This window comes from Passer domesticus, chromosome 1, assembly GCF_036417665.1.
Source record: "Passer domesticus isolate bPasDom1 chromosome 1, bPasDom1.hap1, whole genome shotgun sequence".
Lineage (NCBI taxonomy): Eukaryota > Metazoa > Chordata > Aves > Passeriformes > Passeridae > Passer > Passer domesticus.
Window position 1 is genome coordinate 122,800,776 of NC_087474.1, and position 114,840 is coordinate 122,915,615.

The window sequence follows — 114,840 nt, forward strand, 5'->3', positions numbered from 1 at the left end:
GTGAGCTTGACTTACCTCTGAGTACCAGGAAACTAAAGTTTAAGCCTTTACGGGCAAGAGAGCTGCCTCAGCAGCAGCAGTGCATACACATGCTGGAACCTAATTTCAGGTTGCACTAATGACCTTGTGTTAGTAGTATGAATGGTTCAACTTGTTAATGGAAGCTGTTTAATAAAATTTAAGGTTACAGCATGCACCACAGAAAAAAATATTGCCAACATGCTTGTCAATTTATTTCATATGGATGAAAATTAATTTAAATAATCTGACATCTCTTAAGAGGCATGCCATCTACAACAGTAGCCTAATCACTCCACAGCTCAGTTTGAAGTTGCTTTTGAACTTTGAGTTGTGTTTATAGTGCCACCTGTGCCTCCAAAGCTGTGGTCCAACACAACAGTAAACCTCACTTTAAATACTACTGGACCAACATTGCAGCAGCTGTCTAATAGAAAACACTGCTCTGATACGTACAGTGTAATGTTTTGATGGTTTAAATTTGTATCAATGAACTTTAAGCTGACTTTAAATTAAGAAGGTAATAAGTATAAATTCAGTGGCTCTTTCACAGCTAGCACCATTCCAAGAGTCTCCCCAAATGCCTTTTGTCTCTACCCTGTTCTAGGATAACCATCCTTTGACATCAGCTGCAAGCTTGCAGTTTTACTTGTGTTGGTCATCTCTAAGGGACACTCACCAGTCAGATTTCTTTGTCAAGGATCTCACCCTAGATTTCTGCCTTGCCTCACATCTTCTCACCAAATCTTTTCCTTAACCCTTTGCTTTGCCTTGGCATTCTCACAGTCTGCTAATACAGCACCATCCATCACTGACCCACAGCCAAGCCACAAACTTTTGCAAGCCTCAAATACTGCTGGTGTTCCTCAGAAACCACCCCTTAGGCTGCGCCGCACGGAAACCACCAGCAGCTGAGCTGAAACAGTCAGGGCAGAAGCAAGTCAGAGCAAACAACCTTCGTAAAGTTTCATGACTTGTTTAGATAAGGAAAGAACAAGGATTACTTGTATTTACCTGCTAAACCAATTCAGATGACTGTGGCCAAAACCAGAACAGCAAGAACAGGGTGTGCACGGTAGCCAGTAAGCTCAACAATCCCATGGCAGCAAATGGGTGGACACACCGAAGAGGTGGTTGTGATACTAAATAGAGTATCCTAGGACATCCAAAGAGTGGATCCAGGGGACAAAGCTCACATTTACTAGCATAGACTCAGAATAGGTTGATAGCAACCATAGAGAGTATCAGCAACTCCTACTGCCTTAGAATTTCCTGCTACCTCAGACTTAGCCTTCCTGACTGCTTCATATCTTATCCTAAACACTTCCACACCAGATAACTTACCGGCAGCTGCTGAGGAGCAACTCCTAGCAGGGCAGGCACTGCCAGCAGGAGACACTGTATGAGCTACTTGCTACAACCTGGTCCAGGACAAGAACTCTGTTAGTTCCCATCCTCCCTACTCTGTGTGTGTGGAAATAAAGCCTGTGTCCAGTTTTGTTCAAGATATGATTTCCTTTTTGCCTTTGCTTTTCAATTACATTCTACTTTTTTTTTCCAGCCGAGACAATTTTTTGGGGGCTCTCACAGAAGGGCTGGATGACATCAGAGATGTCCAGGGTTGAAATTCCAAATATTCCAAAATCTGGGGCAAAGAGCAGCAGAGCTGAAATGGATGGGATGGCACAGCTGGGATTCCAAATCCACTAGGGCCTGTCTCCAAGAGCAGGATACAAAGAGCTTCGTGGGGAAACAAGAACTGGGAACAGGAAAGTCAGAGAAAAGATGATTTACTGCTCATGTCCGACATATGCGTGATTTCAATTTACAGCAAACAGCTGTCAACCACTCAACAGAAAACAATTAGTCAGGTTGTCCCTGACAACGTGACCCTCACAAATTTCACAGGAAATGATCAAGCTGCAGCTGGTGGAGGGACTGGCTGTAGTTCCACTTGTTACACTCCTGCCCTGCCACCATCTGCTCTTTTGGCTCTCTGAGTTTTTGTGAAGGAGAGCCTGCAGACAGGAGCCTGGTTTGGAAGGGCACTTCAGAAGCTCTCCAACAGCCTTTTAGACATGCTGCACAGCCATGTGGAAACCCCACCCTGAGGTGGTAAAGCCAGAGGTCCCAGCAACAGCTAAGCTGCTGCTAAGTGCAAGAACAGGTAAGCAGGCTCATTCAAGAGTTATTCAGCAACTGCAGTACTCCAAATGGACCCAGCATCAGGTTTGTACATGGCATGGCTGCACAACATCAGACAGGCAGGAGATATGAAACATGTGAGTGCTGTATGTCCTGCTAGACCAGCCAGCCCCAGCTGACAGCAGTAAAGGATCTGTGAAATGATCCACACTAGCTCCTCTCGACGTTCCTGATGATGGAAAATTGTACGAGGTCAGGAGACAGGGAATAAAGAGATTACCCCTATGAGGTTGCCCTTACAGGCAGCACAGCCTTCCAAGACATTCTCCATGTCCACCGAGAGTGCAGGCTGAGAACTTTATGGATTACAGGTGTCACCTCCTCATTTACATAGGTAGCTGTCACCTTCCCAAGCCCAAGTTGATAGGTAATGCACCAGAAAAAAAATAGGTTTCTAGGTTTCATATAACTAAGGCAACCTTCTTCTTGATGCTCAGAGCTGCTCCAGTGACTACTTGCTGTCCCAGACAAGAGCTGCTTCTCACAAAACCTGTGCAGGAAGGGGTGGGGTTTGATAAATTGGTACCAATTTTTTACTCAGTGGTACCAGCTGTGACTTCATTAACTCAGCTTCCAGAGGTTACATGATGCTCTGTGCTGTCCCAGAGGAAAATGTGGTCCGTGGATGCTTCATACAGCTGTGTGGATGTGATCAGCAATGGGATTACCTGTCCACTGCAGCTGTTCAAGGGCAACCTGAGCACTGCGCTGCCCTTGCACGGCAGCAGTGCTAACAATAATCCAGTGCCTTGTGTCCTGGCTTGTAAAATAAGCATGTATTCTATTTTTGCCATCTGTTGGGGGTTAGGCAGTTTTTCTTATCTCTTTCAAGAACAATGACACTGCCAGGAAGATAATCTCCTGCTAATGGGCTATTGAATCACTCACTGTGGCTGGTAAGATTAGTTACATCATCCCATTGAGAGATGCTCCACCCAGAGGGAGGAGCCAAGCATCCCTGCCACCATAAAACAAGCACTTCTGAGACCACAGACAGCCTTCTTTGCTGGATTTCCCAGAGGAATCAGGAACCAAGGCCCAGCTGCTCCTTCGCCGCGTTTTCAGAAAGGATCTACACCCTTCTGCAGATCGCCGCTCCAGGAGGAGCAGCCACCATCTGGCTGGACTACTATCAACACCCTGACTTCTCAGGGTGTCAGGTTTTTCTCACTCTGCCAGTGGTTTTTTGCTTGTGCTAAATTACATTGTTATTTAGTTTTTTTCTTCCTAGTAAAAAACTGTTATTTCCATTCCCATATCTTTGCCTGAGAGCCCTTTTAATTCTGAAATTGTGATAATTCGGAAGGAGGGGGTTTACCTTTTCCATTTCACAGGAGGCTTTTGCCTTCCTTCACAGACTCCTGTCTTTTCAAACCAAGACACTTTGCCACAGGGAAATCTTCTGCAGCAAGATTTCCAGTTGATCCTGGAAAAGGAAAGCTACTCTTCAACAACAGTCCACTGTGGAAAATGCCTCCGGAAACACCAAGTTGCTTCTGAGTTAGCAATCTCTGTGGTGCAGGACCTGCAAGACACAGGCTGAACGCCCGTCCAGGCTGGCAATAGGAGGTGCAATGCCCAGAATACAAGGCAGAAAAGAAACAAGCAAACAAAAATATCACCACTGTGTGATCTTGATAATTTGAAATGATCACACACAACTACTCCTGGATTACCTCAAATCCCTTCTTTCAGGTAATTCAATATTAGTGATCACAGAACTGTGTACTAAATTAAGCATAAATTTAACTCATTCTTTATTAGTGTAGGCAGTCTCTTCAGATCAATTAGAAAATCTGAAAATGGTCACAAATGTTTAAAAAGAGGAAGATTCCTGGAATCACTAGTTGTCAGCTCAACCTTCTCATTGCCTACCTGAATGAACTGTGAAGAATCCATCAGTCCAGCTGCTTTTCTTGGCTCTGTAAGATGATATTCAAAAGAACCATAACAACTCTTTATGTGAGCTGTCATTTCTACAGAAAGGCAATTGGGATATTCTGTAGAGTGCACATAGGCCATTTTCAGTCTCCATCAGGATACTCAGGATGCTGTCCCACCAACACAATCTGGTTCAATGCAGATGGTTCTCAAATTGCCTTCCAGTGTTGGACCTGCTTTGATTCACTGAATAGCAATTTTTCCACTCACAGCCATGGAACAAGTGGAAACAAAATGGGAAAGATTTCTATGTATAAAAACACTTAATGGCAAGTGAATAAAATATTTAAAATCGGCAAAGATGCAGAAGAAGCAGCTTTTACTAACTTTCAATATTAGAGGATCTCAAGCTGAGTATTTTTTCTATCTGCTATATTATTATGAGTTGTTCACAGAAACTGGAAGTAACAAGATGAAATAAAAAGTGCTGAATTGAGGATTTATGGCCAGAAAATATCAGTGTAATAAAACGCAAGTGGCTATGCTTTAGGCAGACCACTGCCTACAGGAAAGATGCCAACTTTCCCAGCTTTAGCCTAGTTAGTATGTGAATTGTTAATCTGAACAACAGGTCAAATGCATGTTGAGTCAATACACAAAGTTTGCAAGGATCTGTGCATTATTCCCCAAAGTGTTTTTAATATTTTCCAAAATTTTAATCACAAAATTAGTCAAAATTGTAAACTATTGTGTGATACATTTAAAATAATCATAATGGAACGACCTTTAAAAACAAAGATTTTTTTTGTTTGTTTGAATTTCTCTTTACTGTCACAAAACTTAATTTTCCCAGGCTCCAAACTGGAAATGAGAGCAGGAACTGATAAATATCCACATATAAGGTGCATTAACTTGTTGTCTCATACTTGAAAGTAAAATTTATTTTCTATTTTATTTTTCTTTAAACAAACAAAAGCATCCCATCTTTACCACATGAAGAGCATTTTTAGAATAAAATTTATAAATATTCTACTTATAGGTCAACATGACTTTCTTTAAAATAGTAGGTTATAATAAGAAAGGAAATTATGAAAAAAAAATCCTAAAAATTTACAGCTCTAATTTTCTCCAGAAACTCTGAGCGAAGAATGACTGCGTGACTTGTATCTCATTTTTTTAAATCCACTCTTTACCACTTGCTTCAAAAAATTGCTACCTTTTTATAACGCATGTTGACAATATGCAATTTACTTAATGATAATGTCTTGAGATAAAATTATGAGAAAAACAACACAAGTAGTGACTGTGTAAGTGCTGGAATTTCTAAAGAAAAAGCATTTTACTGTGTCTACTGTGGTTGCAAAACTCTGGCTCTAACAAAACAGCCAGATGTCTAAATGTTTCAGCTTTACATGTGTCTGTGCTCTATCTTTCCTCATTCTTTTATAAAGAACTTAAATCCTTGCAAATCTATTTTTGAACAAAATTATCTTTTCCCTGCTTTTTCCTTAATTGAATTATCTGAGGTATTCCTTGGGATCTCTCCCAAATTATTTCCCTGGTTATGCCATTTATGCTTTACTGACTGTTTTTTTTAGTGTTCCATTAATGCTCTGCTTTTGTATTCAAACATACTTCAGAAACAGCTCAGCAACGAGATTAAGGAATATATAAAATGTAGGGAGAAGTTGGTTGCCTGTTTTCATTGTCCATGACAAAGTTGGATTTACCATCCAGAGTCACTGTTCCCTGCAGTTTGTGCCTCTTCTTGCCCCCAGACACAATCCAAACAGGGATCAGCAGCAGCTACCTACACAGGTATGCTGAGGGATTGGTGTGGACCCTACAAGGTTCATTAAGTCAGTAATTAACAGTGCCCAACCAAATATCACTGGACATTCCTCTGAGTCTCAAATAATTTGAGACTCAAATTGCTCAACTCATCCCTTGCCCAGGCCACTTTCCACTCTCAAAAAATACTCCAGAGCTGAACTGAAAGTTAACAAGGTGTTGTGGTTTAACCCCAGCTGGCAACTAAGTACCAGGCAGCTGCTCACTCACTGCCCTCTTCCCAATGGGATAGGAAGGAGATGTGGAAAAAGGTAAAAACTCAGGGGTTGAGATAAGAACAGTTTAATAATCTAAACAAAGTAAAAAAGAATACTAGTAGCAGCAGCAGTAGTAGTAGTAGTAGTAGTAGTAGTAGAAGTAGAAGTAGTAGTAGTAGTAGTTCAGGTCATGGAGATTTCGGATTTCACCTGAATAATAGTAGTAGTAATAATAATAATAATAGTAGTAGTAATGAAAAGGAGAAAGAGAGAGCGAGGAATAAAACCCAAGAGAAAACAAGTGTTGTCCAAAAGAGTTGCTCACCACCCACTAATCAGTGCCCAGCCCACCCCCAAGATATGATCAGCCCCCTTCCTGGCCAACTTCCTCAGTATATAACAATATATAAAATATATTTAAATACTGGGTATGACACGTATGGAACATTCCTTTGGCCAGTTGAGGTCAGCTCCCTCCTGGCTTCTTGTGCATCTGCTCACTGTCAGAGCACGGAAAGCTGAAAAGGCTTTACTTAGGGAAAGCATAAACAACTAAACTACAGTGTGTTACCAATATTGTTCTCATACTAAACCCAAAGAACTGCATCAGCTAATAAGGAGAAAATGAGCTCTATCCCAGCAGAAACCAGGACACATGGGCCCGTTTGGGGTTGTCCCCATGTTCTGGGTGCCAAGAGCATGGACGTGGATCCCTACATTGCCAGCTGGCCTTCGTATTGGAGCCCTGCCTTGCAGCCATGCTTAAATCAGTAGCAGAGACATTGTCTGGGAGTCAAATCTTCCCAAAGCGGGAAATCAATTGCTGGGCATGAACGCTGGCTGGCTAATGTGACTCACAGTCCTTCCTGCAAGGACTTCCCCTTCAGTGACAGACTTGAAGTTTCATTTGCCCCATTTTACACATCCCCCAACTCTCTTGATCTATGCACAAGGACATTTAAAACGTGATGAACAGCTGATCTACAGATGTAGTGAGGCTGGAATCAGCTTTTTCCCCCCTTTTGATGAATATATAATGAGAGAGAGTTCCTTTCCTGCTTACACTTTCTAAACTAGTTTTTGAATATATTCTTAGCAGTGAGAACAAGAATACATAAACTCATGACATTTCAAAGGATACTAACCTGTCTTTTTAAATTTTTTTTTATAAAGCACAGTGTATTTATTCTACTCTAACCCTTCTTCATATTAGTTCTTTTAGGGCAGACCTGATGAGTTTGTTATATGTCTCCTCAATTTACTATTGCACAGCAATCTATTAAGGGTAATTCAACACCTCTTTTTATTTTTCCAGATTATTCACATTATAGATAGGATTGTATTTTACTAGACTGCTGGAATCTATTATGCATTTATGAAACTAAATTTTATTTTCACCAGTGCTTTGTTAGATGAAGGTGAATATTAAACTCAGCAGAATACTTGATAATTAAATGAAGATATAAAGAGGAGAGGAGGGAGAGCAAGACAGATGTGGGATATGTGCAGCACTTCTCCAAGAAGAAACTTACAAGATCAAGGTGCTTGCTCTGTAGAGGAAAATGGAAACAAGAGGTACTAACAGTGCACTTCCAAACAGAAAAAGCTCATTTTACATAAACTTTTGGAACCCAAATTTTCTACCGAAATAAACCCCCAAACCCAAGACAATGTATATTTAATCAGATCTTCCCTTTTTGTATAAACTTTTCACTGGGAAAAAGGTTGTTGTCTGGTTTGCTCCTTTTATTGTTGGTTTCTTATTATTGTTATTGTTATTATGAAATATCTTTACCTAAGTTGGGGGAGGGGAGAAAACATTTACCAACTTTTTATTGATAGATCTTGAGGAATTCCTTACTGTCTCACCCTACAATACTTTTAGAGGCTGCTCTAATACTGAGTATTTACACATTATTTTAATCATTGATGATACAATTCAAAGAAGACCAGAAACCATTGCCCACTACTTTTCAGAGCTCCACAGATGCCCAGGGACATCTGGAACTGATTAAGAAATGTGGCAGATTACGGTCTCACTGCTTCTATGGACTGAGAGGATGAAGGCTGTGTGCTGGAGCCAGGGCATGGGGAGGGGACTGCAGCAACCAGAGTGAAGTGATTGTGCCAGCTGCACTTCACCAGGAGTGCCAGGCCCTTACATCAGCACCACAGATCTGTAAGTCCACATTAATCAGGTTCTCCTCATAAACCCAGCGGGGTGTGAACCGCACTGAGCTAATTTCAGCTATTTGGGTGTCCTGTTAGAAGTCCTCACCAGCTCCCGAGTCCACTCCAACCCACAGTTCGGCTGTACTGGTGGACTTTGGGAAAGTGTACAGAGGTGCCTTTGAGTGTCTTGCATCTTTGTGACACTTTGTTTCTCAAACTTGATCCATTATCTAAACACTTTTATATGGAAAGCTTAAATGCTTTTCATTTGAAATTCTGCCTTAGAAATCCACATGACCTGAACTCGGCAATGTGGTCTGGCAGTACACACATGACACCTTGACTCTAGCAAAGCTTTCCACCTGCATCCTCTGGCTGTTATGTCCACGCATTCATATTTCCTGTTTTGCTGACCTGTGAGATTTTTATTTCACTTTTCACCAGGCTGGTAAATCATTCCTGAAAGAAAAGAATCATTGAAAGATAAGCTTAAAAGAAAGCGGCGTTCTTTGTTTCTCTCAACCAAGCCTCCAACGAACCTTAGAAGCTGCTTACAGTGGATTTTTGGGGCTCAAGATGGTTTTTTGGCTGTTGATGGAACAAGACAGCCTCTTCTCGTTTCTCAGACTAACAGGGTTTTATCTAGCTGTAACTTTTAGAGGCTCATGATGGCTCGCTCCCCTCTGAGGCAGCTCGGCGGGGCTGACCCCCGCCACCCCGGCACAGCCTCCGGCCGGAGGAGCTGCAGCCGCCGGGCCGGGCCGGGCCGGGCCGCCCCCGGCTCAGCCGCTCGCCCCGCTGTCCACCACATGCAAATGTTCGCCGGCAGCAGGAAGTACCCGGGCAGCGAGCCTCCCGCGGGCCGCGCCCCGCCCGCGCAGCGAGAGCAGCGCCGCGGCCCCGCCGCCCGGGACTCCGCTCCGCGCCCGGCGCGCTCCCTGCGCTCCGCCCGCTGCCGCTCCGCGCCCCGCGCACCCGGCAGGGCGAGTGCCTTCCCCGGCAGGGTAAGTGCCTTCCCCGGCAGCGGCGGGGCCGCGGCCCCGGCTCGCCCCGCTCCTCCGCGGGGCTGCCCGGCCGCGCTGCCTCCGCGCCCCCGCCCCGCCCCGGCGCGGTGCCGGCGGCTCTCCCTCGCTTGTGCCCCCGCGAGGAGGTGCCGCCGCCGCCCGACCTGCCCGGTAGGACTGGATGGGGTCTTAAGGGAAATAGCCGCGTTTGGGATGGGATGATCGTTCTCAAAAGCGTGATTTTTCTCGTACCCCTTTGCCTGGCTTCTGCTGTGATCGGAGGGCTCGGGTGCCTTCTGGCTGTTTCGTGCCGGGGAGCGCGTGAAATTAGCTGGTTTAAGTCCGCAGTCGGCGTTTCGAGCCAAAACGATAGCCTTGACTGAGGTGAGGTGATGTGATCCCTGGGTATCCCTTCTTACACTGCTTTTTTCTAGGAGCGAATTTTCTGGTGCGTTCTGCACGTTAAAGCTTCTTCCTCTTTAAGCGTATGTTCAAATTTGCTTGGAATTAAAAGAAAGAAGAGAAAATTATCTTGGTGATGTTTGGCGCACGGTGTTTCTTGTAGACTGCTGTTATAGATGCTGTATTCCCGAGGAACGGTCTTGAAGGGTTTTCTCCTTAAAATTTTAGTTTAGAAGATGATGCTGTACCTTCAGTAAAGCAGTTAAGAGTTTCTGTTGAAATTGCATCTTTCAAGTGTTTGCAGTGAATGGGTCGGCACAAACTCATCTTGCTGCCTTGCTCCCCTCTGTTGGCACTGAAGACCAAAGGAATTAACACTTAAAGCTTGTTTAGCAAGGTTATATTCCTGTGGATATACATTGGGAGCACAAAGCTGGTTTCATCTGGAACCCCTGGTCAATATCCCACCTGAAACCCCTGGTCAATACCTCATCTCCTGCCTTTCATTCCCACCTTTGAGAAAAGATAAACACTCTGACCAATCTTAATGTATTGCAGGACCTCGTAGTACAAATTGAAAATTAAAATTTTTAAGCTTGATCCCATCAAGTACCTGTATGACTTTTGCAATTTAGCAATAGTAATGTTAATTGAAAGTATCTGTGAAATACAAGTGCCACGTAGATAAGTCTGCACTCAACACAGTATCACTATAGAGTTAAAACAAAAAGCAGAAGATATGTGTTGAGAAATTGCAAAGCTATGTTGGGAAAACATAGCTCAGTTTTACCAAAAGGAGAGTCAAATTGTGTTTGTGTGGATTGTTTCCAACCCAACACTGAGGACAGAATAGCCGTTATCTTTTTAATACGTACTATCGACAGCACTGAAAGTATGGATGAGGAAAAAAATCAAGTAGTTTTCTTTGAAAAAGTAGCAACAGGCTAGAAATCAGTTAGACACTGTTAATAGGATGTTATGAGACCTTGGAGAAGGATTGAAATTAATGAACTAAGATCAAAAGATGTCTCGTTTTATGGATCTCTTCGGAGATTTTAAAGATTTTCTTTCTCTGTTTCAACTTTGTGAGCTACAGACTACTTAGGAAAGAATTCTTTGTTTAATAACATAGAAATCTCTTAATTGTGTGCTGTTGACATAGATTTTTTTAAACCATGATGACATAGAATGATCATCTTTGTACAGTAGCTGGCTGACTTCAAGTTATTCTGCTTTTCTCTAATTTTTAGTAAATGAGAGGTTTTCCCTACAGAAATATGCAGAAGACATGGTAAGGTTTAGGCCTTCCTTTTTAAGCCCCTTGACCAGTTGAGTTGTGCAATGACTCTTTCTGACAAAGCAATCAATTGTGAAACTTTACAACACAAAGTTAAACCCTGTTGCCTTTAAGTTGTTTAATACTATGGGGTTTAATGTTACCCTTTTCAAGAGAATTTCCATACATGTGAAACTATTCCTTGCAGGTATTTATGAATAGATAAGTATTTATGAATGTATAAGTAACTATTTCACAGTATTTCCCTCCCCAGTTTATCTGTGTATTGAAGTAACCTCTCTTCCTATGGCCTTTTTGACTCCTAAGCTAAATGGCATCACAGAATAGCGAGTGTTGAGGGGAACAATTCCTGTGACAGGCAATGAAAACAAGTCCAAGGTCACCTGACTCAGCTTAGTTCTGCTCTTCAGTGGGATAAAAACTGTCTCACCAAGTGAGAGATGCTACACCTGACCCTTCTTGTGGGGCACATCAGGGAGCAACACTGACTTCTCTGTAGTTATTTGGGAAAGTTTAAGTGCTGCCTGTATTTAATCTCAGATGTTTTTCCATTGCTGTCACAAAAAGGAGATGTTTGCCTACCTCTACTCTGCATGTTATTTTGAATCTTAATAGGAATCTTTGAGATTTTGGGATGAACACATGTTGGTCAGGAGACAATTTTTGTTTTTGTCAAAGGTCTAGGTGATCTGGGAAGGGGATGAGATCTTTCCTTCTTTCCATGTGTGCACATCCTGAGTAACTGAGTGACATTTTTTTCTTCTGTCCAGGGAGTTGCAAAGCCATTTTTACTCTTAGGGTTCAGAGAGCCCTTTTCAAACTGAGTGAGCACCAAAGACAAGTACGTGGGGACTAACTAACTAACTTAGCTAATCAATTAATGGGGAGGGCGTTAGGTATAACCTAGGATTCCTAGCAATCTGCTGTGGTAGCATGGCTGTACACAGAGGTGATGCCTGCTACCGCAGAGATCTCAGAAGGATATGAGCCTTATTAATGCAAGGGATGGGAGGAGAATCCGTGGGCCGGGGATCCTGAGGGTTGTGTGAGCTTTATATGCTGGGAATGATACTTCCTTTTGAAGCTATGTAGCCAAGTGTGTAAGTAATTACACCAAACCATGTGACTCTGTTAAGCAGCATTTGTTATAATATTGCCTCTGTAGGATTTCCATCTCTAAGCAAAAAGGCATCATTCTATACAAAAAAACAGTTGCCCAGCTGAGAATTAGGATTTTTGTCCTGTTGCTCATATTCCTACTTCATATTTCTCCCATTTATTTGTCTCCCCTCTTTAATGACAGAAATTCTAGAGATGGTGTAATAAAAAAGGCTTCCAGACTTGCTAAGCCATGCCACAGGAAACTGCAGATAAAAATGTAAAATTGCATTTGTATGAAAACAGTCTTTAATGACGCATGCAGGGTGAAGGAGTCCACCACCCTGTAAACAGTAATGGTGCCTTCTCCAAGAAATCAGCCTGTACTAATAAAAGACAAATGCAATGTAACTGTCCTCAGTGTGACTGTTCCTAGTTTAAACTTCATTGTCCTTCAGGGAAGGATGGAAAGGTCTGTGCTTTCATATTTATTTTTGCCTGATTCAGATACATTTCCTGTTGACATTGTCATTAAATGCTGTAATTTCCGAGACTGAATTATTCACGTTTGAGTTCAGCATCTTTCCTGAAAAATGTGGGTTCGTGGAACAAAACGTGAAGGCAGAACTCATCATGTGCTGGAAGCATTTCCTCCAAATATTTATGGGATACTTGTATTTGTTCTGTGCCCTAAAGAACTACTCGCAGAGGTAAATAGATTAGTTGCTTTTGTCAGGCAAATGTCAGAAGAAAAATGGTATTTTGACAGTAACACTTTGCTGGGGAAAAAAGAAAGGAGGACACTAGGGAAAAGTGGAGGGAATAATGGGTAGATCTCATTTCTCTGGTAGGTTAAAAGGTTGGACTAGTTCTGTCCAGGCCCACCTTTGGTCTCCCTTAGGTCAGCATTACCTATTTTTTTCAAACTGCTGGCATCTTAAGTATCTACAATTGGTTCCTGTGTTTGCGCAGCACACTTGTCTTACCTCTTCAGTTCAAAGGACTCCAATGATAAACAGTCTGAACAAAGTGTCCTTCTTCCTCTATGGTCCCTGCTGCATGTGGCAGAAGACTTCTTCTTCCTGTGGTTGACATACTGTAGAATTTCTTACTTTAATTTGCAAAGTCCAGCTGTGATGGGAAATAGTGCAATCTTAAACTGCAACATGTGATAGTTCACCAAAGGTGTTGAAGTATGTGATGCAGCCACTCTTCTGCAATGGCACTTTTTGCAGTTTTCTCTATTTTAGAGGGTTTCTCTAAGTATGGAAATGATAAAATTTTGAATGGAAAGGACTCCCTCTGGGATATGCTTTTAACTTCTTGTTTGTTGGTTTAAAAAAAGCAGTTTCAGGAAGTTCGTCAAAAAAAGCATAATCTGTTAAGTGGGCTTTCTGATGTGGTATCTACAATCTATTGCATTTTTTTATGTTTCCTTCGTTATTTTGTACAGATAGGTGTATACAAACCTGTTTAATTTTTTTTAATGAAATCTTACTTGGCTTTTGCCTGAGGTTTAAACTGAAGCAATATGGTATCACAGGAATTAGTACAGAAGCAGATTTGGCTGCTAAGATTTTCTCTTTCCATGTATATGTACTAGGGGCTTAGAACAAAATTAATACCAAAATTTAAAGACCATGGTTTGAGTGAATTGCTATATAGTGGTAAAACATTTATAAATCAGTAGGTCTGACCTATGGCTAAGTTCTACTGTATTCAGACAAAAAGAATATTTCATGGTAGTATCAACTGAGTAGGGAAAGATCTGAACAGTAGCACATCTATTGCATATATTGAAATTGCCTGCTCAAGTGTCCCTTGCCAGAATAATGAAGTTTATATTCATTAAATCCAGTGGACAGAAAATTGTTTTCTCCAGGGCAGCCCCAGCTTTATTGTGTGTTTTGATGGATCTTTAAAACCCTTCAGTGAGTACTAAATGCCCTGGGGAGCTGTGATTCAGGTGTGAGTGGACAAGGACTGGAGAACAGGGTTAAGTGATCACCAGAGCTGGTGTCAGTGGCACTGAGGAAGTGAAAGTTTTTGGTAAACAAACAGGAAGGGGATGGGCAGGAGAAAGAGGAAATCCTCTATTGGATGTTCTGTGTTCGACTTGTTCAAAATACATTGCAAGAGTCATTTGAATGTGCCATTGTGATGTAGCAGAATGTGCAAATGGGATTCAAAGTACATTTTTGTAACTTCGGACTTACCATTGCAAAAGATATGCTGAACTGTGCAAAGGCTGGGGGGAAGCATTGCAGCCCGTGAGGGGTGTTGGAAAACCTGCCTTTTAAGCAACTCTTCTGCTGGATTGCTGGTGTGGCAATTTGTCCTCCTTTCTCTGTCCAGCTATACTTGCACTGGCTTCAAGACAGATTGCAGCAGCTGTCATGGCACCAGTGGAGAACCACCAAGTCATCCTGAGGTTAATTCTAAGTCCATTTCTCTTGGGATGTAGGTGGCCTGATTGATGGCAGGCAGTAGACAGCAGTGCTCCCACTATGCCTGACCAGGAGAGCTTGCCTCTTCTCAAAATCTCCTGCTAAATTTCCTTGGGAGCAGTTCCCCTCCCTCTGCCATAATGCGTACCAGTGTTTCCAAAAAAGTCCTTGACCCACACTGCTTCAAATGTCTTCATTAGTAATGATGTGCTGTTTGTTTGAGGCTTTTGCTCCCCAATTTCCTGGAAATTGTTTCATTTGAATGAACATGTTTCAGTCTTTACCCTGATATAGGAGTACTCCCTACCATGATTTCCTTTTTTTCTTCTCCCATCATTCTTTTTTTTTGCCAACATCAATCTGCTGTTTCGTTGTCTCCAGTCTTCAGGACTGTCAGTGTTATAAACTGTTTATTTCATCTCTTGATTTAGATGTCTGCAGCAAATTTTCTTTTCCCTTTCTGGACGAGTAAGCCTTATCACCTTTGATAATCCAATTGTCATTTGTAAACTACTTGCCAGGGAATACTCATCCAGAAATACATACCCCCAGCCTGTTGAAGAGATATGAAGTCCAGTGGAGTACCAACCTGGCAGGACTGACATGGTCTTCAAAGTATTTTAAGGTTGTGCCTTGTTTAAGGGCAACTTCGTATTTCTGTAGATTTCTGTAGGCGGTCAGCAAGGACTCTTCTGTGTAGAGTACATTTTATGTGTATTTTATTGATCTTTAGAGATGGCTAACTGCTGTTTGACTCATCTGATTTAAAGCTGTGACCTCAAACTGACTTAAAATAGGTTTCTGTTTTGAAAATGGTCGGTGTGGATTGTTCCCTGCCACTTTGTCTGCCCTTCTTGTGATGCTGCTTTAACTTGCTCTGGTTAAGTTTCTTTTCTGTTGCATGCAGGTTTTTGTGTGCTGTGTAATGGCATATATAAAATGTTTTAGAGCCAGCATTGACCCTCCTTGTAAACACTTCTGGTTCAGGGAGGTAGAGCATAGTTTTATCAGCATGCGTGCTGGCCTGTGGAGAAGAAATCAAGTCTTGGTATTGTGGAGATGTAGTGCTGAGACAAGAGCTCTTTCTCCAGGATTGATGTTCTGTGCTCATTGGTGTTGGTGTGCCCCATACACTGACCCCACAGAAAGTGAAACTTAAGAAATTTAGCTTTGAGAAGGCAGTGCAAGTTTAGAAGAACCTAGTTCAATGGAGCTGGCAGCATCAGAAAAGAGTTTTGGTGGAGTGAGCAAGTGGGAGAAGAGTGCTTCAGGTAAAATACTTCTGCTCTTAATAGAGCATTTAAGCAAGGCTACAAGTGTCAAAAATGCATCTGAGTAGCTTATTCAAATAATATGTATTGGACTAAGTGTGGATGAGGGAAAGGTCCTTTTCCCTACTCCTGCAATAAAAGTAGGTGGCTTGTATGGAATGACACAGGGAAGTAATTTCTCTTTGGAGCACAGAATACATAAGTTTGTTACATGTTCTGTATCTTGTCATACTGATTGAGAGTTTATGCTTTCCTAGGGACTATAATTGTCTCTAGTCAATTAGTTATTGTCCTTTGAATTCTTATTTGATTGTTTTTTCTCTTTTTGTCTTTTTGCTTCTGCAGCCTTCCTGCTTAATTTTGTTTCTCAGTATCAACCCCAGTTCTGATTTCTTAAGGTTTTTGGCCTCCCTCCTACACCTTTTTTCATATGGTTTGTGTTGTCCTGAGGTCTTCCCATACATGGCCAAACAATGAAGAAGTCTCACCATTGTTAAAGCATCTTCTTTGCATGACACTTAATACTTTGGAATGAAAATGAAAGCTGTGGACTCATTACTGTTCTCCTGAAACAAACTTGGATACCCATTGTGGACACTGATTTGGTTTTAGTTCTTGCTTTGAAAGTTAGCTGCATGGGCTGGGAATGCTGAAGTCACATTTAAACTCTGGGGCTTGTGCACAATCTAAGGCAGTTTTTCAAAGGATGGCATAATCACATGTCCTGCCTGTGAGCTGTATACTCTTGAGTTATGTGGAGTTACAAAGGGTATAAACTTTAATGAGCAGCCAGTATGGCTGCAATAATAGTGCTGTGAAATTCTTGCAGTCTGCCGTATGAATGTGAAAATAATCATTGTCATGGTCCTCCAGTTGACCATCAGTATAAATCTGCCAGAGTTATTGTGAGTGCTGGCCTATTTTTTGAGGTCTGTGTGCTGTCCTTTGTGCAGAAGTCCTGGTGTGAGTCTCCTGAAGTCTGTCAAGCTCCTGCAGTCTGTGTGCTGTCACTTGCAGGATCAGAGCCTGGTTCAGTGAAACTTGCTATGGTTGTAACTGCTGGGTCTTCATCTGCTATCAACTGACCATTAAGCAGGACTAGAAACAACAGAAAATACTAAGTGCTGCACAGTCCAGTGGTGGTATATTGTGAATACCAAAATGTTAGTTGTTTTTAGAGTGAGAAAACAAGAAATTTCAAGGCAAAGTTAAAATAGTAGCAGGGGTCAAATTATTAATCAGTTTTGAAAATAAAATAAATTAGCATATTGAGCAAATTCAACATGCTTCTTTAAATCAGTCTCCAAGTCAGATCTTCTGTTTAGTATAGAATAATTTCTCTCAAATAGAAAAGAACTTTAACCAAGTTAATATCTTGCATAGCTGCTGCCCTGGTAATGTGGGAAACTGTTCATTCTTGCCCTTGAGAAAGATCATCTGCAAAGACACACCTGTGTATAAAATTGAAGCACTCCAGTTCTTCCTTAGAACTTTTGAAACAGGAACAGCCAAGTGAACTGTCACACCAGGTATTTACAATCTTTCCTTCAAAGACAGCTTTCCAAATTGTCTTTCTGACTCCTTTATGAAAATAGAAAGCAAATAAAATATTCTAATTTTGGTTAACTTTAGAGAAACTTCTTATTCGTGCTCATGTGTGTATTAAATGTGAAAAATATGCTTAGAAACTTGGGTGTGAATTCTTATTGATGTTCATTCAGTGACATATTTTCTTCTGTGAGGTATTTCCTTTTACACTCTTACTGCCACCCCAGCTTGAGCATGTAGTTTCACAAGACTTCAGTTAGAGAGTGCTTCCCTCTTTACTTGACAAGCTTTCAGACCCAAATTGGTGAAATCTTGCAGCCCCTCAGGATATGTTTGGTAGACTTAAGAGAAATTGTATCTATTAAATAATCTTAAGAGACTTGTGTCTATTAAAAAAACTCTTCTGATTTCAAGGACTTGATCTAAAAACCTCCCCAAATTGCCAGTCATAGCTCTTTTAATAGAGCTCATTTGATTCTATTTATCATGTTTGCAGCAAACTGTTAGTTCAGATGATACCCTTTGGTGCTACACCACCAATTGTGATAAATTACAACAGTTACTTAACAGTTTACTAGCTGGACGAAAAACCAACTGATGCATTCCTGGTTTAGATTCATGCCCTTGAAGGAATATAATAACACAGAGTTTAAAGTTAAGTAAAATAATTGAGATATAAACAGGCTTCTGCGAAGTGCCAGAACCTGGAGGATGTTTGTATACCCTTGGAGTTAAGGGAGATTCTGCTACTTAACATCAGTGAGAACAAAACAAGGTGGTTCCTCCTGTGGATACTGTAACAGTTGGCGCTGAATGCTGGTCTAGTATCCCTGCAAAGATTAAACAGCAAAAAATTTCATTTCTGCCATGTAATTTAGTGGCAGCACATTTGACGCGGTTTTGTTTTTTTGTTTTTCTTTTTTTTGAGAGCTCTTGCAGTTTCCTCTTGCAACTTGAGCAAACTTGTCCAATGTTTGCAAACTTTCAGGAGGAACTGTACTTTGAGTGTTAGCTCATGTCAGCATAAATGATTTAACCCCAAATCTTTATATGAGCATAAAATTAATTCTTGAATCCATATTACATATCCCAGTAAAATGTCCTCTGTTTCAGGAGAGTTCTGTGTTTATCTAGTGCTGTACAGCTAATGAAACACAATACAGTCTGCAGGAAGAGTAACTTTTTTTTTACAATTTAAATGTGTGCTGGTGTTTGAAGATAGCGAAAAAAATCTGTTTCTCTTTTGTGAAATTCAGTGCTCAAGACATAATATGATGCTATTTTACAAGACTGCTATGTTTTAGTTGCAAGCTTAGTCATGAGTACATATCAGCATTCAAACATGGAGGTGACAGCAGATAAAAAGCCTTCTGATCAATGAAGCAGAATTGTAAATTCAGCATGGGGCAAAGTAATATTAGTTACACAGTAGGAAGGCTGTTACAGTTAGGATCCATTGACACAGAAGTCATTCTGCCCTGATTTAGCCATAACTGTCATAATGCACATTGAAAGAGGATTGTAGAATGCATGAAACCAGGTAAGGTTTATAAAAATTTATTTATACCCTGTGGATATAGAATTTGAAAGAAAAAAAGCTAATATGCACTTATGTTCTGTTCCCCATTTCTCTTTTATTAAACACACTGAAAACAGAAGATAAACCCAAAGTATACTTTCTATGAGACCACCCTCAAAACCTTCATCAGGTCTTGCTGGCTGTGAATTTGCTGTCCTCCAGCATGTTTATTGATGTGATGGGGGACTTGGACAGACTGGATTGATGGCTTGAGGTCAGTTGCATGAGGTTCAACAAGACCAAACAGTGGGTGCTGCCTTGGGTTTCAACAACCCCACACAGCACTACAGGCTGGGGGCAGAGTGGCTGGAAAGTGGCTTGGCAGAAAAGGACCTCAGAGTGCTGGTCAGCAGCCAGCTGAACATGAGCCAGCCAGGTGGCCAAGAAGGACAGTGGCATCCTGGGCTGTAGCAGCAGGAGCAGGGCAGGGATTGACCCCTGTACTCAGTGCTGGTGAGGCCACACCTCAAATCCTGCGTTCAGTTTTAGGACCATCTTTACAAGAAGGAGATTGAGGTTCTGGAATGAGTCCAGAGAAGGGCAGTGGAGCTGGTGAAGGGTCTGGAGCACAAAGTCCTATGAGGAGTGGCTGAGGGAGCTGTGGCTGTTTAGCCTGGAGAAAAGGTCTCAGAGGAGACCTTATCACTCTCTGCAATGCCCTGAAAGGTGGTTGTGTGCAGGCAGGCTTTGATCTCTTCTTCCAAACAGCAAGCGACAGGACATGAGGAAATTGCTTCAAGTTGTGCCAGGGGAAATTTAGATTGGATATTAGGAAAAATCTCTTAACTGACAGTGTGGCCAGGCTGCCCAGGGCAGTGATAGGATCCCCATCCCTTGAAAGCATTCAAAATGTCTCTCTAAATGTGGCAGTTGAAGACATAAGTTTGGATGTGATGATCTTAGAAGTCTTTTCCTGCCTTAACAAGTCTATAATTTTATGTTGTGGTGATTTCATGATGTTCATGATCTTTGCATTCTGTTTACAATGCAACAATGGGTTTGAATTACAGGCACACTTCAAAGCAAGAGATCACATCTGCAAAATGATCTTTATTGCCAACAACATATTAACTACTTGAAGGCCACCTTCATAAATAGCTATCCTCTCCCCTTAGTCATAGTAGCTATTAATAATTTGAGTGTTAGCTCACGTCACTGCTTCAACAAGAGTCTCATCAATCCATTTGTCCAAGCATGTGGAGGTTGAGCATTAAGCTGCCTTGAAGGTGACAAAGGTTTCAAGTATCAGCTGCCACCTGCAAATATACCTTCCTTTGCACCTTCTGGAGAGGTCAGAGTAACAAATTCCAGCTGAGGAGCTAATTAGAGTGCAGCCTGGTGATGATTCCCCAAACTCATTGTAAGTTAGCAAGTTGCTCACTTCGTTCCTTGCTGTCTTCTGAGGCTCAGTGAAAACAGGGAGAAGCTCTCATTTCTCTTCCATGTGTCACATTGTAAATGCAGGCATGGGGCACTGCACAGTAATATGCAGATGATTTGTCTGGCTGTGCCTTTGCTTTCCAATGCATCAAACTGTGTCTCGAAATCAACGCCTGAGTAAAGCCACTGTGGGCATGAACCAGGCCTTTTGGACTCACAGAGAAGCTGTGGTTGCACATCTATCAACTGCACCTTGTTTTGGGAGGCAAAGTGTTTGTCTGTGAAAGAGAAGGGCAGGATAAATAGCTGGGTAAGTACTGTTGGGAGTGAAGAAGGATAGTTCCCAGATGTGTGTTCTCCAAAGAAACTGTGTGAAACTTGTCCTATCCTTCCATCATGTCACTTGTAAGGAGGATGAAGACCTTTGGGCTACTCCTGGACCTCACTCCAACACCTTTTTTTTATGGGTAGTTTCTCATTTTCCTATACCACAATTATTGCTCTGATCACTGAAAAGGAGTGGAGAAGGATCCTTATCCTAGTGGCAGGTGTAGACATACATAGTAACATACATACATAAAGTGCAGAGCAAAGACAGACTACTGAAAATTCAGCACACTGCCATTGTTGGCCAAAATCATCAATTTAAAGCTGAAAAAAACAGTATGTGAGTCATAGATACACTCAACTTGGAAAGTAGATGTTGACCTTGGGGTTTGCTAGCTGGATTGGGACACTTCCTAATAGTTAGGAAGAATGTTGATCCTTTTCAGTGTAGTGGTTTGGCAAGTTTTCATTTGGAAATGGAGATTTGGTTATAGGAAGCTGCTGTTTGTCATTACTTTGAGTTTTTACCAGTCAAGAAAATGACATTTTTACTTATAGCTTGCATTACACTTTAAAGTCTTTAAAGTATTTTGGGAAACTTTGCTTTAAGTTGGTTAACATGTTGGCACAGCTTTTCTGTTCCATGTCATATGATCCTTTTGAAGAATTTGATAGAAGTATTTATTCTGTTATGTCAAATTAAGATGTTATTTGACCTTTTCCCCTATCTTCAAAAGATATAGTACAGTGGAAAAAAGTTGAGGAAATGGAAGATGTGGTTGCCTGAGGGCTGGCAAAGTGAATTAATTCATTGTTGATATTGATTCAAAATTCTGGAGGATGCAGTTGAGGCAAATGATTGTAATAAAATGAAGCAAGTATTATAAGGTCAGAAAACAGATGTTATTTTAATGTTTAAAATGGTTTAAAATTAGTGCCAAAAATACTGACTAAATGAATCTGGAATATTTTCATAATATATAAAGTCTATTATGCAATGTTAGCAAAATTACAATCTTCTGTGGATTAACTTTCTTGTGTTTTGGTTGGGTTTTTTTTTTCTTCAAGTCAATAAACTAGGATCAGTAGTTTGTGCAAATTCCACTTCAGTATGATGTTTTGTTTCAGGATTTTATTTTTCATCCTTCTGAAAGCATTATAACATCTTTATACTACGACAGTGACATTATTTTCAGTGTTTCTTGCTGATTTTTATTTACTTTAATGTGTTTTGTTTGGTTTTTTCAATGACTGCCAAAATTCCTGCTTGAAAGCAAGATTTTAACTAATCTAGACAAAACCGTAGTGAATTTTCAGAAAAATGGAAGATGTTTTTTCCTGGCCAAAGCTTCCCACCCCTGTTAGAGCTACTTTTCATGTCATCAGCTATGATGATATTTATTTTATGTGTCATTTATGAGCTCCAGCAAAGAGTGTGTATTTTAGCCGAGCACTGAATAAAGTTACTCTCTCCCTGGACACTTAAAGGGAAGACAGGCAAAGGCTGGAAAGTGCCATTTGAATATAGAAAAGTGTTTACTTTGATAGAATTAGTTTTACCAAAGCACTCCTTCCTATCGGAAGTTTGAGGTGTGATAACTTAAGTCACTTATTTGCCATTTAGCATAGCAATATGTTAGTTCATATTGGTTAATGAATCACTAAAAAGCCTCATCTAGTAAGAAAAAAAAAATTAAATGGGGAGTATAGGGAAAAAAGATTGATGATGATATATTATATTATATTATATTATATTATATTATATTATATTATATTATATTATATTATATTATATTATATTATATTATATTATATTATATTATATTATATTATATTATATTATATTATATTATATTATATTATATTATATTATATTATATTATATTATATTATATTGCTGCTCAGAACAGGTCTGCCTTTTCCAGAAGCACATCAATACAGCATCGGTATGGCAACTTCAGATATTTTATCTCACCTAAAGTTTTCATTCTTATGTCATCTGTTGGGGGATTTTTGCTGTATGACTCCTCTGTCTTATGAAGACTGAGAAGTCTGAAGGCTGAGAGAGTTGGGGTTGTCCAGCCTGGAGAAGAGAAGGCTACAAGGAGCAGCTTTCCAGTACCTACAGGGCACCTACAAGAGAGCTGGAGAGGGACTTTTTATATGGGCATGGAGTGTCTGGACATGGGGGAATGGCTTTAAACTGACAGAGAGCAAGTTTACATTAGATATTTGGAAGGAATTCTGTACTGTGAGGGCAGTGAGGCCCTAGCACAGGTATCCCAGAGAAGCTGTGGCTGCCCCATCCCTGGAAAAGTTTAAGGCCAGGTTGGATTGGGCTCTGAGTAACTTGGTCTAGTGGAGGGTGTCCTTGCCCACAGCAGGGGTCTTGGAACTTGCAGGTCTCTTCCAACCCAAACCATTTAATTGATTCTAATCCACAGTCCACTTCCAATATAGTTGTATGGCAGAACACCTTTTGGCCCTGTTGTAACTTGAATTTCCATTTTAAGGAAATGGACTTGAGGTATAAATATTGGAGAGTCCTTACCCTTCATTTCAATATGAAGGCAAATGTGGGAAAGAAAAACAGGACACCAAACAATAGAGGAATGTGTGGTGAGAATTTTATTGAGGACAGTACTTAGCTTGGTAGAGGGTTCAGGGAAGGTGTCTGCCAACCCAGACTGGTTTAGTTGGACTGAGATATTTGTGCATGTATGTTGGGAATCAGGGCTCGGAAAAGGAGAGACAGAAATACTCGTATAGGGCTCAAAACTGAAAATTGCAGAGGAAGTAGAAATATGATAGATGTATGAGTGCAGTAGGAATGCAGGTGTTTGGGACCATGAAGGGTGGTACTTTCTGTAACTGATGTAGGAAAGCATAAAAACAATAAGCTAGAATGGACAAAGTAGAAATTGTCTTGGTCTCAATTGCTAAGGAAGGAATTGTGAAAGAAGCAGAAGAGGGGGAAGTGCAGCAGACAGGAACCACTGCCAGTCTCTTAGCAGCACCACTTTCTGTTTCTTGGTGTTACATTAGCATTACACTGAGAGTTTAAAAAAGTACTTTCATTTGCAATGAAAAAATATGAGGTCCCTTGTGATATTAAGAGGCATTAGAAACACACAGGTGGCTGAGAATATTGTGCACAACAAATAGCCTGGGAAAAATAATGGGGAGAAATTTAATATCAGTATGTAAAATAATGCCACAGAAGATAGGAAAGTCTGCTGTGACAGTAGTTTGTAATTTTGAAAAGTGATGCAAACCTGGATGTCTTATTGAATGGCCATATGATGATGAAAAGCCAATGTGATGAAAGTGTGAAAATCATAAATTAATTTCTTGGATTTATTGCGTGATGTGTTTCAGTAGATGGAAGAAATAGTAATATTATTTTCTTCAAGGCATTGCTGAAAATCATCTTGAAACATCTGGGCAGCTCCAACCTCCTGTACTTAAGGGGGATGGGTTCAAAGTGAAACAAATGTGGAGAAGGGCTGCTAGGATAACCAGTGGAAGTGGAAAAAACTGAGAGCATTTGGTCTTTAAAGTCTAGAAAACAGGCTGAAAAAGATGTGACTTCTTCCTAATCTCCCAAGAGGATGAAGGGCTAAATGCCATTATTGTCTCCAAAACATTTTTAAGACTGGGACTTACGTGACAGCTTCTAAGCCAAGCGGAGTGAGATTCTGAAAAATTTCAGCAATAATATTTTGTTCTTCCCCACCATCACCCATTAATCTCTCTAAAAATGAAGCATGGAAAACTTGCTTCTGAGCTTGTGCCACATAATTGTGCTGCCTAGAACAGATTTGCCTTTCCCAGGGAGTATTTTGTAGTTCTTTGCTCTAATCATGGTTGATAAACTAGATAGCAGTGTTGTCTTGCTGTGACAGACACGCACCCCTGGAAAATTTGAGGGATTGACTTAAGTGAGACCAGGTATGAGGAAATTTTAAAGTAACATGCTTGTTGCATACTTTTTCACCACAGTAATGTTGGTTACACTGGGGATTAACTTCTCTTCTTGACCTGTTTATATAGACATTTATGTCAAAATATTATTTTAACTTTGTCTCACCTTTTTCCACAAATAAGATTGAAGCAGTTAAAAGAATTCCCCCATTGTTTTTTCATTTTCTTTTAAATGCTGGCAGCTGGGCTATGGCTTCTCACAACTGAAGAGCAGTGGGAGTCTACAGAGGGCAAGTCTGTCATAGCCAAGCACTGAGTAGATTCAGGTTATCCATTCTCCTTTCCAAAAGCATTGCAGGGAGTACATGGTGATTTGTGCCCCTGTGTGTCTGCCCATGCGTATCATATAAGGCATAAATTCCATTTGGGAGACACAGAGATGGGGCGATCCAGACCTACAGAAATAAGCTAAATTTAACGAGATGTTAAAATACATGCAACAAGGATTGACTGAGGCAAACAGAACCATTTTAGCAGAAAGGCAGTGGAGGAAGAAACTGCCTAAGTTCCCCTAGTTAGCTGCCAGTGCAAAAACAAGATGTAGGAAGTGAAACAAGCTCAAAATGAAAGCTGAAAGATTTCTGCATTTGCATGAGTCTAATTTGATGAAAGTTAACAGACAGTCAGGATTTACAGTAAAATTGAAATGTGTATCTATAGATAATATTATATCTCATTAAATTAATATATAAGCTATAGGTATATATGTGGTGAATTGCAGGTATAAGAATAAGGCTGAACAAGCTTAAATCTAACAACTTCTGAGACTGGCGAGGAACAGAAAATTACTTCTCTTCAGTTGCTCTCCAGTTGATTTTTTCATATTGCTCCTAACCACAGATAATTATTTTTGTCACTTTTATTCTCACTGTGGTCTAGTGGCAAATCTTCACTGGCACAAATATGTGTAGACCAGTACTCATAAGCCATTGCTGAGCTTTACCACCTCTAGTTAAATTCCTGCTCTGTATTCCTTGGAAGTTGCTTTGCCATGTAATGATGGATCAGAAATGAACCCAGGTTTCCCAGAAATAGTCCTCCTCATAGTTCCAATAACAGAGATAAAGGAGATCCTTGCAACGCTTGGGTAGCACAGATGATGTGGAAGCAGATCAACATAAAGTGAAAGAAAGCACTGAAGATTAAGGTAAATGAAGTTCTTACATTTAAGATTTTAAATTTTTTTCCCCATAGAATTATAAATTTGAGCAGTTGATTGAAGTGACATAGAATGTTGGGTGAGCTCTGAGACAGCAGGTTTTTGTGTCTTTGAGCAGAGCAGGCTTACAATTCTTCCTCCCCAGCAGTTTTAATCTAAGTTGATCACTCTGAGTTTTGAGGCACTTCTGCCTTGACCTTGAGGGAAATGCACAGGAGTTCAGGAGATCTGATGAAGGCATTGCTGTGTTACCTCTGACTATAACTTGTGAAGTAGCAGCAAACCAACTGGCTTTCAAGGCCAGAATGAAGCACCTAAAACAGAAGAGGGCAATGGTATTGTTTTCAAATTTTGGAAGAGGTATTAAAAATAAAACTATTTACTCCTCTGCTCTCTAAACCCCCTTTAAAGCTCCAGGTGTGAAACCAGTTGGGATTTTATATACAGATGTAAACAGTTGCTTCTTGCTCTTTGATTCAGAAGTTTAAATGTAAAGCAATGTCCAAGACTCAGAGTAAGTTGGGGGTTTTTATTTTTTTCCCATATTCTTACGCATGAGAAATTTGTGATTTAAAGGAAGAGTTTACTCTTCGTGCTCAATTGAATACAAATTTATTTTATGCACCTCTTAAAATGCATTTTTATATATCTTTTAAAACCCTGAGCCACGTAGGTGTTTTGATACATGATTACTGACCTTTTCAACAGGTATTTATTGAATAAAATACATACTTTGATAAAGGAGAGCTTGTATGCTTAGTATTGTAGTTCTAATTATTTTTAAAGTTACTTTATTATTGGAAAAGATGAAGTATAATCTATGGAGATTTGAGAATCATTTCCATGAAGACATGACTTTGATCAAGAAAAGACCAGGCATGTCAAGTGGGTTTTTTAGGAAATAACTTCTAATATGCACCAGATATGCTGTATGTAACAAAATCACAAGGAAGAGAATGATTATAAACACAAAATGAAAAATGACACCCCCTTTGTAGATTATACAAGGGGTAAGCACTGGGATGAAATGAAACCCCAAATGCTGCTGATGGGGCTTGGATAGGTGATGGTCACATGAAACTTGGCTGCTTGCAGTAGGAAGTATTGTGTCTTTAGACACATTGCTGGAAGTAGAAAAGGCATATAAAGCAGTTCTATTTTGGGGACAGACAGCAGATATTAACCCTGGCAGTATGCTGCGTTTGTTTCTGACTTCCACTCTTCCCAAACCATTTTGGAATGAAGACCCAAGTGCTGTAGTAACAAGATGAGATAGGGGATTCAGAGAGAAAATTCAAGGCAAAAGTAGACATCAAAATCAGTATCTTGGAAAAACCCTCTGCAGAGGCTCTGTGTGATAGCTCTTATGGATACCCCTGTGGCTTTTTGAAGGGTGCCTGAACCTAGATTGTTGTCACCTTGCTGCAGCTGTTAACCTAAGTACCTTGTGTTTACCTTTTAGCCATGAACTGCAGTATGCTCTTCATTAAAAGAGAAGCTGTTACTTTTTTAGATATCTATTTATAAAGATTAACAGCTATGTAAAATAGAATTTCTTTTAATTCAGTGTTTGTCTTTCATGTCTAGAAGTGTGGACAGAACAATAAATGAAAAGCATGAATAGGAAGTAGTGTCTCCTGTATTGCAGAACTGTTGGAATGGGAAACATCTGTGTAGGGACTGGCAGCATTTTCTCTGATGTATGGATTATTTTTATCTCTGATAAAGAATAATGGAGTTTGGTTTGTAAGGATGCAGGGCTCTATGTATTGCTCTTTGCTTACTGTTTTCTCTTTCTCTGTGCACAAAACACTTCCTTGTGACACAGCAACAGAGTGCTGGGGAAATAAACATTTACAGCAAGTAAAATGTTTTATTTATTTATACACTTCTCCCTGCACTGGTGCTTTAGTTAGGTCAGGATGCCACTCCTGAAGCAGTTGCCCACATGCTGAGCTGTAATCTGTGTCCTGGAGCAGAACTGGAGTGCAAGAAGGGGGCTGCTTTGGGAGAATGCAGTGTGAGGCTCAGCTTTAGGTAAACCCCTGTTGTACTAGATGCTCAATCCTTGGGGCTGTACTGGAGTGAAAGGGGCAAGAACCCCCTTGAACCAGCTGTGGGCTTCAGCAACCACTGTTGGGACTTTTTGCTCATGTAGAACCAACTGAGTCCTGTGGGGACTGTGGACTTTCACCTCTGTGAGGAAAAGAACCCAGAAAAAACAGTGCCTCATGATGAGGCTCAGGATCTTCTCTTTGTTTGAAGCCATCACAAGGGTCGTCTCACAAACTGATTTCACTCATCTCACATGACATCAAGTAAACTTCTGTGTGATTTCAAAGCACTTCTACATAGTTATTACTGATGAGATCTTACTGTCATGAACAAATGCCAACCTTGAGCTTAACACAGCCTCACAGCAGATTTAACTGACAGCTGTTCATGTGCTTGCAGATGCAGAAGAAAATCTGAGTAAAAAATTCTTTTCTCTGAGTTTACAGTGACACTGGGCATGCTGCAGTCTCTAAAGATGTGCTCAGCTTTCTTACAGGAATACAGAAAGGGAGTTTTGGCTGGCAACTTAGATCAAATTACTTCATGCCCTCCACTTCAGCTGTTTGTTCTGTACAAGCAGAACTATTCAAGAGCAGAAAGGTTAGCACTTAAGTGGATAAATACCTGATCTTGCAGATACAGCAAGTAATTAAACACTGGCCTTCCTGATGTCTAGGGTGAGTTTGCAAACACCAGTCTGCCTGTGGGTGTACAGAAATTTCCTATGAACCATTAATGACAGAACAAGAGTCATCTACATCCCCACAGTTATAAATAAATAAAATAAACTTTAAAATCCTTCTCAGTATTGCAAAGCAACTAGTATGCAACCCACATGTAGCTGAGCATTACAAAAATTAAAGCATTAAAATTAAGCATTAAAGATGTTTGCTTCTGAGGAAAGCTCCTGCATGAAGATGTGCTCCAGTGCTTTCAAATAAGGGTGGGAACGCTGAAAGGTTGACAGTCAAGAAGAGGAAACTTTTATTTTCTGCCTGGACAAGGCCAATTGATTTTCTGTAGGATTCTTTTTATTTTTATTTCCAGAGACTAGAAGAAGGGGAGCAGTGGATTCTAATGCTGCTTTAAAACAGGATCACAGATCACTGCTGAATCTTAAGGACGTCCAAGACGTGTTGGGAATAAGTGACAGATAATTTGCAGAAATGGTAGGAGAGGAAGTATCCTTCTGTCATATTTAGAAGAAAACACTTTGCCTGTGGGTAGGACAGTGCATTGTGTCATTATGTAGTGCTTCCTCAATGGCAGGATGGGACATTAAATAAAGGTGAAGATGGGAGTTGAGACTTTCCATGTGAGACTGCTTGTTGCCTTGGTTTATTTTTGTAATCAGTTAGGATTGTGATTATCATAGGTATTGTTACAGAAGTAACAAATGAACCGAGTCCAGTCTGGTTAATTTTTGCAGTTGCTGTCCCATTGATACAGTTGTGTCTGCCAGTGGACACTTCTGCTATTACTCTACCTGTTCACTACCATGAACCTTTTCTATCCTAGAGATGAAGGTAAAAGTGGGATGAGAGTCTTACAATGTGCTTTAGCTTCTCCAGCTGTGTTTGTTTACTTGAGCCTGTATTTGCACCAAGCTCTTATTTTAGGTTTTGCATTGTTCTTCAAAGAACTGGCTTTAAAGATTAATTAGTGCGGGGGGGAGTGAGACTGTGTGCCTGCAAGGGAAAATGTGACTGTGAACCTAGCATTAGAGCACTGACCTGAAAGGAGGGAAAGAGGAAGGAAGGAGAGGGTTGAAAAGCATTCATAGTGGATTCTTTGAAGAGTAAGTATAATTACTCTCCTCGGAGGGAGGATTGTAGAGATACTGTTATATATATATTTGCTGGAGTACTACATAATTGTATCACGGGATTAGCAGTCAGGTTCCAGTCATGCAGATGCCAACAGCTGTATCTCATCTGATTTAGCATGGATGCACATCCTGAGAGAAGAATTAGCCTTCTAAATTATACTGAAAAAGAAATCCTTGTGTGGTGATTTGCCATCGCTGGCACACACATTGGCTATTTTAGGCTGCTGTAACGTGCCTGTGTGAACAAGGAGATGCATTGCTCAAGGTCACAGTAGCAGCACGTCTGCCATGGAGCTGGGACTGCACAAGTCATCAGCCTCATGTGAGACAGGGATTTGAATCAAACACAGCTCCCTGCTAGACTGGCATCTGCAAAATGAAGTGGGGAGATACAGGCATTGCTGCTTCCAATTGCACTTCTCAGGATTTGCACAGGAATTTTTTTCCTATATCTTCCAAAAGTCTCTTCTTTAAAATATACAGATAAAAGTTATCCCTGAAATAATTGCATTTTTGTTATATCTATTCCAAAGCTCAGAGAAGTATCAGAAAGATATAAGGGGTTTGGGCAGGGAAAAGTAGACTGGGAATCCTACCAATAATCTGAAGAAATGGTAAATAATTATTTATTTCATCTGTGGCTTGAGATGAGGTAATTTCTTTCCTTTGCAACAGAAAAGTGCTATCAGTGTGTGGGCCTAACCTTCGGTTGTTTTTCCCTTGAACTATTTTGTATGACAAAGAAGCACATTTTTACTATGTAGCTCAGATGATTTCATGGGAAAGGGCTTGGTTTATGGCACAATGATTTTGTTTAACATCTTTTTTATTTCAACAGGAAATATGGGGTGTATAAAATCAAAAAGGAAAGAGAATCAGCATGGAGATGGGCTAGATTTCAAGAATCAACCAGTACGTAAAACTGAACGAACTATTTATGTGAGGGATCCAACGTCCAATAAACAGCAAAGGCCAGTAAGTAGATAGTCTCAGGAGAGAATTCCTGTAGCAAGAACAAAGCATGACTGGCGTAACTTAAATTTCAATCCAAAGCATATGCATGGAAAAATTCAAATTGTGTGCAGTTCACCCTCAATGAATAAGAACCTAGAGGAATAAAAATTAAAACATGGTGGTTTGCGACTTTGTTTGTCATAGTTTTCTGTGTAAAAAAAGTAACTTAGCAATTCTTGAGTAGATATAACTATGTAGAAGAATGCTAGATGACATTAGAATACCTGAAGTAGTTTAGATCCATTTTTTAAAGCATTGGTATTGGATTTTTAATAGCTATGGGATCTAGGTGTTTGTTATTACATTTATTACATTTAAAGGCTGAAGTAATCATGGGTGATTCTTTACCAGCTCTAGTCAGCTTTACTCCCTGAAGGCCACTGCTTGGCCTTGCCTGAGGTGTGTGGGTGGGGTTGGGAGGGTGCAGTGGTGCAGGGAGCAGCACTGTGCAGGAGGAACAGGTCAACGTGTTCCATGTGTGCTGCCTGGCAGTGGAAGGAGGAGTGCTGGGATGGGGAATTCTGCTGGGTACCAAGTGGGTTTGCTAATTTGCAGCACGACTGGTACCTTTTTTTTCCCCCACCTTCTCTGCTGTGCTGAGGAAACTGTGTCCTGACTGCCCGTATTCAGGGACCTGCTCTCTGCAGGTGTGAAGGGCTCCCTGCTCTCCTCTCTCCCCAGCTGACACAGTGAACTCTGTGTGCTCTCAGCTGATGGACACACATCACAAACTACCTTTTTTAAAATTACTCTTTTTTTTCCCTTGCACAGTCTTAGTGGCATAACCATGCTTGTAGTTCTTTAGCATGACAGCTACACAGTAATAATTGTCCTGCTTAAGTGCCCTACCTAAAGCCTCTTCAGGAGAAGTCCCAAAGCTGTGAACTTCTTCCCCACAGCTTGTGCCACACCTTCACAAGGTCTGAGCTGCTCAGTTTAAAATCTAGGGGGACTTACTATATTTTTATATTGTCATATAAATAATATATGTTTTTATAGATAATACATATTTTGAAGAATGGTGGGAAAAAATCTGAGCAATTCCTTTTAAGACATATGAGATGATACCAAAGCAACTGTATAATATGTAATGATAATTTAAGATCATCACAAAGATCTAAAACTGCTTAATTAAGGACATATTTTATTGTAGGCAAATCCAGAGGCACAGCTCTTACCAGGACAGAGGTTTGTCAGTCAAGGTATGTTTCTATGGAAATCTCACAGCTGTGTGCTGTGCCCATGTCAGCCTGCAAAGTGATGTGAACTTGCCTTTGTCTTTCTGCTTTTGTAGATGCAGAAGAGCAGGGAGTCATTGTGGTAGCTTTGTATCCCTATGATGGCATTCATGAAGAGGACTTGTCCTTCAAAAAAGGAGAAAAACTGAAAGTTATTGAAGAGTAAGTATGGCAATATTGGTTGTATTGCAGATTTTCTTTGGACTCATCTAATTCCCTCTACAATGTGTTAATATCCTGCTTGTACCACGGGTGTATGAATGATAAGTGAGCTCTCTTACATGTGGTAGTACAAATGCTTTATGGAGTTATTCGAGGTTGGATGGGACTCGGACAAACCTGCTGCAGTGGAAGGTGTTCCTGCCCATGACAGGGATGATCTTTTAGGTCCTTCTAACCCAACCCATTTTTGAGTCTACAGCTACTTGGCAGCTGGCCTCAGTAAGTGACCACACATTGATCCAGGGGAGCCAGTGGCTTCTCAGGGCACTTGACCTCAGAGGAAAGGTTGTGCTTCTCTCTCCAGACTGGGCAAAGCTCTCAGCAGACTAGAACCTAAATAACAATTTATCATTTTCCTTTCCTGTGAGTACTACTGGGTTTGTTTTTCAGATCTGGAGAATGGTGGAGGGCAAAATCTCTCACGACAAGAAAAGAAGGTTTCATTCCCAGCAACTATGTAGCAAAAGTAAACACCCTGGAAACAGAAGAGTAAGTTCTCCCAGTCTCCAAATTCTGGCAAACTTCTTCACCTTAATGGTGTATCCTTTGTGGGTGGTTCTAATTCTTTGAAATACTTTTCAGATGGTTCTTCAAAGACATAACCCGAAAAGATGCTGAAAGACAACTCCTGGCTCCTGGAAATGGTCCTGGAGCTTTCCTTATCAGAGAAAGTGAAACATTAAAAGGTAGGTTTTGGGGTGGTACTTAGGAATTGATATAGAGAGAAAAAACGTGCAGTCAGTCTACACAAAAATTGGCATTGGGTGTGGAGTAGTTTCAGTGCATCCTATTGTGTGAATTTTCTGGAGTTCTCTAGGAGTGAGAAGAATAAGAAAATTACCAGAAAAGGTGAGAAGAGAGTTGTAGGCTAACACCCAAAGCTGAGATAAGGGGGAAAAAAAAAAAGTGTTAGTGTGTGCTTACACTGACAAGATGCAGGAATGAATGAAGTGACATCTTTTCTCTTCTTAATGTTTCTGACTCCTTTATTGAAAGACATGTTACTGTAATAGTAAAATAGTAACTGCTTCATTCTATAGTCTTCCATTATTGGGTCTGTATCCATTGGTACAAGTTTAAAATTGTAATTAGTGCATTATGAGGGTTTTCACTTCTACAGTGTAGAGGGATTGTTTTCAGAAAGCTTTTTAGTAAAATTTTGGCTATAAACAGAGTGCTTTGTGCTGAAAAGCTTAGTGAAGTCTCCAGGCTCTTCAGCTTTGAGAAGAGTAGGGGAAGTTCTGGCCCAGCCTGTGGACTCTGACTGTAAGTGTGGATGGATATTCGACCTGGATGCTATAACACTGCATCCTCCAGAGGAAGACATGTGAAGCCTTTTAGCAGGCCATGCCTCTGTACTCCACAGGGTAGCTTTTTTGGCTCTAATACTGCAGATTCTTGACTAGGTATCATCTGTAATGGGCCCATATCATTGTGCTCTCAGATGAAGACTCCTAAATGAAGTTCTCAAAAGAAGTCTCCTAAATTCTACATAGGGTACTGAGAGTATGGGAAAGTACCCCCAGAATCACTGGATAAGTGTCTGAGGAGAGATAAGGGGGTGAGATCTTTTATCCTTTGAAAATGGGCAAGAATTGTACAAGTAGAAGAAACAAAGAGTGCTGTAGCTAAAGGCAGATGCTCTCCTACCCCAATTTAAATCCCAGATGATGTTAGGTTCCTAGGGCTCCCTAGGGATCAACAGATCTGCTCTCCCTCCCCTATGCCTGAAGCCATCTCCAAACTATCCTTTTGCTAGTTGACAACCAGCATGTTCCTTTTTCAAAATGCTGATCTCCAGATTTCAGCTTCTGCCTGAGCAGGGTGACAGCCCTGGTCTTGCTCTCCCAGCCACTTCTACTCAAGCTGGGGGACTTTCTGCAAAACTGGGCACAGAATGTGGAGCTGCCTGGAATATGGAACCAGTGAGTTTGTTGAATAAGATTGAAAAAGAAAGTGTGACCGTAAGCATTTTGGTGACCAGTTCAGGGTTGGTTTTTTGTCAAGTTCCTCCTGTGGATTGCAAAATGCTTTTTGAGGAAATAAGGGAGCAAAAAGAAAAGCAGACAAGTTGGTGATTTTCTTAGGCTCAACTGTGCATGTGTGGACTGTAGATTTTTGCTGTCTGTTAATGAGTGTTCCTTCTTTATCCACAGGCAGCTATTCTCTCTCCATACGAGACTACGATCCGGAGCATGGCGATGTTATTAAGCACTACAAAATCAGGAGCCTAGACAATGGAGGATTTTACATCTCTCCAAGAATAACTTTCCCTAACATCAATGATATGATCAAACATTATCAAAGTAAGTTAAATCATTTAGTGAATTACTTATTAGCATGCAGCAGTTATTTCCTATGAAGGAAAAAGAAATAGTTTCTTCTTTTGTTTCAAAGCTTTTTCTTTTTCTCTTTTTTTTAGCCCTAAATATGTTGGGCATGCATGATATCAAAGATAAAGTAAAACTAATTAGAACCCAAGTATTGTTGTTACCATAACCAGATCTTGTTCTGTGGCATACCATTGTGAGATGAAGACTAGCTTTATAACACAATTCATCAAACTTAGGGTGATGTGAAGCTATAATGAGAATTACCTGCATTGTGAATAATATTTTATTTGAGAGTAAATTGTTATTCATAATTATCAGAAATACATATAGACTGGTGAATGTTGTCTTGTACCTAATGCTGAGTGTGAAATTTGTTTTATTTTTCCTGTAAATGTGTTTGTTTAGTTATTTATTTTTAAAGGAAGAAATATTCCATATACTTCAAAGAAATAAAATTGCACCCACATAGAATGTGTACATTTATTTAAAAAAAGAAAATGTGAGGAGAGGAAGGGACAAGTCTATCCATGTTTTAACTGCAAAACTGACTTCTCATTCTGCATAACCTACTACTGAATAGCTCCAAAATTCAGGGGTTTTTTAATCTTGTACCTGGAAATAAAGACAGGACACTAAAATATAGTAAAATCACATAGTAGTTTTTCAAAGCCGTTCTGAGGACTTGGCCATGAAATTTTTCTGAGTAGTTAGATATGTTTGCTAGCTGTTCAGCACAGCTGGAAAACCTGAGAATTATTCAACATTCATATAAAAGTTATAGCTGGTCAGAGTCTGGAGAAAAAATAATGTTGACCTACTTATGCTTGCATGCACATCTGTCTGAAAATATGTTGCAAGAAAATTTAATGACAAATTCAGAATACAGATCCCAACCCTGACTGCAATGCGCATCTTAACCAACATAGTGTCAGGAATAAGATCTGATACTGTATTTACTTGGTGCAAATTGTACTAAAACCCCTTAATAATCTGACAGTAACCAGATGCATGTGGTACTTTTTTATTAAATTTGTCTCTGAATGCAAAATTTCAGATCAGAGGCGCTTAAACTTCTGTGAAAGCACCAGAAAGGCTACATTTTCATCATAGCATCTGGTTATTTTGAACATTATTGTGGGCTGGCTAGTGCAAGTAAGCAATGTTTGTCTCAAGTCACGCGGCACAGGAGTGTAATGTATTTTATATTTGCTTTTTTCTTTGAAAACCAGGGCAATCAGATGGCTTGTGCAGAAAGTTGGAAAAAGCTTGTATTAGTCCCAAACCTCAAAAGCCATGGGATAAAGATGCATGGGAAATTCCACGGGAATCGATTAAATTAGTGAAGAAACTTGGGGCTGGTCAGTTTGGAGAAGTCTGGATGGGTAAGTTTATTCTTTTGAAACAAGTATTTAATTCTGAAAGAAGTGTCTTTTCAGAGTCATTCAAAAAACATAGTGGACATAAAGCTGATCCTGTTTACTTGTAAAACAGCAGAATCAGGCCCAGAATATACCTTCTTGTGAGGAGAGAGGGCTTGTAAAAGGGGGTAGATAACCTGACAAGGAAGTGGAACAAATCCTTTTGGTGTCTTTTAAAGGAAAAAATATAGTGAGTAAGCACTGTAATTTAGAAGGTCAAAGACAATAGGGTCTTTTGTTATGTTTTGAGGCAGAAATACAAGATCATAAGTAACATGTGGCTCCTGAATCTCAAAACCAATGAGCCTCTCAGAATTTTGTTTCAAATCAGAAAGTGCTAAAGAACATGAAAGAGAAAGAAACAATTTCTTTTAGTGAATTGTGGATAGAGATATCATAGTCCATTTGTGAAGAAGATGCCTCCTGCATGGTACTGCCATACTGGATGAAAAAAGGGAACAGACTTAACCCAAGAGTGTTGTCTGCCAGTGTGCTGTTCAGAAAGTAGGTGATTTTATGTAGTAAGAAGACTAGAGATTGAACAGCCCATACCTTGACTCATCAGGCAAGACCCCAATAATAAAACTGTCATAAGACTTACAAGTTGTAAGCATTAATATATACCTAGCAGAAAATGATAGCATTAATTATTATAACCCAAATAACCTGCTTTGTTGGCTTACAAGCAGTATTTCCTCAGCCTTAGTGACTTCTATTTATAAGGGGCTATGCCCAGTGTCACATTCTGTGAAAATGGTTTAATCATCTTGCTTTGGAAGTGCTGCCTATTCTGACATCAGAATATTCTTTTGGCTTCCTCATTGTGTGTTCTGTGTACTATTCGTTGCTTACACACTTTTTGCCAATTAGCATCTGATTTGAGGTAAACTATATCTTCTTCCCAAAGTCTTCATTAAGATGCTTTTTCAGGCCAAGTCATTCACTTTGCCTTTCCCCAAATCTGTTTTTTGGGGTGTTATGTTGAAATAGGAATATATTAGTTTTAGTTATAATAAAAAATCAGAATATGGTGATGATGATCATTATTAATTTTAAGACCTAAAGGTTCTCTAGGCAGAGCATTTTTGAGCAACTTAAAAGTGTATCCCAAAGCTGGCTAGAATTCACAAAGCTATGAAGGGGTCTGTGATAATCCATGGGAGTGTGTCACTTTGATGGGAATGTCATTGCTTTGAAGAGATTCTCTCATTTAGAAAAGCAAAGCACTCAAACAGTGCTGTTTGAGTGGCAGATTAAACACACCCAACTACAGTGTCAATCAAAAAACTCTAATTGAGTCTCAGGTGCAATCTTTTGGTATAAATCACGTAAAAAGTGCAAGCAACACGTCTCTAATGTAATATAGCCAAATTCAGCCTTTTATCTGCCTTCACAGGAAGAGGCTTTAAGAAACCCTCTAGCTATGATATACATGAATGACAATTTAGATACTAGTCAGGACAAGTGTCAACCATTGTGCAGTTATTTCTGCCTAATAAACCAGGGCAACAAATGTTTAACTTACAATGAAACACTGTGGAAGACTTTCTGGTAGGAGCTAGTCACCTACTTGTAAATGCAGATCATTTTGGGAAGTGACTACTTCTGCACATACAGAAAAGAATAAAACTTTAAAAGGGTGTTTCTGCTTCAAGATGCTTCCTCTTGTCTTTGTCATTTTTTTTTAACATCTAAACTGGGCCTGAACCCTATGTCTGAATTGCTGCACTGTGAGAAAAACTAATGTACTGTGAAAGCAATTGCTGCATTTCCTCTTCTTTGCTTTCTTTCTGAAGCGAAAGAAGATGATTTGCATGGCACAGATCCTCTCAAATCAGGAGCATGGTTAATCTTAGAACCAAGGAAGTTCAAGATGGAAAAGTATATTAGGTCAGCTGTGTGGTGCAGGATGTCAGCAAACACTGTGCATTGTAATGATCGCCCAGGGAGCATGTAGAGGTACTGAGCAATAATCTGGTTGCTGTGCTCTCCTGATTTGAGAGCTGATTCTTACACTGCCTCCTCACAGAGAACAAACATTTTTTCAGCCATTGTATGAATTAGAAATATTGTTCCATGGTTTAATTACTAAATACATTTCTTCTTGATAAAGGATGCTTAGAATTGTGGTTTTAGAGGAAACAGTATCCAACTCAGAGAAATTGTGCTTTTGAATAAAGAAAGATGTAGAGCTACTGGACAAAATCCCATAAGGAGCCACAAAGATGATGAGGAGACGGGAGCACCTCTCTTTTGAGGGAAGGCTTAGGGGGACCCTGTCATGTATGTAAATATCTGAAAGAGGCATGCAAGGTGGATGGAGCCAGGCTGTTCTCGGTGGTGCCCAGTGACAGGGCCAGGGACAACGGGCACAAACTGGAACACAGGAGGTTCCTGCCAAACACTCACTGTGTGAGTGACCAAGCACTGGCACAGGCTGCCCACAGAGGTTGTGGTGTCTCCATTCTTGGAGAGAATCAAAAGCCAACTGGAGACAATTCCTGGACAGCCAGCTCTAGGTGTCCCTGGGGATGTTGAACTCAGGTGCTTTCCACAGGTCCCTTCTGTGTTTCTGAGAGATATGGGAATATAGAGATAATGCTGATACTGCAGTGTGAAGATATGCAATTATAGCTTTTATGGTCTTTTCTTTTTAGTATAACTACTTTCTGGGCATCCATGTGGACATCTTGAACAGTTTGTAGGAAATTAACTTATATTATGGAAGGAGTAAGAAAATCCTAGGAACAAAAAGCAGGCCTCCATATGTCCCCAGCACTTGGCTGTGTTCCTGGATGACCTGTGCAGAAAATCTGTTTTATGGAATGGGCAGGTGAATGTCCTCCAGCTCTGAAGAGTTACTTTTACACAGAGAAAAGTTGCTATCAGTTTTCCAGTTTTTTTCTATCAATACAAGTGCAATTTTATGCATTTTATAGAGATTTTCTGGGTTTAGGCTACCAAGTTAGTGTTTACGTGTGCATTTTGGTCATCAGTTGTGCAGCCTGGGCTTTCTGCCTTCACATTTAATGGGCTGTGTGGAGGTGAGCGAGAGATGGAACCACTGCTGCTTTGTTCTGCTCTGCAGCTGAGTGATGGCTGTAGGAGGTAAGTGCTGATGTGCAGCTGCATGCAGAGAAGCTGCTGTTCCTCAGATTCCTTCCCAGTACCTCCTGCAATAGTAACTGCTCCAGCCATTATCTGCCCTCTAGCAGTGTCATATCTCCATAGCTCCAGCAAGTTGTTCCCAGTATACCCTGCAGGGAATTACTGGAAAAGTAGAGGAAGGAGAAAGCTGCATATTAGAAGCTTATTCACAAAGCTCTGCATCTTCAGAAATGGTTCAGAAATGGTAGGCTCAACCTCCCTTGTCTTTCATAAGTTTATATCACACCTTGGCCTGATTAAGCCCTTGCAAGAATCTGGGGACAACCTGGCTATGCAAGGCACTACTCTGTCAAAATAATAGTAATCAACTGCAAAATAAATACCTGAAACACTTAATTTTTTTGAGAATTCAATTCTGACATGTAGGGGAGAATGTGGCTTGTTGTGTGAGACATCATCACACGATCCTCAGGCTTTCATGCTGTGTCTTGCTTCACATTTGCTATTTTACAGTAGCTAAAGCTGCCAAGAGACTGACTTCCTGCCATGGTATGAAAGGTTTTTAGACCATGGAGTTCAGAGCACCTGGGCAGCTACTTTGGTGATGTGATGAACCAGAGCAGTACTGCAAGAGCAGGGTCTATGTTTTATGCATTTTTGTTCCTAGTGAGAACTGATATGATGTGAATCATGATGCTCTGTGGTATTAATAATCCATGAAGAGAATTCTCAAGCAGGGCTAAGAGGAAAGTTAACAAGGCAAATGCAGTGATTATAGTGTAGTTTATTAATGAGTCACATCTTGCTTGCATCTCAGGTGTAAAAGATTTTCTTATTCAATAAGCTCTGAATTAAAATATAAGTAACTTGTTCTTTGGAAGTGTATTTTCTTCTGCAGTTGTTAGAAATACCAGAGTGTGCTCATAGAGCTCATGGCCATCTTGTTTTGGTGTCCCATCCCTCCCAATACATGATGAAATAAATGAACAAGAGAGAAATCCAAGATCAGGTATTTCTAGTGCTCTCACCAGCTATTTGTTTTTTACAATACCACCAGAGGTTCAAGATAGATTTCTTTACAGCAGAAAACCTCAGTATCACAGAGATGTAAAGCAAACTATCTTTTTTTAAAACAAAATACCTGAGTTTGATGGATATCTTTAGTGAATATAAAATACTGTTACATAGTTAATGTTAAGTGTGTTGGTTATAATTGCTTCAGTGAAATAGTTATATTAAGTAGTATGTTCAGTAGAGAATTCAACAAATTGAGAGTGGAGGTCATGCTTTGTTTTAGGGCATGGAATGGAATAGTAGAAATTCTACAAATAATCTTTCTGCATCTTTAACAGAGAGAAATATATTTGTTTTCTGTTTTTCTGATAGTTATAAATCATATACCTGATCTTTAACAGTGGATTTGACCTGTAACTGTAATTTCTGACTATTAGGTAACTTAGAGAAATGTCTTTGTTATGTTTTGACCTGACCATCTTTGAAAAAATAGATTTAATAATCATGCAGGTGAATATTTTGTGCTTGTGGCATAGTGGCTCTTCTCAGGTGATGATCCTTCTTCAAAAAAGATGCAGTGCTCAGAGCAATCACTTAAGATCTGGAAGCTAGGTCCTTGCTTTGCCTCTGATTTCTTTTGTTGGACAATAGATAGCATAAGGTGGATTCCAGTTTAGAAGTGTATCCAATGGTCTGGATTGTTGCTGAATAAGGAAATGAGGCTATTTTGTTGAGTCATGAAGGTTTTACCTCTTCTGAGAAATATTTCTACAATGTTGCAATGGGTATGGTGAGGGATAAAAGTTGCATTTATATCCCTCCTTCTCTCCCTTTTATTTCTTCAAATTTCGAATTATATGACTTCACAAGATAAACCTTAGAATCAGTCCTTGCTACTCTATATTTTAATGCTATTTTAACATTTATTTATTGTTTGGCAAACATTAAATCTGAAAATAATTCACTGTTTTTCACTTTACTGATAGTTGCTTTTCATATAATTAGAATGTTACGTTAGAAGCTTTGCTAAACCTTCAGAGAAATGAACCACAGCCACAGTCTCTTCCACTCCTGGCACGGGCTGTGTGATAAGAAGTTATCACCTTTTAAATCTTGTGCTGAGCACTGCAGGATTGCAGTCCTGGCAGCATGTCCTTGTTGGTCACGAGAACCATTTGGCTGCACTTTCCCGTAATGCTCCATTTTGGGCACTAAGGGTTACAGGAAGGATTATAAGCATGAGACTGGCATGCATGAAATAAGTGTAATTATGGGATTTAAGATACTTCAGAAACTTCCAGCCAGTCCTTGGACTCTATTGTTCTGAGGCAGGTCAAGTGGACATTCACTGAAACATGCCTTGCCAAGTATTTCAGGGGCTACTTGTGAATGGAAACTTGGTATGAAGTAAGATCATTTGCTTGCTTTATTTTTTTTTCAGATAACTGATTTCCAAAAATAGGGAATGGATCATTTTTCTCTGCAGTGCTGTATTAGTTGCAAAATAAAAAGGAATTCTAGCATAAATATTTGTGCTACGTCTGGCACTTGTTTTCAGGCTCTTAGCTATTCCTGGAATCCAACCTCACCTGCTTCACAAATTCCAGCTTGTTCGGGACACTGTGGGATGCAGAGTGACTTCAGTGCACTGATCCTATTCCCTCTTTGTAGGTTATTATCATAACAGTACCAAAGTGGCTGTGAAGACTCTGAAGCCTGGAACAATGTCTGTGCAAGCCTTCCTGGAGGAAGCCAACCTCATGAAAACACTTCAGCATGATAAGCTCGTTAGGCTTTATGCTGTAGTGACCAAAGAAGAGCCTATTTATATTATAACAGAGTTCATGGCAAAAGGTGAGAAAAACATTGGATCTGCATGCTGGTTTGATCTGAGGTGGAGTTAATTTTATTCCCAGTGGGTGTATGGGGCTGTGTTTTGGAATTGTGCTGAACAGAGAGTTGATAATACAGAGATGTTTTTGTTATCACTGAGCAGGGCATGCACAGAGCCAAGGCCTTTCCTGCTTTTTGTGCTGCCACACTGGTGAGGGGGCTGGGGGTGCATGGGAGGGTGGGAGGAGACACAGCCAGGACAGGTGACCCCAGCTGACCAAAGGGATATTCCAGACCATGTGGCATCATGTTCAGTACAGAAAGTGAGGAAAGGAGGAGGAAGGAGGGACATTTGGAGTGACAGTGTTTGTTTTCCTGAGTAACCATTACATATGATGGGGTCCTGCTCTCCTGGAAATGGCTGGGAGTGCCAGCCATTGAATGAGAATGCCCTTGGGAAGCACTGAATTACTTCCTTGTTTTGCTTTGCTGGTGTGCACAGCTTTTGCTTTTCCTCTTCCTATTAATCTGTTATTATCTCAGCCCATGAGTTCTCTACCTTTTACCCTTCTGATTCTCTCCCTGGTCCACGAGTGAGTGAGTGAGTGAGTGAGTGAGTGAGTGAGTGAGTGAGTGAGTGAGTGGCTGCCTGGTTGATGGCTGGGGTTAAACCACAACAGTCTGCAAGCAATAGTTTAGTGAACTCTTCTGCTTCTCCTAAACCAGTTCCTTTTCTTCTTAAAGAAAGGAGTTATTTTTGAATGTTCAAATATTAAGGGAAGGAGCACCTATCCTTAAGATGGGCTGAGGCTTTAATTTTATGACTCATTACTGCATTTGTGAGAGAAACCATTTTTACAGTCTTCTTAAATGTAGCATTTTCTATTGTTTCTGAATTGGAGGATAATCCCCAGAATAGTTCTGGTTCTTCTGGACTCCCTACCTAACTTTTGTTTCTGGTATCATAGCAAGGCAATGAAAGCAAACCTTAGGAATTGCCTTATGTGGGACTAGAATTGAGAAAGGTGTGTGTAATAAGGTGAGTGAGGAATGGGTGCAAGTAGTACAAGAGGGGCTGCACTACTAGGAAAGGACTCTATAGAGCATTACTACACAAAATATGTAAAATTTCCCTCTCAGATTATCTTGGGTAGTAGTTTTTCTTGTTTTGTTCTGTTTTCAAGCAATTTTGCTGATAACTTAATTAACAAATACTAAGGCACTTAGTCTGTATGAATTGGAAAGGATTGATGTATGTGATTCTCCTAGACAGCTTTCCTGATAGACCAGAGAGTAGGGTGCTTATCAAACTCAACCCCATTGAAATGAGGTATGGTCTCATGGGAGTTTTCCACAGCCAGGGAAATAGCAAAACTTGTATGTCTGACACGTTGATTTGGGTGTTCCTGTTGTTAAATCATGCAAAGAGACTGTCTTATTTTAGTCAACTTGAAAATACATCAAAATACTTCACTGCATCAGTTTTGTTATCCAGATGTGACGTTTATTCTTGTAATAAGATGCACTGATCTAATCCTTCTCTGTTTTAACAGGAAGTTTGCTGGATTTTCTGAAGAGTGACGAAGGAAGTAAACTGTTGCTTCCAAAGCTAATTGATTTCTCTGCTCAGGTAAACTTGAAAAATGTGCTCAAAATTAATTTTTTGAGGTTACTTCTCTTGGAGTCTGAAACTCATACTAGGCCATTTTATCCTAAGGATTTTTACACTTAAAAATGCAATTCACAGATCAATTTGAGTAAATACAGTTAATTGAAAAGAGGAAGTAGATGGAAGAGTTTTCAAAGGGAATATGTGGTTAGGCTTAACTCTTAGATACCACTAATGACATGTTCAGATGGCAGCAGTACCCAGCTGCCTTCTTTTGAGCAGCTACAATTTGAAAGTGTAAGGACAAGTTTGTGAGTTTTTGCTTAGCAGATCCCTTCAGAGTTAATAAATGTGTCATTTTTACTTCTTAAGTTAGGTTAACTGGTCAAACTCCTCTTAACCTCAGGGTACTCTTCATGGTTTCAAATTCTTAGGTAAATTATTGTGAAATGCTGTTTCAGGTACTAGTGTATGATTTATGAACCAGGATGATTGTTTCAAAATATACAAGTTATCTCTGTCTTAAATGAAATCTGAAGAGAGACTCCAGAGTGATTTGTGTGTCAAAGCCTCAATCAAAGCTCACAGAGCCCGGTGTTTTGTCTTGGACAGTGCAGGGAGGAATGTAACAAAAACAGAGTAATAATTCTCCTTTTGCAGCTTGTACTTTATGTTAGTAGTGATAATGATGGCATTTCTGGTAGGTTATTGTTAACCTACCTTTTTTGGGTTTTTTTTAATGTGCATTAGTGTTTACAGATTGTTGTACCCTGTTATGTTAACTTGTTATAACTCATGAGGAAAGATGGGAAAACAAGAATAAGTATAATAAAGCACTAGGAATTTATACCAAAAATTCACAAAAATAATATGATATAAACTTTTATGTAAATAATTATAGGATTAGGTATTAGGAAGTATTTCATTACCAAAAAAGTTGTCAAACACAGGAACAGGCTTCCTAGAGAGGTGATCAATGCCCCAAACCTGTCATATTTTAAAAGTAATTTGGTTAATTTCCTTAATATATGCTTTAATTTCTGGTTAAAGTGGCCTGAAGTGGTAAAGCAGTTGGACTAGGTGATCATGAAGGTATTTTCCAACTGGAACTATCATATTCTATTGTATATTGTATATCGACTATTATTATATAGATGTTCAATATATCAAACGTAGCTTTTTATTTCACATAGACTCAATGGAAGAGATATTTTTCCTGTAATTGTTGGCTAAGTGTGGCTGTAGGCTCTTTAAATTTTCTGAACTCTTTGGGCAATTTGTCCTTGAGAATTTATTTTTAGTGGGATAAAAGCTTTGTAGATGTGGAAAATCTGCTGGATCCCAGGTCATGGTCTGAAGAAATGAGTGACAGTGGGCAGAAAAGAGGTAGCTTTGAAAATAATGTCTAGAATTCAAGAGAGAGAAGAATATCTGTGAGTGCTGATGTGAAAGAAGACCTGGGATGAGGAGAGAAAAGCACATGTGGTTTCACAGCAGACCTTTTCATAGGAGTTAGGGACGTTGTGTTCATTTTAAATTAATGCTGCGTTTTTAGAAATTTAAGGCTTGAAAAGGGTAATGAACTAAAGAGCAGCTCTGTGTACAACTTGGGTAAATCACTTCAAGATAACAAGGGTCAGAGATTGTCATTCAGAGAGCTTTGAAGGTCACTTCAAATGGACATCACTTGTCACCCTGATCTGACAGCAACCTCTCACAGCCAGCTCCTGCACTGGGCCCCAGGGACCAGGACCTTGTGCTGCACAGGTGATGTGAGAAGTCCCTCTTGTCATAGAAGATGTAGAACATCAAGAGAAATTGCTGAGACTGGCTTAGAGTCATCCTAAAGGGATGTTCAGGAATGCCTCTCTGAGGATTTCTGGCTGAGGCCCAAACAAAACTTTGGAACAGAGATACTGGGATTTTTCTTACGGAAAGAATTTGTAAGGTTTTTGAGCTCATTTGTGAAGAGCTCTTAATGCCGCTGTGTGATAACAGGAGTGTGTGGAATAGACTTGCAGGCTGCATGTGTGTGGTTCCAGAGCAGAGATTTCCCTCTGACCAAGACAGACGTTCCACTGGTCTTCTCTATCTCTGGCAGTCTGAATTAATTGATAGGTCTTTAGGGCAAAAGATGGACAAAAAACCTTTTCAGACCTCTGCTAAGGTAACCTGTGGATCACACTTTTCCTGAATGTAGGCTGTGTGTAAAGGAGAACACAAGATGTGTATAGTTTTTTGGCAGGACTCTGGTTTGTACAAATGGAACACTAATTTATTCTTACAGAAGTGATGTTAACCTCTCTGCAGAGCAAAGGGGAAAGAAATTTGGAGAGGTATGTTTCAGGAGAGTTTAAAATTAATAGAAGGAAGCTTGTGGTGAAGATTCTTATTCTTAGATAAGATCAGGCTTTTTTTTTTCCTTCGTGGACACATACTTGAGCTCTTCATTACTCTCTGATCATACCATTCTGGTAAACTACTTTGCTTTATCCATGCTTCTCAGGAACACTGAAAATGCAAGCAATGGTAGCTGTGCATTAGCTTTTTTTTTGCCCTCATCCATCTGTGATGTTACAAGACACAGGAGGGACTGGGAATGGGAGAAAGGGAGAGGAGGGTGTGGTCTCTGTGACCATTAGCTGGGTAAAGAAGGCAGTTGTACAGGAAACCCCAAATGAATCTGATTTTCCAAGTCAAGAGCACTGTGGGCTGTTGTTTGCATTGCCAGGCTGTTGTTTAGTCCTCTACTCCCTGAGCTCATTATGCCTTTGCCTTGAAGAGTCTTGAAAAAAAAATGTGTTTGCAAGAGGAGAAACATTCTGGCATTGCAAAATGAGGACTGCTCCTCTAAGTGAAATAAACAACTTCTTTAAAGTTAGCATTTTTCAAGCAAGTAATGAAATACACTGCTGCTCTGCTACACTGACTTAGCTGTCTGGTTAGTTGAGCACACCTGCTGATGGACATTTTTGGCAGAGATAGCTGTTACTGGGTTACACTTACATCTAGTGCCTACCTTAACTTACAGCTGTGGTTCTGGACTTTGGTGCTTTGCTTTCTGTACTAATGGTCACATTAGTGCAGAATGGAAATTAGTATTAGTACACATGGAAATTAGGTTTGTGGAAAAGATGGCAAGAAAATGCTTGCTGGGAAGGTGGTCCAGTTCAGTTTCTAAAGCAACCTGCTCTCTGACAGAGCTGAAGGTATCTCTCATGTTTTAATCAGTGCATGTGAATAGGGGCTGGGGGAATTTAACGTTAGCTATGCCCTGGCAAAGACAAGTTTATCCATTGGAGGTGAATGTTAGAAGTCTCTGAAATGAGAATGTTTTAAGGGAAATGAGTTTTGCAAGCATATCTTCAAGCACATTCTATCTGCGTTAGTACAGAGAAGAGCTGTGGCATTTCCCGTAGGAGTCAGCACCAGCCTGGCTCCTTCAGTTCCTACAGCAACTGGAAGACTCAGAGTTTTGCTAGCTGGTTTCTGTCTTGCCTCAGAGGCAATTTACCAGAAGAGCCTCCAATTCTTTGTTTCACATTTCCTGAATTCATAGTTGTTCCTGGTTGATTAGATCTGCTGAAAACATATGACACGAATTCAGCAAACCTTTTGTATGTGTAAACTCTTCCTGCTTCTTATGCAAATCCATTACCTTCTACGTAGGATGCACATGTGCTGTGGCTGTGCTTAGGAAAACTGTACCTGTTTTTACTAAACAAACTCATAACTTTTGAAAGGGTCAAAGCTTTGTCCTAAAAACAGTAATTTCTTTTTCCTCATGCAGTGCTGATACTTTCATTAAATCTTCCATGATCTACAGCTTGACTGGCAACTTCTTGCTGTCTTCCAAGGCTACAGTGCCATTGAAATAATAGTAAGCTTAGAATAAAATTAATGGAGATTTTTGATGCAGTGTTTTAATTCCTCTCTACCCTCATTTTTAAAGTCATAGTAGAAAGTCATCCCTAGATTACAATTAATTTTAAGTCTTATTTGGCATTGTAACATTTCCACTGTGTATTCCTTCTCACGCTTCTTTGAATTTTAATGATACATTCTAATGTTCCAGTGCATAATTATATATATTACTTTTATAATATTTTTTTCCCTGTGAATCTGCTTTAACTACATAGCTGCTTGACTGGGACAAGAGGAATATGATTTTGCAGCCTTTCCTGATTTCACCCTTAGGATAAGCACTGCTGCAAACTGAAAATTTATTACACTGTTGTATCATTTGAAGATATGTGTCTTTTGCAAAGTTTTCAATGGCCAGATACAAAGGGTCTACACCCTCTTCATAGACAAAGAGTCATGGGAAGATGAACTGACCTTTTGAAAACTCTGTGATCAAGAAGTGTATTTTATTTTATTATGCATCTGGACATTATTGAAAGGTGCAGCTATTGAAAGGCTGATCTCAGACCAAAGACAGCCCTGTCCAGATCAATAACACCTCCACAGTCTCCTGGAGGACTTTTCTTTCATTCTTACCCTGGGTACGTAGTCCCTAATATGTAAAGATTTGTTTGAGGTTTTTTTGAAAGGATTTAATTTGGGTATTTCTAAAAGTGTGTGTCAGTACTTCATTAAAGGTGACTGGGAACTACTTCCTTCTTGGCAGTAACACTTGAGCAGTGTAGGCAGAATTCTCTTTTAAAGGCCACAAAACATATTCCTGAAGCCCAAATTAGCTTTCCCATTCTGCTCCCAAATAGATGTTCCATGCAGCTGAGCAGTCTTGACAGGTACCAATGATCATTAAGAGAGAGGGAAAAAGGCTTTAATTTTCTTTTGTTCATATGAATTTCTCTAGCATTAACATTTCATTTAGCAATGAAAACCCAACAATAATCATTAGAAGTTAATCACGTGGGCTCTGGCACCCATCTCAATCAAAAAATCTCGAAATAGTTGTTCTTTTTAGAAGCAAAGGTTTAACATGACCAGATGTGTGAATTCAGTTGTTTGGTCACTGTGTTTCCCCTCCTTTGCTGATTCAAAATTCCTTGCTGTTAATTTTTTCCTACTTTGGAATTTTCTACATTTTTCAGTGAATCTAGTACAAATAAGAGGAAATAAAATCATCTTTTCAATGGCTTTTCTTTGTAGGACTTGGAAACTAAATATCATGATCACAAATGTTTCTTTTGTGAAGTGATCCTTCATTCCCTATCTAGCAGTTCACCCAAATGTTATATCTGTGCAGGGAAGAAGGAGGGAAGCTGATTCCTCTGTGGTGTTTGATGTATTTTTGGGGGCATTACTAGACCTGTGTGCATTTTGGGTGTATCTGCCCTGCCGGCCAGTCCAAACTCAGCATCAATCTTACAGCAAAACCTTCCTGTTCATCGCTGCTTCCTCCCCAAACCCATGTAATGGCATGGGGAGCAGAGAGAGGCAGAACAGACCAAATTAAATACTGCTCTTCTGTTGTGCCTGTAGGACCCTCTGTGGCAATTATTCACTAGCAGCTACTTCCTTCATTAGTAAATGTTTGACTTGTTTCTTGAAAATGTGAAATGCAGGTGTTGCTCATTCTCTTCATAGGAGTTTCTTCTTGGTTTAGTGTGAGAACCCCCCTGCACTGTACAAGGGCAATGTCACACTTCTCTGAAGAATGTATCTGACTGTAACAAGAGGTTTGCAGTGGAGGAAGTGGGAGGGCAAGTGGCTCTATTTTTCCATTGCTTAAACTGAAAAAGAGGAACAAAGACTGCGTAGTTTTGTGTTGTAAGTGGTGGCAGTGTGTGCCTTGGCAGTACCCCTTGGGGACTTTTTGAAAACGAATAAGCAGAAGTGATGTTCATGTTCTCTTCAGGTTCGGTCAGCTGCTCTGCCTGCTTTACTGCACAGCTGAAAGAGGCACCTCTGGTGCTGGGGAGGGATCCCTGCACTCTCTGCTCCTCGGGGGGAGAGGAAAGAGCCTGTGGTGAAGGTGCCAGCGACAGGCACTGGTCCCTCTCTGCTTTACTGCTGCTCCACTGGCAGATCTGAGGGTGTGGGTGCTCCCCAAATCATGTGGCCAAGAGGGGTCTATCACCCACAGGCATCCCAGAGAGGTGCCTGTGGAACCTTGACTGGGAATGTCCCATCACCAGTCTCACAAGAAAGATGAAAACTGATGGTTCCCAAAGTTTTTTTCTTAACTCTGCTTAAACTTTTGGACAGAATACAGTCTACACATCAGTTTTATTACTCTGAGTTTAGGAGCTATCATTTCAGGGGTTTTTTTTGTTGTTGGTTTTTTTTTAGGGTTTTTATTTTTTGGGGGGGGGGGGGGGGTTGGTTTGTTTGTTTGTTTTCCTGTAAAGGAAGATGTTCTTCTTCAGGGGAAAAAAAAAAAAAAAAAAAAGTAGTCTGGAAAAAATCACCCCCTCTGCATATTTTTGAGGTTATTAATCCTCTTTAATTTGGTTTGGAAATCAATTTGGGCTGCTGAAATGCAGATTATATTTACTTACGATACTATCTGAGAGCTGGCTGTTGCCAAAAATTCCTCATGTATGAACAGGTACGTGTTGCAGAAGAAAATAAAGTTGTTTTCCCTGTCTTAGTAATTGCTTCCTAATTTTCCAAGCTTATACTGGGCAGAGAGAAAGTTATTTGGTTTCTTTAACTATCTCTGCATTGTTGCTTTATCAGCACGTACTTCATAAGAACACCTGTACCCTAAGTCATTAATTCTTTCTATTTTCTTAGTATTTAGAAAATAAACTGGTTAATAATTTAGAAAAGATGATATTTTAATAGAAATCTTAGGAACATTTTATTCAAGATTCTGTTTCAGGAAATGTCTTCCATACGTCTCTAATCCTGCCAGCTGTTATTCACCCAAATAATTCTTTCAGAGCTGCTACCGTAAGCAGAGTTTTGCAGGACTGGATCTGTGCATAGGTTTTCCACAGCAATCCCCCCTTTCCTGACTTCCATCTAAAAAATTCTCCAAAGACACCAGTAATGAATAAATGGATGTGGCTTTGCTGATACCTTCGAAGAAAGAAGGATCAGACCTGCTAATGGAGCTCTGCAGTACTGAAATATCAAAATAGTTGTTCTTTTGGTTACAGATTGCAGAAGGGATGGCATACATAGAAAGAAAAAATTATATCCATCGAGATTTGAGAGCAGCGAATGTTCTGGTTTCAGACCTGCTGATGTGCAAAATTGCTGATTTTGGACTAGCAAGAGTGATTGAAGACAATGAATACACAGCAAGGGAAGGTATGTATTTTTATTTTTGTTCTTAAAGCTTCTGCCTCTGGGAGGCAGTGAGGCTGTATCTAACAGAAACATGGTCACCAAGGATAGGAAGTGCTGTAACAGCTTCCTAGGGGCTGCATTCTAATGCCAACAACTTCTAAAATGAATAAAAGAAACAAATAACTTTTCTGTGCTGCCCAAGCTTTTTGATGAGTTTATTTTAAGTAAATTTGAAAGACAAGGACAACCTAGAGTATTTAACTGCACACAATTTTTTCCTAAATTGAACAAAGTGATTGCATAGTCTCAGCTTCCCTCTCACAGAATTAAAGGCCAAGAAACTGTGACCTTATATTCTCTTAACATCCTTAAGTGCCTTATGGACCTCCTTTCAAAGGAAGAAACCCTAGCAGGTTTAGTTGCTGGTGACAAGAAAAGCTTTAGCAGAACTGGTTACCTTTGGAAGCTGTTTGAGGAGCTGCAGCATTAACTTGCATGTTCAGCAGCATTGTGGGGACACTGGAAGTCTGAGTCATGTCCCTGTTCAGGACATGGATGGGAGGTAGCAAGGTCGGGACTGGCCAGAGGAAAAACATGCTGTGAAGGGTGTGTGTCTGGGTTTTGCCATGAGTGTTTTGCTAATGTTGTCAAGGATCCTTTCAAGAAGTGCATTGTTGGCTGTAGTGAAACGTTTTTATTTTTGCTTCCATGCTTAAGGGTAACTCTAAAGAGTGGTTTGTTAGCTGGCTTTGCCCTTCTCCTTTTAAAGACACTGCCTCAGGTTTTCACAGTCTGGATGGATGCTCTGGTAACATGGGCAAGAGGGGAAGCATTAAAATATGAATAAAGATAACAACGCACTACAGCTGAGATTAAAGGAAGATTAGCTATTCAGCAGGCACTGAGTTATAGTAATTCAGTAGATCAGAGGGAAACTGATTAAGCAGTTTTCAGAGGTACAGACCCATATCTGTGAGTTTTAGCTAGCTCTGGACATTGTGTATTGATTAAATTAACTTCTCAGGTTATAAATTTTTATGTCAAGTTTCTTTGATGTGTTTTCTGCTATCAGAAAAGATTCCTAGCTCACCTGGTATTTTGTGCCAGAATGTTAGAGCAGGCTAAAAAGGGCTCAGAGAGACTCTGCTTGTATTACTCCTCGTTGTCAAATGAATTAATGTAGTATTCCCAACAATGGCTGCCTGAATGTTTTTTATTTAACTGTCAGGAGTTTGCTTTTATATGGCAATTTCTGGAATCAATTAATTAGATATGAAAGACAGTAATTTAAGATATTTAGACTTTTTAAGGTATGTCTTGCTACTGCTTTTGCATCTATGGCTGAATGTGAAATGGATTAAAGTGACTATTTGAGACTGTACTTTTTTTTAGGTGCAAAATTCCCTATTAAATGGACGGCACCAGAGGCAATTAACTATGGATCTTTCACTATTAAATCTGATGTGTGGTCATTTGGGATTCTCCTCTATGAAATTGTTACATATGGAAAGATTCCTTATCCAGGTATGGGCCTGTGGTTTTACTCTGTATTTATACTTTGGTGCTAAAAGGCAAAGAAAATATTCAGGAAGAGAGCTGGCATCTGACAGTAGTGACACTGATGGTTGGAAAAATGTCTTAGAAGTAATCTTACTGCTTTGAAAATTTAGGCACTGTGTGTGTAAGGCACATGCCTCTCCAGGATAAATTTTAGCAAACAGACTAATGGCACCACGGGTTGTAGTCACTTTTTATATGTTCTAAACATGTTGCAACTGCAGGAAACTCAGATCCTGCATTTATGACACCCTGTTTTGTGGAGAGAAGCACAGTCCCATGTCAAGGATGCAGTGCTGCAAGTTCTAACAGTGCTCTGTAAGCTGCTGGGGACTTGAATAACATCATATGTGAATACACTAAGAAAGCAAGTTTTCACAAGCAAATAGGCTGTAATAATTTGTCAGTGCTAGATAGTCTAAACAAATATGAAAGCAGACCCTAAAGCAGTGTTGATGTACCACTAGGAATGTTTACTGTTTATTGTTCCTTACAGTCAGGTACAAGGCCACAGAGGTGTGCACATCAGATGTACTGCATTGGGTAGCTGTGAGATGGTCGTGTTCTTCATGTTTCATTTTTTATTCTTCAACAAAATATATATTAATGTTTCTAGCATGCAGAGACACCTTGTATAAAGGGTTTTTTTGTGCACATAAAATTGTTACATCTCAGGCATAGATGATTAATTCTGGGCGACAGACTGCATTCATTTAAGCTTACTGATTCCCATAGCTTAAATTCCCTTATCTTGTGGGCAAATGGGGAAAGTACAGTCATGTTCACCTGTACTGCACATCTGATAGGCAGAATAACTTCTAAGAGCCTTGGGATCTGACAGGAAAGGGAGACCAGATATTTCATCCAAGCAAAGTTTTCCCAGTGCTTCCGGTACAGGAGCTCTTGCTTTTAAACAGTGAAAACATTTTCACCACTTTATGAGCAGCTGGAATTCTGCATCCTGAACTGCCAGAGATGGTCAAGAGGCAGACCCAAATCCCTGAAGTGACAGTAGGCTGAACACCTCTGGATGCAGGGAGATGGGAAATCCCACAAGACTCGGGCAGTGGGAAGGGGGTGATGGCACAACTTTACACTGCTGTGGAAGAACATGGTGACTTTCCATACAGAGGTGGAGCCAAACCAGACATTCTCATGGCACAGTTCTAGGCCAGGAAAACACTTAAGCTCAAGACTAGCCCCCTAAACTTCGTGAGGTGGTAAGGCTGCTTGCACAGCTAGGTGCTCTGGGTCACTTTGTAGGTGAGGGCCATGAAAACTTGACAGCACAGCAGGTCCTCCCAAAGCTCTCCCTAAACAGTGCTCATGGAAGCACTGCTTAAGGAGGGTGGATGAAGGATCAAGGAAGGGAGATGGGAAGGATCAGAAGGGAGATGTGTGCAGCCAAGTAATGCATGGCTCTTCCCACAGTCAAGATACCTTTTTCCCGTTAGCACTTGGCTGTGTGTACACACAGCTCCTGCACTGAGCTGGGCTCACAAGATTCTTTCTGAAGAATTTCTGCTTAAAACATGGTCCTTCTCTGAGCAAACCTACAAGGTCACTTGGAAACCAACACTACAAAAATACAAAATCCAATCCAGTACTTAATTCTGCAGCTAAATCTGCTCTCTCTTTACCTTCATAAGCCATATCAAGGTTTTATTCTAAGAAAAAAGTCCATCTGTACAGCAGACATGGTACTGCTGCACTGCTGTGGGAAAATCTCTCTTCTAGGGGAAGTCTGGGCAATATTTTTTTTAAATGTGGGAGCATTTTTATGAGCACCATAAATGTTCCATGCACCATGGATTCATTTATCAACCAGCAGTTGCATATGGAAGGCTCTTGACTGCATATTAGAAGATTTTAATATTGCAGGTATTTTTTTTAATATTTGCAAGTATTACTTGCATTAAAATAGATGAGAGATCTACATCTATTTTAAACAGAAGAATAAATTGAAATAGCCTATTAGACTGAAAGTCAATTCTGAGCACCAGAATCACAGCAAAATACGTGGGTGACCAATCTACTTTACATGAAGAGATGTGACAGATTTGGGCAAATTACCCAGCATGGCAATAGTAACCTGGTGATAGGTTGTAACCAGCAGCAACTGGACAGAAACAGTAAATTGATTTTTCACTTCCAGTGGGAATGCTTCAAAATAATATTTTCAATTATTAACCAGCTATAGCAACCAGAGTATTTAGCATGTAGTTGCATATGAAACAGTTGGAGATGAAATTGGCAAGTAGCTAATACCTGTGCTCAGCTTGGTAGGAAGCATTTCTAGCCAAGAAATTTAGAGCTTTTGTGATCTTTGTTCTTAAATTCCAACAGCTGTTTCTCCTCCTGAGAAACTCAAAGCCATTAGAGGAACTAGAGTTTCAGGAACTACCTCTGAAATATAAAACAAGTATCTGATTCTCTGGGCACATAAGTTGAATTGGTAGTTAAAACCTAATTTCTGGGTGATTACATAGTATGTCAATACTGGCAGCTCCATAATTGCATTCCAGTTATACATGCTACTCTTCACAAGGTGTGACCCTTTCTGTACAGTGGCATTCTTCCTCCATACCACTCTGTTCACATCATTTCCCAGGCCCTAGCATAAAGAAATATGTCTTTGTGAAACCTAACAGGTACCACAGCATAAATTAACAGACGTGTACCAAAACTTCAGCATTCAAGAGGGTGTGAGTGTGATAAATACATATGTGGGATATATTTCTGTTACTGATTAGGATGTAGATATGGTAAGGCAAGTGATTCTTTAGCTACTAAAAGAAAAAAAATTGAAACAATTAAAAAAAAGTAAAGTTAAACAAGTAGATATTTTGAGAATACTGTTTGGACTGTGGATAACCCTTTTTGTTTTAAATAAGACCCCAAACCTATGGAAGTATGTATATGACATATTTACTATAAAAAGGTTTTCATTTTTTGCTTCTGAACTCAAATGGATATTAAACAGATAGTTTTCCTGCAGGGTTACTAAAACATAGGCTTTGTCCTTAGCATTCACAATGTAACAATCAGTCCTGCAGACAGCAGATCTAAGCACAATCCTATGAAGTACTGAAACCCAAAAAATCATCCCAAATCTGCAAAAAAGCCCAGTAGCAGCAGTCTTTATGTAGCAGCACAGTTAACTAAGATTTTGTAGGGTAGGAATAACTGTTTTACTCCATATATTATATGCAATCCATTTATTGAGGTTCAGGCAGTGCAATCACTGTTCTCTATAAAATGCTTTATTGACTTTCTTCCTGTATTTAATTTGTCTCTATATAGCAGTAATTCCTTTTTCTGTGACAACATTCCCTTCCCCTACTTTGAAATACTTATTTTCTGCATATGGGCAGTGTTAGTTCAGGAAAACTTCCCTTCTCCTTCCAAAGAGGAACTGAAAATACAAAAGATGTGCCCAAAGCAAGCACTTTGATCCAGACTCAGATTACATGGCTGAGGGTATTTTTGGAAAAGCTTAAAGCCAACAAGCTTGAGCTGAAGTCAACTATATGAACTATGGTCATCTTGAATAATCCAAGTAGTTATACTGGATAAAGCTGTCATTTGGTTGTAATTCAGATGTGTCCTCACCTGCCAAGTGGCTCAACCCACAGCCACAGCAGTCAGATAATACAGGCAAAGGCCTGCAGAGTCTGCAGCAAGGATTCAGGAGAACACCACATCTGCATCTCTACTCTCGACCGTGCTCAGAGCAGGACCCATCCTCCCTCCTGTCAGCTGAGCAGAGCTGCTCTCCCTGCACCTCTGGGGAGCTGGTGTGTGCAGGGGACTGTCCTGCATGGACCTGACCAGGGGCTGAATGGGCTGAGAAAACCTGGAGGAACTGTAGTCTTGGGCAGAACTGCACTACATGGAGCATTGAGGAGGAGTGGCTGGTGGCTGAGAGGTCTGGGACACCCTTCTCAAAAGGAAAAGCCTTCTCTGGTGAGCAGGAATCTCTAGGCTGAAGCACAGGTGCTTCCTGCATGCCCAGCCATCAGAACAAACAGCAGTCACTGAGTACAGAAAAGAGTCTGTGCCAGAGAAGGTAATGCAACCACTGGGATGATCAGATTTGCAGAGGAAGGGACAAGCCCAAAGGCAGGTTTCTGGGTAGGAAGTGGTGAGCCTAAAATAGCAAAAGGTGGCCCTAGCATAGCTGACCTATCTGTTGAAAGTGTTCTGTGAACCAGTTTCTCAAGAGTTTGATAAGGGGGGGGAGGGTGACAGGAAATTTAAAACCGGGGGAGAAGGATGGAGTCTGGGGCAGGACTCTCTCATGTGACATTAGCTGGCATGTGAGGCACAGGATGCACCACTGGTACTTACAGTTCTTGTCCTCTGGAAGAAAACCATAGCAGGGAAAAAAGCAAAGCTCAGCATCGCTGGCAAGATGGTTTTGCATGACAGGAGTAGGACAGGAGGGGAAATTGCCTACTGCAATTAATGATTTCATGAGTGACTGTCCAGTATCTTGCAATCAGCAGCTTTTACACAAAAACTGATGTAGAAGAAATTCTGAAAGTTTTGGGCAGGCTGACTGGCAGTGTGGTTAAACAGGGAGGCTGCTCTCCATCTCAGGATGGATGGGTCTCCAGCAAGCAGAGCAGCAGCTCTGCAGCTAGAGATGAAGGCTGGTGCCAGGGCAGGCTTTTGCTGGGAATCACAACACCATGGGAAGCAGAGTAAATGAGGACAGGACTGGTCAGAAGAAAGGAACAGAAATGGTTCTGGAGACAAGAATTATGATTTTTCCCACAGTCTTGTTAGACTTGGCACTAAGGAGGTTGTGGTGCTCAGCTGCTGAAATGGAAATGTTCCCACCAGGATTTTCAGAGCAAGTCCCTCATTGCTGGTGCATACCTCGACCTTGTTTATCGAACTCATGCTAGGAGCTGCCTTTATAAAATAAGTAGAAAAGGTATTACACTAGTGGTTGGAGATCTTTGAAGTAAAAAAAAAGAAAAAAAACTTCTCTAAACTTCTCTAGAAATGGAGATAATTTCATCAAATCTTTTTTTTTTTTAAGGTATGAGCAATTCTGATGTGATGGTTGCTCTTCAGCGTGGGTACCGAATGCCACGCATGGAAACCTGCCCAGCTGAGCTTTATGATATCATGAAAACATGCTGGAAAGACAAAGCAGAAGAGAGGCCAACCTTTGATTACCTACAGAGTGTGCTTGATGACTTCTACACAGCAACAGAAGGGCAGTATCAACAACAGCCATAGAGCAAAGAACACTTTTTCTGTTGCCACAGATCATTGGCACAGACTGTCTTTAGAAGAGACTGCTCAAACCAGTTACTTCATGCATTCAGATGTCTTAACTGAGTGTGGAAACTGAAATGCTGAAGAATAATTCTGCAGAGAAATAATGGTTTTATTTAGTTAAAACGGTTCCTCTAAAGCTTCAAGTTCTCCTTAAAGGCTATGTGGTTTGCATCTGTAGAAACACCCCAAAGCAAGCAGGCTTTTTGGGGTGGAGAGGGAGAAGGAAGGAAAGCAATCATGCCCTGGTACAGTTTGACAAGACCTTCTTAGGATCTAAGTCCTACAATATGTTACAAGGAGACCTTGGTGAAAGGGTTGAGAGGATGCATGAACAGCGGTTTTCAAAGCAAAAGTCACAAAGGAGAACTTACAGATTTAAGACATGGTGATGTTCTTAAATCATCTTTTTTGGAATACAGAATATTGCAAAAATTATTTTTGTATCCTTGTTGTTTCACATTAGTATCAGCCATACTATCACCTCTTGTAAGACTTTCTAAACAGTGTCAAGGTTTTCTTGGAGGAAGAGTTATGTAATGTATGTAATTCTTTACATTGAAAAAAGTTCTCTAAATTTAAAATAATTTTCAAAGCATTATGGAACCATCAGATGCAGAAGTGCAAGACAAACACACGTGACTGCAGACGTGGCAGCACACCTTACTCTCTGTTCAAGCTTCAGCTTCCCACAAGGCCAAAGTCATCATCTGAAGTCCATGGAAAAGCACAGGATATTGAAGGAAGTTAATACCTTCGTTTTAGTAGCTGAAAATGTTACCAGTGAAAATATTTTAATCTTCATTTTTAATCCTCTGTGGTTATTCAAAAATATTCCTTATATTTTTGCTGCTTTAATCAACTAACCTCAAACCTGTTTGAAAGCTAAAACTAGCTCTAGCACTATCAAAAAAATTTGTGGAAACATGCAATAAGATATCAAGTTATATTGCAGTGACATTGTCATTTGTTGCTTAGTATTACAAATCTAATTCTTAAAAGGCAAGTTGCTGTGCTCTCTACATTGAATTGTTCTATCAAATTACTTACCCAAACAGATGAGCTGGTGCACTTGCAATGTAACCACAGCACAGCATAGATTACTTCTTTTTCAAAGTGACACTGGTTCTTAAAACTGAAACCCAGTACACATCTTTGCCATCCTTCAGCCCAATTATTTAGGCAAATGGTACTTTGCAGAAGCTTAAAACTTTTCTGAGAAAGCTTCAGTGTGCCTGCAGTTGAAGCTCAGCAGCAGAAGTATTCATGGCTTTTCTTTTCCAGGGGCTTCCTTCAGTCAAACTGTGCAGTTTAAACAGACTATCAGTTAAATATGTAAATAGTTTTTATTGTATGGTGATTTTTAATTTTAATAAACACTTAATCTGAAGCTAGTAGTATGGTAGTAATTTGAGATAAAACAAATGGTTGATGTTCTAACCAGTGGTAGCTTCATATGGAACAGGGGAATCTCTGATTGTCACCACTACCAAGATTAATGGACTCTGCTGTCCTTACACCTTTGAGAAACTGAAAAGGACCAAACCCACCATTGCTGTATCCTTCTTGTGGTTTCTTATTATCCTGGAGGGCATGAAGAGAAGAACCAACCCTCAGCTATTCTTGAAAACAGCTTCTCAAAAGCCTTTAACATAATAGCTACACTGTGCTTTAGCAACTTTTGGGAAAACATTAACAGTTCAGCACTGGCCAGTAGTTCACTACAGGCTTCATTTTATTTTAAGACTGAAAAAAAGCAAAAAAGAAAGCTCAAGATAATGTAACTTTGTCTTTCAAACCATTTGCTGTAGCCAACCAAAGAGCTCTGGGAAGTAAGGAACAGTTGCTCAGGGAGTAGGAGGTTATAGTTAGTGTTACATAATATTGCTAGACAGGGTGCCAAGGTGTAGCATGTTTGAAATGGTATTATGGAAATTTTCCAGTATTAGCCTTTCCTGATGATTTTTTTAACTTCCGTTTTAACTGCTTTTCCTAAAGCAATTTGTACATAACAGCTTTCTTATTCAAGAGATCAACAGTGAGCGTCTCATAACTACACCAAAATATTTTTTAATAGCTGAAATAGTTTATGTGGGAGTAGACAAATATTTTAGAAATTCTACCTTGCAGGGATTATAGGCCTTCAGAACTACTAAAACCAGATAACCCTGTGTTTAACAGAAACAGTTCAAAACATGAGAAAAGCAGCGGCTGAAGTACAACCTCTACAGCCTCGTTAAATAGATGTCAGAGTGATTACTGATCACAGACCAGCCCAAAACTCTCAACAAGCTGGCAAGAGGAGTCACAGCAGAGCAGGGCTGTCCTCCTGTCACACGGGAAGGCTGCACCACCTACTGTCTCCCCTGGGAGGGTGAGGTTCTTGCTTTGAACTCTGTCCCCTTCCAGTGTGAGAAACTCCCTTCCAGGGACTGATCCATCCAGTTTACTTAGAGATTCCACAGCAAGCCTCCAGCAATTACAGGCATTCTACTTCCACAGTAGTTAAAAATCCCCTCACCTTCACTGACTGGAAATGGCTCTAGGAAAACTGCTTCAAATTTTATCATGCTCCAGTCTTCCATCCTTAAGCTACTAGATAAAAGCTAAGTAATATAATCAAAGATATGATTCTTTCAAATCAAGATCATCCTATATCAATCACTGATGTTATTTAGGCTCTAATTTCATGATCTTTTCTTATCTTGGTTTTGCCGATTTATAAAATGAAGAGTCAGAGCTGAATTTAGCAATGGAAAACTTTATTAAATACATGTTTCAAAACTTAATACATATTCCTAGTGGAAATTAAAATTTTATTAAAACAAATTTCTTCACAAAGCCAAGTTAGCTGAAAAATAGCAAGGAGCCAGATCAGATTTAATTTCATCACCTTCTTTAGCAGTTTGCTTAGTTTGGTCCCAAGAAGGGAGTCTCCAGGGTAAAACCAGAATATTAACTGAAGAACCATGCTATTTTAACTACTTAGGATTAAGTTTACAAGCCATGTGATTTCTAGGAATCAACAATGATATAAGTTATGAACATAACGAACAGCAGATGAGGGACATTCCACTTTGCATGAACCACACATTTATCAGTACAGAAGAACACTATAGCAGTTACTCCAGAATTAAAATATACATACATTTCTCAAATCACATCCCTATATCAACAGTAAAAGCACATGTCTAGACTCAAATTTTTATAGCTCTAAATTCAACCCTGATTCAATTAAAAAAGTACTGTATTAAACATTCTTCTCAGTCAACATGAAGATGACAGTGAAGATGGCTTCCAAGAGTGAGAAAGGGCTATCAACAGTTTGGTAGCTAATAAAGAAGCCTAGTAATTGCACATTTTGGTTTCTCAAATATTATTTTGCTTTATGAGGCAACAGTTCTTGTTTTCTTGAATAGGGTGAAGCCTCCTCGTACTTCCCCCAGCCTTTACCAAGAGGTGTACTTGCAGGGGATGCTACTGTGGATTTAAGGTTAGCCAGCAAACCTCTCCTGGATTTCTGCTGTTTTGACTCCTCTGCAAAGAAATTCTTTTTCTGTTCTTCAAGCTCTTTTTGCAGGGAAGACACTGTTTCTTCAAGCTCAAGAACACGTTTAGCCCAGTTCTGAAGACTATTCATTTCTTGATCCTATGAGGATAAGGCTGTGTTAAGTATGTGACCACTGCATGGTCTCTCATGCAGTTAATTTTCTGGTTCACATTATTTTATTAAACCCATAAACACCCTTGTTATTACTATGCCATATGGCCATTCACTACCCATTTCCTCTAAATTACATCAAAGTAATTAAAAACCCAGCAAACTACAGGGCCATCCAATCTAGTTAGAGACCAAGTCTCTAAAAAGCTGATGCTAAAATGCTCTGCCACACTATGCAAAGAATTGATGATGTTCTAGGAACCAGATAAAGGTGGCTTTCCTGCCTTGCAATTTCTGAAAGCACAACTGGCCAAATCAAAACTCTCGTAGCATGAGTGTGCTAACCAGGATGAGTAAATGCTTTGAGTGGGCAGAATACAGTCTTAAATACACTCTGTGGTTAACAAAATCACCTTCCTATTAATAAGGATAGGAAGGTAACTTCCAGTTAAAAAGTTTAAGTCAAATAATTTTTAGTCTCAGATTTAAACTAAAAAGTATGCAGAAAGTAATCTAATGTTCAAAGAATGACATCACTAAGCAGTTATTATACCTGCAGATTTGTAGATTACAAGTGAGGTATAGATTCAAAATGCCAAGAGTTGAAAAGTTTAATTATTTTTTTTTAGGAATCTAGTTGATATCTGAGGGTAGATGCAGTAAACTTTAGGAAGTCTCTGATTTTGCAGGAAAGATGTCTATTTCTGTGTTAAACAGTTTATCTGCCCATATCTCTCGTTCAGTTTGGCTACTTCTGGCAGGACCATCAGTATAGCTGTAAAGCCAAAGATCCTTAGGCCTTATTGCAGTAGCATTTGTGCACTGACACCTTGCTTGCTTCAGCAACATGGCTCATGATGAGTTCTAAGCAGTATTTTCTTTGCTTGACAAGAATTCATGACATCTTTAGATTAGCAGGCTTTGTCAGCAGAGTTACCCTATTGACAGAGTCTATCCCTTAAGCTGAAAAATGAGTTTTGTCTTACAAAATTCAGAGTCAAGTAGTGAAACACAAGGCCTCTGAGCTCATAATTCAGGAAGTTAGGCACAGAAAAACTGCTAACATCAAAACAAATGCTAATTTAACAGTGGTTTTACATGTAAAAAGATGCAGAAGCAGCCAGTACAAGCCATATTTAAGTTGTTTTTAAATCACTGACTAACCTTGAGCATGATTGTGTGCTTCAGCTGACTGTTTTCTTCTGCCATTTTTCTGTGGCCTTCATTAGCTTCTAGCAGGGCTTCATTTAGTTTCTGTATTTTAAACTTCAGAGATTTTATAAGCTGAAAATAAAGCCCATACACATGGAAGTTCAGAAGAGCATGTTTTACATTAATTTTGTTTATCACTAGAACAGTGCAAACTGCTAGATCAAAACAAGAAAGTCTGCTTCTCCCAGCCTCCTCTGTCCCAGCTCATCATTTTAGGTGATAAAATGCAGCTGGAGCATTCAAAGGCTGTTGTGTTGAAGCTACTGTGATTTACAGACCTGCCAATCAAACAGTAGCACAGACCAAGCTACATCTGGAACAGCCTGCTCCATTTCAGAAAGAGTAGTTCAAAGAACACTTTTGTCTCATTAATACTATTCACAGTTACCACAGAAGACCTCACCTTTCAGATGGGAAAATTAATGGATTAAGCCTAAGCCCCAAGAGGCAAAAAATTCTGAAGCAGAAAAATAGATGTGACTGTTAATTTACTTCTACTTGCTAAAAAAACCTCACACCCTTAGCCCATGTTTAATGGCTGAATGGGAAGAAAAAAGTGGTGAATTACAAGTCACACATGCACTGATCTTTGGTTTAAACCAGTTCATTCCATCAGTGCCTTTCTGCTGCTTTGCCTTTCTTCCTTCAGTTATTGCCAGGAATCAATCTCATCATTCTAACACTGTCTAGCCACACAAACCAACCAATAACTTTATCCTCTTAACAAGCATGAAAGCCAAACTTTCACCAAAATATGAAAGTGACATGGGAAAATGTAGAGCTCTCAAAAACAGTGAGAAAACAAATCCTAAGGCCATAGCTTGAGACATTAAACTTGGTAAGGGAACAGTTATTTTTGGAGTACTTTCTTAATAGAAAGATATTTAAGTTCTCTTTCCATTTACATGGTTTATTAGAACCAGCTGGAACTGTTTCTCCAATCCCTAGTCATATGTAATATTAGAGAAAGAATCAAGACTTATGTCTTCTCCCCACACCCTCTTTAAACATGGGAAACAAACTATCTGTACAAGAAGATCACTCAAGGAAGAGAATAAAAATGCATATTTAAAAATTATTATTTTCCATAATTCCCACCTCTATATGGTACTTGGAGCACAGAGATCTTGTTGGAAGAACAGAGATACTTACTTTACTTAAGTTTAGAGTGATAGTGGAGTTGAGTACTTCCAGAAAGGACTGTTTTAAGGCACTATTTTGATTTTAGCTCTAAAATCTAAAATATTACCAGGTTCTGTAACTGTTCCCCTATGCAGAAGCAGGCAGCATTTCAGGAAGGAAAGCTCTGAGGTCATGGCAGCAATGTTTACAATAAATTCCAGCCCAAAGCTAAACATACTTCCTTACTTCCAACTCGCACCACATTCACCATGAATTGTTACAGCAACAAATAGTTTTACAGACCAGAATAATGACAGAACAGTCTCTGGCAAAAGTCATCCACAATTGAGCAAGGGCTTTATTTTTTTAATAAGCTCAATGCCCATTTGCAGGAATTTTCATGCATGTCTACAATGCACATCTTTAGGCATCAAACCATGACAGATTTTACAACCATTATCCCCAGACAAATACTAAGCAAGAGCTACCTCTTCCTTCTCTTCACATTGTTTCTGCAATCCTTCATTGGCTCTCTTCAACGTGCTGTCCATAAGATCTATAGGCAAAAGAAAAGTTTGTTTATACACATTACCAGGAGTAAACTGAACTTTGAATACCCAGATTCATTCCTACCTCGTTCCATGTTATTTTCAGTAGTCGGAACAGCCGAGCTCAGATTTCCCAGAGCCAACAGTCTCCCTGACTGTTCATCAAGCTGCCTTTCCAATTGCAGTATTTTCTTCTCTCTATCCTGAAAAAAATAAGGGCATATGGTAGAATTTGCCTGCACTTCTGCTTGATCTGGTGCATTAGTACACATCCTTCAAGTACACCATGCACACATGTAACTTTAAATTATTTCACAGGTTATGCTTAGGAAATCACACTCAGGTCACAAAAACATCTAGGAAGAAGTTACAAATGAGTCAACTCTTCCAGCCTGAGCATTTCTAAACTCTATTAAAAGTAACCATATGGCAGAAAGGAAACTTCAGCATGTATGTGCTAAACATTGTTGCAAGTTACCTTGCTGACTAAGAAAAAAACTTACTTCATAGAGCTACATTTTAATCTCAAACTCTTTCCAGAGTATCTGTCAGATTGCTGGCGTGGTGTTTCAGAGTGAGAAATCAAACAAGTGGCATCATCAAGAAAAGTTATTCATCTATTCTGGTCTCTGAAGCTGCCCACCCGGATTCATGCTGTTCTCTCCCTTTGTCAACTAACCCTTCTACATCTCAGGAATTTCAATAGTTTCTTCTCTGACTTGCTACCCAAAGTATCTTGCTCTTTGAATCCTCCCTTATGCAGCCTCTTGGCCAGTAAAAGAGCACTATCAAAACTCTTTTTGTCCACTTTAGTATAGTGTATAGCTAGCATTTAATTGAACACAGAAACAGAGTCCAAGTGAGGAAAAGAGACAAATTTAAAGGAGATGGAAAAACAAAGGCCATTACATAATATGGTGTTGCCTGTCAGCACCTGAATGGAGAGCTGTAAAAGCAGAAATATTTATATATCACAATCTACAAGAGAAACCCACTTCTCAAGTCTTGAAAGGAACCTGCCTATCCATAGAGTGTGATGGCTTATCAGTTCCAGAACAGGAGAGTGCAGTGAGAAAGCTCCTCTGGTGGATACCACAGCTGGTCTATTCTTCCACTAAAAACCTTCTGAAAACAACAAGACCCACAGGACTCATCTGCTGCCTGGATGCACTTAACCATCTATGCAGAGCTTAGAAAATTGAGTTGCTCATAGCTAACCTGGCTGCATTGCAAAAGGAGTAGCAACTTACTAATGCCAAGTCTGAGCAATTCTATGTTTAAGTACATTCAGGAGATTCAGTTCTCTCCTGCATGAAGTTGAATTTCTCATCAGTTTCTTATCCCACAATCCTCCCACTACCTCCAGACCACAGATTAGATATAATTAAAATAGCTATCCTGTAACAAATTCCCCATCACCCTTTCAGAGTGGCATTTTAATCTACTTCCAAAGATCTCTAGAAAGCCAGACTCCTGTATACATCATTTCCCTGGGTGTTCCAGTCATTGCACCGCAAAGCTAAAGATGACTTGGATTTAACTGAACTGTGCCCTCAAAAATCAAAAGGTTTAGGTGTGCACTACAGGTGGTGCCAGAGAAAAGACATCTGTATGCTTATGGTGAGCATTAAACACAGAACAGCAAGGCTGAACTGCTAGTTATTTTTCTTGTTTAGTGTTATATCCAAAATCCCAGAGTGATTCTGATAAAGAAAAGCAAAATTTACAATTAAGAGGCTAGAGCATACTTTAATGGCAGTCAAGCCATACCTCAACTTTCTCTTGTTCAGCTAGAAATTCTTCTATGGGAACATAATGCTCTTCAATTTGTTCCATTGCACACATATATGCATGTTTCTTAATGGCCTCTTTATACATTTCAAATTTGCTCTCGAGTTTTTCTTCATAGCTGTCTTTCATATCTTCCAAGCGGTTGCTGAAGAGAACATGTTAGTTATGTACAATGTGTTTGCATTCCAGCCAGTACATGGGACTACATGTATTTAACTGAGCATATTCAAGTTATTTCTCTAATCAGAAATAGTGAAACAAAAAGACAAAGAAGCACTTTTTTCCTTTTAATCTCAATGATCCTACAGACTTGCACCAAAATGTAACTTCTACTTGGCATATACCAAAGAAATGCTATAGAAGAACATATACTTAACACCCATCAGAAAAATGTTATAGAAATTAAGAAAATCAACCAACATACAGCAAAAGAAGTGACCACACCCATTTAGATGTTGTATTTGAAACATGCATCCTGGGGCCATCTTTCACTTTGGGTTTTAGTTGTTGTTTCCATTCAAGATAAACGCCAAATTTATTTTCATAGAATTATAAAATGGCCTGGGTTGGGAGGGACCTTAAAGTTCATCTAATTCTCTCATCCCTATCATGGGGAGAGACACTTTTCACTAGACCTTTCCAACATGTCCTTCAAACACTTCCAGGAATGGGCATCCACAACTTCTCTAGACAACCTGTTCCAGTGCCTCATCACAATCACAGTAAAGAAATTTTTCCTAACAAACAAGCTTAACCAGCTCTCGGAGTTTGAATCCACTCCCCCTTGTCCTGTCACTACATACTCTTGTGAGAAGTTCCTCCCCATCTATTATTTCAATACTTTCCACATTTCTGACAAAATTTAAAAACATGCCCCATCAATGATGCAGAAAATCACCTCAACTGAGAAAAAGCATCAGTGCTAATTCATGTGTTTGGCCAAAGGCAACCAAACAATTTTAAAGCTAGTGCTAGAGGTTAAATCATAGTGTGCTCAGCTGGCTCCTTAGTATTAATTTTTTAACAATTCAAACAGCAGGAAACTGATTTAAAGAAGAGTTAAGAGGAAGTGAACTCAATTTGAGGACTCTGGACTTGAGAAAAAAACCTCCTAAATTAACAACAGTGCAGGGTTCATAATTCATAAGGGCACAGTAATTCATAAGATAGTAAACTAACAGTGGCTCATAAGTCATGCAGAGGAGCTCAAAAGAGATGTGATTGAAACTACCTTAAGCACATGCATGCATATTAACGTGACAGAGTCACGTTTTTGGAAAAATAGCCTCAGTGGAGTACCTGTAACAATCTTCCACATCTGCTAAATAGTAATAACAAGCCAGGACAAGCTTCAGTAATTACAAATTCAACAGAGGAAAGTTGAACAGAAAGCAGCATTACTTTTTCACTTAAATGGGAAGAGGCTGATCTGAACAAGTTTAATGTTCTTTCTTCCCTTTCCTTCGGAGGTTTTGAAATTGTCCAACCCTGTCTTCTCTAAATAACATGAGTAGATCTGTCCTGAATATACACATGTATGCACATACATGTGTAAATGCATACACGTGGAACCCTTTGAGTCCCAAAGCAGACTGCAATGTGACTTGCCTCCAGGCTTCCTCGGTTTCCAGCAGCTGTTGGAACATTGCTTCTGCCATCTCTTTGCGTATCTTCACCTCCAGAAGGAGCTTACTTCGCCTTTCTGCAGCTACCTTCTCCTTTAAGTCCTCTGCAGCTTTCAAGAGGTCCTAAATTTAAAGTATTTTAGTTCAAAAACCAAGACTGAAACACATATCAACATGCATCTCAAACAAAATATTCATACAGGCAGACATCCACAGAGGGTAATTTTTACAAACTTATGGTTTTTTGGGGGTCTGCACCAAAGTTTAAATATTTTCAAATATAAATTTCTACTGCAAATACATCCTGTGTTCATCTTGATGGTGTCCACTATGACAAAATTCACTTCCATTATGGCATTTAAATGTTCATTTGTACAGCATAACAACATAAGACCTACTTGATTTTTACAGTTTATTGCTATTAGGTTGTATAGCTTTGTTTTTAAAATGCTGTGTCTTAACTCGTTACTGCTGTTACCAAAAAAACAAAGGCACAAAAAACTAAATTATCTTAAAGATATGTACTGCTTCCTTAGTCTTCTTGTTGGGCAATCAGCTGAATTCCAAATTTAGCACTTGACCTAACTAGAAAGCCACAGGGCATCCTTCCACAGCTACACTGAACTAGGCCACTCTAAGTCTAGTCAGTCTGACACTGAACAGAAACTGAAACTTCCCATTTGATGCAGCTTTCAGTACATCTCTTATGCTAAAACAATATAAGAACTAACAGAATGGCTTCCTTGGGTGCAGTTCTGAGTAGACACGTATTTACCTCGTGACTCAGAATGGTGATGTCCACTTCCTCTTCTGCAGAGGTTTCAGCACTGTCAGCGAAGTCATCTACAGATGTGTTAGCATCAAAGTGCATCATAGGTTTGCCATCGCCTCCAACTAGCTTTGGTGGAAAATAGCCAAAATTTTTGGGCAGGATTGTCTGGATAACCTGAAAAATCCAGAGGTGATTTACCAATGCTGTCGATATTGTAGGTATCAGGATACCAGGAAGAAGTGGCATAAATGCATTGTTGTATTTACACAATCATTTAATGATTACATGAATGTCAACAAAAGCTTACATGCTTTTTAGCAGAAAAAAAAGAATCCATCAATGTAACATAATTCTTACATGAACATAAGACTTAAGTACTCTAAAAAGATTGAAAATGAAATTATCTGCTAGCAAACTTAGCATACTTGTCTAGACAGGTGGTTTCTCTTCCCCTAAAATATAAGGGTTTTGGTGTAGTTTCCTGCAAAGTTAATGAAAAGCAGAAAATCCCTACAACATTTGCTCCTTCCTGAAACAATATGATGAGGATTCAGAAATTCATGCTATTTACATAAAGATTTTAAGTAACTATGTCATAGAACAGCATGTCAGAGAAGTTTGTCTCCATAGAACACACTTATAACAAAAGTCACACCTGAAAAGAATTAGAAAAATCTTCCTCTCTGAGATCATATTAGACATGTTATTACAGATTTGTAATAACATGACAGAAATAATCTGTGGCTCCAGACTAAAAAATTACTGTGTTTCTGCCATGAAACACAGCACAGCCCACCATCCCACTCCCTGCAAGAAGCAGCTTCAGGGAACTTGGATGAGGTTAAGGCCAAACATCAACCCCAAGTCCTGAATTTAATGGGAGATTGAGACAGGGAGCAGAATGAGGCCACCATAATCCAGGAGGAATTGGTCATTGACCTGCTACAGCACATAGACACACACAGGTCTGTGGGGCTGGATGGGATCCACCCAAGGGTACTGAAGGAGATGGAGGAAAAGCTTGCCAAGACATTTCTTCATTGTTAATTACTTGCATTTAACCAAATAGGAGCAATGCAGTTGCAAAATATCTCATTTAGGCTACAGAAGAAGATGATACTCCTTTTACCACCACCACCAACTGTCCAAGAAGGTGTGAACAACTCATCTTGTGCAACAGATGTTCAACTGCACCCAGGTTAAGTAATTCATCAAGAGTTTGAATTGAAATCCTGCATTTCCTCAGATACATGGTATAAATCAGTCATATCTGAAAGTGCCCTATGTTTTACACAGAACATCAGTGGTGTAGAACTGAACAAACAGACACCTGCAGTTTTCTTAACTTCTTACCACAAATAGATTTGAAGATGGGAAAGACTACTAGAAGCCTTTTAGAGAGAGGCCACATACAGAAGAACTAATATGAAGAATCAATAATCCAAATCACACTGGAATTCATACAACCTGATAATTTCAAAAATCACTACTAACAAAAAAAAAACCAATCAAAAAAAACAAACCAACAAAAAAAACCCAAAAAAAACCCCCACAAAAATAAAAAACCAACCAAACAAAAAAACCCACAACAACAAAAAAAAAAGCAGAATAGCAGAGAAAGTAGATATACTCTTACCTGTCGGGCTATAGCTGAAAATTTCATTACATGCAGTGTTTCATCATATGTGGAAGTATGCTGATTGATGTTTACAATCATACAAGCTTTGCCTTTCCCACAAAAAAATGGCTGAAACAGACGAGTCAACTTACTTTCTCTGAATGGAATGTAGCTTGGCTTCATCCTCAGGGAGGGAAAAAAATAAAATTGTGAAACAAAATAAAAATTGTAAAATTGTGGGCTATTGTAGCTCACCTTAATTCTGTGTCTCTCTTTCAGCAAAGAGATCCAGTAGGATGCTCATATTTTAAGCCTAAGTGATTTTACATCAAAGAGCAAGATCTTTCCTGGATTTCCAATAAACTCCAATAAACTGAACTATTTAAAAGTAGCACATTGTCTGCATCACAGTTTCCTAGTGTTCCAAAGCAGATAGTGGAACAAGGCAAAAAAGTGGAACAATCCAAAAGCTAAGTACAGGTCATCTATCAGCTGCCTGATGAATCTACCTGTATAATTTGCAGGTGGAAGTGAAGATGACAAAACTGAAGCTTTGTACACAAAGTGTATTGTTCATATACGTACACTAAAAAAATGTTGTTAGTTTGCTGCAAATTGCCTTTTTTTTGCTCTACACAAAAACCAGTTATGGAGAACTCTGCAGGTATTACAGTGACATCTATAATAAAGAAGACTTAAAAGATTTTGTAGATTTCCATTTTTCTCTGTGCAAACTACTTGCAGAAATATAAAGGGATCCTTAGTGTTTCCACATGAAACTTGGCATATAAATAACTTGTCACTTACTTTGGGTTTTGATTTTGCTTCAGTGCTGCAATGCACTTTCCAAGGATGTGAAGAGAATTATTAATACTTCCTGCTTCTTTTAGTCTGTCTCCAAAGACATGTGTTTTATTGCACCTCTCTGAACCAGCCAAGTCACAGAACGACAACCTGCATGGAAGAGTTATCCAGAACACACACATGAAGTCCTTCCCAGCTCAACTCAGAGCTCTTTGCTTGGCTATAGCAATTTTTTGCTGCTAAACTTGGGCCACTGAATTGTCCCTTATGGCACAATAAGTTACAATCAGAAAATCATCCTGGATAATCAAGGAATTCCATAGATTTTACTTTATATTAGGAAAGCTGCTGAAATACAGGAAACTCTGGAAGTGAGCTAATTTACGTGACTATACCATTACTGACTAATACATAAATTTATTTAACTAAAATTATTTGTAAGACCATAAACTTTCATACAACTAAAGCATGAAATCCTATACAAATTAAGGCACATATTTCAAGTGTATGAAAGCCTTATGTTCTTTATCCTTTCCAGCACAAGATGAACAGCTTTTTTCTTACTTAAGATACCAACTCTGTCATTCACCTAACAGCTGCTGCAAGTTTTGCCAGGGGGATATACTATGATAGAGAACAGCAAAAAAATACAGATGCAGTCATTTTCTCAAGTTATCTTTTCTTGAGAGTATTTATCACTGTAGCATCTGACACTTAAAGGTGTTATCTCACAGTGAGGTATATTTATTACCATCCCTGCTCAGCAGAGACGAGAGAAATCAGTAGAAGCTAGGACTGAACTAAAATGTTCTGTTACATGCTGTCCTCATTTTTCTGTATCAAACTTAATTAATTAGAAGAAAAAAAGACACTTCCCCAAAAAAAGCTACCTAAATGACATCAGGCCAGAAGATTAGGCTGCTTCCTTTAAACCATAAAAGAGTAGAGACTGAAATATAAGGACTTAACACTGCTCTTTCAGGGTGCATTAAATGCATAAAATGCATTAGCATTTTATATTAATGGAGAACAGTTTTTAAGTAAATCATTTGATGGTCCCCCCTTACTGTACATTGGACCATGGAACAGTCTGAGATCATGTCAGCAGAATTCTTTTGGGATGATAGATTTTAATTTGCATTCTAGGAGCACACCAAATGTCTTACCACAAACTTTTGACCCATGAAGACTGCTCTGGTCCCAGAGCAGAAAGATAGATTGGCATAGGCAATGCCAGCCCTGGGGCCTTCAGCACCAACTGCTGCCCTCCAGCTGCAGCGATCACCCTGCACCAGCCAGACACTTGAATCCTGCTTACCAGGACATATAGTCTGGTGCTACATGGTCTTACTCTGCCACCGCCTCCCCATTATGTGAGACAATAACATTTTCCTCAATTTGGACAATACTGACAGAGCTGCTCCAGCTAAACCTTAGAGTAAGAGACGGGAAAACACTTCTGTGCTTGTCCCTTATGAGCTTCCAGTCAGTTTATGTGCTCAGTAGAGTTCTGATTTCCCTCCCAGCTCTCAGAGAATTTGTTTATTATTAGAAAGTTCAGCAGTTTGGCATGCTTACACCTTAATAATTTTTCCAAAATATTTACATTCTTGGTAATCACATGAAGCATTCACTTACTCTGATACTCCAAGAACACGTGGCTGATGCTCATCAGTTAGCTTGAGTAGCCTGATGGAAAATATACTGTGACTGGAATGGAAAGAAGTTCTTTTTAATAATCAGTTATGAAAATTAAGCAGTCACTGAAGCAAAGTAAAATTTGTATGCTACAGAAAGCTCAGTGGTAAAGAGGAGACAAAAATTAATTATAGAATTAATAACTAGTTATCTTGGTATATTACTTCTGCAATGCATTCATTCAGCAGCAAAAAAAGCTGCATTTTATGACTTTCTTTTCACACAGGAAAAGGAAAAATACCACGTGAAGCCTACAACCTGTCTTGGAGAAAAACACCAAGCCAGTTCACTGAAGTCTGCTGATCAAAAGAAGAGTAGTCATGTAGCCACTTAATATAGAAAACCTTTGACAGTATCTAACTCAGCAAATCTGAAGGATTAACTTAGAAACAAATGATGAGAAGAGAATAAGTTCTAGTTTTACAGTCCTGTAGTTTTGCCCACCTCAATATGCACAGTTACTTGTTTGGTTTTAAAATAATTGGTTTAAAATAATTGTTTTCCAGAAAGGTTGAGTTTGTAATACTTGAAAATCCAGTAACTCTGGTTTAGACAACAATCTACACAGACAGTAGGCATGTCTCAAACCAAAGAGAAAATTCACAAAACCAGAAGTGCCCAGTTTCTCTGATTCATCAGGAAGCACAGCACACAAACTTCTTTAGTATATTCCTTAAGCAGTGGGCATTCTAGGCATAAAACTCTGTAAGAAGAACATGCAATTTAACAGCAGCTGTCTATAGCTAATACAGAACATAACTCTTGCTTTTTACAGAAAAAAAACAGGCTTAGTAACAATATGATTGTATTAGCTAAAAATAAAACATGGCCCTTTCACACTTAAAGGACAAATTATTAAGAGGTCATTAAAATCAAGAAAAGAGGCACTTTCAATAGACATCATATAAACTTCTCTATTTCTTCTCACTCCATCGAAAGTCAGATTCTCCCTGATCCCTGCCCGGAGCTGGATAAAAATGTAGGGGTTTCATTCTTAAGACACCAAGTAAGCTCAGCTTGAACACAGCAATCTAAAAGCATCTAGAAAATCTAGCAGCACTGCAAGATACAACACAACCTGATCCTTCCTATATCCCCCAGTGACAGGCTCCAGGTTTCCAAGAATTATACTGCCAGTTATGAAAAATTAACCAGCTTTTCCTGCAATATCCTCACATAGCCATTCTCACTCAGCACCACTAGCATTTGCCAAGATGCACAGCCCTGCTGGCACTCAAAAATGAACGTGATTTGATCTTTTTGGTTGCCCAAAGACATGAATAGCAACCTGAGTGCAGCTACTACTAGTAACAGAGTCTCTCCTGGTTTTCTTTCAGAGAGAATTTCATAAAAAAAGCAGAATAATCAAGGGAATTATTAAACTATTATTGAAGAGTGGTTCATTTCACACATATTCTGAAGTGCCCTCCCTTCCCCTCAAAAGGGACAGAGTATGCTTATAATTACAGGAACAAACCTTCTACTTGATTGCTCATTCATTCTGGTACAGGCAAAACTTCGGTTCTTGTTTCCTATTTTTAGTAGTCTCCAGGCTTCTTCAGTGCTCTGAACCTGAATCCACTTTAAATCTGCAAAAAGAGATCTTTTACATACATTTCTGATCATCAGAGAAATTCTGTGCAACTGCCCAGGTCATAAAACAGTATTATTACCTTTAATGTAACAATTTCCTCCTTGATCCTCACAAATTCGTAGGACTCTGCGCCTTTGAGGTTTTGATGTAGACAAAATACTTAATAGGTCGTACACATATTCATTATAAATTTCACAAAAGGAAATCCACACAGATGCTTGTGTTCTTTGCTGCATATTAGTCTTGTGAATGTTAAGTGGAACACAGTTCTTCTCTGCTAACCCAAAACAGAGGAAGAGTTCAAAGATCAACTCATTGACAGATTTTAAATCAGTATACAGAATCTTCTAAAAGGACCTATAGAACCTGCTAAAGGAGAAGGTTTAGATACATCTGTATTGTACAGTTATATAAACAGGGATAACTTCAGCTTTATCCAAAAATGTCCAGACTTCTCAGCAGTCATCTATTACAAGAATATGCCCAAGTTCTAAGCTGATGGCCTTGCTTTATCACAGACTTCCAGCAGTTTATACATTATATTTGCAAAACTAAGTCTCCCTCATCCCCCCAAAAGGAGTGAAACTACCAAAATATTTTTATATAGTTGTGCTTTCTCCAGAGGAAGACAAATATGTAGTAAAAACCTATATATATTTACTTAGTAGTATAGTATAGGGATTTTTTTATCCACTGGCAGTAACCCACTAATATTTCTTAATTCAAATTATGTTTTTCCCCACACACAACAGTTTTCCACTTTACCTAGGGAGTTAGAAGGGTGATTGTCTGAAGTAGAGTTAGAAGACTCCAACTTCACATCACAGAAATTTGTTATAGTATTTGAGATGCTCTCTGTCTCCTTGAGAAAATAAAAGACTATTAAATCCACGTGAACAGATGAGAAAAGCAGAAGTTAAAAATTACAGCAATTCCAGTACTTAAGATTAAAATATTGAAGTAGTATTAAATGCTATGCCACCCTTACTCTGGCTGAAAATGAAATGTTTTAATACCACTGAAATATAATCAATAAATGCTCTTTGACATGAATCACATGAATTATTGCTTGCTGGTTCTCCCAGCAACCAGTTTTGGTGGACAGTTGCTGCTAACAATGGAGACTTAATTTCAGAGTCCTAGGAGAGGAAGGATTTTGTCAGACTGCCTTTATGAGCTATTGACCAAGTCTGAACAGTGCTTCAGTCATCCAGAAGAACTGGAGAACTTTCCTCCAGGAGTAATTGCCAAGGTGGTAGGACTTAAGTTATGACAAACCAACACTCTAAGTTGCTTCAATTCAGACTGCACTAAAAGGCCATGAAAAACAGACAACAGGACAGTTTCTTTAAGTATGCACATTTGCTGAATTTCTTTACCACCATCAGAATTGTTTTAAACCTGCCAAGAGTCAACAAAGCACAGCCTTGAAGCTACCTCTGGAAAAACTAATGTAACAAAGTAGCAACTCCCACTAGAGCCCAGCATCTCTACCTACTCCCTCTCTCTTTCCATATTTTATAGGCACCTATAAATCAGGACATTCTCCCTGATTTCTCTTTCCTGACAGAAGGTCATCCTACAGTAGGAGGGAACAGATCCAGAGAAGCAAAGCCTAGTGTTAGAGCTACTCAAATGCAGCACTAACTCGATCATGGATTGACTGCTGATGCCAACATTACCCACTTGGTACACCCAAACCAGAATTCTTACAAACAGAGAGGCATAAAGCCACACTTTGAGGTCTTCATTTTAGAGAGAAATAGCATAGAATAAATTACAACAAAATCATACAAGTGACCATTTTGCAGAAGCTGACTGCCTATATGATTGTTTGAGTATTAGAAGCCTAACCTAACCACACCATTGTTTGTGAAGTGCAAAGCAGGATATGGGACTGACACTCAGTGAGTGGATTAACTGTTGCTACACTGTTTTTCAAGTGAAATACAGAAGAGAGCATGAAGATGACTGCCTAAAAACAAGTGGGAATGAACAGGAACTGACATTGTTTGCCAACAACAGAAGCTGACGTTTAATAGGAAATACAATAACAGCTGGGAATAGGAATGCATGTAAAGCATCTTTTAATCCAGTAAAAAACAGTATTTAACCCCATGAAAAGAACCAGGAAAGGGAAGGAAGGGAGGGTATGAACCATGCTAAGCAAGAGTTGTTGCAGCAGTACTGCATACAGAACATAAACAGTAGGACATTAAGTGCTGCAGTAACTCACAGCAGTTAAAACTGGGAGAATGAAAGGAACAGCAAGCTCTTTCTGTGAGATGTGTAAACTGAGCCTGGGAAAGGAGCCTACAGAAATCCATGTCAACCAAAGCCAAGCCCACCAAAATGTATCTGCTCTCAGATTACAGCTGAGGGAGCATCCAAACAGTGATGCTATTCATTCACAAGATAGCAAGAAGCACAGCTTCAGAACTGGAGATCACTGAATTATCCCTGTGGAAGCATTGTAACACACAAACTGGGTCCTGTCATGGAATAGTTTCCTGATTCATCTTCACCTGTCCTTCTTGATGGTGGAGTGTCGCTCTCTTTGCACTGCAGTGCATCAGCATCTAGATCACCTACTGCAACATTCAGTTACTAAGCTACAACTAAGTCAGACTGATTTAATAGAAGGAAATATTTTTATAGAGTTATCTTTAAAATAAGATATTGACCTTTTGTTCCAGACTTTGGGGTCCTGCCTGTTCCTCTTTTCAAGGCTGCAGCTTCCATAAAATTTTTGGAGGTATTTACTAACCTCCCAACCATCTCAACTTTTCTTTAAGATGCCCTCCTCCTCTCTGTGCATACACATACTCAGAGACACTTTCAAAATAAATATGTAATCTTTCAAATATTTCAGATTTTTCATCTGAGATATTTCCTCAAGAGTTTACCAGACTCAGACTAAACAAAGTTTTGGGATGCAGGATATAAATTAAGCAGCAAAATTTAGTGTGGAACTTAACATATTAATTTGAATCATAGAAGGATATTTTGTCAGGGTTAACTGGAGCATTTAAACAAGGTTAGTGTTAAAGACCACAGAAAAAAGAAAATCTAATCATTATTTCTGTACATCCCAGAATTAATTTAGAATTGCTCTGAATGATAACCAGCTGAGCCTACTGCGTTCTGGGATTAGATGCACAGAATCACAGTTCAGGGGAAAATGTTCTGAGCAAAAGGAATCTGACAGCAAACTGCAACTGGACTTAGAAGCATAAAATAGTCCCAAGTACATGGATGCCCATTTTCTGGTGAGACAGTTTCTTACTATAGAAAGAGAAATTACTAAGAACAGGAGGGTTACCACAGTAAAGACTTCTCTATTCTACCTAGAGTCTTCAAAGACCAGCCTTAGTCACATACTATCCCCTAAAGCAGAGAGGAATCCTTTTAGAACATTAATTTTGTGACACCTGACTTCACTTGCTGAGTCAGAAAGCTTCTTTATGAAATTATATGAATCACAGGTTTATAAGACTGTTTTTAAGACTGTCTTCCACCAAAAGGGACTCTCTCTGCCTTCTTCACTGCCTCTGCTAAGCCAGTGTTATCATCTCTGCTGAGCTGGTCCAAGCATTTGAATGACTGCACCTAGATGCAGCCTGGGAACCCCACCTGCAAGAAGAGCCACTTAACAAGAACCAGGTTTTAGCTAGGTCATGTAGCTGTCAGACTTTTCTAAGGCTACTGTCACCACAGTAGCAGTATCAGAACTGCTCCTCTAAAGAGGAGACTTCTCACTAGAAATTGAGATTTGGGTTTCTGATGGTTTTTGGTTTGAACTGTGTGCTGCAGAAAGTTCTTCCAGTTTACCCTGAGCTCCAAAACCAGCCAATTGTCTTATTATTCCAAGGTTAACCAAGCATGCATACTGTATATTTTCATAAATATAAAGAATCAATAGTGGAATAAAGACTTTTAAAACTTCCTGTCTTACAGAACAGCTTTAAGAAGCATTTGGACACTGACCTCTTTCAGTGATGCAAGAATAGCAGTTTTTAAGGCTTCTTCTTGCTTAACTTGTTCATCTTCTAGTTTCTTAACATCAGTGCTCAAATATGGTTTGAAGTTCATCTTCAGGTAATGTCTTCCTCTTATGTGGTTAAAAATCACATCAAGTGAGCGAGGTAAAATACCAAGATCTTTGGAAGTCCCTTAAAAATATTAAAAAATTAAGTGTAAGCATTCATGTAAGCTTGTCATTGGATTTTACTTGGGTTTTGTACATGCAAACATTTTATACCTTGGATAGTGAATGTCTTGCCTGCATTTGTAACTCCATAAGTAAATACCAGTCCATTCACTCCATTAACATACGCTCTTAGGATATCTTTCATTGAGCCTTCAAAAAACTCACTCTGAGTAGTTTCTGGTCCAAAGACCTAGGATAAGGGAAAGAAAGAAAAAAGAAGGGATAAATGGCACAAAAGTTTAATAAGCCAAAATATTAAGTACTGATTAGACATGACTGATTTTTCAGAACAAGCTGAGTAGGAGACACCAGTTTAATTTCCTGTCTTGCCTGAACCCCTTCTGATTCAGTGTTTTCTGTTGGGTTCTCACAGGATGCCTGCTTAATTCTGAGAGGCACTCAGGCTTGCACTCATTTTTGACTATTTTCCTACTCCTAAAATAAACTGCTCAGAATTCTATTGAGCACATGCTGTTCAGTGGACACTTTCAAGAGCTCTGCTGGTGATGTAAAACTCCCTCCTCACTCTTCACCAGTTTACCCACAACTGATGAGAAAATCAGCATTACAATGGTCCAAATAACTCAATCCCTGGAATTGTTTATCTTTTGGTACTGTAAGAACAGAATTTCTTGCAGTAGGCAAAGCTAAGAAATTTGCTTTCAGTATAGAAGGTTTAAGCAGTTAAGCTGCTATGCTTTCAAAAGGCAGTTACTAAATACATGCTTACAAAAATTCCTACAAACAGAAGGTTTCTGAGATAAAAGCATCTGCAGGAACAGCAGAAGCACAGTAAGTTTGTGCCTACAAGATGTTTCGGTAGCATCTAATCAAAGAAAACCACAGACCTGCCAAAGAAGCTGCCTTGTCTCATTTAATAGGCACCTCCATTGTAATACAGCTTTCCTGACAGCTTATCAGTAATTAATAAGCAGGTTGTTTTTTTTTTTTTTAAAAGGCAAGTACCACATGTAATTAAAATTTTAAAAATCACATTGCATGAAATAATAAAAAATTCAGCTTTCATTATAGTGAAATACACAAAACCAAAAATTAGAAAGAATTTGGCTTACCTGAGAAAAGGTGAAGCTGTGCACAGCATGACCAATCCCTCTTTCACTGTTTTTCATTGCATAAGACTCTTTGGGTGCATTAAGAATTACTGTCTGTGCATCTTCAATAGTTACACAGCCCTTAAAAAACAAGGCAAACCAAAACACAACACAAAGTTATTCAGGAAAAAAGCTATCTGAAAAAAAAAACCAAAAAATTAACACTCCCTCCAACAACCTCTGAAAGCTGAGTGTCTTCACCCATTTACCAGAGCTACAAGAAGTCCCACAATTTACCTATATCATCTCGAGGCATGTCACTACAGAGGTGTTCACTTCACATGAAAGCCAGAGTACAAAGTCAAGGCAATCCTTTGGGATTTTTGAAGAGGTAAAAACTTTTACTAGCATTCCTTCCATCAACTTTTCCTTGTGAGCACTTTCTAAACCCTTGTATGTTGTGATTGTGACTTGCATAATCACTACAAAATTAAAATCACATAGAAATCTACTGGTTTTCCACATCAGTCATTTTCAGTGTGAAACAGACTATGAGCAGAATTTATGAAATAAATTAAGTCTGAAGCATTATCCTTTGATGAATAGTGTTACCAGTAATGAAAGGAACTGAATTAGTTTCAAGTAATTTGATTGCTATTCTCAATTAAGTAAAGGTGAAATACAACTACCAAACACTTACTAGCTAGATTAATGTAGGATGCAGTGTAAAAGAAAAATTTATTTTATACCAGATAGGCTACCAAAGATGCAAAGTGAGCTCCCAGTATAGCTTAACAATGCATTTTCTGAAAGGATTTAACTTAATCTGACATTTATGTTCAGAGACTGGCCAGAACTTCTAAAGCAAATAATCCATGTGTGGTGTGTATGTAGGAAGCACTGCTGTTCCTAGGAGCCTCAATTAACAAGTGTGATCATTAACTGATATAGAAGCTCTATGCCAGTAATTAACTGGTACAGATCTTATAGCAGCCTACAACTTGCTCACCAGGAAATGAAAATGGGCAGGCACTGATCTCTCTGGTGACAAGACATGAAGGAATGGCCTGAAGTTGTGTCAGGGGAGGTTTAGTTTGGAAATTAGGAAAAGGTTCTTCACCCAGAGGATGGCTGCACACTGAACAGGCTCCCCAGGGAAGTGGTCACAGCCCAAGCCTGACAGAGTTCAATAAGCATTTGGACAATGCTCTCAGGCACATGGTGTGACTCTTGGGGCTGTCCTGTGCCAGAAGGGACAGAAGATGTACTTTGACTATCCTTGCAGGTGTCCTCAAACTCAGCTTATTCTGCGATTCTGAGAAGCTCTAAGAAACTGCTTTCTGAATTTAGACCAATCACCTGCTCACTGTGCCAGGCTCTGAACCTATGTAGTCTTCAACATTTCTCCCACATCAGCAGGGACAGGAGTGCTGGGCAGATGTACTAAACCCTAGAGAGCTACAGAATAATCCAGGATCTGCAGCATGTGCCATCAGCTGCCACCAAGCTCATAGCAGCCTGTGAGTAGAGGCCCAAAGCAGTCAGATCTGCAGAGATGGAAGCCAGCTGGTAACAACTCACTCCACTTGTCTCCCCCAGCTAACCCTGCAGGTAAGTTGGCAGAAGCTGGACCATTTCTGGCACCATACACATCATTTGTATCCAAAAACCATAACTTCCTACTTTCCCACAGATGACTCTGGAGAATTGCTGACAGGAGTACAGAATTGCACCCAGAGCTCTTAAGCTTTACTTCCATAAACCATTATTTCTGTAAGCATCAACTACTGATCAGTTAACCTGTTGATTGTCTTTGTTTAAAGCATCAGCCTGTAACTATAAGAAATAGATCTCGGGTTCTACTTTTTCTTTTTTTTCTTTTTTTTGTGCCAGATTTGGAACAAAGGTGCTTTCTTGAAAATTATGCATGGCAAGGAAAGATAAAAGACCTAAAAATTAAATTGATCTGTTTGATTTAACAATTAGGAAGGGGGGCTAACTTAACTGTTTTGTGTGCGTTTCTTCCATTTGTGATCAAGCATTTTCTTCTTGGATTCAGGTGACAGTAAAGAAAGTAGAAAACACTAAAAATGTTTAAGATCTTTCAATCATTCTGTTTTTGGAGGCTGAGAAAAAAGCCTGAATCCCAAGAAAAACAAATTCTACAGCTAAGAGATTGGAAGATCAACTATTTCAGCCTGAACTACTTGCAAACAAAAAAATTTAGACAAACATCAATGTTCACTTTTTCCTCCCTGTTTTTAAGAAATGTCTGACTCCAAAGAGGAATGTACTAAACAACTCCTGAAACAATTTGATTTTGCAAATCAATTTACACTTGGAGCCAGCTCAGACTGTGGAATTTACCAAACTAGAAGCACTGTGGAAGTACACATTATTCAAGGAGAGCTAAGAAAAGGCAAAAGAAAGCTGGGGGCAAGGAGGAGGAGGGAAGAATTATCTGAGTGAAAACAATACAAAGGTTCCAACTCTGGTAGATCAAAAGCAAGAATGCATTTTTTAAAAGCAATTTGCAAGAAGTAAGTAAGAACTAACATTAAATCCTTCTTAGAGCTCTTCAAGCTGACCTCTCCTCAATCAGCCAGCCTGCAAAGACAAGAGCTAAGAGATGATATAGAGACCTTGTCCTTCTCAGGACAGACAGCTAAAGGAATTCTTCACATCAGTGCCCACAATGAGGGAAAGGGGAGCACTTGTAAGTGTTTGTACATGTGTGTGTATAAAACACTGAAGCATCTGAATCTGACAGTGTAGAGGTTACAGAGGATTTTGGACAGGCTGAGCAAGAAGCCACCAGGATGAGGTAGGAGATTATTCAAGCATTTCAAAGAAGCTTAAGGGTCAGATACTCAAATTATGCCTAGAATTGCAAAATATCTTCCAAGGAACTCCTCTGTATCTTCAGCTCTACAGAGAGCTGACACCAATTTTTAAATAATGTACCCAGTGAAATTTTGAAGAGCTAGAGGTGTGCATACAAATTATAAAAAGCCACAGGAGTGTGGGAAAAAAAAAAAAATCTTGCATCTATCCAGATGCCAAATAATTCCACATAAGGGCAGTACATGGCTTATGCAAAAGAAAGTTCTGCCTTACAACAACTATGTGTTGTTCAGGGGAGTTAAAAAAATGTTATTTCTTAGTTCTACAACAAACCTGGGATTCATGGCTTTCAAGCTCTGCTATAGAAAAGGGTCTCACTCTCAAGAAGACTTTCAAAGGCTCATACACCTATTAATTAAAAAGAAAATACAAAACACAGTTATAATTGCCACTTTTTAAACAGAACAGCCCCAAATCATATCAGCATAGCATCTGATACAGTGTTTCCTATTTTATATTAATGTCTTATTTTCCTTTCACATCAAGGTGAGACTCTAAGCTTTTATTTGCCTCTTTCCCTTCTAATGTCCTCAAGTAACCCTTTTCTTGTGGGCTCCCCCACTCCCCCCTCCCTTTAGCATTCTTTCACGACAAAACCGGTATTTTCATTTTAAAAGAGCACACTATCAGAGGCACAAACTGCAGTGCTTCCACCTTCTGGCCTCCTGCTGTACTGAATTCAAGCTGTGTTATCCTAACAGCTGCTGCACAGCACTTGGATTTCATATGGAGCATTAGCACTGACTGACACACTCCTAGCCTCAAGAGACCACTTCCTTACCACCATCCAGGCACCAGACCCTCATCTTCCTCACAGCAACAAGCAGGCAACCATTCTCAGTTGCTCAGGTGGCCTTTTCCATCCCCCAACAGTCTGCCCTCCCAGGTAAAGCAATAGTAGCAGCGAGCATTTTAGAGGGATGCCAGCACTCCTTCCTTTCTTAAGGAGTTTTACTCTTCACTTTGGCAACATTTCATTCAGCAGATGGATTTACCAGAGTTCTCCACAGCTCTGTCATGACCAGCAGCACTAATCAGACAAAGCAAAGTCACCTGAAGAAAAGTCACCCGGGAAACAGATCCCTCTAAAAAGGCAGAGCTGGGGATATTATCTTCTGCTGGAGCACAGCAGAGCATTATAGATTTTTAATTTCTAAGCACCTAATCAGCTTTCACATCAAGGATCCACGTATTTTTTAAAGCTTATTAAAAAGAGCAGTACAGTTTCATTACATTCCAATTGCAGTTACTGAAGTCCTTTACTTTTTTCTTAAAATGTAGTGCATCAGACCGCAAAGTATTGACCACGTGTCTGCTTTTGGTGCAGATATGGCTATGACCCGTGTGTAACCAACCAGAAATAAGCAGAAGAATCAAACACATCTCAGAAGAAGAGGAGTACAGCAGTTCTCACCAAAGAAACATTTATTAAAGCTTAAAAAAACCCCAGATCCACCAAAAAACAACCCAGCATCACCAGAATACACCTTGTAAAACCAATCCGCACCTGCTGTTCCTCTGTATTAGGCAATACTGTTGACTCCAAGGGTGAAGATTTACCCTCTACACTCAGCAAAGAAACCGATTCCACGTCACACACTTCCATGGGAACATCGTTTTTCCCTTCAACAGCCATCGTTCTCTGCAAAGGAACTTAAAGTGGGGGAGGAAAAAAGCCCATCATTTTCTGAGGGAACGGACAAAAATACATACAGAGCATAACAAAGATAGGACCAGCTCGTACATAAACAGGCACTCCCGAAGAAGACAGGACAACCTAGAGAAGTTTTGGGGAAGTACGACCTTTAAAAGAAAAACCACCCGGCAGGTTATACTAGGAAACACTCAAGGGAAAGCGCGCTAACAGCCCCAGCTGGGCACGGCTCTCATCCACCTGCAGCCCCCCCCCCCCGGCAGGCTCAACACCCGCGGCCACCCGGGCTGAGGGGCACCCGGGATCCCGATCCCGCTCCCCCTTCCCGGGAGCGCCGCTACCTCGGCGCGCGCGAGAACCCGCGAGCCGGTCCCGCGCAGGGCTGGGGGGGGCGTTTTGGGAGGGGAGGCGGGCGCTGATTGGCCGAGCGCGGGGCAGCGGGAAGGCGCGTGCAGGGCTCCCTCGCTCCGGCAGGGGGCGCCGCCGGCCCGGCCGGGAAGGAGGGAGGGAATGAAGGAATGAGGGGAGCGGGATGGAGCGGAGCGGAGCAGAGCGGCGTGGCTCGGTACGCAGGGTTTGCTTATCGTCCGTAGTAAGGCGTGGCGGTAAAGCAGAGCTTTGAACCGACAGCCAGGCGGCCAGGGGAGAGGGGCGTTCTCCTGGCAGAGGGGGAGGAGGAGGGGAGGATGGGCGGGGGAGAGGCGCGTACCTAAATGTTTCCATCCGAGCGGGTTATATAAAGTTAGCGGGCGTGTTACGCAACCGCTCCGGCGCTGTAGAAGTAGAAAGCGAAGTTAGGAAATAAATAAAGTCGCGAAGCGTGTGGGACACTGGGAAGCCAGGAGTGTGCAGGTCAGGGACGGCGGGCAAGGCGGGAGGAGCCTGGAGGAACTCCGCGCTCCAGCGCCTTCCACAAGCTGCGGACCGAGCGTCCCGGTAACAAATGCACAGCCCTGCGGTGTGAGCCGGCCTGTTCACACAGTAGGCGGGCAGCAGAAATATCCGCGCGGTGCGGGACCCAGACACAAAGGTACAGTTGCAGCTGTGTTTCTAGAAGTTGGAGACAAGTGGAGATGACAAAGGAAATTGGTCCGTGAAATGCCGCAGATCAAAGATCGGTGGGACTTCAGGTTGTTTAGGTGTGCTTAAGAGGCGCCCGGCAAGTCAGGGGCACAGCCAGATGTAAGCAGATCCAAACCATTCCAGTTTTGGAAGACAGAAATAGCGTCAAACCTAGCCGAGATCCCGCCAAGTGCTTTCAGTCACAGCGCTACTCTGGTAATCAGGAGGACTACTTGAGTACAAGCAACTAATGTCAGTGAGTGCAAAGTATCTCCCCACGTGCTATTTGTTTGCCCATTTATTCTTGTAAAGAGCAACCCATATAATATAATTCTACAGCTAGAAGTATTTGTCAAGGCAGTTTTTATCTGTGGCATAGTACCAGAAACAGACTTTAAGGAAGACTCAGGTGTTTTGTGTTGGGGGGTGTTTTCCCCTCTGCTCACACAGTTGGTTCTTGAAGTAGGCTTGAGTTCCCACTAACTCACTCACCTCCCTTCTACCTAAGCTCTCAAGCCTGCTAAATGTAGGGTCAGAATCCTCATAAGGCCTTAAATTTCAGGCCTCTTGTATCTGGAGTAGGAAAGCTCAAGCTTTGGTCAGTTTTAGGTCCTAGCAAACATTAAGAGGACCTGAACCTGCTTGCAGAGAACCACCACTGCTTGTTTTAATTAGAATTCAAGTTCTCTCCTATGCTCAAAGCAGAAGCAGCAACCTGATGCTTAATGGATTAAACAAAACTGTTTTCTGTAACTCTGGGCTTTGTTTTGTTGGTTTAAGGATTAATCGAAGTTCCTTTGAGACTTAAAAACAGCAATAAAAATGGCTGTTTTGTTGCTTTACATATGAAGCTTACTCTTAGCATTAATATCTATGGAAATCTAAACCTGTAAAGAGAACTAGGTAGTTCCATAGCTCAGTTTTGTGACTCTGCATGCACGTCAAAAGAATAAACTTGTTAAGTCAATGTGTTCACACAAATTATGAAGTTTTGTAACTACCACCCCCACCCAGGATTGTGACACAGTTGGGAAGAAAAGAAAAAAACCCAAATAAGCTAAGCATTAGTTCAGTCTTGCACAGCAAGAACCAAGAGCTGAAAACTTGGTAATTTTAGCTAAATATAAATTTTAATGCAGGTACTGTGTATAATGTCTGTGTATAAACTAGCATTTCAGCCAAAATCAAACCCTAAATTACTGAAAATATATTTTTCATAAAGTGCAGCACAACCATACAGCTGCTAGCCTCCAGTGAAACCAGGACACCCAAGTGAAATTTTCCTGGTATTTACAGCTGGCATATTCTTCCTTAAATACACAGAGCATTCTGATTGTGATTTCTGTTGTGCTTCCTCACAAAAACCATCACAAAACTATCTCTTGGCACACATAAGAAAAGAAACAAGTGACGAAAATTTGTAAATCAACTTTATTCAACGATGACCATGGCTTAGGCATCGGCAATAGTAACTTCCACTTCTACGCCTGGTTCGATGCTGATGGAAGTGATCTGCTTCACGATCTCCGAAGGGCTGTGCAGGTCAATGAGCCGCTTATGGATGCGCATTTGGAAGCGATCCCAGGTCTTAGAACCCTCACCACAAGGCGTCTTCCTGGTAGTGATCCGCAGGGTCTGGAAAGTCAAACACGGGGTATTTAGCTGATGCACTGAGAGGAGTAATCTACAATCATGTGAAAAGACGATCACCTAAAATACTGTATGGGACCTATGCCATTAAAAATTACCTTTTAAGATATGGTCTGCTGATGTTAACACTCCTTCCCTACATATATAATTTAATTTTAAAAATTAGTTTATTACTAAAATAAAGTGAACAGAAAGGCTCCTTCCACATTCAACATGGTTTGCACTTAACAGTTACCCTAGGTGTCCAAGCAAATTGTGAAATCATCTTTTTACACTGGGTCACCCTCAGTTGAGTAGCACTGCTTTTCACCTCACCTTTTGCTCTTTAAAAAAACATATGTTCTTTCTCCAACTAGCACATAGTTGCAGAAAGAAAACCAACTTTTAAGACAGAAAAACAGCGTCAAGTACCTTGGTGGGCATGCGAACAGGTCCCTTCACCTTCAGGTTTTTTTCCTTAGCACCTCTGATCAAGTCCGCACAGACTGAAAAAAGACAGGCAACAGCTCAGGTTTGCAACTATTTTACTTGCTTCATTTTTTAAGCAAATATTTTAAACAAGATGTTGGCTCAGAATAGCGTATGAGTGATCACTGCCATTCATTTAAAGCATTATCCTCATAGCCAACCACATACAACTGAAAGTGTTGTGACACGATGAGCGAAGTCATGGTGCAACAATAAGCAACAGCCATTACTACAAGTTTAAACCATATCTAAGCTGTTACCAGCCTGAAGATCCTGCAAATAGTAACTTTTTTTACATTTTTATTATATGATTAAACACTGGCAAACTCAGCTCCCAACAAGATTAAGTTTTTTTAAAGAACGTTACACTAAACTCTTCATAACACAAATGACAAAATATGGAGAAACCAGTGCCTTTCAGCTCTTATACATTCAAAGTGTGATAACTATTTCAAAATTCTCCCTAAGAACTAAAAGGAAGAAGCTGCACTCTCTTACACTAATTATCATATAAGTTTTCCACCTAATTAAAACCCCCAAAATACTAACTTTCATTAAAAATTAAATCAGAATTTGCTTTCTGGTGTATGAAGCACTTTGGGCTGGCCTTGCGAGCTGAGGCATGTACAGAAAGGCAAACGGCAACATCTTTAATTACAACTGGTTTCAGTATATTGTGTTTTGCAATGCCTTTCATGGCACCTATTATTCATTACCTGACAAGTTACCCAAGTAAGCAGAGAAGCACTACTCACCCTTCTCCAGTGATTTCACATTGCGACTTGTCAAAGTGATTCTAATGCGATGAATCGCCACCTCTTGTTCCACAGGTGCTTTGCCAGTATCTTTAAACGCCTAAAATGTTGAAGTTACGAATATCAGACACTACAGTGAACATCAACTAACACTATCTTAGAAACAGATCTCTAAAGCGTAAAGAACAATTCAGCTATGAGACTAAACACTATTGACTAGAAGAGCTATCTGAAGGGCACGGTGGCATGGTAGAAATAATGGGAAAATAATGAAAGGGCAAAGTCCTAACTCTAAGGAAAAGCAATTTTTTTGTGTCTAACTACACCTCAGGGTGGGAAGCTGCAAGCAAAGCACATCCTTCCCTGGTTTGCCTATATACAGCTGGCACCAACATCCCTTTTCCTCAAAAAAAAAAAAAAAATTTAGTCTTCATGTATCATACAACTTAATCTCACCACAAATGAAGCAGCGAAGACTTGATCAACAAACCTGCAATAACTCACTCCATGAGAACAAAAAGGGGCACCTGGCAAGAAAGACTAATTTAGCCACTCAGAAAACTGATTTGAGGAGCTTAAGCAACTAAACACTGCAAATAATGGGACATTAATGTGAGTTAAGTGAGCTGATAAAATAGGAATAAAAACACAAAGAAAGGTCCTAAGAGAAGAGAAATTAAATGCATATTTACATATGCCTCTATAAAAATGTAAACGGGGGGGTGCCCAGAGGATGGAGCCAGGCTCTTCTCGGTGGTGCAAACAAGTAACACAGGAGACAACGGGCAGAAACGGATGCACAGAAGTTCCATCTGAACACGAATAACTTTTTGACGGTGCATGTGACGGGAACAGACTGCCCAGAGAGGCTGTGTGTGGCGTATCCCTCACCGGAGATATTCAAGAGCCGTCTGACTCAATCCTCTGCCATGTGCTCTAGAACGACCCACTATGGTCCCTTCCAATTCGACCTATTGTGTGACTCTGTGAAACACGGGGTGTCACACTGACCGTGAGGTGCCACCTGCCGCATTAAGTGACCGCGTTCCCTCACACGGGCCGCCGCTGAGGGCAGAGACACGAGGCCGGACCAGCACGGCTCACGCCGGGCTGCGGCCGCCTCCCCTCCCCTGCGCTGCCCCGTGGTGCTGCTCCCGAAAGGAACGGCACTGCCGCGCCCCAGGCCGCCCTCCCTGCCCGCCGGCTCGGGGTGAGCCCCGGGAGCCGCCCCAGCAGCCGAGGAGCCTCCGCTCGGCCGGGAAGCGCAGCGCTTTCCCGGGGCCCAGGGCCTGCACCGCCCGGGCCCGCACGGCGCCCACGCGGCGGGGCCGGCCCGGCAGCCCCGCTCCTTCCCCCCGTCCCCGGCGCTCCCCCGCCTCACCATGGCGGCAGCGGAGCCTTCCTGACCGACTTATTCCCGGGCTCGGGCGGCGCGGGGCCCAGCGAACAGCGGTGAGCCAGGAGGCGGCGGCGGCGGCGCGGGAGAGGCGGGCGCGGCGGCGGCGGGCGCTTATATAGCGGAGCGGCGCCGCCTCCATCCGGGCGCCGCGGGACCTTTCACCCGCCCGCCGGGCGCGGAAGCCGCGGGAGCTCCGCTTCCTGCGGGACGGTGGCTCTGCTGTTCCCTTCGTGGCGAGTGCAGCGGGAGCGGGAGCCGGGCTGGCAGCTGCTGTGCTCCCTCCTCGGGCTTGGCTCGTCCCGCGGGACACAGCGCCCTTCCCGCCCGGCTCCCGCGGGCATCTGTCCTGCTTGCTTTTTCCGGGAGATTTCGGCGTTCTGCTGGGGGGAGGGCCGGGATTTGGCGTACAGTCGAGGCTTCATCGCTTCCAGTGATAGTAAGCCCGTTCCCGTCTGAGCCTTTGGGTCTTTTTATCTTCTTTCATCACTGAGAGCGACAGGACGAGAGGACGTGGTCTCAAGCTGTGCCAGGGGAGGTTTATGTTGGACTTTAGTAGGGATTTATTTATTCACGGAAAGGGTGATTACACATTAGAGTGGGCTACCCAGGGTGGGCACTGTTCCTGGAAGTGTTTAAGGAGCGACTGGATGTGCCATGGCCTAGCTGGTGGTGTTGGGTCACAGGTTGGACTCGATGGCCCCAGAGGTTGTTCCAGCCCAGCTGATCCTGTGAACCTCTAAAGTGGAGGTGCGAGAACAGAAGTTTTAAGTAAAAGTGCTTATTTTATTCCTGCTTAAATGTAAGAACTTAAATGAATTTTGTTTATGGAAGTTCCATTGTCTGTTCAGGTTGGGCATTGGAGGGATATTTTTTACTGAGCATTATCTTTGATTTGGCCTGGACGGTGGTAGTTGTTAGTCCCAAAGCAAGCTGAAAATATGTCTGTTTCAAGTTACATCGCTGGAGAACCTGAGAAACCTGTATTGAAATGATGGCCTATAGTAGTGTCACTATGACTATATTTTAAAATTAATAATTAAATTCGAATTTGGAGTTCTGTCCAGGAATTATAGACATGCATAATGTTAGCATAACTACTGCATCTCCAGAAGCTTAGTTATTACTACAGTCATTCAAGAAAGTTTGCTTGGTGTTTTAAGATGAGCTTAGTTTCAGCTGTCACACTCTGCTTTAATGTATTTTTTCCCCTAATGGTTGCTTTAGATGTCTTCATTTGGTCCTTAAACCTGATGTGATGCAGTTAACTTTTATATGCCAACTATTCCATTGTTTAGGCTGGTTTGCATTTGGATTGTTTCTACTCTTTGAAGTCTCTAATTTACTAATATCTTCTTTGAAAGTACTAGAGGCTGTATTCTGATAAAGCAGCTCCAAAAAATGTGGATAAAAAAGCTGTCATCCTGTTGCTTTTTCCTGAAATGCAGCAATGTCTTTTGCCAGTGGAGATCAGTATGTGAAAAATCTGTTTTGATGATACTCACGTTTCTCTGGTCTCTTCCACCCTGCAATGAAAACATAATTTGGTTCTGGTGGTTTGTTTTGGAGCCATTTAACAATTACATATGTACTATTTTTTAACTCGTACACAAGGAGCCCATGTTTATTCTGTTATTCCAGCGACTTCCTGAGGAAGTTTTCCATCTATAAGTGTTTTAAATTCATCACTCTTAAATACATGACCTCACACTGATCATGCTGAAGCATTTAGTTTCCCACTAATCCAGATGGTTCCCAATCAGCCTTGCTGCACTATTTACTTAGAGCTTTTATGAATGTTCTTCGTAAACTTTATTTCCAGATAAAATACCAAGTACCTTGCTGCCAAGAACTAATTCCTGTGGGATTCAATTAGAAGGATGTCTGACTGAGACAGACCTGTAGCCTTAGTTTTAATTTGCTTGCTGTGAACTGTAGGTGCACAGGTGTGCCAGGTTCTCTGTGTCCTACTGAAAAAGTCAATGTGCAAATGTGTTATATCAACACTGTTCCTATTGTCCACAAATGCTGTAATTGCATGAGAAAAAAATAATTCCAAAAATATACATTTTTCCATACATTTAAGCTGTGTAATTTAAGTACAATTTGCTCATTTATTTCTTATTCCTATATGAAGAAGTTGGTTTGGGTTTGGTTTTTTGGTTTTTTTTTTTCCCCTGGGATTAAGGCGAGGTTGACCGTAAGTGCCTGAATTTGTTCCTTTCTTACTTATTTTCCTAGTATTGGCATTACCTCAGCTTTCTTTGAGATTTTTCCTTTTTTTTTCTGAGCTTCCCCAGATTTCTCAGAGTTTATGGAAAATCCACATTAACAGCACACAAGTCTCCTTTGCCAGCTCTTAAAATTCTTGGATGCAGGCTATCTGGAGCTGCTGATTTAAAAACCGCCTCACTTCTGTTCCTATGTTTAAGGCTTGCCATGGCTATTGTTGGAATTTTCTGATGTGTGTTGTTTTTCTTCACAAATGTGCAACAGAAATTTATCTAAACTTTTTCTCTGAAATATTAAAAAATGCTCCTTGCAATTCATGTGAGTAAAAAGTCATTCAAAATAAAACTTTTTGTTTATCTTGTATTTTGTCATTCTTAGCTTCTAATTCATATTTTGAATTCTGCCTGGTTTTCTTTTGATTACACACTGCTTTTCATGTAGGTTTTTCTCCTCAGACAATGGTAACTTTAGTTAAGAGATTGTGAATCTGTGACTTAAATAAATACTAAACAGCCTGTGCTTTTTAGATAGTGCTTCCAGGAATGTTTCCCTCATGTCAAGTAATTAAGAAGATAAATGATTAAGAAGCAAGACATGCTTTTGACATGATTTAGTAGTCTGTTGCAAAAAGAACTTGATACCTAATTTAATCGCTTATCATGCAGAGTATCAGTCCATGTGCATTCATGATACTTTCTGACTTTTGTTTTGGGGTTTACAGATTACTGGGGATTTTTTTTCTCTCTTCCTTTGACTAGTTTGTCCTTCAAAAGATTAGATCCTGGGATGAGTCTGTCGATGTGACAGAAGGAGCATGTGCTGTAGTCAGTCAGGTCTTTTGTAGTAACTTAGTGAAATGCAGATTTTTGTTGTCTTCTGGTGAATGTTGAACCTTTCTGATGAACTTTGGGCTGGGTCAAAGGACAGACATATTTCCCAGGTTTTGCAGCTTGGGTTGTGAACACCATCCATTTTTTTTTAGTAGATTTATTCTGCTTGTTTCACACTGGTGGCCCGTGGATGGTTTTGGCAGGGCTCACCAAAGAAGCTTCCTTAAATCTGCTGTGTCACTTTTCATAGTGGTAATTTCATGTGGGCAGCTCCCTGGAAGCTGTCTTGGTTATGCCAGCCTAACACCTCTAGTATTTGCTTTCAGTGGTGGTGAACATATTGCTATTTACTTTGTAAATTGCTTCCTTCTCCAAGGTCATTGGGATCTGAACACACTTTTAAGGGTTTTGTTTGAGATTCTTGTCTTCAAATACCTGTGAAGCAGGATCATAGGAAGCAGGCTTCCATGAAGTTCATCAATAGATAATTGAGTCTCTAAACCTCTCAGGAAAAATCCAATGAAATCTATTTTCAACCCTTTTAAGAAAGGCTGCAGCATCTGCTTGGTCTTAATTGTAGGTATCTGCTAATCCTCTTGTGTTGTTTCCCAGTTTTATCGTGTTGCAGAACTTTCATCCAAGTTCTTTGCTCAGCAATTAGCTTTCTCTACAAGTGCCTGAGCTACTGAAACTTCAGAAGAAAACCTGAAACTAAAAAATACCCGCGTTTAAAAGACTGATTTGTGCTAACTGGTATTGCTCTCTGCAGGTAGCAGGCAGACAGAATGCACAGCTGCAGTTCTCATATTGCACCTAGCCTATCCATTTTACCATTTCTAAATTTTCATGCCAATTCTAGCATAAAGTTCAGCATATAAAAATGCAATCACCCCTGAAAATACTAGGCTGTCTTTACCTTAAAAAGCCTTCATATAAGCATGGAAAACATGATCTAGGTCTGTGATTCAGAAAAAGAGCAGCTGTGCCTTGATGGAGTCCTTTACTGTTGACAAACATTGCCACAAATACTGATTATTAGGAGATGTTTTCAAGTGGGCAACTTGAACATCATTATCACCACAAGCTCTTTCTTTCTAATTATGTGTTTTTGCCTGGTAGATAAGACACTTGGCTTCTAGTATCATTGATGTGGTTAGAACAAAACTTCTCCCTTGTCAGCCTGTTTTGCCTTGTTTTTCTGACACAGGTCACTGTGACAAAAAATACAAAGCTACTGATATGCTACAGCATTTCTAGTGACATCAAAGCTGTGATACATCATTACAATATGTCTTCAGACACTTGGGGCTGAAACAGCATTGTCCATCTGGGAGGCTTTCAGGAGGATATTTGAATTCATCCTTCTCTAGTTCAATCTTTTTTTTTTTTTCCAAATTGGTGAATTATATGTTCTCTGCTTTCTTGGAAGAATGTTTGCTTTCTCTCCACTCCTTGCTCTGCAGATGTGATGCTTCTGTCAAATTCGTAATAAGGAAAAAAACACCTTTGGCAGAAAATGACTGTGTAACTCACACAGCCTTGATAGCAACCAAGGTGGTTTATTGATTAGCAGCCTATGATTTACTGGTAATCAATGAACTACATATTGTGGATCAGTATCAGCACTATAACAGAAATCACAATACTAGAGGCTTACAAACTGCTGGTAGGCACCTGCAAGTTTCATACCCTTCTACAACTGATCCCACTTACATAGTCACACATTATTTACATGCACTTCCACTCTCTTGCAAGAAATGTGCATTACAATACACAGTCCCACTTTTGGAAGCCTGTGCAGCCATTCCATATACCAGGAGGTGTGTGGGTCTCTACTATTCCCTCATCCTGTCACTCCCCCCAGTCTGTACCTGGAGTGCAGTGGCAACTACTTACTATGTCTGATGAGGAGGGTTTTAGAAATATTAGCACCTACCATAAGTTTTCTTCTAATAATCTCAAATTCTCATGCTGCTTTTCAAGCTTTGGGTTTTTTCCCCCCCTCAGAAAGCTCTTGTTAATCTAATTCCCTGGTTACCATTTGATCTGGGTGGTCATTGTCTTCAGCAAGCTTTTTTATTGTTGATTTCCTCTTGGTGTTATCAGGTTTTGGGCAAGCATCTTCTCAGAACACGCCAGTTTGGGTATTCTGTTCACACACACTATTTATACTTGCATTCCTATCCTATCACCTGTTGTTATCCAGGCCAGGTTACCAAGCGTGGAGGCATGCAATTCCTGTACCAAAATATCCCCAGCATCAGCTCAGTGAAAGCAGAACTAGTGGGCATGCAAACAGAACTGTGAGGTTTTTGCATCCAGTTTTCATTTTGGAAATCACCTCAGATGACTTCATGTGGGTAAAAGTTAATCAGGTACAAAAAATAATAAACTTCACAAATCTCTCCATTCTGGACAGGGCCACTTGAGGCAGCACCACTTGGCACTGTTTGTTGTGGTCTGTTTCACTTTGTGAAAATAGTTCAAGACTGCAGTAGTTCATAGAACACATTGAAAACTTGTACCTGCTCAAATAATATCTATGGGACTCATTGAACAGAATAAGCTGTTTTAACACCGGAATTGGAAATGGCTTCCAGGACATGGGTTGTCTTGCTGCTCTTACCTCGCTGGCCTTCCATGGATGCTTTGTACTGAGAGCATTTAGGAGTTAGTGGCACATACTGGTGCATACAAACTCTCACAAGACTGTGCTATGAAAAACTTTGGAGCTGTCTTTCCCCTTCATGTTTGCCCCCTGCAAAGACTGTGGGAAGCTGCCAGCCTCAGGGTATTAGCATGGTTGGATATCTGTCCTGGGAGGGAAAAATGGTGTTTAATTTTACAGCAATTCTGTTTACCAGTATATGTAGCCCATACACGTTTGCCCATGTGTTTTAGAGCCCAGATATGAAGTCGCTGATCATTTTTTCATCCAAAAACCAGTTTAATCTAATGTAATTCTTTGTCGAGACAGAGTAGGAGGGAATTGTTTCACGGGGCTTGTGCTGCTTCTCTGTCAGGATAACAGGATAATTTAATGGAACAGGGATAATTTAAGGAATGGTTCTGGCCTCACACTGCCTTATGACTAGAAGAAAAATTTCTCTTGATGTGGAATGCATCACTCCCTCACATTTATGAGTTTTTGTTAGTGAAAAGTGTTTCCTCATCTCTTTAGGACTGGTGTCCTTTTGTGATAGTCTTGATCCAATGAGTTTTCAGATAGTGAATATTTGCAAGCACAAAATTTAGCAAATGCTTCCCACATGATGAAGGGACTAAAAGCAATGGGTGATTTCCACCTTGATGTTGCAGGACTATTAGAGCCGGGTATTAGTTGCAACTTGCAATTTTATCTAGATTACATCCAGGTGTTGGCCTTCTCTGGGACTTGAGGTGCCCTTCCCAACCCTGGCATCTGGAAAGAAAGATTAAAGCCAATTCAGCAATGCTTCTCCTGTTGTGACCTGACCCTCTGTGAACTAGCCAAGCTAAATTACTCAAAACCTGACAGAAACAGGAATAGTAACATAGAACTTAGGACCTGGAACTAAAGGAGATACTGTGGTGTTAAAGATGTGCTTTAGAAACAGGAGTTAGTAACCGCTGAGGAAATCATCATGCTGTGATTGCTCAGAACAGCTGGTCGGATCCACAACATAACATGAAAGTGATCCAAGAGGCATCAAATATGAAGAAGTTCTGGTTTCAAAGGGTTTACTAACTTTTCCACAAGGCTAATGTGGTAAAGTGGCAGCTGCAGTTTACTGCATGGAAGTTATGTGGCTGCAGTAGCAGGGCAGGAACAACAGCCATAGAGTTTGAAATATCAGTCATAGAGGGCCCAGAAGTTTTGTTTAAGAGAACATCTTACTAGGAGATTACAGCAAGTCTATTAGATTTATCTTTCACCTAAATGCATGCCAGAAGTTCCTACTTCACAAGTTCCTACTTCATGAAAACAGGGCTTGTGCATGGCCTTTCACACCAGTCTACAAAATGTGGTTGTAAATGTGGACTATAGTTTGCTCTATTTTTCCCCTGCAGCAATCACTTAAATAACATAAGATCAACTCTATGTAAATTAATGTGCATTTATGTGTAAATGATTGCACATCCGATATTCCTGCCTCCGTGCGCAGTGAAATCCCCAGCATCAGGTCTTCCAGATCAAGGGAAGCAGTATTTCCGACAGGTTTAAAACTGAGGAAAAGATAGTATTAACATTTATTAGGATTGTAGTCAAGCATTCAATTTTTAGGCAAATAAAATTAAGTATTGTGGTAAATGTAGAAGGTGGGTCTGAGTATAGTACCTCTATCCTCTGAAAAATATTCAGAAATATTAATACTTGTCATTTTATCAGCATTATGACCTTAGGCTTTTTAGTTTATGTATGAAACACATATGTTTAACAATACTGTTTCAATAATTATGACTGTTGGAAGTTGTTCTGAGAGCATCCAGCAGTCACTTCATCCTACCAATAGCCCCTTACCACAGTGCCACAGGTGTATTTCCTTTTTGAGAGTCCCTTACCTGTTCAGAGAAATAACCGATTTTCATACACTCTTGTGAAATGTTCCTGGTGTGAGGTAGAGCCAATCCCTTTGTTCTGGCAGGAACGAATGCTTATGCTAATACCTAGGAATGATATCTTTTTTCCTAGGGGAAGAATAGGCAAAAACAGCAACACACCTTTGATACAGAAAATAGAGTCTTTTACTCTTAAAAAACTTCTGTATATAAAGGAAATTTCCAATGAAAAATCTGCCATTACTTTTGTACTAGCATATATTTCTAAGTCATTGGTGCTACTTAAATATAGCATCAACTAATGATTATTAGTGCAATCATAAAGAAAAGGAAATTTTAAAACCCTCTGAGGCAGTCTGGGGATTAGTAATGGCTTGCAGAGCCATTAAAATTAGAGAGATTTTCAAGATCAGCTGGGGTTTTTGGGGGCTGGGAGCGAGAGGAAGTCTATGCTTCTTTCAACAAAACAGGAGACTACTTTGACCTGGTGGAAATAGGCGACCACTCTGAACTGAATCAGTGGCCTTGTCTGATGTTAAGCACTAATTTAAGACCTTAATTTAAGTCAAGCAGGACCCTGACAGTCCAGTGGGCAGGTATCTCCAGCATACAACACAGAAAGCCACACACCAGTATAAATTCACTTTTCAGTGAGAGCTTCACTGATTGAAAGGGTTGTAGCAAATGGGTTTGGATTTTGGGGTGTCTCCTCTCCCCCTGTCTCTGGCTTATCTCCTTGCCTCCTCCAGCCCCCTCCCTTGTTTCCCTGGCCAAATGGCTCTTTTGCTGTGATTAGTCAGGTAGTGCTGATTTTTTATGATCATGACACTTTTTCAAATGCTGTTTGAAATTCAATATACAACTTTCTAAATAAACAGTGTGACCATGAAAATGTGTTAAAAATGTACTACTAACTACAGGTGACATGCTAACTACATTTGTTTCCTCTGAAAGTCAGCTGTTGGCAGGAATGATTTATTAAACTTTAGGAATATCTCATTTCCCCCTTTAAATCAGAAAACATTTAATAGCAATAATTTCACTCCCAAAAGCTGTACAAGGATTGACAACTTTATGGGAGATCTGGACTTCTGTTACCTTCTTAACAAAGAGAAATCAGTGACATTCATCTATTGGTGTGTTAAAGCAGTGATACATTCCTTCAAAAGCTTTGCATGTAGCTTTTGTGTTATCTGTAAAGCATTTTGTTGGAACTGTTGGATAAGAGAAAAACAAGGATGTAGAAAAGGTGTATGGTATCTCTCTAAATTTACTGTACTATGTAATATATACTAGTAACTACTATTAAAAGAAATCCAGCCTCCCAGCCTATCAGTTCCCTTATTTACATTCCGCTTTTTTACAATCTCTGTTCAGGTGCAACTTGCTGTACTTGCCTCTGGGACCAGCTTCATTTGTGCCATGTCTGAATCAAAACCCTTTCACCATTTTTAAGTGATGGAGAAAAATACATGGCTTGAAAATAAAACTGGTTTTCCTCCTGCCCTTGTGGAGGGAGTGACTTAAAAAGAACTGGGCATTTACATTTCCAATTTGCAGCCTACTTTGCTCTTTGTAGCCTGGCACATGTGCAGTAGAATATTTATTAAGTTATGAATTGCCCTATTATCCCAGGTGCCCTGCAAAGGCAAATGCAGTCACCTCCCTGCTCTGCTGAACACTTGGGCTATTGAACTTCAGGCTGGGTCGACAGCAGAACTCAGCCTCGTGCTCACAGAAGTCCAGGGGTGGGTGGTGGTGCCTCGACTGTCAAATTGTCCTATGGCATCCTTAGCTACTGGCAGACTGGGATAGATGCCAGTAAACTTTTTTGTTCCATTTGCCTTCTTTAACTGGTTTTAAGGCTTTTCTTTGACAGGCAGACAAATATTTGGCAGCTGGGTTAACTGAAGCATAGAAAGAGCCTCTTTGAGTGCTGCATGAAGGTATTTGCACCAGATAAATAGCTAGAACAAAGTAAAAGTAGAATATTCCACATACAGTTAATTTTAAAAATAACCATTAATTTCCTATCCCTATTTTAGTTGTAGCAGATGAAATTATGTACACAGATACTAATACTGCAAAAAATTGATACACAAGTCAAATAGTAAACATCCACTTAAGTACCATTGAATTTTCAGATGTTTGTGGTATATTGTGTGAAAGAGTTTTTGTTTGTTTTCTTTGCTGTGGTATATCTTACCACAGAATACAGAAGCAACTCATACTTCTTCAGACTTATGTTTTCATGCTTCCCATCCTACATTCTGAATTGACTATGTGTCTCTTCCAAATTAAGTAGTATTTTTATTGTTTGAAAATAGTGATGTTATCACTTTCTTTCTGGATTGAGATAAAGCATAATCAAAAAAAAGAAGTAGAAGGAGGAGCAAACAGAACAAGCCGAAGAAAGAGCATAGCATCAGGCATTGTATCTTATGCTAACTTCTTTTAAAACCTGTCATGAAATTTCTCTTGATATTTCTACTTGGGATCCAAAGACACTTAGCCTTCAATAATAGCTATAGTAATTGAGGATTAATATGGAATTATAGGCTTCCATGCTTTTTCTTTTCCTTATTTCTCATTTTTCCTAGAAACTGTTTATTATAATTGCATTGTTCCCATGCTTCTAGCCATCTTTTCTTGTCTTTCTTGTAATCACTTGACTGCTAAAAGAATTGTTGCACTTAGCAGAACTCAGGATAGCATGTAGAAGTTGCTTTTCATTGTAAGGCATGAAAAAAAAATAATTTTGACATAAAACCATTCTAGCACTAATTAGTATTGGCTCTTATCTGGGGATTCAGTTTGAATTAGGTAAAATTAAATAAAATAATTTATTCATTAAGTGCATCCTCTCAAGCTTTACACATATGCCCATTTGAGGAAGATGTGTCAGGGGAGATTGGGATGGTGAATGACATTTTTTATAAAATAAAAGAAAAAAAGGCCAGAATCAGAACTTTTAACTCATGCTTTCCCTTAGTGGACAATACTGTCTGTATAACCAAGAAAGCACAAAATACAACACTCTAATATGGATAATATGTCCAGGGCTACTGCTGTTGGTTAGTACCCACGAGAATGGAAGCACTTTACAGTATCTTCTTTACATGTACTTTCCAAAATTAGGAAATGCAATCAGGTTTGGTAGTTAGGTACTGGGAGATTATTGAGAAAGGGCTGAGGTTTCCATGCAGGCTGTGGTTACCCCAGACTGCTATGAGGCAAGAGCTAACCCACCCAGTTTTTGAATAGTTAGCTCTCAGTGCTGCAGAGCTGGAAGTTTGAACGGCACCTTGTCCTGCTTCAGGACAGAGAACATGAAACAAAACAAAAAGCAGCTCACCTTGAGAAGCTGGCTACTGTGACATGGCATCCCAGGGCCCCAGAAACAGTACTTAGCACATGATAAACAAAACCCAAAACAAACAAATAAACAAACTAAACACCAGAATAGTTGAGTTTCCGAGGAAAATAATTATATCAAGCTGTGAAACTTGGTTAATAGTAAGACAGATCTGACCTGATCTTAAGATCTGATCTGATCTTAATAGAAAGATCTGACCTTTACATTTACCAACTGGAAGAAATGAGCCTTTGTTCCTTCCCCAGAACACAGTCAAGACGAGTGGTGATTCTTATTTGAGGAGGTACACTTTTATTTGGTGTTCTTAGCATCAGATACCCCATGCCTTGAATAGAGCATGCCTGGCTGTCAAAAACATTCCAACACCACCATTCCCAGACCTACACTTGCATTATCTGAATCTCTGCAATACTTCAATAAATCTTCTTTTTAGGCTGATCAAGCTACCGGCAATCAGTTCCAGAAACAAAGAGTATAAATAAACTTTGTACATGTAGCCCTTAAGGTTTGTAACTTATAACCATGTCTTGCTAACCATCTGGAGCTGTGTTGCCTACATATGTATGGGCAAGGAGAGAGAAAGGACAAAACCAGTTTATAGAAAAGGAAAAACCTGGATTAACAGAATCCCCTTAGAGTTGTGACACAGTTGTCTGCAACTGCTCTGCTAGCATCATGTGCTTTTTACTTGGAGGTATGCAAGTGTGACAAAGTTAAGAGCAAAGTGCAGCTACACTCATTAGATCATTCCAGTTTTAGGAGCAGGAAAGAATATTTTAAAAACCTGAAGCTGGGTCCAGCTGAAGAAAACAAAAAGGAAAAAAGTCTGGTGGATTACATATAAAAACAGAGGAGGGGAAACCTTCAAGGAACTCACATAAACTCCATAATTTTTTATTTTCAGAATATCAAGAAAAAGAAATCTGCCAAGACACTCTAGCAGATCGCAGATTTACTGATGTCAGGTTTTTAAAGAAAAACAAAACAAATTAAAAAACCCCTTGAAAACAAGATCAAGACTACTCTCACCTAAACATTTTAACTTGTTTCCCCCCCAAGACAACAAAGCCATTGTAAAGAAGCAGAGTGACCCTCGCATGTATGTTGTCCCTGAAGGAAACACAAAATAGGCTCAAGCTAGAGGGATTTTTGTAGTGCTCAGGAGATGTCTGAAATTCAAACATCTATAAATGTTATTATAATTGGATAACTTCTGTGGCTAGAAGCAACCTCTGGAGACTGTCTAGTCCAACCCCCTCCAAAACAGGGTCAGCTGGAGCTGCTTGTTCAGTATCCTGCCAAGCTGGCTTCTGAGTGTCTCCAAGGATGAAGATTCCTTAGCCCTTCTGAACAACCTGCTCCAGTGTTTGACCATTTTCACAGCACAAATGTTTTTTCTTGCATTTAAATGGGGTTTCCTGTCCTCCTATTTGTGTCCATTACATCCAGTCCTGCCACTGAGCAGCACTGAGAGGACACTGGCTCCATCTTTACTGCCTCCCATGAGTATTTCTACGAACTGGTAACATCCCCCTGAGCCTTCTTTTTTGAGACTGATCACTCCCATCTCTCAGTTTCTCCTCACATGCAGATGTTCCAATCCTGTGATCGACTTAATGGCCCTTTGCTGCACTCCTGGTCCGGTACATCCGCGATTTTCTTGTTTTGGCAGAGCCCTGAGGCGACCACGTTTCCCCACGCGTGTCCCAGCGGGGCCGAGCTCTGAAGAGCGGGACAATCTCCCCCAGCCGCGCTGGAGGAGCTGGAGCAGCCTTCGGAGCGCCCCAGGTGCTGTTGGCCGCCTTTGCCGCAAGGGTGCATCGCTCGCTCACGTTCAACTCGGGAATGCCGGCAGCTCCAGCTCCTTCCCGAGAAACTCCTTCCCGAGAAGCTCCTTCCCAAGCGGCCGGCCACGGGTGCGACCTGGTGCACGGGCCAGACGCTGCAGCTCCTTGCACTGGATGCCATCAGCAGATTTGTCCAGCTCGGGAATGTCTCTGAACAGCAGCACAACCATCCAAGGTATTGACTGCTCCAATTCTGTATCACCTGCAAACTTGCGGAGGGTGCTCCATCCCATCATCCGAGCCGTTAATGCAGATGTTCGCCTGCACTGGGCCCAGGGCTGATCTCTGGGATGCACCACTAATGGCTGGTCTCCCACTGGACTTCATGCCACTGATCACAACCCTGTGAGCCCAGTAGCTCAGCTAATTTTCAGTTTTCACTATTTAGTCGGTACTTCATCAGCTTCTCTGTGAGGATGTAATGGCAAACAGTGCTAAAAACCTCCCTAAGGTCAAGATGAGCAACCACCACTGCCCTCCAGCAGCCAGTAATCTCATGGCCAAGGGCTGCAAAGTTCATCAAGCATGATTTCCTCTTCATAAATGACTATTCCAAACCACTTTTTGTCCTTCATATGTTTAGCAATGATTTCCAGTTGTTTGCTCCACCAATTTTCCAGGGATTTAGATGAGGTTGACTGACTGTAAGTTTTCCATATCCTCCTTCTTAGCCATCTTGCAGACAGGAGTTACATTTGTTTTCTTTCAGACCTCAGAATTCTCTCCTGAGCACCATGATCTTCCAAGGACAGCCTAGAGGTGCCTAGCAATGATATTGGCAAGCCCCCTCAGCATTTGTGAATGAATCCCATCAGGGCAAATGAACTTCTGTATGCCTTGTTTGTTTCAGTGTTCCCTAACCTGATCCTTCTTTATCAATAGTAAATCTTCTTTGCTTCAGACCCCACACTGCTTGTGTAGTTATTATTTATGCTTGAGTTTAATCAGAAGCTCATTGTTTATCCTTGGAGGCATTCTGACACCTTTACCTGATTTCCTGCTCATGGGGATGGACCAGTCTTAAGCTTGGAGAAGGCAATCCTTGAAAATCAACCAGGTGTTGTTGGCCCTTCTTCTCTGTTGTTCTCCCTTCCCTCGGATCATATCCCAGGGAAGTCTTTAAAAAATAAATTTCCTAATTACATGAGTGACATCTGTACAAGATGCATTAGCAGATTGCGTATTAAATGAAATAACAGATACATAGACATGATTTGTTTAGAAGGAGCCAATATTGCTTTTATTGGAAGAATTGCACTTCACAGTGGTGTTGGAATTCTTTAGGAGCAGTGACAGCATGTTGATAAGGCACAGATTGATATATTCCCTTAGGGTTTCCAAAGGTATTTGAAAAATCCTTCACTACAAACTTTTGAAAGGTACTAAGCAGCCACATTTAGGAGAGAAAACCCGGGGCTGGATAAGTCAAAAGATAGGCACAGGGGGCAAAACTGTCAGTTCTCTCAGCAGGAGAAAGTCCCCACTGGTGTTTCAGTCTGCTGCCCAGCACATCCACAAATGAAGTGCAAGACAGAGAGCCAGAATATAAACAAATTTGCTAATGGTGGAGTTAATTGCAAGGGCCAACTACAAACTGGCAGAAAGAAATTCAAGGTATATTGGTGTAAAGTGAGGCAAACAGGCAAACTTACCATCCCACATAGAACCAAGGATTCTGAGCTGTTAGGCTTGAGCTATTTCTTGGTTAGTATTAACTCAGAGCTCATTAGCAATCAAAAAACAAAACAAACCTTTGAAGTTAATAAAAAAAGAGACCATCATTACGGCAGCAGAGTATGGTGTGCCTACATCTTGAGTGCTGGGCAGAGTTCTCTCTCACACTATCAAAAGAGAACACCATAAAACTGACAGAAGCATCTGCAGAGCTGATTATACTTCAAGAGCAGACCTTGGCCATTCAGTATCCTTCTGTCAAGTACAACAGAGAATTTGAAGGGTGCTTGATTTTTCACAGAGGCTCAAGTAGCACTTGTTGATGCTAAAGTATCATTAAGCAAAAAAATCACAGATTTCTAGCAGTATAAGCAGCAAGATTTCTAGACTAGCAAAATAAATACAACACAAGCATTTAGGAACTACTAAAAAAATTAACTCCATTTTTTATTATTTTCAAAGCTGTAGAAACATTTTTATTGCTTGATGTTAAGGTAAGGCACATCAATGGCTTTATCTAAAAATTTATCTTGCATGCCCTCAGCTAATCATTTCAAAAGGTAACTGACTTATGATAATAACTTCTATAAAACAACTTCTTTATTTAATAAGTTATACAACACTCACACACACAAAAAAATCTAGTTCTATAGCATAATTATTTTGACAGAAAAACACAGGAAACTTTTCCAGAATTTACTTCAGGGTTTTTTATTCCAGCCAGCATTTTCTATTTCCACTTAAGGAAAAAGTGGAAGAAGAAGACCAAGAAATAGTTAAGCTTAGATATGCTTTATAAACCATTAATTTCAATTACCAACCCAAATACCATAAAGACCTACAGAATCATCTCAAATTCACATAGTTGCTCATTTCCAGGATTTCACGGGGCTAAGAACAGATGTGTGTCAGAAATCAGGAAACGGGCTCAATTCCTTTGGGATTTTTTTTTTTTCCAGAATGGAAGCAAGGGGGAGGAAGGGTAAAGAAGAAAAATCAATTTGACTGAAACATCACTCTTCCTTCTGTCTTAAAAAGAAGCAGAGGCTTTGAGCAGAATGGCAATATCATCTACAGCAGGCAGCTCCAGATAAGGGTGCAGATGTACAATTATCAGTTCTGATAAGTCAGGGATCAGAGCTTTTTGTCTTCAGCGTTGCCTACAGCACTTCCTTTCCCAGATTAGGAAAGATAGCAGATAAGACATAAGCCGTGCACAGGATAGTTCAACAGTGCATGCTTTGAGCACCAGCAGAGGAACATTATTACTGCTGTAAGCAAACTTCCTATTCAGTACTTCCAGTATCTTGTCCAATACTGAGCCATGTGTTATAAAGCAAAATAATCCTCACTTGACCATTCTTTCCCCCCTACTTTTTTTTTAAACTCTGTTCTGCACAAAATCTTATAATGCTTCAAAATTTACAGTGTTCCAACTAGCAAGTTGCTACTGACACACCTCATAGCAGGGAAGCCTTATAAAAAGGACAGGTTGTTAATACAACTTACTCTTAGTAGGCTTAGACTAACAAAAAGGTTCCTTATTTCAAGGAGTATGTGAGTAGTTCACATTTTCCGTATCAGAAGCAGTATACTTACTGAAATTAACACATCTAAGAACGGGTTAAATAGACCACTGACACACTGTATTTATTTTTCTGCATTTGTAATACATACTCATTCCTTGGTAAGTGAACAGGAAAAGCTCAAATACACTACCCTAGCTGATGTCAAGAACTACTCATATTTGACATTTTAAAAATACCAAAAGGTATTATGCATAAAGAACCTTCCAAAAGCAGACCCTTGTTTGTACTTCACTTACTTACAACCAACAATTTTTCTGCACGTCACATTTCCTAGTGAGCAAGGCAGCACACAACACATCAACCAGACAAAAATTGTGTCTGCCAGCATCTTCATCTTTGCCACTATTCCCTTCCAGGATAAAACCCCAGTTTCATTAATCTCTTTATTTTAAATTTTCTTATATCAAAACAGTTTGGGGTTTGTTTTTTTCAAGTATAAAAATCAGCAACAAAACCTTTAGATCTCACAGTGGCTAAACTAGTTAGAGGAAGAGTAGAGGGAAAGAAAAGCGGACACAAGGAATATAAAGAGTGGTGAGTTGTCCTAGAGGCTCTGCTTGAGGGCCCTGAGGCTGGGCAGCAGCTGGTCTGCACGCAGCCGCTCCTCTGCGTTGGCCTTCCAGCAGCAGCTGACGATGCCGCGCAGGGTGCGGCCGGCCGCTGACCCCTGGAAGGCCTCGGCGGCCAGTGAAGGGCGCAGGTTGTAGGCGACCACGGCGTAGAGCACGTGCTGCCGCTCGCCCAGGTATGGCTGCTCCCGCGTCACCATCTGCCAGAGGGTGATGGCAAACGAGTAGATGTCCGCTTTGGCAGTGACCCTCTCCCCCTTGAGGAGCTCAGGGGCACGGTGTGTGTACGTGCCCCCTTGCTGGCAAACGCGGGCGCTCTGGGACGAGCCCTTCTCCAGTTTCTGGGAGCACCCAAAGTCTCCAATCTTGCACACTCCCTGCTCAGTGATGAAAACATTTGCAGGCTTCAGGTCCAAGTGCACAATATCCTGTGAGTGCAGAAAGGCTAAGCCTGTCATGATGTCACAAGAATAGCACACGGTCTCTTCCATGCTCAGGGCCTTCCTTCCACATCCTTCTTCATCGTCCTCCCCCTGTCTCCATGCATCCCCAGTGCCATAAATTACATGGTGCAGAGTGATGTTACCCACGTACTCCATGATGATGGTGCCCAGGCTGTTCTCGCTGGCCGGGGCACAGGTGCTGGCAGCCACCACACGTACCACATTATCGTGTTGGAGCTGGGCCACGTTCAGCTCAGCCCAGAAGCTCTGCCGCGACGCCAGCCGGTTTTTGCTGCTCTTCTTCACCTGCTTCACAGCCACCGTTGCACCATGGTAGGTGGCTTTGTAGACAGAGCCAAAGCCCCCAGATCCTAAGGGCTGCAGGAGGCAGAGCTGCTCCCAGTCAATGGAGCACCAGGACAGGCGTGAGGGCAAGCGATGAGTCCTGGTTGAAGAGGCTCCCCCCAAAAAGCTTTTGCTGTCTTTGCCAGGGATAACTAAAGGGCTGCTGCAGGGGCGCAAATTTGCGGAGGGGGAATACTCAAAAGAAAGAAAACAATTAAGAGGAACAGGTGATGGCATAATATGAAGGAGAAAACAACAGGCAGCTACTAAGACAGAAGACTGGAAAGCTTCCCTGACAGAAAGGACTCTAAACCACCTTCCAAAGCCTTTTATCCTCCCTTCACTATTTTCCCTCCCTCCCCCAAATTAACTACATCTGTCACAACTGTCAGAACCAAATCAGGTTCACCTGGAAACATTCCTCTCCAGCCCTGAAACAAATCTCTAAAAAGTCAAGGCCAACGGATTTAAAGCTAAAAAATTATTAACTCATAAGTATTTCACATAATTTCTAATCTCAAAAGAAAAAGAAATATGTTCTGCCCATTGAATGCCTCTAGCAAAATGCCCCAGAAGTAAAAAAACAAGTCAGAGACATTCACTGACAGGTGAATGCATTTAACCGTGGCTTCAGGCAGGAATGATCAGCATCAGGTGCATTAAACAGCTCAAAGTCTTTCTCAGTGGAAGAAGCTGAAGTGGTGAGTGATAATGTTTGATGATGCTGTGGCAGGCATAAATATAAAATTGTGTTTGTGGGACCCTACCACTTAAACATGACAGGGACAAGGGGACTGGTTTGGGTACTCAGCTTTGCCCATGCAGTACTGCAACCTTAATAGCAGCATAAAGATAAATTATTGTTGTGCATTATCCTTTGGATACAGTAACTAGAATTACACATAAGTATTTGGTCATCTTCCCATCACACCCCATGCAGTACTACAGGTGTGTGTTTTATTTCTAGATCCTTCTTAGAAAAATTATTGCTGAATTTACAGGGCTGTTCTGGCAGAAATCAAAGAAGCATAATTTTGTGTTAGTGGCCCATGTGATTTTTAAGGACATTTTTTAAATTTTGACCCTCTCACATATTTGCAGTGCTTGTGCTTACTGCCACAGTGTTTGGTACCAGCTGTACTGCCCAGATAGCAGAGCACCCTTATGGGACATATACAGTTAAGGATTTTTGTATATTCCAGTATCTTTCTATTTCCTACCTCCTCACTCTTCAGAACCTTCCTCTGGGTATCCGATTTTTCAGTACAGATTCTGCCATGGGACTTTGGACTGACAGTTCCTCTTTCTCCAGGATTTATCTCTGGGCAGCACCGACTCTGCAGGCAGTCCTGGTGTTTTCTTTTAATTTCTGTTGGTTTGTTTTTGGTTTTTTAAAATCTGGATGTGCATAATGTTGACTGCAGGCTGCTGAGAGGGGATTTCAAGAGTACCTAGACCATGTGCAAGCAAAACTCTTCTCCTTGAGATGGGGTCAGTTTTTCACCCTAACACACAAATCTGATGTCCCAAAGTGATCTCCTGACCCTCCCTGAACTCTAGATCAGCTGGACTGGGGGGTCTCAAAGACATCACTCCTCAGTGAAACAATGATGGAGATCTTCCCCAGTACTGAGATTTAGGACAATCAGGAGAAATTTGCTGCAGGAATTCACAGGGAAACAAACTTGGACCCCAGATGAGTGGGAACGGAGAATTTGGGTTATCCTCTGGCAGTGTGAAACAGGCTGGGGGAGACCTAGACAAACAGGTGCTAATAGGACTTGTTAGCAAGTGAGAGGCAAAGACGAAGGGATGCCAAGAGGCCTCTCAAGTGCCATGGGTGGCACAGTTCCTGCAGATGGGGCTGCCTGACAGCACAAGGCTCCTCTTTCCTGGTTCCTCCCAGAAGGGACTGTGGCAGTGCTAGAGGCCCCTGGACCCTTCAGGGGCTACCACTGCCCGTTGTACAGCATGAGCCAATCAAGTATATTATCAATATAATAAAAAAGCCAATCAATATCCTACTGTTACCCCTGCTCCAGGGCATTTCTCTGGATCACCATCAGTTACACAGGGATGTTTTGGGGGTGGGAGAGGACCACAGGATCTTTAGTGTGGTTTTAAATACACAGTGAAATAAGCCGCGGAGACAACAGGTATTAACTTTCCTTTCTTGGGCAGCACTATGATGTTAAGCCTGTATGTAGAAGTCTTCATTTCCAGTCTTTGCAGAGAAAGTCTTCTAGGCAGCTGAGTTGTGGTGGAAATGAAAAGCTGTAGAAAGTGGATGAAGCTACCTAAGAGAGAGAAAATATTTTTATGCCTGTTTTCTGAGTGCTAGTAGGGCTCCAATTCTTCAGCGGGCTTCTGTGCCATAGAGCATGTAAAAGCACCAGAAAGACATTTCTGCTCTGAATTCTCCAAGCCTGTTTTTAAATTTTGGTTATGGTGGCAGTGAAGTTCAAAGGGAAAACTGGGTGTGGAGAGGCACACGTAGAAGGATGTGTGGATGAAAAGACTGAGCATAGACATGTTAACAACTATAGCAGCCTTTCTGATGATATAAAACAGCAATAAAATCTATGTTAATAAAATAGACAGAATTAGGGCTGTTTCCAAATTTCTTTGATTAAAATCACATTCAAAAGGTTGTATCAGACCTTCCACATTACTATTTCCAAGCTCCATGTCCACATCTGTCAGCTGTCTTTTTGCTATAATTTTCTGTTACCCTTTTCTGTCAGAAATATTTCTGTTTTGCCCTGCCATTGTAGACATTGTTGTATTTTTCTTGGGGAATACACTGATTTTTTTAAAAGGAAGAGGGCCATTCTCTGGGATGTAAAGTGTCTCAATCTAATGGCTGAGGACCGAAGGAAGGGAACATCCAGAGTCTTTCAGTGTGAATACAATTAAATCTGGTTTAAATACAAGCAGGCTTTTATTCTTAATGAACACCACTTTCCTGTAATCAATTGGTGATTTGGCCCAGTGACTTCCCAGGAGCCACAGTCGCTGTAGGAGGTCCATGTTAAGCTTCATGGCCCCACTTAGCTCCCAGTAAGGCTGGTTCCCATGGGTAAGCTCCCAGTGATGCTGGGGAGCCACCTGCAGAGGGGAGCAGGGCTGCTGGGGACACTCTGCCCTAACCCTTCCCCGGGGCATCCCTGAGCAGCCTCCAACCACTTGCTCCCATTGCTCTGCATTTTCCATGGGGGAAAAGGAAGCTGTAGGAGCCAGAAGTCATCAGTACAGAGTGCAACAGGAGCTTTCACAAGCGACAGGAGGGAGCACACAGTCCTGTGCGCTCCAATATGTCACAGCTACAATAAACTGCAGCATCAATGGGTTTGTTCCAAGCTTGGGGGTTGCATTTCTGCAAGTGAAACATACCTGTGCACCCAGTGCTGCACCAGCTGCCCAATCTAGTCTGTGCTTCTGGATGAGATGGAATACAGAATCTCGCTGGGCTCCCCCATTCATATTTCACTTTCATATCAGGAATATAGAGACTCTTTGTTTGCCACTGTTCTTAGTTACTGCTGCTGTTGGTTTGGTCACTGCACAGGAGAAGTCAGCCCTGATATCAAGGGCCTTAAAGGGCTGGCATGGATATAACCCAGCACAGCACAGGGCATGTACCAAACACCAGTTTCGTTTTCATCAAGGCGCATCACTCTTGTGCTTAATAGTCAGTTTTGTCTAAAACAGGAGGGACAGGGCTGGGGATTGGAACTGACTTCAGAGTTCAGGAGTGTATAGTTATCTACCTCTCAATGATTACTCTATTTGTACATTTGGTGGTTGTACTATATAACAATCCCTTGAAGGCTTGGCTGTCCAGAGGCTTCTACTGCCTCACAATACAGAGGTAGCATTGTGTTTCTAATAGGTTACTTTGTAACCTTGCTAAGGGAGCCAAGTGGAGCTCTTCAGTACTTAAATTACAGTCCTACTCAAAGCAAGACAGTTCCATAGCCTGTGGCTTAATGACTTCTGAGAGGTTTTCTTCTCTGTTTGAAACCAAGAGTTTTCTTTTTTCTTCTTCTACTGTTAGTCTGTCAGATCTCAGTTTAGGATTTGATGATGAACCTACATTCTCCTCATGCACAGTTTCATAGTCCAAGTGTTGTTTCCGGCCACACCTCACAGACCTCAAATGATATTCAGAGTTGCCTGAAAGGAATTCTGATATGATCAATTACACAGGTGTAAGTGATAGCATTGTCTGGAGCCAGTCCCTACACAGGCTTGCTCTGAAGATAGGCCACTGATTAACAACTTTGGTTTTTTCTTTTTCTCCCGCCCCCCCCACAAGAACAAGCCAGAAAAGAATCCAGTTCATGTTTCAGAGTTTGGCTGTTTTGGTGAGACAAATGACACCTTGGAACTGCAAATACAAGCAAGTTTTCATTAAAGCAGTGAAAGGTAAACCCAAATGCAAGAAAAAAGTACATCTGCAAGAACTGTGATGGTGTTTTACTGCTGAGACATAATAACAATAATAAACATTTTAAAAGGTTAAACCCTAGTTTATAAATAATAAGATCAAGTTTCAAACACACACTGCCAAACAGCTGTTTGATGCTTTTTTTCCTTCACACTAAGGTTACTCCATGTGTTCAAGAGCATGAAGCAAAGGCTCTTCTTACCTGAACACACAGAGGTTTTAACTGGAGCCACTGGAAAGGCAGGTGAGATTTCACAGCTAATTTACAGGGGGCTCAGTGACCGAGGTGGACCAGGGATAACAACCTGAGACCTGCTGCTGTAGAATTAATACTACAATTTCAAACGAGCACCTTGTGACAAGCTAAAAGAATCCAAACTTAGGGATAAGGACAATGAAATGTAAACTTCAGGCTCTCAGCCACAGCAGTATTTTCTGGCCATGCAAAGACCAATACCTATCCTGGCAGGTTGACTGCTGTCATGTGGCAGGCACCTTGTGCAGTATTTTCAGCCAAATTGTCCAAGACTGGATTTGCAGTCTTGCCCATGGAGTAAAGCTGACTTTGTTGGGTCACAGGGAGATGCCAAATATAGTGGTGGAGTTTAAGACTTGTAGCTTAAGGACTAGGAAACAGCTTCAATGCTTAATGAGCAGAATTAATCATGTACAGCAAAGGACCCAGGGGGGTAATGTTAGTGCTAAGTTGAGCACTGGGAGGCAGCTGCTTTGCCAGGTACATGGATTTAATGCTGATGCCTAGACTGATGCCTAAAGGGGTGAGTCTCTCCCAGCAGTTGCACAATCCCATTAACACAGATCACACCCAGCTCTGTGACGTATATTGAATACACTGCCATAGCAAATGGGGTGGCTTCCTGCAAACACCATTTCTGGAGAGTTGTGGAGGGGAAGAGGCAAAAGAATCAGCTAAATTTGGTAGCTCTGAAGTGGTGGCTTGGGTAGTCTGGTGAGGCACAGCAAATTCTCAGAGGTTGCCTTAAATCAAAAGGTTTTAAGCCCAACATTAAAATGGATCATTCAAATACATTATTGCAAGGCTTTCAGTGAGTAAGCAGAAGCTTCTTGTAAAAACACTGCTGAATTCAACCCAAGCTGAACAGAGCTTATAAACTATGGGGCAACCCTGTAATACTTCACTGGTGTAAGGAGTCAAACACTGACAAAATAAAAGGAGACAATTTTCAGGTGAGACTTCAGAAAGTCTGGGACTTTAGTCTGTGTTTATTTGTCATGAATGTTTCTTATTTGATAGTCTTATGTTACAGCTCAGATGTTGCTAACTTATGGTATGCTCCTAAACCATACAAAGCCTGTATTTTATTTTTATATTCAATGTAAGTACTTGTGAAGGAACTTTAAGGATTTACCCATGACCATGTGTGTAACAATTTAACACAAAAGCCAGTAAGAAAGAGTTGAGCCTAATTTCAGAGGCACAGCCTATAGAGCTTTTCTGCTGAAATTGTATCTAGGACTACACAAGGAGAGCTGACAAACACCTTCCTCACTGGAGTCTGTGCGCCCTTTAGATAAACTGCTGTCTCTCATAGATTAATCAAGTAGTTGGAAGAAGCTCTGCCAGCTTGCCTGGGAAACCATGCACTGTGTTAACTTGGGGATTCCTTAATAAACAATATGATTCACTTTGGATTTGTAAAACGCAAATGCTTTAGACTTAAACATTTTGGAGGAAACCAAAATTAAAAAAAAATCCCTAAAACTAATTTAACAACTTTTGCAGCTTGGATTACTTTCCCATGCACACAAGCATGCACACATACATGTGCACACAAAACATTCACCAGAGTTTAAGCAATGTACTGATTTTTAGGGACTCTGGCTTTTCAGGTTTTCTGCACTATTTAACACACATCAAACAGAGATCTGACACGTGAAAGTGACACTAAACCATTCTTTGTACGTGGCAGTTCAGTGCAACAGTGAGAATCGGCCCGATGGATAAAATATCAAGGGATCAATTCAAATGATTTGCAGCTCAGCCACAGCAGGCATTACCACAGGCCTGTTTTCAGTGAGCTCAGCTGGCAGCTGATGTCTCTTCAGTCCCCTCTGAGGCAAACTAGCTTTGTAGCTGGTGATCTTGTGATACAAATATCCCCAAATGACAAACGGGTGAGTGATGACAATGAAGAACAGAATTGTTCATGATATTTTTTACAAATGCTTACTTCTCTGAAAATGTTCATTACTCGAGGACACGCAGACCAATAAATAAATAAATACATTTATAGAAAGATAAAAATACCAGGCAAACTGTTACATCTTTATTAGGAGTAGAGAAAGTTCATACTGAATTACCTGGGATATAGCACATGAGGAGGAAGTTGAAACTTCACACCACTGCTGGGGTCTGTCATTTTCAACACCATTATCTCTGGTGTTGTTCAAAACAGAAATAGTGTTGCTGTTTATTTGCTAAAGGCCCCAGCTTACACTGATAAGCACCAGTTAATCTTCCAAAATACTTCTTGAACTATTAAGTACACACTAAATTTTGTAACAGAGTTTATCTCGCCGTCCCACTTGCTGCCTGTTTGTGATCGCCAATCCTTGCTGTGCCAACTACAGCAGCTGCCACCTTGGAAAACTTATTTTCTATCCGATTTTATAGAATGTTTTGATTTGCAAAGCAGGGAAACCAACAGCATGTAGCTGCTCAGTTCTTGCTCATCCAGCAGTAGCTCTGCATCACTTCTGGATTTCTCTGTCAAAAACCAGTTTTCTTCCTAGGACATGCTATTATGTGGAAAGGAAAAGAAGATGTAAAGAATGAGGGAAAGTGAAGGGGAAAACCAGAACAGCCTTCCTCTTCCACTCCTGGAGGACAGCGAGACCAGCTACAGAGGATACTACAGAACCATTTTTCTGTACTTTCTTATGAAAGTTTTGGAAAGAGGCGGTTACAGGAGAGACAGAAGGGAAGATGTTGGTGGCTCTGAATTTAAGAAGGAAATACTTGAGGGACTGCATCAAGAGATCTCTGTATAACACACAGATGTCATCTGTGCAATCCCATTCCAATTACTGCAAAGGCTGATGGAATTTCTAGAGGCTATCTGTTTGGAAGGAGGGCACATTAAATCAGTTATAGTGGGTGAGACCAGCTAGGACAGCAACACAGTGAATGGGGTTTTCTCTCGAGGGGTGTGTGGGGGGTATGTGTCTGTGGGTGGTTATAAATTGTTCTGCAGAGTATTTCTTATCATAGAGCATGCGTTGAGCTTCTGACTCTCAAAATAACATGGCCAACCCTCTCAAACAAGTTAGAAACCTGTGGCACAGAAGTGGTAAGTCAGCTCAGAGGAGTGGGGTAGGGATCACAAGAAAGGAAAGGTGTCTGCACGTGGAGAAGGTGAAAGCCACCAACTCTAACAGTCACTTCTCTCCAAGTGGGTTATAGCAAGGAACTTAAAAAGCCAAGATTTGGAAGAGAGAGGAACTCAAAAGCAAGAAAACCCAGACAATGCTAAAGATGTTAACAAAATATGTTCTGAAAAGCAATAAAATGTGAAATGCTAATGTGAAATTTTACTTTTCTGGCAAACAGTCTATGCTAGGGAACACCTGTGTGGAATGAGCAGAAGTTACTTTCTGCAGTTGTGTGCAGGCTGCTTGTCTGGCTCCGAGGCACTTCCTCCCCAAGCATTAGCCTGGCTTCTGCAGACGTCAGTGCCACAGCCAGCCAGACATCTATGGGATCAAAGCAAGTGAGTTTCTCCTGGACATACTGCAGAGACATCCCACATACTGTGTCT

The 114,840-nt window shown here is 40.4% G+C and overlaps 4 protein-coding genes and 1 non-coding gene across 15 annotated transcripts; 1 reads left to right on the plus strand and 4 right to left on the minus strand.

Moving 5' to 3' along the window:
• The first annotated feature begins 9,185 nt into the window (after positions 1–9,185).
• On the plus strand, positions 9,186–58,940 carry LYN (LYN proto-oncogene, Src family tyrosine kinase). 9 transcript variants are annotated; one of them, XM_064386660.1, is made up of 13 exons: positions 9,186–9,328; positions 30,542–30,678; positions 31,871–31,919; positions 32,012–32,117; positions 32,568–32,666; positions 32,760–32,863; positions 34,334–34,483; positions 35,740–35,892; positions 41,722–41,904; positions 43,437–43,513; positions 50,569–50,722; positions 52,094–52,225; positions 57,309–58,940. In XM_064386660.1, exons 2-13 carry the CDS (start codon positions 30,547–30,549, stop codon positions 57,509–57,511), a joined length of 1,542 nt encoding a protein of 513 aa, XP_064242730.1. In that variant the 5' UTR covers positions 9,186–9,328; positions 30,542–30,546; the 3' UTR covers positions 57,512–58,940. The 9 variants fall into 9 exon arrangements, with proteins under 9 accessions (XP_064242730.1, XP_064242758.1, XP_064242742.1 ...); XM_064386688.1 differs by having other exon boundaries at positions 30,542–30,615; XM_064386672.1 differs by lacking the exon at positions 9,186–9,328 and adding an exon at positions 9,452–9,499.
• Positions 58,941–60,291: 1,351 nt separating this feature from the next.
• LOC135279325 (kinesin-like protein KIF20A) lies at positions 60,292–84,192 on the minus strand. 3 transcript variants are annotated; one of them, XM_064386649.1, is made up of 19 exons: positions 84,157–84,192; positions 83,669–83,814; positions 82,435–82,509; positions 79,279–79,398; positions 78,257–78,395; positions 77,983–78,167; positions 74,761–74,857; positions 74,075–74,269; positions 73,879–73,990; positions 72,342–72,413; positions 70,707–70,853; positions 69,918–70,083; positions 68,285–68,455; positions 67,493–67,632; positions 65,864–66,029; positions 64,179–64,296; positions 64,034–64,101; positions 62,376–62,495; positions 60,292–61,199 (listed from the first exon to the last, which is right to left on the minus strand). In XM_064386649.1, exons 2-19 carry the CDS (start codon positions 83,795–83,797, stop codon positions 60,927–60,929), a joined length of 2,493 nt encoding a protein of 830 aa, XP_064242719.1. In that variant the 5' UTR covers positions 83,798–83,814; positions 84,157–84,192; the 3' UTR covers positions 60,292–60,926. The 3 variants fall into 3 exon arrangements, with proteins under 3 accessions (XP_064242719.1, XP_064242704.1, XP_064242715.1); XM_064386634.1 differs by having other exon boundaries at positions 74,075–74,272; XM_064386645.1 differs by lacking the exon at positions 84,157–84,192 and adding an exon at positions 83,906–84,036 and having other exon boundaries at positions 74,075–74,272.
• Positions 84,193–86,290: 2,098 nt separating this feature from the next.
• Positions 86,291–89,297, minus strand: RPS20 (ribosomal protein S20). The gene is made up of 4 exons (XM_064386719.1): positions 89,132–89,297; positions 87,751–87,850; positions 86,939–87,012; positions 86,291–86,512 (listed from the first exon to the last, which is right to left on the minus strand). The coding sequence occupies exons 1-4, from the start codon at positions 89,132–89,134 to the stop codon at positions 86,330–86,332; spliced, it is 360 nt and encodes a 119-aa protein (XP_064242789.1). The 5' UTR covers positions 89,135–89,297; the 3' UTR covers positions 86,291–86,329.
• LOC135290419 (small nucleolar RNA U54) lies at positions 87,091–87,154 on the minus strand. The gene has a single exon (XR_010353192.1). It is a non-coding gene; the product is annotated as a small nucleolar RNA U54 (small nucleolar RNA).
• Positions 89,298–104,058: 14,761 nt separating the features above from the next.
• Positions 104,059–106,933, minus strand: MOS (MOS proto-oncogene, serine/threonine kinase). Its single transcript, XM_064386810.1, has one exon. It carries the CDS (start codon positions 106,825–106,827, stop codon positions 105,778–105,780), a length of 1,050 nt encoding a protein of 349 aa, XP_064242880.1. The 5' UTR covers positions 106,828–106,933; the 3' UTR covers positions 104,059–105,777.
• Positions 106,934–114,840: the final 7,907 nt, after the last annotated feature.

Bases quoted from the DNA above. Each gene is read 5' to 3' on its own strand.
- LYN (XM_064386660.1), top strand. From the start codon at position 30,547: ATGGGGTGTATAAAATCAAAAAGGAAAGAGAATCAGCATGGAGATGGG. The intron at 35,893-41,721 runs GTAAGTTTATTC...CCCTCTTTGTAG, and splicing joins GTTTGGAGAAGTCTGGATGG to GTTATTATCATAACAGTACC. The intron at 52,226-57,308 runs GTATGGGCCTGT...TTTTTTTTTAAG, and splicing joins TGGAAAGATTCCTTATCCAG to GTATGAGCAATTCTGATGTG.
- MOS (XM_064386810.1), bottom strand. From the start codon at position 106,827: ATGCCATCACCTGTTCCTCTTAATTGTTTTCTTTCTTTTGAGTATTCC.
- RPS20 (XM_064386719.1), bottom strand. The intron at 87,013-87,750 runs GTGAGTAGTGCT...GTCTTTTTTCAG, and splicing joins TGTGAAATCACTGGAGAAGG to TCTGTGCGGACTTGATCAGA. The intron at 86,513-86,938 runs GTACTTGACGCT...TTGACTTTCCAG, and splicing joins CTGTTCGCATGCCCACCAAG to ACCCTGCGGATCACTACCAG.
- LOC135279325 (XM_064386634.1), bottom strand. From the start codon at position 83,797: ATGGCTGTTGAAGGGAAAAACGATGTTCCCATGGAAGTGTGTGACGTG. The intron at 79,399-82,434 runs GTTTGTTGTAGA...TTGTTTTTTAAG, and splicing joins TTGAAAGCCATGAATCCCAG to GGCTGTGTAACTATTGAAGA. The intron at 70,854-72,341 runs GTAAGTGAATGC...TCTTCCATGCAG, and splicing joins CGTGTTCTTGGAGTATCAGA to GTTGTCGTTCTGTGACTTGG.